Raw genomic sequence first — 143,270 nt, 5'->3', positions numbered from 1 at the left:
GATCATCAGGTCCAACCTCCCTGCCAGGGCAGGATCACCCAGGGCAGTCTGCACAGGAATGCATCCAGGTGGGTTTGGAAAGTCTCCAGAGCAGGAGATTCCACAACCTCTCTGAGCAGTCTGCTCCAGGGCTCTGTCACCCTCACTGCAAAGAAGTTTCTCCTCCTGTTGAGCTGAAACCTTCTCTGGTCAAGCCTGTACCTGTTGTTCCTTGGCTTATTACGGTGCACCATTGAAAAGAGGTTGCCCCCCTCCACTTGACCCCCACCCCTCAGCTATTGATAGAGATTGATCAGATCCCCACTCAGCTTTCCCTTCTCCACACTAAACAGACCCCTCTTAGTCTTCTCAAGACTTTCTGCTGGATGGAGGTGCTTAATACATAGGGAAGATTTGCACTGAGATGTTTGCACTGCTTCCATTCTCCAGATTTAAGCCAAAAGCCATACCAAGAGGAGTGATTGGGACTGGGACTAGTACTGCAGCTGGTGAGTCAGTTGCATAGGCAGAGAGAACCCTGTTTAAGTCCTTGTGCCAGGAGCTGAGTTACTCCCTCAAATCAGCAAATGAGAATCATAGAATTGTTAGGGTTGTGTGACGAAGAGGTTATTAAGTTTATGAATATGAAATATGAATTATGAAAACATTATTATAAAAATTATTAATAACCGATGATTCACTAACTCATATACACGTTCTAGTGCACGTTCGTGAAACACATTCCATAAGTGGCTTAGTGTTATGATTAGAACTTAATTGAACTGTCTACAGACTTTTATCTAGATTTATATAACGAAGGGTGCGGTTCCACCGCTTGGCCACTAGATGGCGACGCGGCGGGACGCGGGCGGCTTCTGGCTCTATGCAGCGCTATTACAATGTTTCTATGCGTCAGAGATTACTCGGCTCGACGCGGATACTTTGAACTGAGCGCTAGTGGATGGAAGGCACGTGGGAGAGACTTTGTAGCTGCTGATTGTGGCAAGGCTGGGTTCCGGCAGACGGCTGTCGCTGGACTGGAGCCCCTATTACAAGAGGGATAGGGGCATGCTGGAAAATGTCCAGAGAAAGGCCACGAGGATGATCAGAGGGCTGGAGCACCTCTCCTATGAGGACAGATTGAAAGAGTTGGGGCTGTTCAGTCTGGAGAAGAGAAGGTTCCAAGGTGACCTAATTGTGACCTTCCAGTATCTGAAGGGGGCCTACAAGAAGGCTGGGGAGGGACTTCTCAGGATCTCAGGTAGTGATAGGACTAGGGGGAATGGAATGAAGCTGCAGGTGGGGAGATTCAGGCTGGATGTGAGGAGGAAGTTCTTCAGCATGGGAGTGGTGAAGGCCTACAATGAGTTGTCCAGGGAGGTGGTTGAGGCCCTGTCGTTGGAGGTGTTTAAGCCCAGGCTGGATGAGGCTGTGGCCAGCCTGATCTAGTGTGGGGTGTCCCTGGCCATGGCAGGGGGGTTGGAACTAGATGATCCTTGTGGTCCCTTCCAACCCTGTATGATACTATGATACTATGACTGGCTCCTAGTCAATCTGGATGGCAGCATTGGGTTACTGTCTCCCCACTCCGCAGCAGTGGAGAGGGAATAATGGAACCTGGGCTTAGCCCGTAAGCGTGGTTCCCTTCAGGACTCAGCTGATTCCCTCCAGACAATAGGGATCGGTCCTGGTCGGGGTCAGCCCATGGGGTTGGCCCTCGGAGTCCGGAGTGGGGGCAACGGTTCCTGGTAGGTGGTATTGGAGGTTTCCGATTGGACACGACAGCAGGTAGGGCTGCGGGGTCAGCCCGGCTACAACGATTCTCGGGGCTGATCTAAACAGCCTCAGGGAAGGAATGCAGCTACATCGAGCGGCGGCTTCTCATCTACTTGGCTTAAAGGAGCAGCAGGACTCTCAGAGTGGTCCCAGGTTTGGAGCAGTATAGGCACGAATGATGCTTTAGTCTTCCCTGAGGTTCACAGGGCTCAGAGTGGCACTCGGCAGCTCCTCTTCCGCTACGGCGGGGCTAGGCACATGTGGACTTGGTATCGATCAAGTCCCTTCTCCCTGGCAACTGGGCAGATCTTACCCACGGGGGCTGGTTCAGTCCTCCGGTGGCACGGTGGGCTCTCCTGGTCGGTACAACTGGCTGTAGTGATGATGGGCTTCTCAGGCTCAGCGAAGGTCGTCCCTCTGGAGATGATCCTCACGATTGCTTCTCACAATGCAGAGGCTTTCAGTATGGTGCATGTATGACAGAAGCTAACAACAATAAGCTCAATGGCAGAGACTATGGCTCGAGAGCTGCTCTCTCGAGCAAGCACAGAGACAAAGTGAATGAGGGGGCAACTTGTTTACCAACTGGGGTGATACTTATAGATTCCTGGAGGCTGGGCTTGACCAATGGGCACTCTCATAAACAACTGGCTTCAGCCTATAGAAAGTGTGAAGCTAGAAGTATGCCCATACTGGGTATTTGTACAAGCACTGCATGCGCTGGCTAATGCCTTGGCTTTTGTCTTCCTCCTGAAGTTCCTCCTGAACTTGTCCACATGCTGGGACAAGATACGACATTTGGGCATAATGTGCCCTCACCACAGGCTGGAAAGGACCTCAAGGATCATCCAGTTCCAACCCCCTGCCACAGGTTGCTCAGAGCCACATCCAGCCTGATCTTAAAAACCTCCAGGGATGAGACTTGTCAGCACTCAGGCCCCAGAGGAAAAGGGCTTCTCTGGGAAGCCATGGAAAGACCTACTCTTATCAGCTTTTGAAAAACAATTGTGGAATCAACAGGTTTGCTCTAGGCATAGAGGAATGAAGTTCTCATAAAGCCCTTGTGTGGGTCCTCTGCCTCTGCCTGATCAGGGGATGCCATGTTCCTTGTGAAATATATGCCAGGACAGAAAGGATTTCTTGTCTCTAAAGGGCCATGATAATGAGACTGTCATGCTGCCTGCAGGTGAATGAATGCTTAGCAACTCACATCCTTAGCAGAAATGATTGGTTAGGAGTTTGCTTCATTGTATTAAGGTTTTCCTTCTCTGTATGTACTGAGGCTAAGGAGCCAAGATGCAATTCTTGAGAATGAAACGCACCATATCAATATTAAACACAGTACTTATCTATTATTTATATTTACCTCTTCTATCTATGTACTTATAAACCTTGTGTTTGGATCTCAATATTAAGACACTGCATCAATGTAAATATCAGGCTATTTCCAAAGGTGCATTTTTGTGCTACAGAGAAGGCTGGAGAGTTATCATTTTTCTTAAAGCTTTCTTTACTTTTTTCCCCTTTTAATTAAGATCTCCGTTAGAAATCTCTGCTTTCGTTTTTATCTTCTGAATCTTGTTAGAAAAGGATGTGGGAAGAATGGTGGTCCATGGGACAGCAATGTGCCCTGGGGGCCAAGAAGGCCAATGGGATCCTGGGATGCATTCAGAGGAGTGTGTCCAGCAGAGACAGGAAGGTTCTCCTCCCCCTCTACTCTGCCCTGCTGAGACCTCACCTGCAATATTGCATCCAGTTCTGGGCTCCCCAGTTCAGGAGGGACAGGGATCTGCTGGAGAGAGTCCAAGGGAGGGCTACAAGGACACTGAAGGGACTGGAGCACTGCCTGGTGAGGAGAGGCTGAGAGCCCTGGGGATGTTTAGTCTGGAGAAGTCTGAGAGGGGATCTAATCAATGTTTATCAATATCTGAGGGTTGAGTATAAAGAGGGAGGGGACTGGCTCTGCTCACTTGCATCCTATGATAGAACAATAGGCATGGATAGAAACCTCAGCATAGGAGGTTCCACCTCAACATGAGGAGGAACTTCTTCACTGGGAGGCTCACAGATCCCTGGAGCAGGCTGCCCAGGGAGGTTGTGGAGTCTCCTTCTCTGGAGACTTTCAAGACCCATCTCGATGTGCTTCTGTGTGACCTGTGCTGGATTCTATGGTCCTGCTCTGCCAGGTAGGTTGGACTCAATGATCTTTGGAGGTCCCTTCCAACACCTAACATCCTGTGAGCCTGTGAGCCTGTGCATCGTCCCTGCATCTGCCTTCCTCAGGAATAGACTTTGCCATTAAACTAAATTACAGCAGCTACCTAGAGCCTCAAAATGCTGCATCAGCAGTTGGAGCACTGCTGAGACAGGTGGTGCAGGATCGAGCCAGCTCCACTCACTGCATCCTTGGGGACTTCTCTGGTTTTGTAGGGACCAGTGGGTGTGGAATGACATTCAAAGTTCCTCACACTAGGACAGTAACATAAAAAGACTACAGTCACCCAGAGGCTTTGAAAAGGTTGGCTCTGACACTCTGTGGTGCTGGCACCCACAAAGCAGCCAGCCACAGCCACGTGGAAACTGTAGAATTATTGCAATTCATCCTTCTGACACCATAAAATTACAGATTCAGAAGTCAGCTGGGAAAATACTGTTGCCCAACCAGGCAAACTGTTTAGAGAGATGAACCAAAAGGTGCACACGCTCACCCCCCACAGATACTCAGATATGCTCTCCAGGGACATGTGAGGAAGTCCTGTTCTAAGGGGAGCAGATCTGCGTGCCAGGCTGCTGCTAAATGGAGAGATCTCAGAATCACAGAATCAGCCAGGCTGGAAGAGACCTCCAAGGTCACCAAGTCCAACCAACCACCCAACCCTAACTAATCAACCAGACCATGGCACTAAGTGCCTCCTCCAGGCTTTGCTTAAACATCTGCAGGGACACTAACCCCACCACCTCCCTGGGCAGCACATTCCAATGTACTCCAATCTCTCTTTCTGGGAAGAATTTCTTCCTAACATCCAGCCTAAACCTCCCCTGGCACAGCTTGAGACTCTGTCCTCTTGTTCTGGTGCTGGTTACCTGGGAGAAGAGACCAACACCCACCTGGCTACAACCTCCCTTCAGGCAGTTGTAGAGAGCAATGAGGTCTCTCCTGAGCCTCCTCCTCTCCAGGCTGCACAACCCCAGCTCTCTCAGCCTAACTCTCTCCAGAGCAGAACTCCATTTACACCATTGCCAAGTCTGGTTGTGGTCAATGTCTTCATTAGTAGGAAGACAGAGTTCTCCACGTAATAAAAGGACTTCTGGTCCTGGAGGTGACAACTAATACCTGGGGGCATCCTGCTGATCTTTCTCAGCTTCTACCAAGTCAAGGGGGAATAGGAGGTAGTCGCACCTACCACAGACTCCAGATGGGGCTGTCCTCAGGGGTTATGGACTCTCCATCCTTGCAGATACTCAGAACTTGATGGGACTTTGAGAAATCTTCCCTAGCCATACCTTCTTTAAACAGGTAACTGGGCTGAGTGAGAGGTCCCTTCTAGCTTGAGTTATTCTTATGTTCTTGGCATGAGTTGTCTTGAACATAGGTAGAAATCTAGATTATTTGTAGATATTCATAGGAGACACTTTTATTTACTTCATTTGTTACAAATTCAGGTGACTTCTTGTAACTGTAAATCTCAATAACAGGTCTATTCTGTCTGGCCCCACTGAGGAGCATATAGTGGTGACTGAGAAACATAGAATCATAGAATGGTTTGGGTTGGAAGGGACCACCAAAGCTTGTCCAGTCGAACTCCCCTGCAGTCAGCAGGGACATCCTCAACTAGATCAGGTGGCTCAGAGACTTGTTGAGCCTGACCTTGAATATCTCCAAGGATGGGGCCTCAACTACCTCCCTGGCAACCTGTTCCAGTGCTCCTCCACCCTCATGGTAAAGAGCTTGCCCCTAACATCCAGCCTAACTCTGCTATTCTCTGATTTCAAACCACTACCCTTTGTCCTCTCACTTCAGGCCTTTGGAAATAGCCCCTCTCCAGGGTGTCAGGGAGTGATAGGACTGGGGGGAATGGAGCAAAACTAGAAATGGGTAGATTCAGATTGGATGTGAGGAAGAAGTTGTTCCCCATGAGGGTGGTGAGAGACTGGCACAGGTTGCCCAGGGAGGTGCTGGAAGCCTCATGCCTGGAGGTTTTTCAGGCCAGGCTGGATGTGGCTGTGAGCAACCTGCTGTAGTGTGAGGCATCCCTGGCCATGGCAGGGGGGTTGGAACTGGCTGATCCTTGAGGTCCCTTCCATCCCTGACAATTCTATGGTTCCCCTTTTTTGCTTTATCCTGCACAGGGCTTGAGAGCGATTCGTGATGTGTTTTCAGAACAGATCAGGAATGACAAGCTAAAATCTTTCATCTCTTGTTTGCACACAGTTACTGCAGCTTGTCACTAAGCAATTTGGCTTTTACCCAGTTCTTGCAATGAAATGCTGAAGCTTCTTGTTTCAGAACCCCCCCCAATAATTTACTCTGTGATTAATGCCATATTAATAACATATGGATCCTGCGCATGCTCATGTCGATTACAGTCACTTTCTTCCACTTTTCCCCCCTGATCTACATATCATACTTCTCTTGTCATTTCTTTTTGATTGAATCACCACTGAACAAAGCTCTCATTTGAGATTGTCGTTACATTAATCCTACAGCATTGTCATTTTGCCTTTGCTTGAACATAGGCAGGGGAAACAAAGTTAATGATCTTTCTTAGCCTTCTTGTCAGATAACTCAGAATGTTCCTCAAGAGGACATGCAAGAGAGGAAGAGTGTTTGCTGCTTTGGGAAAGTCCAAGCAAGCAAAAGGCAAGATTTTAGTTTGGAGAAAGAGATGGCCAGGGTAGAAAGAGAAGTTTGGAAACAATTAGCATGGTGAAAATACTCCAAACAAGTTTTGGTAAATCGTTGCTCAAACTGGATATGCAAATAGGAAGAAGGAGGTAGGAGCCTAGGGGAAACAAGCCCCTGCACAAGGCAATTTAGGTGTTAGGAACAAAGCTGCAGCAGCACTGTGCCACTTGTCTGGGCTCTAATGTCTGGTTTCTCAGCAGAGCTAATTATCTGAGCAAGCCCCATCAGGAAGGGAGCTGAGCTGTGCTCTGCTCAGCTGATTCCATGCCAGCATTGGTGCCTCACGCTCTGTTGTGCTTCGCAGGCATAAGGGAGATGTCTGATCTGAAGGATTCCTTTAGGGAGTCTCTGGCTGAAAGCAAATGATAAAAAAAGATGATGCTCTACCACAGGAGAACATGAAGGAACAATCTGGAAGGAAGGCACAGCACCTACACAGAACAAAACCACAGAATGCCTCCACAGGATGGAAATGAAGTTATGTTTAGTAACTCTGATGGCTGGCACTTGTTAATTAGTGCCAGATACAAATGTCTAACATCTATGTATTCCAGTTCAGTAGAGAACAGGAAAACAAACAGGTTGAGAAGTGTCCATGGTGAGCATGAAGTGTGCAGTTATCTCATTTGTTTAGTAGCTAGGCAGTGCTCAAGAAGCCCTTGACTGACCAAGGTAGACATTCATGGAGAAGCAACAGCCTGTCAGGAAAGGACTTGGCTGGGTGGCCAGGAGGTCAGTGATCGATCGATCGATCGATCTATCTATCTATCTATCTATCTATCTATCTATCTATCTATCTATCTATCTATCTATAGATATTTATCTAAGGGTTGCATTGCCAGTCTCAACTACCTGTACTGGAGGGAACAAGGCAAACAAAAGCCTTCATGTGTGGAAGTCAAACTGGATGGTTCTTCCATTTGATGAGGAAGAAGCCTTTAGACCAAGATACAGCTTTTCCAGTCTGATTGAGAAGCCTTTGACAGGAAAGCTAATGGAACAATGATACACAGGATCACAGAATCACAGGCTCATGGGATGTTAGGGGTTGGAAGGGGACCTCTGAAGGTCATTGAGTCCAACCCCCTTGGCACAGCAGGACCATAGAATCTAGTGCAGGTCACACAGGAATGCATCCAGATGGGGCTTGAAAGTCTCCAGAGAAGGAGACTCCACAACCTCTCTGAGCAGCCTGTTCCAGTGCTGGTTAGGCCACTCTTTGAGGACTATGTCCAGTTCTGGGCTCCTCTGTTGAAGAAGGACATTGAGACACTTGAATGTGTCCAGAGAAGGGCAACGAGGCTGGGGAGGAGCCTGGAGCACAGCCCTGTGAGCAGAGGCTGAGGGAGCTGGGGTTGCTTACCCTGGAGAAAAGGAGGCTCAGGGGAGACCTTCTTGCTGTCTACAACTCCCTGGAAGGAGGTTGTAGCCAGATGGGGGTTGGTCTCTTCTCCCAGGCAAGCAGCACCAGAACAGGAGGACAGAGTCTCAAGCTGTGCCAGGGGAGGTTTAGGCTGGAGGTTAGGAGAAAGTTCTTCCCAGAAAGAGTAATTGACTATTGGGATGTGCTGCCCAGGGAGGTGGTTGAGTCCCCATCCCTGAAGGTGTTCAAGAGGGGATTGGATGTGGCACTTGGAGCTATGGTTTAGTTGTCAGGAGGTGTTGGGTGATAGGTTGGACTTGATGGTCTCTGAGGTCTTTTCCAAACTTATTGATTCTATGATTCTATGGTTCTGTGGTTTCTGTGACTCAGAAGGTAGACTTAGCATTTCTGCCATCAGGTCTTTTTTCTAACCAGGCAAATTGTATGAGCAAATCAGGTAAAAGATAACCACATATAGAAAGCAAAGCAATTGCATGTTAAACAGAGCAGGTATCTGCCTAGGTCAGACTTCCATCTGCCTCGGCAGGATGATGTATTTGGCACGTGTAGAGGAGGAACTTTAACTGAACCATAAAGGTTAGAGAGGTTAAACCTCTGGAACACAGTGGCTTGCATGTTTGGATGCTTCTCTCTGGAGACCCTTTAATAAAAAGCCTTGTATATTGGCCTGCTCATGCAGCAAGAGCCATAAATATGCCAAGTGAAACACCAGCTAATTAGACAGCACTTATTCTAGTCCTCCAGAGTGTATTAAGATGGAAAGTTTCACTTTCAGGCTACAACTTCCTCATTCCACATTCAGCCTCATTCTTCTCCTGTTGTATTGCTATGGTTGTCTTAATTCATGACAGGGCAGTATATCTATCAGGCTTTTCAATGTAGATTTCTTTCTGTGGTCCTTCTGAGTAGGTCATTGTCTGGGGGGGGGGTGGGAGGGTGGGGTGGTCAGTCACAAAAGCCTTTGAGGAAGTGTGGCATCAGCTCTTTTGTTCATCCCATCAATTATCCCTTGCTCCCCTTCCCCTAAGCAAACATACCAGTCTCATAAAAGTCAGAACTGGTGCAACTGGCCCCATACTTCCAACCTGGGCTGTGAGATTTCTTAGATTCACAACTGCTATGAAATATCTGCTGATGCTCTGCACTGCTTCCCAATGGGATAACACAGCACTGAGTCCCCTTTGGCTAGTTGTAGGGTTAGGATCTGCCTCCCCCTGCCCTCAGCCATTGGAGATTCACCCCCAGGATGGAGAGTTACCTCCAGAACAAACAACCAGACTGGCTCAGAAAGATTTGGAAGCAAAATGAAGCTATAGTTACAAAAAAAGAAAAAAAAAAAAAAAAAAGTGAGCTAAATATGAAATGATATAAGGTGATAAGACATATACAAAATATATTGACATATGTTTGCAACTTGTCTACAACACAAGGACCCCCTCGTAGAGATCCACACCTCCCTGGGTAGCCCAGGTTCTTCTCTGTCCAGTTCTGGGCTCCTCAGTTCAAGAAAGATGTTGAGATGCTGAACTATGTCCCGAGAAGGGCAACGAGGCTGGGGAGGGGTCTGGAGCACAGCCCTGTGAGGAGAGGCTGAGGGAGCTGGGGTTGTGCAGCCTGGAGAAGAGGAAGCTCAGGGGAGACCTCATTGCTGTCAACAACTACCTGAAGGGAGGTTGTAGCCAGGTGGGGGTTGGTCTCTTCTCCCAGGCACCCAGCACCAGAACAAGAGGACAGAGTCTCAAGCTGTGCCAGGGGAGGTTTAGGCTGGAGGTGAGGAGAAAGTTCTTCCCACAAAGAGTAATTGGCTACTGGGATGTGCTGCCCAGGGAGGTGGTGGAGTCCTCATCCCTGGAGGTGTTCAAAAAGGGATTGGATGTGGCACTTGAAGCCACGGTTTAGTTGTCAGGAGGTGTTAGGTATTAGGGAATAGGTTGGACTTGATGATCTCTCAGGTCTTTTCCAACGTGGTTGATTCTGTGATTCTGATTCTGTGATACAAAAAAACAAACTTCTCAAGTCCTCATAATAAACACAACCTCTTCTACAGCATTATCCTTGCCTGTGGAAAAAACTAGAAATGGGTAGATTCAGATTGGGTGTTAGGAAGAAGTTGTTCCCCATGAGGGTGGTGAGAGACTGGCACAGGTTGCCCAGGGAGGTGGTGGAAGCCTCATGCCTGGAAGTTTTTCAGGCCAGGCTGGATGTGGCTGTGAGCAACCTGCTGTAGTGTGAGGTGTCCCTGGCCATGGCAGGGGGTTTGGAGCTGTCTGATCCTTGAGGTCCCTTCCAACCCTGACAATTCTTTGATTCTATGATTCTTGATGCTATTTGGCAATTGCACTGCCAGGGATGGGCAGAGAGAGAGCTCTGTGGGCAGCTTTCTCTGAAATCTATTAGACTGGCCACTACTAGAGTTAGGTCAAAACCACAGTCTGACATATTTCTCAGGTTGCTGGCTGCCTTATCTTGCTTACATTTCTAGGTCTAAACCAGTTGCCAGCTTTGATGTTTATCTGAGGATTAAGTTTCCCCTTCGTATGCTGTTGGCAAAGGCTGAGCGGCTTTTACCTTCCTGTGGGGAATGGTGCAGGGCCATCTGCTAGGATTCTCCAGGGATGTTTTAGATAATGGCATCTCTCCTGTTCTCTTTAAAGTGATCCCATAGTGGGATTCTTGAGGCTTTTTTTTTTGCCTTTTGTGCTAATGGTCTTGCAATTGCTACTTGGTACCAGAGACTGCTTTTTTGTATGAGATGTAGGTGGGGAGCAGATACTGTGAGTATCCCTCTCAGCCTGCTGTTGATGCCATCACAGTGTGATTGCAAGGAACGGAATGCAATGACCCAGAGGCTCCTTTCCAGTTCCACCTTTTGCCTCACCTGCTATGAGCTCAGAGAGATCATGTGTCCCCCTTTCTGTCTCCTTTTCCTGTTTATCTGCTGCATTTCAGTTTTCTCTTCTTCAGACACATGCTTCTCTGTCTGCTTATAAGCCTACTTAGCAGTCTAAACAGAACAGTTCTAAAAGAATGGATTATGGTTTACTATATTATCCTTTGAAACAACACCATTCTGATAACTTTCACCCACATCTTTCAATTCCTGCAATAACTTTGGGGCCAGTATTTCCACCAAGTACTGGGGCTTGAGAAGAACACTTCACATAGCTTGGAAGCCATGATTCTGTGCTTTTAGATGAACCATGATACTATGGGCAGAATCCAAGTGCACATTGGCCACAGCAACCCCATGCAGTGCTACAGGCTGGGGTCAGAGTGGCTGGAGAGCAGCCAGGCAGAGAGGGACCTGGGGGTACTGGTTGAGAGTAGGCTGAACATGATCCAGCAGTGTGCCCAGGCGGCCAAGAGGGCCAATGGCATCCTGGCCTGCATCAGGAACAGTGTGGCCAGCAGGAAAAGGGAGGTCATTCTGCCCCTGTACGCTGCACTGGTTAGGCTCCTCCTTGAGTCCTGTGTCCAGTTCTGGGCCCCTCAGTTTAGGAAAGATGTTGACTTGCTGGAAGGTGTCCAGAGAAGGGCAACAAAGTTTGTGAGGGGCTTGGAACACAGCCCTGTGAGAAGAGGCTGAGGGAGCTGGGGTTGCTTAGCCTGGAGAGGAGGAGAATCAGGCGTGACCTTATTGCTCTCTCCAACTACCTGAAGGGAGGTTGTAGACAGGCAGAGGTTGGTCTCTTCTCCCAGGTAACCAGCACCAGAACAAGAGGACACAGTCTCAGGCTGTGCCAGGGGAGGTTTAGGCTGGAGGTTAGGAGGAAGTTCTACACAGAGAGAGTGATTGCCCACTGGAATGGGCTGCCTGGGGAGGTGGTGGAGTCACCATCACTGGAGGTGTTCAGGAGATTTGATAGGGTGTTTGGTTGTGTGGTTTAGTTGATTAGGTGGTGTTGGATGATAGGTTGGACGCAATGATCTTGAAGGTCTCTTCCAACCTGGTCTATCCTATCCTATCCTATCCTATCCTATCCTATCCTACCCTACCCTACCCTATCCTATCCTATCCTATCCTACCCTATCCTATCCTATCCTATCCTATCCTATCATACTCTACTCTACTCTATTCTCTATTCTATTCTACTCTACTCTACTGTATTCTCTATTCTATTCTATTCTATTCTATTCTATTCTATTCTATTCTATTCTATTCTATTCTATTCTATTCTATTCTTTGAAGCATAAATCACTCAAAGGCAGTAGCAACTTAAATTGGGTCAGAACCAGTGAATCAGTGCAAGCAGAGAGGATGTTAGGGTAAGTAATGTGATGTTTATCTTCTAAATCTCATGAACCACCAGGCCTAGGAAACAAACTGCTGTGTATCTTTGCAAGGCTGGACTAGATGAGAAGCCTTCTAGTGGCATGTAGCATTGATTTCTGTTCTTGGTGATTCTGAGTCATCAATAGGCAGTGGTTTCTCAAGCCAGGCAAACACACAGGCCTTTTTTTGCTGGACAGGACAGGATGTTTTCTGCATCTTAAGTGCCTTGAACTGTTTACTGGCTCTCATCCAGCCCTGGTGAAACAGACTAGGCAGCAGGAGTAAACAGGATTTTAAATAAATAGCTTTTCTTCTCCTGGGGTGGGAGAGTAAGAAGTGCAGAATACAGAAGCGTAGGAGAGGAGCTGTCTGCACGAGGACTTCTTTTCAAAGGCCTCACATGGGGAGCTCAAAGCTGCTCTTAACCGTGCACATCTCAGGCGATGGCACTGAAGGCACACTGTGTGCCCAGCCTGCAGGGTTAATAAGAGCAGCTGCTCGGGGGAAAAAAAGGAAGGTTCTGTCGCCTGGTTTTCTAGTTCTGCACACATTGTTTTTGGAAACACCCTCTTCATGCAAAGCCCTGGGGAAGAGAGTAAATTCCATTTTTTTGAGAGCTTGGGATATGTGAATGCTAGGAGCAGGCCAAAGCCTTGATGTTATTCTTGACGTTTCAAAGTCAGCTACGCTACAAGTAAAATACTGCTCAATGACAGAGGAAGAAAAGTTTGTGGCTGGTACTCTACTCCAGAGGCATGAAATTCTGTGGCTTCCTTGTTCCCTGGCCTTAGCCCACAGGCTGTATACATTCAGTGGGAGAAGATTTAGCACAACTCAAAAATTGAAGTGTGGTGCCCTGATGACTAACACTCAATGAAAACAAACACTGGGTTTCAAGAGATGGTAGGAAGTGTCCCTATTCTTTCCCCAGCCTCTTTTTGCTTCTTTTCTAGCCTCCTTTCTCTACCTTTTCCTGCCTGTTTTAATTGTTTCTCTGTCATTTTCTCTCTCTTCTTCCAAAGCTTTGCTGACTTTTGCTTCTTTTGGCTTCCTTTCCCTATCTTTTGCATCTTTTCTAGCCTCCTTTCTCTGTCTATTCCTGCCTGTTTTGATTGTATCTCTGTCATTTTCTCTCTCTTCTTCCAAAGCTTTGCTGGCTTGTATTCTTTCCTTTCTACTCAGGGGACTTTATCTGGTTTCTCACAAGCCCCCACCCCCTGTAGCCCACTGCTTCATTTTGCACATTGGCTTAGTCTGTTCCTCTGTTTATTTCTCAACCTATTTATTGAAACTGCTGCCAACTTAAGACAAGGCTGCTGGCAGAGAACAAGACCTGGATCTGCTCATCTTCAGCTGAGATGAGCTTTTCAAGGAACAAGCAATTTGGGAAGTCATCAGGCTTCAGTAATCTGCACCATGCCCTCGGAGACAGTGTTGAGGTTCATTAGTGTCTAATGCAATAAGCACAAACACAGAGTAATGATCTGTCACTGAAGCAAAAGGGAACAGCAGATTCTGATCTCAGAGTATAACCAACTGGAAGTCTGAAGTAATTCCATTGATATTCATGTACTCAGTGCTTGCTGTGTCAGTGCTTGCAAAGGTACCCACTGCTGCTTTCTCTTAAGAGGTGATGCCTGCAAATACTGGACCTGGTTCAGAGCTATTTTTGCTGAAGTTTTGCATAAGCAGAGCTTGGCTAATCCCAGTGGAGACAGGGCAAATGTGGTGATGTAAATAAGACCAGAAGCAGCAAAAAACCTCACCCATGTACTTTCTGACTGCTTTCCAAAGTCTTCAGTTGTATTTTAGGAGTCTCTGCATTTCCACTCAAATTCAATTATTCATGTTTGACAGAACTGCTCCAGCACTACTGTGCTTTAAAAACTGGAAACTCCTCCAAGGTATAGTGCAAAATAAACACAACCCATCAAAACCCACCACTGTTGTCCTTGAAGGGAACCCTGCAAGGCTGCTGGTTCTGTTCTTTCAAGCAGACTGATAGGGTATTTTTTTTCTCCTATTGTATCAGTTTATGGCTACTGAATGTGTTCTAAAACATCTCAATTACTTTCCATTTCACAGACTTTTTTATTAGATCTGTAATCACATGCTTCCTATCCTCAGAGTGTCCTCAGTGCTCTGCCATGGCTGAACAATTACCAGGAGGATGCATTCTCTCCCTGGTGGATTCTAAGCTTTTCTTCCAGAGGCTAGATTTTATTGCAGGTTTTATGTCAGGACAGCAGAATCCTATTGTTTCTTCTTAATTGTTCCCACTAGAAGTCAAAAACATAAATACAGAAAGCACAGCTGGAGTGATAATCCAGGCAAGAGACCACAGGTTTTGATGTCCAACACTCTCATAAAAATGCACTTCATGTTAGAATTATCGAATCATAGCATCAATAAAGTTGGAAAAGACCTCAAAGATCATCAAGTCCAATCTGTCACCCAAGACAGTCCTGCTGACCTGCTCCTTGTTGATTCATGGTAGATAAACAGAACACCTATCTATTTCCTCCTCTGTTATGATGAAGCAGAGAGGCCAGGCTCATGTCTTAAACATCCTCTTTACTGCAGAACAGCAGGCTACAGGATGGCAGACAGGTGGTCTTAACCCTCCAAAATATCATAAATGCTCCCCAGTTCAAGAGAGACAGAGACCTGCTGGAGAAGGTCCAACAGAGAGCCAGAAGGATGCTTAGGGGACTTGAACATCTCCCCTGTGAAGAGAGACTGAGAGCCCTGGGGCTGTTTAGTGTGGAGAAGAGAAGGCTGGGAGGGATCTGATCAATGTCTATCAATAGCTGAGGGGTGGGGGTCAAGTGGAGGGGGCCAAGCTCTTTTAGGTGGTGCACAGCAATAAGACAAGGTACAATGGAGACAAGCTTTAACAGAGAAGGTTTCAGCTCAACATGAGGAGAAACTTTTTACAGTGAGGGTGACAGCCCTGGAGCAGGCTGCCCAGAGGTTGTGGAGTCTCCTTCTCTGGAGACTTTCCAACCCCACCTGGATGCATTCTTGCGCAGACTGCCCTGGGTGATCCTTCTTTGGCAGGGAGGTTGGACCTGATGATGTCTTGAGGTCCCTTCCAACCTCTAATGTGCTGTGACACTGTGATTCTTTGAAGGAATGTTAATGCTTTTCCACAGATTATGGTGCTTCATAACCATATGTTGTGTTCTGCATTTTCCACAGCAAAATGACATATTCTCAACTTTCAGACAAAGGGGGCATAGAATCATAGAATGGTCTGGGTTGGAAGGGACCTCCAAAGCTCATCCAGTCCAACCACCCTGCAGTCAGCAGGGACATCCCCAACTTGATCAGGCTGCCCAGGGCCTCCTCCAGCCTCACCTTGAAGATCTCCAGGGAAGGAGCCTCAACCACCTCCCTGAGTAACCTGTACCAGTCTTCCACCACCCTTGTAGGAAAGAACTTGTTCCTCATATCCAATCTAAATCTGCTCTTCTCCAGTCTGAAGCCATTTCCCCTGGTCCTGTCTCTGCAAGCCTTTGCAAACAGTCTCTCTCCTTCCTTCCTGTAGCCCGCTTCAGGTACTGGCAGGCTGCTCTTAGGTCTCCCTGGAGCCTCCTCTTCTCCAGGCTGAGCACCCCCAGCTCCCTCAGCCTGTCCTCATAGCAGAGCTGCTCCAACCCCCTGATCATTCTCATGGCCCTCCTCTGGACCCTCTCCATCAGCTCCAGGTCCTTCCTGTATTGAGGGCTCCAGACCTGCACTCAGCACTCCAGGTGAGGTCTCAGCAGAGCAGAGCAAAGTGGCAGAATCACCTCTCTGGCTCTGCTGGCAATGCTGCTTTGGATGCAGCCCAGGCTGTGATTTGCCTTCTGTGCTGCAAGCTCACACTGCCTGCTCCTGGCCAGCTTCTCATCCACCAGCACCCCCAAGTCCTTTTCCTTAGGGCTGCTTTCTTTCACCTCCTCCCTCAGTCTGTATTGACAGTGAGGATTGTTCCAGCTCAGGTGCAGGACCCTGCACTTGCTCTTGTTGAACCTCATGAGGTTCACCTGGGCACCACCTCTCTCTCCAGCCTGTCCAGGTCCCTCTGGATGCCATCCTGTCCCTCTGCTGTATCAACAGCACCAAATGTGTCAAGTGTATCAATTAACTTTCTAATTTACATTAAGACTTCCACTTCAACCCTCACTTTCTATTATTCTTAAGTCTGTAGCTGAAAGTAGGGATCCTGAAAATAGGGCAGGGAGTACTTGTTTTTCCTCCAGCCACTGTAGTGGCAGTGTCATAGCCATGTGAGACTTCTCAGAAGCATTGCACACAATATACCTCATCCATAGAGTGGACATTCCCAAGCAGCTCTATTAAGGCCTAAATTAAATAGACAGCATGTGGAGCAGCCAGAGTAGATTTTCACAGTTTCAGTGTTTGGGAGCTGTCCCACCAGCTGGCTGTCATGAAGTAGCCAACTTGCCAAGACTACAGCACAGACTGCTGGCATACTTTGGGATCAAAGGAGAAGGTTGAGAGCCTGGAAAACAACAACAGATTGAGAAATTAAGTGGCAAAACTGCCAAAACAGAATTTCTTATCATAATTCCAGTGGGCCCTTACTCAAACATGTGAGAGAGTAGCTTTAGGTTTTTCACTTAAAGCCTGATCACTGCAAGGATTTTTCTGATTTTAATGAAAAAAATACTAGGTTTCTGCCTGCAAAAGCCCAACAGCTTGAAGCTATTGCTACCAAGTTTATCCCACTTCTTGTTTATGTCATTCTGAGCACCTACTTCCCCATGCAGCTGACAAGTACTTGACATGCTGCTACAAAACAAATGCACACAAATTCATGCCTGCATCATAGGATCACAGGAGGTTAGGGGTTGGAAGGGACCTCCAAAGATCATTGAGTCCAACCCCCCTGACAGAGCAGGACCATAGAATCCAGCACAGGTCACACAGAAGCACATTGAGATAGGGCTGGAAAGGTTCCAGAGAAGGAGACTCCACAACCTCTCTGGGCAGCCTGTTCCAGGGCTCTGTGAGCCTCCCAGTGAAGAAGTTCCTCCTCATGTTGAGGTGGAACCTCCTGTGCTGGAGTTTCTATCCATTACCCCTTGTTCTATCATAGGGTGCAAGTGAGCAGAGCCTGTGCTCTCCTTCTTTATACTCAGCCTTCAGATATTGATAAACATTGATTAGATTCCCCCTCAGGCTCCTTCAGACTAAACATCTCCAGGGCTCTCAGCCTCTCCTCACCAGGTAGTGCTCCAGTCCATCATCCTCATAGACCCCTGTTGCACTCTCTCCAGCAGATCCTTGTCCCTCCTGAACTGGGGAGCCCAAAACTGGGCACAGTATTGCAGATGAGGTCTCAGCAGGGCAGAGTAGAGGGAGAGGAGAACCTTCCTGGATCTGCTGGACACATTCCTCTCAATGCACCCCAGGATTCCACTGGCCTTCTTGGCCACAAGCATCCTCTTACACAAATGCATTATCTTCAGAAGCAGCTACACTGTTTGGGAGCCAAGGCAATTTTTATAAGATGTCATTCAGAGGAATAAGAGGATGCAGTGAGGAGCACCAGAGGCAGCAGCCTCAGCTGGAGCCACTCACACAGTCTCCCATCCTCCGCAGTGCTCGTTGAGCTGATGCCTCCACTGTGCCATGCCTTTCACAGGCAGGATGTCTATAGAGTCTTTCCCATCAGCTAGAGAAACTGCCTTTTATCACTTAGGGCTCATGGGAGAAGTTTAACCAGCTCCTCCATCAACTACCTATGTCCCCAGTAAAAGACTCAAAGGCTTCATTCTTGCCAGGTGACAAATTTGAGGAGGAGGTGAGCAGGAAAAAAAAGTCATGCTCCCAGTTTACTGTGGGGGATTTTCCACCCAGTGCCTTGCAAGGATTTGCAGCTCTCTGCTTCCCAGTTTTGGCAACTGCCTCTATGTGGGAAAACCCATGTCTTGGTAAAAAAAATCATTCACGGGCACAGGTTTGAGGTGCTCAAGCCCAATGAAAGCTGCCTTCAGCTTTAGATGACTACAAGGCACGTTGGCAGCTTTCCTGTGTTCCTTCTTTTGAAGAATGACACAGCTGCAGCTGCCTGCATTTTGCATTGCTGCTCTGCCTTCTGGTTGTATCTACCCAGAGTCCAGCATAGGAACCCAACATTTGTGAAGGGCAAGGTACAGACACAGAGTGAGGTTTCAACCAAACAGCACAGTGCTTCTACAATGCAGCTTGCTACAAGGTGTGCTTCTGTGTGGCAGCTCCTCATTTCACAGAATTTAGCAGGTTGCAAAAGACCTCAACGATCATCAGCTCCAACCTATCACCCAACACCATCTAACCAATCTCTCTTTCTGGGAAGAATTTTGTCCTAACATCCAGCCTAAACCTCCCCTGGTGCAGCTTGAGACTGTGTCCTCTTGTTCTGTCACTGGTTCCCTGGGAGAAGAGACCACCCCCCACCTGGCTACAGAAAGAGAGATTGGCCATTGGAATGTGCTGCCCAGGGAGGTGGTGGAGTCACCATCACTGGAGGTGTTTAAGAAGAGCCTGGATGAGGCACTTGGTGCCATGGTTTAGTTGATTAGATGGCGCTGGGTGATAAGTTGGACTCGGTGATCTCAAAGGTCTCTTTCAACCTGGATAATTCAGTAACTAATGGGTTAAAAACTGAGACATGGGCTGTCAGGAAAAATGAAGATATTCAAAAGAAACTAAACACATGGCTACTAGGTCTGTACTACATTTCATTTCCCCTTCACAGAATTACCTCCTCTCCTTCTGAGACTGACAGGGATTGGTTTAGCATTGCACAGGGGAGTTCACATCTACACAACAGCCAGGATACTCTCAGCTGCAGTACGCCAACCTGTACCTTTGCAGATGAAACTGATTATTTTTGCTGTCAGCCCCCTCCTGCTCTATTAAAATGGAATTTTATGGTGCAGCAGTCCCTATGGACATGCTTTGTTATTTGTTTCCAAGACATGCTGGAAGCATGTACGTGATTCCAGCAAATGCTGGAACCTAAGAGAAATAGCTCATAAATTAGCAGCAGCAGGCTGCAGCATAATAAACTGCTTGCTTCTCTGATACCGTATGAGACCATTTGTAACAGTTTCAAAACCAAGCCATATACATATCTATTAAATACCATTATGTGAGCCAAACCTTTTAGTTCCACTGCATTAAAGTTTGAGTGAACCATCCTTCTTTTCCTTTTTTCTTTTCTTTTCTTCTTTTCTTTTCTTTTTTTTCTTTTCTTTTCTTTTCTTTTCTTTTCTTTTCTTTTCTTTTCTTTTCTTTTCTTTTCTTTTCTTTTCTTTTCTTTTCTTTTCTTTTCTTTTCTTTTCTTTTCTTTTCTTTTCTTTTCTTTTCTTTTCTTTTCTTTTCTTTTCTTTTCTTTTCTTTTCTTTTCTTTTCTTTTCTTTTCTTTTCTTTTCTTTTTTTCCCTTCCCTTCCCTTCCCTTCCCTTCCCTTCCCTTCCCTTCCCTTCCCTTCCCTTCCCTTCCCTTCCCTTCCCTTCCCTTCCCTTCCCTTCCCTTCCCTTCCCTTCCCTTCCCTTCCCTTCCCTTCCCTTCCCTTCCCTTCCCTTCCCTTCCCTTCCCTTCCCTTCCCTTCCCTTCCCTTCCCTTCCCTTCCCTTCCCTTCCCTTCCCTTCCCTTCCCTTCCCTTCCCTTCCCTTCCCTTCCCTTCCCTTCCCTTCCCTTCCCTTCCCTTCCCTTCCCTTCCCTTCCCTTCCCTTCCCTTCCCTTCCCTTCCCTTCCCTTCCCTTCCCTTCCCTTCCCTTCCCTTCCCTTCCCTTCCCTTCCCTTCCCTTCCCTTCCCTTCCCTTTTTTCCTCGCCTCGCCTCTTCTTTTCCTTTCCTCTTCTTTTCTCTTCTCCTTTTCTTAGGGCCCTTAAAAGCGTCAGCAGTAGATGAAGACCAAGGTGATCAAGGTCCTGATCCTAAAAGCTGCCAAGTGTTGACACTTCCCCTTACCATCGGGATGTGCAGTTAAAGAGCAGTGAAATCTCTCAGGTGGTGGCACTCTCGAGAACAGGGGCTGAAGGAGTTCAAGGGAAGCCTGTCTCATCAAGCTGTAGGAATCATCGATGCTATTTTGGCTGTGTTGCTTCAGCACATGAAGGGAGACAGAGCAGTCATTGCAGTGAAAGTGTCTTAGCATCTAGAGAGTATTTTTTTCAGGAAAGAACTGGGAAAGAAGGTTAAATCATCCTCCTCCTGCTGGAAACATTACCCATGTTTCATGGTGCTCCTCAACAGGCATGGGTTTGGGTTTCCACCTGCAAGCTCAGCAAGGCAGACTTGGAAGAGTGCAGCTGTAGATTTCCATCCTCTCCTAACCCAAATCTTTGCACAGCAGATCAGAGCTGCGTAGCAGGGCTGTCAGCTTTAATGTGACAGCTCAGCTCTCCTGCAGTTATTCTAAAAACAGTGCCACTGGTTCACTTCCTACAGCTCCTGGCCTTGATTATACTGTCTTTAGTGATTACAAAGGACAACATCTAAGCATACACATTTTTGAACACACACACACACACACACACACACACCCTCCCCCCCATTTTTTTTTTTTTAAATTAAAATTGAGTCATGGAGCATGATGTTTAATATCTTGCACTGAATATTAATGATAAATGTTTGCATTCCAGATTGGCCCTTTTCATCCAAGTGAGACTTGGGGCAATTCAGACTGGAGAAGAGGAGAAGGCTCCCAGGAGACCTAATTGTGACCTTCCAGCATCTGGAGGGGGCTCCAAGAAAGCTGGAGAGGAACTTTTGAGGGTGTCAGGGAGTGATAGGACTGGGGGGAATGGAGCAAAACTAGGAATGGGTGGATTGAGATTGGATGTTAGGAAGAAGTTGTTCCCCATGAGGGTGGTGAGAGACTGGCACAGGTTGCCCAGGGAGGTGGTGGAAGCCTCATCCCTGGAGGTTTTTCAGGCCAGGCTGGATGTGGCTGTGAGCAACCTGCTGTAGTGTGAGGTGTCCCTGCCCATGGCAGCGGGGTTGGAACTGTCTGATCCTTGAGGTCCCTTCCAACCCTGATAATTCTCTGAACACTCTGAAGCAGCCACTACCCCACTTTTTAGTTATTATTCTAAAGCCTGTCTGTGAGGATTATTTCTTCATTTAGCAGCTTTAGTATTCTGGCAGTCATTATATGAATTGCATAATGCTCTAAAACCTTGTTCCTTCCCCCCACCCCCCTTAAACGTATTACTGAGTCATTAAGACATGCTGCTGTTTTCTACAGATCCTTGGTTAGTCAAGGGCAAATAATTTGGAGATACCACTCCTTCCCCTGAAACACAACCTGGTTCATATCAGCACCTATGCAAAGAGTACTTTCCTGTGTGTACTGATTAATAATTCCTCATAAAGTCAGGAAAAAAATATCTAAATAAGATGGTAATTCATGCAACATTTTCTGTCATAGTTTTGAAAGCTTATCATGAGTGGTGTTGGCTTAAATTGTCTGCCTCTAATGCCAGTAATGCAACACATCTAAAATACCTGCACAATATGACTTAAATCTTTAAACAGCCAATCAACTATTTTCTACCAAAAACTGTATAGGGAAATAGGAAGGAAGAGAACTCTAAAGCTCATCCAGTCCAACTACCCTGCAGTCAGCAGGGACATCCCCAACTTGATCAGGCTGCCCAGGGCCTCCTCCAGCCTCACCTTGAAGATCTCCAGGGAAGGAGCCTCAACCACCTCCCTGAGTAACCTGTGCCAGTGTTCCACCACCCTCATAGGAAAGAACTTGTTCCTAATCTAAATCTGCTCTGCTCTAGTTTGAAGCCATTGCCCTGGTCCTGTCACTGCAGGCCTTTGCAAACAGTCTATCTCCATCCTTCCTGTAGCCCGCTTCAGGTACTGGCAGGCTGCTGTCAGGTCTCCCTGGAGCCTCTTCTTCACCAAGCTCCAGGCTGAACACCCCCAGCTCCCTCAGCCTGGCCTTGTAGCAGAGCTGCTCCAACGCCCTGATCATTCCCATGGCCCTCCTCTGGACCCTCTCCATCAGCTCCATGTCCTTCCTATACTGAGGGCTCCAGACCTGCACACAGTACTCCAGGTGAGGTCTCAGCAGAGCAGAGCAAAGTGGCAGAATCACCTCTCTGGCTCTGCTGGCAATGCTGCTTTGGATGCAGCCCAGGCTGTGATTTGTCTTCTGTGCTGCAAGCTCACACTGCCTGCTCCTGTCCAGCTTCTCATCCATCAGCACCCCCAAGTCCTTTTCCATAGTAGTGTAATAGCTACTGATATTTTGGCAGTGTTCTCCTACCTCTGCAGCTGCCTGTGTTTCAAAAAATCCATACTTTGGATGTTTCTGCACCTTCTCCAAAGACAGCTGGAAAAATCAGACCAGTGGATACAAAGACAGGTCCAGGGGACATAGGGTCAATGAATAACAAAAGACAGAGAAGAAAAAAAAAAACGTTCATAAAGTGCATTCTAGTCTCCAGTTTCAAGTCTCCCTTACAAATATGGAGCAGTACCAGCTGTTGTACAGAGCTGTATCAGAGCAGTCCCAGGTTTTCATAAAGAATGAGCTCATGCAGACATGTTAGCAGGACAAACTGGTACGAATGGCATGCTCCTGGATATGCTAATCACAGAATCACAGAATGTTAGGGGCTGGAAGGGACCTTGAGAGGTCATCCAGTCCAACCCCCTGCCAGAGCAGGATCACCTAGAGCAGATCACACAGGAACACATCCAGGCAGGGCTTGAATATCTCCAGAGAAGGAGATACCACAACCCCCCTGGACAGCCTTTTCCAGTGTTCTGTCACCCTCACAGCGAAGAAATTTTTCCTCATGTTCATATGGAGCTTTCTCTGCCTCAGCTTCCACCACTGCCCCTTGTGCTGGCATTGGGCATCACCCAGCAGAGCCTGGCTCCAGCCTCTGGGCCCTCACCCTGCACATCTTTATCAACATGAAGGAGGTCACCTCTCAGGCTCCTCCTCTCTCAGCTACAGAGCCCTCAGCTCCCCCAGGCTCTCCTCCTAAGGAAGATCTTCCACTCCCCTCATCATTTTTGTGGCTCTGTGCTGGACTCCTTTAAGCAGTTCCCTGAGGTTCTTCCTGAACTGAGGGGCCCAGAACTGGACACTATATTCCAGATGCAGCCTCAGCAGGGCAGAGTAGAGAGGAAGGAGAACCTCTCTCAACCTTCTGACCACAGTCCTTCTAATCCACCCCAGGATGCCATTGGCCTTCTTGGCCACAAGAGCACATTGCTGGCTCATGGTCAACCTTCCACCCACTAGGACCCCTAGGTCCTTTTCCTCTTCACTGCTCTCCAACTGTTCTAGGGGAGAACTCAAAAGACACTAACAGACTCAGGTAAGTTAAAAATATTTCATTAGACCTACTACATACATTCACTTTGAGTAGCAAGAACACTAAGTAACAGCAATTTTGAGTACAATGAACAAAGAAAGGGGAGCTGATGCTTTGACATTAAAGACAGCAGCAAAGTGATCTGTGAGTATGGTACAATTTCAGCATCAGATATTCAGCACATGATGAGTGGGCAATGGGATTGCATCACCTTAGAGGGAAAGAAAAAGTGGGCACAGCTAGATAAAAAAAGTGATCAAGTGGGATGAACCCACTCATTGTCTGTGCTTTTGACTCTGCCAATCAGTGCAGAATTTGTGAGCTCCTGGGACTGCTTCAGCTAAGGTAATTAATCCCCTAGGGAAATTTTTGCTTTGTGCCATTCAAGGGCTGTATCCATTTGCTTCTAGTAACATTATCCTGGCAGAAAAGAAATATGCAATGAAATGACAGAAATCACCAAAACCCGAAGAGCAGGGGTGCTGTGCTTAGGAGGAGCCTACATTTAGTGCTCACCTCTGTATCTTCAAATAGCTGCTAAGTCATTAATGTTTATAAATATGTGAAGGGAGAGTGCCTGGAGGACAGAGCCAGGCTCTTCTCAGCGGTGTCCAATGATAGGACAGGGAGCAATGGGTGCCAGCTGGAGCAGAGGAGGTTCTATGTGTACATAAGGATATACATTTTTTTTAAGCCCTTGCCCCTTGTTCTGTCACCACAGACCTTTGTAAAAAGTCTCTCTCCATCCTTCCTGTAGGCTCCCTTCAGGCACTTCTTTTTCCCTCTTTCAGGAGGATCACTCCTACTGTATGGTCTTTAAAACAGCTTGGCATGATAGACAGTGCTGTGTCAGAGAGCTGGAGCACCTCTCCTATGAGAACAGGCTGAGAGAATTGGGTCTGTTGAGTCTAGAGAAGAGAATGCTCTGGGACGACCTTTTAACAGCCTTCCAGTACCTGAAAGGAGCCTACAAGAAAGCTGGAAAGGGACTTTTCATAAGGCTATGTGGTGATAGGACAAGGGGCAATGGTTTTAAACCTAGAGCAGGGCAGATTCAAATTGGACATCACAAAGAAGTTCTTTACTGTGAGACTAGTGAGACACTGAAACAGGTTGCCCAAACAAGCTGTGAATGGCTCATTCCTGGAAGTGTTTAAGACCAGGCTGGATGAGGCTATGAGCAACCTGGTCTCTGCCCATGGCAGGAGGGTTGGAACTAGATGATTTTAAGGTCCCTTCCAACTCAAGCCATTCTATGATTTTGTGATTTGAGAAATAGTAAAGGATGGTATAAATAGACACTGACAGACTTTCCCCTCTTCATAACAATGTGAATCAAGATGACCACCACTGAAATTCAGAAACACCTTGCTATAAAACTGGTGTAAGAGCATTGTTGGGCTCTTGGATGTGACCCTCAGAAACTGTGTAACATAGCCATTGTGGCTATTAGTCTGCATCAGCTGTGCAGCAAAGTGCTGCCTGACCTTGCTAGGCTGGATAGATGGGCAGAGTCCAAGGGCATGAGATTGAACACATCTAAGTGCCGGGTTCCACACATTGGCCACAGCAACCCCATGCAGTGCTACAGGCTGGGGTCAGAGTGGCTGGAGAGCAGCCAGGCAGAAAAGGACGTGGGGGTGCTGGGTGATAGTAGGCTGAATATGAGCCAGCAGTGTGCTCAGGTGGCCAAGAAGGCCAATGCTATCCTGGCCTGGATCAGGACTAGTGTGGCCAGCAGGAGCAGGGAAGTCATTGTGCCCTGTGCTCAGCACTGGTTAGGCCACAGCTTGAGTCCTGTGTCCAGTTTTGGGCCCATCAGTTTAGGAAGGATGTTGACTTGCTGGAACATGTCCAGAGAAGGGCAGCAAGGCTGGGGAGGGGACTGGAGCACAGCCCTGTGAGGAGAGGCTGAGGGAGCTGGGGTTGCTTAGCCTGGAGACGAGGCATCAGGGGAGACATTCTTGTTCTCTACAACTCCCTGAAGGGAGATTGTAGCCAGGTGGAGGTTGTAGCCAGTTGGTCTCTTCTCCCAGGCACCCAGCACCAGAACAAGAGGACACGGTCTCAAGCTGTGCCAGGGGAAGTTTAGGCTGGAGGTGAGGAGAAAGTTCTTCCCAGAAAGAATCTGCTGTTCACTTACTCTGAATAGTAGTTAACTTGTCTGTCCTTGCAAGGTGAACCATGTTTCCTTACAGATTAGGAGAGGACAGGGAGTGCTTGATGTGTGGAGACAGAGTGGGGCTTTTTCAACTTCTGAATCACTGTTAGTTTTTAAATGAAGAGGTCTAATGCAGAGACACCTTAGCACATTCACATAGAATCATAGAATCATAGAATCAACCAGGTTGGAAAAGACCTCAGAGATCATCAAGTCCAACCCATCACCCGACACCTCATGACTACCAAACCATGGCTTCAAGTGCCACATCCAATCCCCTCTCGAACACCTCCAGGGACAGTGAATCCACCACCTCCCTGCTGTTCTGCTGTTACTTGGTGGTAAAAGGGATGCTTGGTTCTGAAGGAGGATGTGATAGGCTGCACAGGAGCTAGAGACACAGATGAGCCCCAAAGTTTAATGGCCAAAATTCTCTGTACAGAAGCTTCTGAGAATAGAATTGGTTTCAAAATGCGCAGACCTGTGAAGAACAGGGTATAAATATCTAGACACATGTCAAGATATGCATTTACAATGCACATCAGAGCCCGTGGATCTGAGGTCTGTAGATCTTTAGACTTACACAGAAAAATAATCTGTGTGGTAAAAAAAATACTATAAAGATTGTTGGTTATTTTATCACCCTTACTTTCATTATAAATATGAGTGAGGAACTGTGGTGATTGACACAATTTCTATTTCTGGAGTTTGCAGGGGATTGAAAATGCTCTTCTTCAGATTGCAAATTAAATCCAAGCCTTGGTACATTTAATAATACACACAGCTATAAAAAGATCCTCTCCTGTATATTCCCTGTCTTGTTCTGTTCCTTTAGCACTTCAGTGTGTTGTAGTTTCAAGTCGGTGCTTTTAGACCTGTTTCACACCCCCAGTTTCTAAACCCTATGTCATTCTTCCTCTCTGCAATCTTAAAACTTAAATATATTTATATGCAAAAAAGATATTTATGGTTAAACATTGTAATAAAGCTCTAGTCAGATTTTATTAGTGCTTCTCTTTTGCATTTTGTATGAGACAGGAAGGAGTAGCTAAGAGAGTATCGTCGTGGGGCTTTAGGCTTTTGAGCTTTATGTATTATGATACAACAAAATGTGTTACCTAGAGGTCCTTTCCTCACAAAGGCAAACGAATGCACCGCAGATATGGCAATATAAAGCAGCAGTCAAACCAGTGATAACACTCTGTAGCTGCAAATTTCATTTTAATGCCTTTAATAAAAATGTAATTTATAAAACAAACCAACCAACCAACCAACCGACCCACCCCAGCGAAACAAAGCTTTGGGATTCAAAATCCTGGCTGTACGCTTGTCACACATCTTCTGAGAACAGCGATGCTAAACTCAACAGAACCAAACCTATTTTCCCCGCACGATGTATCGCGACCCCCCGAAAGCGCAGCAGCCAGCCCGGCCATCTGGACAGCGTGCGGCAGGGTGTAAGACGGCACCAGATCGGCTGGGTACAGATGGTCGGAAGGAATCCCTCCCAGACGTCCTCAGAACCATGAGGGGTTACCAACATTCTCGCAGCTGAGAGTGAAAACCCTGAGGAAAAACTTCTTCGACTTCTTCCTGCGCTCTCTTTTCTACCTGGTAGGCGTGAAGACAACTTCCACGGAAAACAGGGTAGGCAAGATTCAGCCTGGTCCTTCTAAGCTACTTAACCTAAATAAATATACTTAAAAAAACCCAACAACCAAACCAAAACCAAAACCCAACCAACCAAAAAAAGATAAATCATTTCAGAGTCAGTGATACTGATATCTTCAGAAAGTAACATGCCCTCCAGACAACAAAGCTGCCAGAAAGAAACAAGTTTTCTCTTCGGCTGGCGGCTGCCTGCAGGTCGCAGCCCGGGGTCAAGCCGGGCCCTCGGCCGGTGCGGGCACTGCCTTGTTTCGGGGAGGCAGACGGGCAGAGAAGCACAGAGCTGCCACAGAGCCGGCAAAAAAGCCCTGAGCCTCCCGGCGAGAGGAGGAGGGAGGGCGGCTGCCCTGCCGTGCCAGCTCTCCGCCCTGAGAACCGCCCGCAGGCTCGTCGCCAGGCCGCTGCTGCAGCTCTCGGCCCCGCCAGCCTGCACCGCTCCCGGCGGAGGCGGCTCCCTGGCACCGCCCTTGCAGAAGCCGCTGGGGAGCGGCCGTGCCCGGGCGGCGCGAGCCGGAGGCGCCGAGGCCGCAGGCGCCGCTCTGCACCCGGGTCCCCGGCTCGGTGCCGGGGGCGCGCGTGCACGCGAGCGCGCAAGGGGCATGGGGAGGAGGGGCGGCGGGCGCGCGCGCACTACCCGGCATGCAGCGGGTGGCGGGCTCGCACCAAGATGGCGGCGCCGCTGGAGGAGTACGAGAAAGAAGCGGGTTGTGTCCCCATCCTGCACCCCGAGGTGAGGCCACCCCGCCCGGCGCCGCCTGCCGCGACGTGCGGGCTCGGGGCGCGGCCGGGACGACGCTCCGCCGCGGGAGGGAGAAGGGGCTATGAGGCCAGCGGGCGCGATGCGCGGGAGGTGCGCCGCCGCCCCCCGCTGCCGGCCTGGGTGTGAGCAGCGGCGATGGGCCGGGGCGGACAGGGCAGGGCCGAACCGATCCGATCTGAGCTGGAGTAAGGGGACGACGAGGACGATGCGGGTGTCGGTGGTGACGAGGGAGGGCAGTCTGCCTCGGGTCCTCCTGCGGCGTCCTTCCCAGAGGCGGTCTCGCCCGGCACTGGGTCGGGGGGTGAGGAAGGCTGTGGGGGCCTGCCTGCCCCCGGCCCGCCGCCACCCAGCCGCTCCTCCGCGGGTAGAGCCTCCCGGGAGTGCTGCCCGCGACACCGGTGTCCCTGAGCAGCGGTGCTCTGTGCCTCGTCGGGCTCGGCGCCCGCCCCCGCCGCCCCAGGGGGCTGCGGCCCGGCAGCCCGGGGAAAGCGGCTCGACGGAGGAGGAGTAAACGTTTCTGCTTTTCATTTTGCTGGTACCGGCCTGCGGTTCCCCTGCAGGTCGGGCCTGGTCCGGTCCAGCTCAGTGCTCCCTGTGTGGCGTGGGGTTTACTTTGAAAGGAAAAGGGTTTGCCTTTTCTGATGTGTTGTTCAGGCGGTGGGAGGAATGTTTACCGGCAACATGTAAATTCCCGTCGTATTTTTGCCCTTGTACCGATCGCTCCTCTTGTCAGCGGCACGCGTGAGCTCCTGCGGACGAGTATGGTTGTTTTGGAAACCTTTTACATGTGGACTTGTCACCTGATACATTAAAGATTTTGAGAATTGATTTTTCAGCCTACGAAAAGGATCGGTGCATATGCCAGACTCCAGTTTTTGCTAAACAGATGGTACTCTTTTTCCTTAAACAACAGCTTTAAGACACTTTTAGTTTTCTTGATGACTGGAGAGACTTTATAGGCCTCTCTATGTGATTGCATCTACTACCCACTCTTTTCTCTTTCCAAACTCTGCTCACTTATGACTTTAAAACAGACCCATCTATTCTGAAGGTTAAGTAGCAAAGTAAGGTGCCCCAAAGAAGTGTCGTGGGGATTTGTGGTGTTTGATTGGGGTGGTTGTTTTTGTTGTTGTGGTTGCTTGCTTGTTTGTTTGTAATTGTTGCTGGGATTTAAAAATTTTCTCCTTTTTAAAATGATCTTTCTTAAATGATTTTCTCTTTTTTTAAATGATGCCACATGTTTCTTGAATCATAGAATCAATAAGGTTGGAAAAGGCCTCAGAGATCATCAAGTCCAACCTATCACCCAACATCCCCTGACTAACTAAACCATGGCTTCAAGTGCCACATCCAAGCCTTTTTTGAACACCTCCAGGGATGGTGACTCCACCACCTCCCTGGGCAGCACATCCCAATGGCCAATCACTCTCTCTGTGTAGAACTTTCTCCTCACCTCCAGCCTAAACCTCCCCTGGCACAGCTTGAGACTGTGTCCTCTTGTTCTGGTGCTGGTTGCCTGGGAGAAGAGACCAATCCCCACCTGGCTACAACCTCCCTTCAGGTAGTTGTAGAGAGCAAGAAGGTCTCCCCTGAGCCTCCTCTTCTCCAGGCTAAAGCTTGAGAATTAAGCTTGATGCTTTTCAGAAGTGACAGAGGTTTTCAGTCATGATCCAGACTGGGATGTTGATGCTCTTTGAAAATGTTCTTAACTGGTGGGAACTTTAGGTGGGCCATCTAAAACTATGAAACAGAATGAAGAACATCTACAGTCTGTTAGAAAAAAACATTGTGTTGTAAAGATTGAGGACTATTATTCATTCAAACTAACTTTGGGTAATTGCTACATAGTGAACAAAAATGTCACCATTTATGTTGGCTTTTCAGGAGTTAAGCTATCTGGTGCAATGTTATGCTGTAACTTTGGTCTATGAAGTTGAGTTTGTGAACAGAAGATGGGGAAGGAAGTTCATATATATTGTCTGCTGTAATATAGTATCACTAAGGTTGGAAGAGACCTCGAGGATCATCAAGTCCAACCTGTCACCACAGACCTCATGACTAAACCATGGCACCAAGTGCCACATCCAATCCCCTCTTGAACACCTCCAGGGATGGTGACTCCACCACCTCCCTGGGCAGCACATTCCAATGGCCAATTACTCTTTCTGGAAAGAACTTTCTCCTCGCCTCCAGCCTAAACTTCCCCTGGCACAGCTTGAGACTGTGTCCTCTTGTTCTGGTGCTGGTTGCCTGGGAGAAGAGACCAACCCCCACCTGGCTACAACCACCTTTGAGGTAGTTGTAGAGAGCAATGAGGTCTCCCCTGAGCCTCCTCTTCTCCAGGCTAAGCAACCCCAGCTCCCTCAGCCTCTCCTCACAGGGCTGTGCTCAAGGCCTCTCCCCAGCCTCATTGCCCTTCTCTGGACACGTTCAAGCGTCTCAATGTCCTTCTTAAACTGAGGGGCCCAGAACTGGACACAGGACTCAAGGTGTGGCCTAACCAATGCAGAGTACAGGGGCACAATGACTTCCCTGCTCCTGCTTGCCACACTATTCATAATGCAGGCCAGGATGCCATTGGCCTTCTTGGCCACCTGGGCACACTGCTGGCTCATGTTTAGGCGGCTGTCAATCAGCACCCCCAGGTCCCTCTCTGTTTGGGAGCTCACAGTATCACTATGGTTGGAAGAGACCTCGAGGATCATCACGTCCAATCTCAATGTTTAATATCTAATAAATATATTTTTTCTAACTATGGTCCTGAGAAGTTTTTTTTGTTTGTTTTCTTGGAAAGGTTGAGCATCTGCCTGTATCCTGTTCATGTGGTAGATACCTGAAGGGAGGTTGTAGACAGTAGGGTCTTGGTCTCTTCTCCCAGGCAACCAGCACCAGAACAAGAAGACACAGTCTCAAGCTGTGCCAGGGGAAGTTTAGACTCAAGGTGAGGAGGAAGTTTTTCCCAGAAAGAGTAATTGGCCATTGGAATGTGCTGCCCAGAGAGGTGGTGGAGTCACCATCCCTGGAGGTGTTCAAGGAAGGCTTGGATGCACTTGGAGCCATTGGTTTAGTTGTTAGGAGATGTTGGGTGATAGGTTGGACTTGATGGTCTCTGAGGTCTTTTCCAACCTTATTGATTCCATGATTCTATGATTTTAGTGGCTGTTCCCTTAGTTTTTAAAATCCCTTTGTGCAGATAAGCTGTAAAGGAGAAGGATGTTTCTAATGTTAGTGGTTAGACAAGCTGTTAAAAGAGTGTTTCTGGAGTGTCTGTTAAAAGCTTGAGGACTCTGCATTGTAGCAGAGCTGTGCTGTCAGAGACCTGCCCACTGAACAATGTCGTGCATCTGTTTGCAGTCACGTTTGAAGGTCAGAGGCATTTAATACTCAGTGATTTCCATTTTTTTAAAGCAAATAGCACCATATCCTTATGTAAGTGGTGACGTTGGAGCATATAATCTGTCCTTCCATTTGTATACATATAAACCTGAGGCTTTTTATAGGACTCTCACAGTCTTTCCTAGTTGCCTGTGTTCCCTGCTACTTTCTAGATTCCCTGCATCTTTCTAGATTTATTTTGGTGCCTTTTTTCTAATGATTGTTGGTCTCTTCTCTCTAGTATCAGGTGATAGGGCAAGAGGAAATGGTCCAAAAGTATGCCAGGAGTGTTTTAGGCTGGGTATTAGAACAATTTCTTTGCTGCAAGAGTCCTGACATCAGGCATCGGAGCAGGCAGGCAAGGAGGTGGTGGAATCACCATCCCTGGAGGTGCACCAGAAATGCACAGATGTGGTTAATGGCTGTGGTGGTATGTCAGTGGTTGGACTCAATTTTAGAGGTCTTTTCCACCCAAAATAATTCTCTGAGTCTATCTGAATTTTTTAATCTATTTTTTTTTTTGGTGGGGTGGGGGGAGATGGGGTTGGGGGTTAAATTTTTCAGCCCCTGTTTTCTGCTTGTCTACAACAGCAAAGTATGGCAGATACATTTGAACTGAATTCATGGAGATCCTTAGTTGCTGGTAGCGCCCCATTCCAGCTCTAGTTCCATACTTATCCCAGGCAACCAGCACCAGCAAGAGCACACAGTCTCAAGCTGTGCCAGGGGAAGTTTAAGCTTGAGGTGAGGAGAAAATAGCTATCTCAGTTGTGGCACTTGGTGCCATGGTTTAGTCATGAGGTCTGGTGGCAGGTTGGACTTCATGATCTTTGAGGTCTCTTCCAACCTTGGTGATACTGTGACATTTACTCTAAATGATACTTTTGCTTCTTAGTGTCTTTTTGAGTAATTTGGATTGCTTTCAACTGTGGTTTTTGTTTTGTTGGTTTGTTTTGGGTTTTTTTTAGGCCCTGTTTTGGAAGGGGGAGTGTTTCTTGCTCTATGTCTTTGCATTGTGCCATGAGATGTGAACACAGTGTCAATGTTTCAGGAAAGATGGTCTTGGTAATAGTGAAAAGTTACTGAAGTACTGGAGTGCTTGAAGACCTATTTATTTGTGAAAGGCCCAGACTGAAGTGATTCAGGTAACTTTGGTAAGAAGAGGCAGAAACTCTGCTGAAAATATGAATGCTTTAGGAAACTGATGTTGGGGAGGCTGCTTAGGGTAGGTTTTGTGTTGTATCTCACAGACTGAGTTTGTGGGCTTCCCTCACTCCCATGTGAAAGCAAGCTGAACTTGCATGATAGACTCTTGTCTCAAAGGGTATTTATTCTGTCTCCTTATCATGAGTTTGGTTTGGTATGACAGTGCAGATCCCACTGTTTTCTACTATTGCTGTCATTCCTTCTATAAATGTAAAGAGGACACAGTCTCAAGCTGCACCAGAAGAGGTTTAGGCTGGATGTTAGGAAGAAGTTCTTCACAGAAAGAGAGATTGGCCATTGGAATGTGCTGCCCAGGGAGGTGGTGGAGTCAACATCACTGGAAGTGTTTAAGAAGAGACTGGATGAGGCACTTGGTGCCATGGTTTAGTTGATTAGATGGTGTTGGGGAATAGGTTGGACATGATGATCTTGAAGGTCTTTTCCAACCTGGTTAATTCCATTTCTTTCTTGCTCTCTCCCATTTCTTTCTTGCTCTCTCCCATTTCTTTCTTGCTCTCTCCCATTTCTTTCTTGCTCTCTCCCATTTCTTTCTTGCTCTCTCCCATTTCTTTCTTGCTCTCTCCCATTTCTTTCTTGCTCTCTCCCATTTCTTTCTTGCTCTCTCCCATTTCTTTCTTGCTCTCTCCCATTTCTTTCTTGCTCTCTCCCATTTCTTTCTTGCTCTCTCCCATTTCTTTCTTGCTCTCTCCCATTTCTTTCTTGCTCTCTCCCATTTCTTTCTTGCTCTCTCCCATTTCTTTCTTGCTCTCTCCCATTTCTTTCTTGCTCTCTCCCATTTCTTTCTTGCTCTCTCATTCTATTCTTATACCAAGATACAGTGCTTTATTCAGTTTATACATGGCAAGATCCAGTGGCTGGGAATTGAAGCTGAATGGGGTCATCTTGAAAGGCACAAGTGGTAAATGGTGAGGGTGAGTAATCATGGTAATGAAAAAAGGAAGGCAATGGTGGATTATCTAGCTGTTGATGTTTTCATCTTGAGTTGAATGTCTTTCCAGTGAACAAATACAAGCTTTTGAATTCCATGTATGGATAACTGCATGGTGTTTCAAATCTGTGAACAGAGAGACGTGTAGACTATGTTGAGATGTCTCCGAGTCCTGAGTGATGTACTACCTCTTCCACATACATGAACTCCTCAGCACATTTGTGAAGCACATAGATAACCAAAGAGAGGAAGTCCTGTGGGTGCAGGTCTTGGTGGACGTGAAAGTGGCTGACTTACAGTGTGCTATGGTAGCTCTGCTGTGAGAGATGCAGAGCACCCTAGGGTGGCACAGGAACACTGGACCTTGCTAGTTTGTTTCCTTCTTCCACTGTTTTGGTTTATGCCAGGGTTACAATGGCAAGCTCTGCTTCCATTTATACAGTGTAGCCCTATCACTTGAGTGCTACTCATACTGTTTGCACTGGTTGCCTTTTGGTTAAATGACTTTAGTGGACCCTCTGGCTTTAAATTCCTTGGATCTTCTAAACAAGAAGGCTTGCAGGCTGTTCTGTGATAGGCTTGGATGTTTTATTTTGCAGTCCAAGTGGGGCATCTTTAGGATATTGATTTTGTTTGTTTGTACCACTCCTTTTTTTTTTTTTTTGAAAATATCCTTGATGTGTGGCCTTGTATGGACTGAACTGCCAAAGGTGTTTCACAGTATCACAATATCACTAAGGTTGGAAGAGACCTCAAGGATCATCGCGTCCAACCTGTCACCACAGACCTCAAACAGATTTAATCTGTTCAGAGCTGCATCTGTTCTTAAATAGTAAGATCTACGACAGGGAAGGAAAAGCTGGTTTATTACTGCTATGTAGTGCATTCACCAGTGCCATTACATTGTCTGGGATATGTTTGAAAGAGCACAGCCCTGTGAGGAGAGGCTGAGGGAGCTGGGGTTGCTTAGCCTGGAGAAGAGGAGGCTCAGGGGAGACTTTCTTGCTTTCTACAACTCCCTGAAGGGAGGTTGTAGACAGGTGGGGGTTGGTCTCTTCTCCCAGGCACCCAGCACCAGAACAAGAGGACACAGTCTCAAGCTGCACCAGGGGAAGTTTAGGCTGGAGGTGAGGAGAAAGTTCTTCCCAGAAAGAGTAATTGGCCATTGGAATGTGCTGCTCAGGGAGGTGGTGGAGTCACCATCCCTGGAGGTGTTTAAAAAGATGGAAGTTACTGGTTATTGCAGAGATCTTTCGTTATTAAGAAAGTCTTGGCTGTGAAAGTTGGGTTGCTCCTTTTTTTTTCTTTGTTTTTCCCCTTTCAAGTCAGAGAGAAGTCTTCCTGCTAAATTGAAAGAGAAATGTTGGGAGTTTTGGGCTCTAGCAGGAATTATTCCAGCTGCAGGCCTTCATTTTATCTTTGTTTCTCTCCCTTCCTGTGCTTCAATTTGTAATTACCTGGGAAGTTTGAAGAAGCATGGTATCTCCTTGTGTTCCTTGGTGCTGGTTAACTGACTGTAGATAGCTTTGGCTCTAATTTCTGCTGTTTATAATGCTGGTGAGAAGTCTTATTTTACCATCTGACTCTATTCCCTGTGGGTTTCTGTTGATACTCTTTGGCTTGGCTTGGGGTACAGATTGTTCTTAATTGTCTGTAAAGGTATGGGACTTAGACTGCAGTTTAGTCAGGATCACTCCAGGGGCTAAGCTCATGTTTCTGAGTTCATTCAAAGATCAGTTATTGTTTATTGTACTACTGGAAAAGGAGGACAGAACTGGGAGGTCTCAGACAAGTTAGCAGGCTTAATGCTGCAAGTTGAATCTTGCTGTGTGGATCGTGGTTAGCTCCAGAGTTTGAGACCAGAGGGGGCTGCAAATCTCATCTAACCTTCTAATGCAGGTATTGAGGGTTTTTTAATGAGGGTTTGTTTTTGGTTTTGTGTTTTTTTTTGTAGCCAGCATACTACTTATAAAGTAAAAAAGAGAGAAAATAATCAAAATCTTACAATAACAGATAATACTGTATAGCTGGGCAAGTTGCCTCCAAATTCTAATTAGTCTGAGTCTTAAACCTATTTGTAGTCTGAATTTAATTTGTTCATTGCATCTTGATAGATGTCTGTCCAAAAGGAGACCTGTCTGTGTCTATGTAGTATGCTGATGATTATTAGATCCCTACACTGTGTCATGGTCTGCAGTCCTACTGACCCTTTTGAGGCTCTCCCTAAGATGTGTTCTTTCATTCTTTATCTGTTTTCATGGCATTGCTCTGAGCACAATAGCTGTCACAGTAGTGAACCTGAGAGCTGGGCAGTTGCAGCAGGGCCAGTTGTGGTAGTAAAGCAACTTCCACTTTCTTACTCATCGTATTCCCCATTTGTAGAGACCATTGTACCAGCCTTGTCGGGAACTGCATCACCCCGGAAGCTTGTGCTCAGTTGAGTATCTACCTCCCAAGCCTCTCCAGAGCTCTCTGGGTAATTTACTGGATGGGTTTTTATCTTTAGTTATGACTTTGCTTTTGTTGGTATTTAAAAAAGCCTTATTCTGGCTTGTCCCAACCTTATTCAAGTAATATAAGCCACATCGTATCAGAAACAGAGTATGATTTATCCTCCTTTCCCCCCACTATGAAACTTGCCTCTGTTACTTATTCCTAGGTTGCAGACAGCCAGGGAATAGGGTTTATTTTCATATTGGCACTCCCCTGAGGTTTTAAAAATGTGAGTTACTATAAAAAGAGCTTTTTTTGACCAGCATCATCTTTAATTAAGACAATATGTATAATAGTCATGAAATGAATCACAAAAATAGAGCTTGCACATCTCTAGTTCTTAAAACATGCAAGATAGCCCACATTAACTTTCTTTATATTCCAGTTTCTTAGTCAAAATATCAGCTAGCACTAAGCCATCACTTTGAACATTAACTGCTTGACCATTACTGTTCCTTTATCAACTGAAAGTGCTGGGTTTATTAGTCTGTGAAGCCATGGCACTTAGCACCACTACTCAGCTTTATTGCTAATTCTGTATCAAAACTAGAAAGCTAGCAATAACTTCAAATGGTAGATGTCTATAACTCATGCTATCAACCCACCACAATCTTCTATCCAGACCACTGAAGTTTCTTCAGCTTAATGAAAAAAAACCCCAGTCTTCCTATGTTTTGGACTGTATGGCTGACCTAAACAACTTGTACTCTGGAGAAGTTTAATCATGCTTATTGTTAATATTAGCAACCATTTCATCATGGCAACAGAATATAACTTAGGTTTCATGCCTTTTTCCTCAACTGGTTTTGTTTTGCATTTATTGAACATTTTCAAGTTCTCTGGTTTTTATTGGCACTTCTGTCACCTTGAGTGCTGTGTCCAGTTCTGGGCCCCTCAGTTTAAGAAGGACATTGAGACGCTTGAACATGTCCAGAGAAGGGCAATGAGGCTGGGGAGAGGCCCTGAGCACAGCCCTGTGAGGAGAGGCTGAGTGAGCTGGGGTTGTTCAGCCTGGAGAAGAGGAGGCTCAGGGGTGACCTCATTGCTCTCTACAACTACCTGAAAGGTGGTTGTAGCCAGGCAGAGGTTGGTCTCTTCTCCCAGGCAAGCAGCACCAGAACAAGGGGACACAGTCTCAAGCTGCGCCAGGGGAAGTTTAGGCTGGAGGTGAGGAGAAAGTTCTTCACTGAGAGAGTCATTCATCATTGGAATGTGCTGCCCAGGGCGGTGGTGGAGTCCCCATCCCTGGAGGTGTTCAAGAGGAGATTGGATGTGGCACTTGGTGCCATGGTTTAGTCATGAGGTCTGTGGTGACAGGTGGGACTTGATGATCTTTGAGGTCTCTTCCAACCTTGGTGATACTGTGATATTGTAATCTTGACAACTTTTATCCATTTCTTTTCCTGTTAGGATGCTGCTACCCCTTCCAGGGACCCAGATCTGTTGTTTACTTGCCTTTCAATTTTCTGTGGTTTTTTTTTTTTTTTTTTTTTCCTAATTTCTTACACTCCTCAGTGCTTTTCTTGCCATTTTTTAAAAACTGTTCTTCTCTCTTTCCTTATGATCTGTGCAGTTTTTCACCTCTCTGGCCTTTTTCTCAGTGTTGACATTGAGGACTTTAAGGCATCTAGCAAACCACTCACAACAGATTTCAACTATTTACAGTGTTTCTTCCACATGCTTCCTTCTGATTTGGGCAGCATTTGATTTTTAAACTTTCTGGAATAACCCTCTTAAAGCATCAGTCATTTCTGCCTGCTTTGACCTAAATTTTGACTCAGTTTGCCTTTAACTTGTTAAGCACAGGGTTGATTTCTCTCAGATCTAACAGAATTCTAGTCCTTAACAACATTTGTTTCACTCTGTGCTTACTCGTTTGCTCCGGAAAGCAAGGAGACATTTTAAAGGTGGAAGAAGGTTACATTTTAACCTTGCAGAATCCAGTTGGTAGAAGTAAAGGGGAAAATGTTTGTTTGCTGTCTGAAAACACAGTTTTGCCATCAACACTGACACCTTTAGATGGGAGCAGGCTCGGTAGTTGACATTTCACCATGCATACTTTCTTCTGCTACTTTGCAAAGACAGTATGAGATAAAGATTTGACTGTCATAGCATCCTTGTAGTGGAGAGAAACACTGGGGTGTGTTACAATAACCTTAAAGCTTTTTCTGAAGTCAGAGAGAGCCTGACTGAATTGAACCCTCAGGCTTGTCATGCCCAGTGCATGGTGTAACATTAGACTACAATTTGTCTTGTGCAATTTTGAAATCTAGTAATTTCTTCCTACACTTTTAGGATGCCCTGAGGTCTTGAAGTGTTTTCTTGATGGTGTCTCTAAGAGGAGAGATACCAAAAATGGGGTCCAGTGGAAATGCTGTGGTCAGAGCTAGTAAGGCTGCTCTAGACCAAGGTAAGATGATGTCTGAAGAAGGAAGCAGCACAGTAGCAAGAGGAGGACATCAGAATGTCCTCTGAAAACACTTGTCTTGCAGGCTTTGCAGGATGTGATTTTGCCAACAGGTCTAAAGCCAAAGTAGAACCCCAGCATAGCTCCTTACTCTTTCTGGGATTAGCTCTTGCAGTTGTGTGGCCAGTAGGTAAATTGGGATGCTTCATGAGTATGTGACCTGGTCTAACTGAAGTCATTACTGTGCTGTTATGAGAACTGCTAAGAGGTAATGGAAAATGTGCAGCCAGGTCTGGGTGAGCCAGTTTTAACTTGACTTAAGCTGATTGCAAAACCTACCTGTAAACAGGTATATGCATTTGCCAGTGATGCTTCTCTGGCCCTGGGCTGAGCTAGTCCTGGAAGTAAAGCAGTAGAAAATTCATCCCATACAAAAAAAACCCCACCCAAACCAAAACCCAACCAAACAATTTTTCAGCAAATCTATGCATTGCAGGATCAAATGTACCACAGTACTGACAGAAGGCAGAGGGTGAGCTGGTGTGACCAGTTTGAAATATTGGGTGTTAGATGGAGTGGGACTATTTTTAACCACAGACTTACTAAGCTGTCTCTCATACTGCAGAAGACTATCAGCATAAGTAGCACCTTTCATGCACTTCCCAGTTGTGGCAGCTGAACCAGCCCACGTTTATCATAAGTGGGATAGAAGTTTGCTTAGTTGACTGGTGAGGCACAGCTCCCTTTTCTGGGCAGAGGTTGTGGTGGGAATGGTGAATTGAAGTGAAGTTTTCCGTGAGGACTAAGTACAATTTGTGTTAACGTATTTTTCTTTATCTTCCAAAGGCAAAAGAGGGTGCAGTAATTAGTCTGAGATGCCCAATTGCCAGAGCTTCAATTCTTTGTTTCATTTTTTCACAAACTCACTAAGTGGCAGAATTTCCATTTGAGGGTGGCATTGGCAAATAGTTGCTGAATAAAGTGGAATAGAATAGAATAGACCAGGTTGGAAGAGACCTTCAAGATCATCATGTCCAACCTATCATCCAACACCACCTAATCAACTAAACCAAGCAACCTATCAAGTCTCCTCCTGAACACCTCCAGTGATGGTGACTCCACCACCTCCCATGGCAGCCCATTCCAATGGCCAATCACTCTGTCTGTGTAGAACTTCTTCCTAACCTCCAGCCTAAACCTCCCGTGGCACAGCCTGAGACTGTGTCCTCTTGTTCTGGTGCTGGTTGCCTGGGAGAAGAGACCAACATCTGCCTGTCTACAGCCTTCCTTAAGGTAGTTGTAGAGAGCAAGGAGGTCTCCCCTGAGCCTCCTTTTCTCCAGGCTAAGCAACCCCAGCTCCCTCAGCCTCTCCTCATAGGGCTTGTGTTCCAAACCCCTCACCAACTTTGTTGCCCTTCTCTGGACACCTTAAGTATGCGTTTTTTTAAAGAGTAGGTGATGTGGCCAGATTTGAAAACTGAATGAAGAACCTTAATCTCAGAAAAAGAATTCCCAAACTATCCTTTTCTGAGAATTTTTATAAATGAAGTACTTGTGGGTTGCTTTTTGTTTGTTGAGGGTCAGGATCGACCCAGGTAGATGCTTAGGTGCATTTTTGAGTTCAGAAGTGTGACATTTGTAATGAGTTTTAAATTACTTTCATGAGGACTGACAGTTAGTGCTAGTTCCCAGGGATTATGCTTTTTTTCTTGTCCTTGTTAAGAGGTGTGCAAGCTCATATTCTGAGAACTAGGCCTCTTAAAATCCCCTGGGGGGGAGGAAAAAAAAGTTTGGTTTTTGTTGAAAACTGAACACTTTGGCTGAGAACACAACGCAACACTCCTTGAAATGAAAGCCAGAAAAAAAAAGTAGTATGTGCATGTAAGTTGCAGAGTAACCCAAAACTTTAAGCTTTGGACCATAGTATATAAAGGTTTTATTGTTGGTTTTTAACCTTCACAAATATAAAGACTCTGAAACACCTATCTCTGAGGATAGTGCATCCTGAAGTTTAGCACTGTTCGATTTAGGAGGATCTGTCAGAAAATTACTAAAGTCAATTTGATTATGGACACTGACTTTGGAGAAACAACTCTTCAATTCTGTATTTAATTTTTTCACTGTTCCTCAGAGATTAGACATCAACTCACTGAGTGGCAGAATCCTGGCCTTCATGGGGAATAGTGTGGCCAGCAGGAACAGGGAAGTCATTCTGCTCCTGGACTCAGCACTAGTTAGGCCACACCTTGAGGACTGTGTCCAGTTCTGGGCTAATCAATTTAAGGAGGACATTGAGACACTTGAATGTGTCCAGAGAAGGGCAACAAAGCTGGGGAGGGGTCTGGAGCACAGCCATGTGAGGAGAGGCTGAGGGATCTGGGGTTGCTTAGCCTGGAGAAGAGGAGGCTCAGGGGAGACCTTCTTGCTCTCTACAACTCCCCAAAGGGAGGCTGTAGCCAGGTGGGGGTTGGTCTTGTCTTCCAGGAAAGCAGCACCAGAAAAAGAGGACACAGTCTCAAGCTGTGCCAAGGGGAGGTTTAGGATGGAGGTGAGGAGAAAGTTCTTCCCAGAAAGAGTAATTGGTCATTGGGATGTGCTGCCCAGGGAGGTGGTGGAGTCCCCATCCCTGGAGGTATTCAAAAAAGGCTTGGATGTGGCACTTGGTGCCATGGTTTAGTTGTCAGGAGGTGTTGGGTGACAGGTTGGACTTGATGATCTCTGAGGTCTTTTCCAACCTGATTGATTCTCTGGTTCTCCAGGAGTTTTAATAAATGCATGTTTTCTATTGTGTGTCAAGAAACCGCACAAGTCATCCAAAAGTTTGAGGGAAAACCAAACAAGTTTTACAGAACACTGTCCAATGTGAGATGTAATGGAAAGGAGTGACAAGATTGGCATTGAATGGAAGGGATTTTTTCTCATACCATACTCATTTTGTATAATTTAAGGCTATAATAGGTGGCAGGGAGAATCCCAGCATAAATTGTAAGGATCAGAGTAAGGTGAGTCCAGTGGCATGTATTTAGAAGCCAAAAACTGAGCTCTTTTTTTGTGTTTTGGAATGCATATGACAGGTGAAGATGAAAAGAAAAATGGCACTGCACATATGTTTATGGGGAATGTAATCTGCTTTAGATGGAAGTTTTCTAGCCCATACCAGCATAAACTGAAGGTGTATATGCATCATCCCAGTTGAGGCAATCTTAGCAGCTCATGCCTGCTGGAGGGAGGTTCTGGCTTCTCAAACTGATGAACCTATGAAACCCTGCTGAATTAATTTTTTTTGTCTGGCTAGGATCAGACTTCCCCCACTTGATAGCAGCCAACAGTTAGTCACATTAGCTGTTAACTGGTTTCATCCTAACTTTTACTGCTGTTTCTAGAGAAGCAGCAGCTACTCATTTTATGTCTGTGAAGAACTGAGTGTGATTATCTCTTAAGAGTAAGGCATGATCACTTCAGTCTGTGTTGCAGAATTTGGTGAGGGAGTAAGGACAGGAAAGTTACCATAGACTCCAGGAGAGGAACTTCCATTAAAATAAATACCAAGAGCATCTTTATTTTTAGGAATGCAGTGAATTGATTTGTTGGTAATTGCTTTGTGAGCTTTTCTCTATTAATGCCAGTGCATGAGTGGCTTGCATTTTTGTGTGTATCAACTGAGTACTTCTAATCTGCAGGTTGCCATAAGTATATTTGTATAGATTGTTGCACTTTTTTACAAGTAGAAGGACAACTGGGAAAGCTTACTAAAAATCACTGTGCTCTTGACAAACAAGGAAGGGAGAATTTGAACAAATTCCAGGGAAGGAGTCCTTTAGGTACTGGCTTCCAGTACTGTAGCCACATACAGAAACAGTATTTCCTTGATTACTGTACTATCATAATTCCTTCTGTTTTCATTAAGAAACAAAGCCAATACTATGCAGTATTTTCTATAAGGTAATGCTTTTATTTGTACATTTTTATTTTAATTAATTTTAGAACTTGCTAGTGTTTTAAGTGTCAAACACCTTGGTCACCATTCAGAGCTGGAGTGTCTGATGGTACTGCTTCCTTGCAGTGATATTGCATAACGTTCAAAGAGAAGCAGTCCTAGCCATCTGTTAGTGCCTGCTAGAGCCATGTGTAGCAGCTGTAAGCAGCAGTATTTTCCTCCCATCCTTATGTCCAAGCAGGCCTATTGACCTATTCATATCCTCCTGCTAGAAATAATTGTGAATTACTAAATGTCTGCCTTGGAATAATTCAGTCTTAGTTGCCTCATTCTTTCATGGGTAATTTCTTAAGTGTGTCCCCCCCCCGCTTTATTTTTTGTTTGGGTCTTGTTTTTTTTTTAGTTTTTAATAATACTGTTCTTGAAATTCTCCTAAAGCTTATTTTATTTTGGCTTTTCTTTTTTTTTAGTGGATAAGATTAAAAGATTTGAGTGCTGCTTGGAAATGAGCATGACTTGAGCTGTGCATTTGGTGATGAGGAGAACTAATGGGGAATGCAAGTAGTGCTCTTTCTTGGCAGCTCTGCTTACTCCCTACCCCCCTATCCCCCCCCACCCCGTATTTCCTTATTTTTCATGTTACACTTTATCTTCTCTTTCCCTATCTTACTGGTCCTTTTTTTTCCCAGAAGAGAGAGATTCCCTTTTCTCCTTTTCCAAGTCATTTCTCTTTGCCAAAACACCTTTTTTTTTTTACAGTCTTATTCTCACACTCTTGAGTTTTTCCTAACTACATTACTTGCTCAGCTGTGGAAGCAATCTGCACATTTTATGACTCATGAGTAATGATGAACTAGTCACAGATGCATTTGAGTGATTAGGGCACTGTCAGGGGATAGTCACCGAGGGGGGGATGCTTGTCTACAAAGAGTGACCCTTGGTAGTACTTCGGGAACTGAATTAGATTTTTATGCATAAGTAAAATCTGGTTGTCCTGCAGTTTATAAAGGGAACCAGCTCTACCACTTTCTGGAAGCAGCATCATTTTCTTCATCCTGTCAGCTGACTTCCTTGAATGTTCAAAAGCTGGAGTATGTTGTTCTGTGGTTACTTAGTCAAATGGACAATTGAGTGCTGCCAAAATGTGCCTGCTATGTGTTGTGTTTTTGGTTTTGAGTTGCTTTCCCTCTGTCGGTGGCTCTGGATCCTGTCTTTTCACAGGAGGAAGATTCAAATTGTTGTACTAGGAAAAGATTTATTTTCTGTTTGTTATTTAACCTTTTTGTTGTTGTTTTGGGGTTTTTTGTTTTACTCCCCTAATGAATTGAGCGGGCTCACTGCAGCCACAGCTCTGAGTACCAAAGATAGCTTGAGTTAGGTAGCAAGAGCGTGGAGCCTAGAGCAATGGGGGAGACTGGGCAGAGAAGTGGCCTTCTCTTTTAACGATAGTAAACTGCTAATTTGGATCAAGTCATGCTTGGAAATGACTTCTTGAAACAAGATGAAGTAAGCCGAGATTTAGTGCTTGCCACACGTGAAACAAAGCCTTTGCTTTGCTACCTTGTATTTAGTGTTCCTGACTTTCAGCTGGGGAGGAGCCATTGTCAGTAGAGATCGATATCAAAGAATAAATGTTTGGATTCCAGTTTGTCATCTCCAAATTAGCTGTTAGTGTTTTTAAACAAGAGATCATAATTGTAAAATGTTTTTTTCCTGGAATAAATATTGTCATCATAAAAGGAAAAATATTTTAACACTCAGGAATATTGCTGAAGCCATTTATGAGTGTGATACAGGCTCTAGGCTCAAAATGTTATGTTACTTCATTATCAGTCTGCCATATGTTTAAAATACCATAGCAGTTTCAAGAATGTTAACGATTTCCCTAACATTTATGTATGGGCATATGAATGTAGGGGAGATTCTTTACTGTTTTAGGTGGAAGATTCAATGTCTCCATATGCCTTTTAAGTTGACAAACACACAAAGTTCTGTGAAAGGCACGATGTCAACATGATGTGATTTGTTGTGGCTGTTCACTTTTTGTATGTTTATTCCTGTTCCCTTGTTAATGCTGGGCAGATAATCTAGAGCAGTACAGGATTTTGAAGCAGATCTTTCTCTTCTCTCCAACAGGTTGGAGGAAGTAATCTTGAGTTTTTTTAATCTCCAAAGGCAGGTGCTGTCTGAATGTCATGCTTGTGATTCCTGCTGGGTTCTGCACATTGGCCACAGCAACCCCATGCAATGCTACAGGCTGGGGTCAGAGTGGCTGGAGAGCTCCCAAACAGAGAGGGACCTGGGGGTACTGGTTGATGGTAGGCTGAACATGAGCCTGCAGTGTGCCCAGGCAGCCAAGAGGGCCAGTGGCATCCTGGCCTGCATCAGGAACAGTGTGGCCAGCAGGAGCAGGGAGGTCATTCTGCCCCTGTACTCTGCACTGGTTAGGCCACACCTCGAGTCCTGTGTCCAGTTCTGGGCCCCTCAGTTTAGGAAGGATGTTGACTTGCTGGAACGAGTCCAGAGAAGAGCAACAAAGTTGGTGAGGGGTTTGGAACACAAGCCCTATGAGGAGAGACTGAGGGAGCTGGGGTTGCTTAGCTTGGAGAAGAGGAGGCTCAGGGGAGACCTCCTTGCTCTCTACAACTACCTTAAGGGAGGTTGTAGACAGGCAGAGGTTGGTCTCTTCTCCCAGGCAACCAGCACCAGAACAAGAGGACACAGTCTCAGGCTGTGCCAGGGGAAGTTTAGGCTGGAGGTTAGGAAGAAGTTCCACACAGAGAGAGTGATTGCCCATTGGAATGGGCTGCCATGGGAGGTGGTGGAGTTACCATCACTGGAGGTGTTTAAGAGGAGACTTGATAGGGTGCTTGGTTGTATGGGTTAGTTGATTAGGTGGTGTTGGATAATAGTTTGGATGCGATGATCTTTCAGGTCTCTTCCAACCTGGTCTATTCTATTCTATTCTATTCCTTTCTAGCTTAGTTGCTGATGCAAAACGACTACCTTTGGGCAAACTCAACCCTGAGGTAACGCCACTGTAGTCAGTCACGCTGGAGCGGAACAGGATCTATGATGCCTGGGCACAGGTGGCTTTGTTCAGGTAGCCTCCTGCTGTCTTGGAGCTGTGCCTGCACATCTTATGGCAGCATTTGATGGTTGTGGCTACTCCAAAGCCATCATATGTGGTAACAATGCATGCAGAGAGAGATTGTTTTTTGATATCCACAGCTTTTTAAATAGAGGTCTTTTAAACTGCTATGCTAAATGTTCATCAATATAAAACTTGCCAAAGAAGGTAGTGGAAAATTTCAGTATTTGCTAGTTCTTAAGCTTTGGCATGGATTTGTTCTGAACTTCTGTCTTTTACATAGCTTGTAATGGGTGAATATATGCAAGCATAGACTTGTGAGCATTTTTGGTCTTCATAAGTTTTATTAAGCAACTGGGTTGAAATTCTTGCACATTTAGGCTTAGCTTCTTCACTTTCATACGTTGGGTTGTCTTACTGCTGTGTCCTTGCTGCCAGCTGAAGAGTTTAAATACAGTTTTGCAGCCTTTTAGACAAGGAATTCCTTACCATAATGGCACTTGAAGATCTTGTTTGCTTTCAGGTTGTGTTTGCAACAAGGTAGTGTATACAAATGAAACACTTGCCATACTTGCTTTGTCTTGCTTTCCAAACAGAGCCTGACCGCTGGCTGGATTTGTTTACTCTTTTCTCAGCTGAGCAACAGATGCCTTAGAAAATATTTGTTTGTCTGTATTTTGGTATTAGAAATGATAGTTTTCAGTTACAGATTTTGGGTGGGGTGGTTGTGTTGGGTGGTTTGTTGGTTTGTTTTTTTCCCCCCCTTGAAAAGCACGTTACCTGAACTTTCTTGTGAATTTTAAGAATGTGCCTTTTGGGTTTCAGCACTGTACATTGAATAAGGGTAGCTTTACACATCAATACACTGACTGTATTGATGGGACCAAAGACATGTCAGATGTAGGGTTGTACCAGTTTGACTAAAATGTGATCATCTTTATAGTTTCCCTGAGTGTATGTAAAAGCAGGAGTAGCTCGTGGTTGAATTCTTTTGACTCCAATATCGGTTTATCACAAGCTGTGGCATCTGGGAAGGTTAATTGTATTGAACACAGCACTTTTAACTTCTTGCAAAGTTGAAGTTTAATCAAACTAGTAGGCTTGGTAAGGAGAAACATACGTGACCAAACTGTTCTCTGAGTTGCCTAAGGCTGATGGGGCCTGCTTTACTTTTATTCAAGTAGACTCTGAGGGACACTTTGAACAGAGAGTCGTTTTGGATTTATTTCTTGTAGGTTTTATAGTGGTCTCCTGTTTGAGTATATCAGGTGATTTTTCTGTTTACTGGTAGCTTATCTGGTTAAAATAAGGTAGGCCCATCTTAGATTATCTTCATGTTAGTCTGTCATTGTTCCTTTCTAAATCATCCCATCTAGAATAACTAGGAGAAATTACTTTTCTACCTTTATAGTACTATGGCCTAGCCCTGCACAGGATTTTCAGGACAGTACAAAAAAATTCTTGAGGAATGAAGGTGCTAGCTGCTGCCTTACCTCCTTTAGATTTTACTTTGTCAGCAGAGCATAGGCCTTGTTTGCAGTGACTTGGTCCAAATCACCTCTCACTAGCTGAATTAACTGTATTAACTGTGATTTGCAAAATCAAGGTTCTCTTGATTCCTGGCAGCTTGTTCACTTAGGAGACCAAAGGTTGCTCTGCAGATCACAGTCATAAACTAGGCACTTAAAACGGCAGGTCCAAGTTACGCCTTGTAGAATGGCACGGATAGGATAGGATAGAATAGAATAGAATAGAATAAACCAGGTTGGAAGAGACCTCAGAGATCATCGTGTCCAACCTATCAACCAATCCAACCCACCTAAACAACTAAACCATGCAACCAAGCACTCTATCAAGTCTCCTCCTAAACACCTCCAATGATGGTGACTCCACCACCTCCCCAGGCAGCCCATTCCAAAGGGCAATCACTCTCTCTGTGTAGAACTTCCTCCTAACCTCCAGCCTAAACTTCCCCTGGTGCAGCCTGAGACTGTGCACTCTTGTTCTGGTGCTGGTTGCCTGGGAGAAGAGACCAACCTCTGCCTGTCTACATCCTCCCTTAAGGTAGTTGTATACAGCAATAAGGTCACCCCTGAGCCTCCTCTTCTCCAGGCTGCACAACCCCAGCTCCCTCAGCCTCTCCTCATAGGGCTTGTGTTCCAAGTCCCTCACCAACCTCATCGCCCTTCTCTGGACACACTCCAGCATCTCAACATCTTTCCTAAACTGAGGGGCCCAGAACTGGACACAGGACTCAAGGTGTGGCCTAACCAGTGCAGCGTACAGGGGCAGAATGACCTCCCTGTTCCTGCTGGCCATACCGTTCCTGATGCAGGCCAGGATGCCATTGGCCCTCTACTACTACAGCCATTGGCTTTGCTCCTGTGAGTCAACATGCAACTGTCAAGTCCCATAGGTAATACTAAGTGATAAATCTCGACTCTTAAGCTTGGGAATCTGTGTCTAGGCTGCAGAGAACTGATGGTATTGGGCAAGGATTCATCTTGGTATGTTTTCCTAGAATTTGTCTTAAATAATTTGCTTCCAGAATGAGCAGTGTTTGCATCTTCTTTTTAGGCCAACCTAAAACTGTCCTTTTTTCACAGTTCACACTGTGGTTAGAAAACTGTTGGAGGACTAGGGGGAATGGAATGAAGCTAGAGGTGGGGAGATTCAGGCTGGATGTGAGGAGGAGGTTCTTCACCATGAGAGTGGTGAGACCCTGGAATGGGTTGTCCAGGGAGGTGGTCGAGGCCCCGTCCCTGGGGGTGTTTAAGAGCAGGCTGGATGAGGCTCTGTCCAGCCTGATCTAGTGTGGGGTGTCCCTGCCCATGGCAGGGGGGTTGGAACTAGATGATCCTTGTGGTCCCTTCCAACCCTGAATGAAACTATGAAACTATGTTGGAGGCACCTTTCCGGGTTTTAGGGATTGTTTCAACTGCTCTGAAATGTAAAACACAAACTCAGCTCTCTTAGTGAATTGGGAAGCATGGGATTCACTTAAAGTGTATATTTGCAGGAAGTCTTTATATTGAACAAATGCTGATACTTGGACCAGAGGAAAAGGAGGAGATAATTGTTTCTCCCTTTACTCATTTAGTGTCAGCTGTCACTTCAAGTGCAACTTTATAATCACTTTGGCTATTTTGCATTGACAGAACAAAATTTGAAAGTTTCAGCATAAAATGAGTAGTTCAGAGGTGCTCTTCTTAGAAAAGGAGATTAAAAGCTGTATTTTCTTTAAAGTTAAGAGTATTGTTATGTTCAGGCCCTTAGTAGAAGTAGTAGACAAGCTGTAGCAGAGGCTAGTAAGTGCAATCTCTTGCTTGTTTCAGTTTACATGATTAATAACTTAGGATTTTGCTGTATTCCTGTAAACCTTTCTGTAAAAGCGTTAGTATCACAAGGCTGTGGTTTCATGGCCACTTTAGGCTGACGCGAGTTTACACTGCTTGTAAATGGGCAGCTCCCTTGAGTGGCTCATGTGGTGGGCTGAAGGCACTGGAAGCCTAGTTTGCATGCTTGAAGTGGTTAAGAAAATGCATCCAAGGAGAAAATGTGTTTCCTGGTAAATGAACACCTACCTGAAAAATAACCCAAGTTTCTCAGTTTGCTTTCAATAGTTGTTAGATAAGTCTTGTTCCTGTTCGAGCAGCTGAGGAAGGCTAAGAATGACATTGAACTACTATTTTCTTATAAAGGTGCTTCCAGACAGTGATTTCTTTTTTCTTCTGGCCTCTACTTGACTTAGCTTTTAGCTTTTCAGGGGCTGACCACTACAATTTGACATGTAGAATCCTGTTGCAATGGGGTAGGGCAACAATACATGAAGGACATCAAAACACTTGAATGTGTCCAGAGAAGGGCAACAAGGCTGGTGAGAGGCCTTGAACACAAGCCCTATGAGGAGAGGCTGAGGGAGCTGGGATTGTTTAGCCTGGAGAAGAGGAGGCTCAGGGGTGACCTCATTGCCCTCTACAACTACCTGAGGGGTGGTTGTGGCCGGGAAGGGGTTGGTCTCTTCTCCCAGGTATCCAGCACCAGAACAAGAGGACACAGTCTCAAGTTGTGCCAGGGGAGGTTTAGACTCGAGGTGAGGAGGAAGTTCTTCACCGAGAGAGTAATTCGTCATTGGAACGGGCTGCCCAGGGAGGTGATTGAGTTGCCACCCCTGGAGGCGTTCAAGAGGAGATTGGATGTGGCACTTGGTACCATGGTTTAGTCATGGGGTCTGTGTTGATGGGTTGGACTCGATGATCCTCGAGGTCCTTTCCAACCTAAGTTATACTGTGATACTGTGATGAATAGAGATGGTATGAATCACCAAATTAGTGGGTTTAGCCTTCTCGTATATTTTCCTTTATTACTATTATTGTAAAAGCCTCTGGTATTTTTTTCAGCATCTTAGCTCCAGGTACCACTCTGGGTTGTCTAACATCTGTGGGGAAAAAAAAAACCAAAAGGTTTGGTTAAGATGTTGCATTCTTCAAATAAAAAGTGAAGCCACGTTTCTGGGTAATAAAAGAAATGGTTGTACTATGAGATTTGGGTGACAGCAGATGCCCTTTTAGGTCATGGCAGTACAGCAGCCTTCCTACTGGGCTGGCAATACTTGATTGGTTAATCTAGTTAGCTTTTCAGACATGGAAAGATTGCATGCCAGAAAATAGCATCGTGGTTGAGAAAAAGATGTGCCCAGCTGATCTTTCAGATACTCTCTGTGCATAAGCCTAAATTTCTTTTGGAAATAAAATCTTATGCTTATGCTTATCTTATGCTTATTCTCAGTGCTGCTATCTTCAGCTTTTCAAGCTCTAAACACTTTCTTGAAAGAGATTTTTTTTTTCCCCTAATATGAAATGTTGTGAATATTCTTAACTACACAATTGACTCTTTAGTACAGTTTAGTACTACAAAATATACTTCATGCATTAGAATTTCTTTATATTTGACTTTTCCCCCCCTGCTGTCTGAAATGTATACACAATATATAACAAATACAGACATGCTTGGCTGAAGTTACTTGGTTTTGTAATCAACAATTAGAGTTTTGGAATTTGCAGCTAGACCACCTTATCAATAGTTTACCCAGAGGTTATAACTGATACAAGTTTTTAAACCTCTAATTAGATGGCACTTCAGTATGTTGAAATCTGGAAATAAGGACTTAAATTGTCTGAGAACTACTTTTTTTATTCACTTATTTTTAAAACCTCTCTAAAAGAGATGATGCATGTAATAATTTCTAGGATAGAAATACCTTTAAAGTAACTTGAATGAGAAGTTTATGATGACTGCTTTCACAGTGTCACCAAGATTGGAAGAGACCTCAAGGATCATCGAGTCCTTTGATTACCAGCATCCAGGTACTGGAAGGCATTGTGTTTATACAGCTGAGTAAATGCCAGATTGAGTCAGAAGGCAGCCTGCTTCTCTACATGCAAGTTCAGTATTTAAATTCCTGTTGCAGTCAATAGAGGGCTGATTAATGTCATTTCTTCAAGCTAGAAGACCCTTTGGCTGACTAGCCATAGCTGAACGCTGTAAGAAGTTACTTCTCATTGTGACAAACAGCTGAGAGATCATGAGAAATGGGGAGATGGCTGCGTTTTGGCAATTGGAAGTCTCCTTAGCCCTAATATATCTCTTAGTCACTTAAGCTAGCAGGGCAACATATGTCTCTTAGGAGAGAAGTTGGTGGGGAACTGTGATTGTGCATCCCTGTTGACGTTAAGTGTGTTGTGGTGGGTTAATGCGCATTCTGAAAAGAAACAAAACAGGGTGGAGGGCTTGCGGGTGCTTTGCCCTCCCTGCAGGGCGTTTTCCCCCTGGGAAACTGAGAGTATTCCACTCTCCCCTCCTTGCCCAGCTAGGCTATAAAAAGAAGGGCATTGCAGTCATTAGGCTCCGTTTGGCTCCTGCCTCTCCTGCATGAGAGCTACTGTGGCTGCATCCCTGCTCCTCCATCATCAGTCCATCATCATCAGTAAATTTGCAAATGAACCAAGCTGGGGGCAGGAGTTGATCTGCTGGAGGGTAGAGAGGCTTTGCAGAGGGACCTCAACAGGCTGGACAGATGGGCAGAGTCCAAGGGCATGAGATTGAACACATCCAAGTGCCGGGTTCTGCACATTGGCCACAGCAACCCCATGCAGTGCTACAGGCTAGGGTCAGAGTGGCTGGAGAGCGGCCAGGCAGAGAGGGACCTGGGGATACTGGTCGATGGTAGGCTGAACATGAGCCTGCAGTGTGCCCAGGCAGCCAAGAGGGCCAATGGCATCCTGGTCTGCATCAGGAACAGTGTGGCCAGCAGGAGCAGGGAAGTCATTCTGCCCCTGTACACTGCACTGGTAAGGCCACACCTTGAGGCCTGGGGAGGTAGTGGAGTCACCATCACTGGAGGTGTTCAGGAGGAGACTTGATAGGGTGCTAGGTTGCATGGTTTAGTTGATTAGGTGGTGTTGGATGGTACATTGGACACGATGATCTTGAAGGTCTCTTCCAACCTGTTCTGTTGTATTCTATTCTTTCTAGTCTAGTCTGTTCTATTCTATTCTCTGCCACGTGGTCGGGCCTGATCCTTCTCCCTGCTGCCTCCGTGCCTCCTCAGTGAGAGAGACTGGTTTTGTATTATTCTTCTTTGTCTGCCTCCCATCCATCCTTATTCCTTGCCCTTGTGAACCTTACCTGTTATTGATATATATGTATATGTATTTTGTTTAAAGAAAACTCTATCTCTCTGCTTCCAAGCCGACTCCAAATTATTGTTTGGTGGATTTGCTCCTTCCTTTTTTTTTTCTCCCCCCTCTCTGTTGGGAGGGAGGAGGGGGGAATGGGGGAGAGATTCTCAGCCTTGCCCTCATCTGAGCTCTTAACTCCCAGTTAAGGCTTAAACCACTACATGTGTTATATATACCAAGGTTGCCTGGACTCAGGCTATATTTCTGTTTTTAAAAGCAAAAATAGCTCTAGCGTAATCATGAAGTTGAGCACTCATTTTAATAACTAAGTGGAAGTTGAAATCTTGATAAGCACTTCTTTTGTGAGGTGTTTAAAAGTGTTTCCAGGTATAGAAAGAAAGAAACAAAATTTCTCCTTGTGGAGAATGTTAGAGAAAATGGTAAAAGTAAATGGCACATTTTAATGACCATCAATTGAAATACATTTTTAGACCTTTGAGAGCTTGGGGTTTTTTTTTTTGTTCTTTTTTTGCTTCACTGTTGCCGTTCTCACATTTTTTTTTATGTAGCTGCTGAATTGCAAGGTTGATACATCCAGGCAATGAGAGAGTAGTATTTGTAACAAACGGGAAGTTGTCTAGAAACTGTATAAAATCCATCCTTCACTTTCTGCTTGCTGAGCTGACTTCAGAGGCATGCATTTTGTAAAGAAAAATGGGATCTCTGTCAGAAAATTACTAAAGTCAGTTTGAGTATGGACACTGACTTTGGAAAAACAACTCTTCAATTCTGTATTTAATTTTTTCACTGTTCCTCAGAGATTAGACATCAACTCACTGAGTGGCAGAATCCTGGCCTGCATGGGGAATAGTGTGGCCAGCAGGAACAGGGAGGTCATTGTGCCCCTGTGCACTGCACTGGTTAGGCCACACCTTGAGTCCAGTGTCCAGTTCTGGGCCCCTCCATTTAAGAAGGACATTGAGACACTTGAACATGTCCAGAGAAGGGCAACAAGGCTGGGAAGGGGTCTGGAGCACAGCCCTGTGAGGAGAGGCTGAGGGAGCTGGGGTTGCTTACCCTGGAGAAGAGGAAACTCAGGGGAGACCTTCTTGCTCTCTACAACTCCCTGAAGGGAGGTTGTAGCCAGGTGGGGGTTGGTCTCATCTTCCAGTCAAGCAGCACGAGAACAAGAGGACACAGTCTCAAGCTGTGCCAAGGGGAGGTTTAGACTGGAGGGGAGGAAGAAGTTCATCCCAGAAAGAGTAATTGACTATTGGGATGTGCTGCCCAGGGAGGTGGTGGAGTCACTGTCCCTAGAGGTGTTCAAAAAAGGCTTGGATGTGGCACTTGGAGCCATGGTTTAGTTGTCAGGAGGTATTAGGTATTAGGTAATAGGTTGGACTTGATGATCTCTGAGGCCTTTTCCAACCTGATTGATTCTATGATCTCAATACAGTCTTTCAATATAAATTTCACCAAGGGGCTCATTAAGGGTTGCTCCTCATCAGAAGAATTATGTTTGCAGGGAACTGTATCATTCCAGTTAAGTCAGAGACCCAGGGATTAAACATATATAAATCACCTCTGAAGATGGGACTGGAGTTGAAGAAGCAATAAAGTATCAGTAGGTTCTAGTCAGTGCTGTTAATAATTCCCAATTATTGATTTTCTGAAAGGTATTTTTGCTGTTTGAAGTATAACATTTATTTGCAGTACCAGAGGGAGACATTGTGGCCAGCAGGAGCAGGGAGGTCATTCTCCCCCTGTACACTGCACTGGTTAGGCCGCACCTTGAGTCCTGTGTCCAGTTCTGGGCCCCTCAGTTTAGGAAAGATGTTGAGATGCTGGAGTGTGTCCAGAGAAGGGCGATGAGGTTGGTGAGGGGCTTGGAACACAAGCCCTATGAGGAGAGGCTGAGGGAGCTGGGGTTGCTTAGCCTGGAGAAGAGGAGACTCAGGGGTGACCTTATTGCTGTATACAACTACCTTAAGGGAGGTTGTAGACAGGCAGAGGTTGGTCTCTTCTCCCAGGCAACCAGCACCAGAACAAGAGGACACAGTCTCAGGCTGCACCAGGGGAGGTTTAGGCTGGATGTTAGGAAGCAGTTCTACACAGAGTGAGTGATTGCCCATTGGAATGGGCTGCCCAAGGAGGTGGTGGAGTCACCATCATTGGAGGTATTCAGGAGGAGACTTGATGGGGTGCTTGGTTGCATGGTTTAGTTGATTAGGTGGTGTTGAATGATAGGTTGGACATGATGATCTTGAGGGTCTCTTCCAACCTGGTCTGGTCTGTTCTGTTCTATTCTGTTCTGTTCTATTTGCACCTTATGTCCAACAGCTTCTTTTTAGATATGCGGTGTTGCATTGCTGAAAATAAAGAAAAAAAACTAGCAAAATTGAAATGGATGCTACTTTTTATTGACCTTATATAAAAATAGCCTGGTGTGGGATTTGGCTGAATTCCGCCTTCACAAGTGGTATTTCGTGGAGTATGTTTGAAGTCTGTTCTGGCTTGCTTTGCAAAACGAAGAAACATGGCCAGTTTACCATGCGTAAGTAGTTTTGCAGTATATTGAATTGGATACTAGTGTTGGATTTGCTTGTATATCATAGAGTCAACAACAAGGTTGGAAAAGACCTTCAAGATCATCAAGACCAACCTATCACCCAACACTTCCTGACTAACTAAACCATGGCTCCAAGTGCCACATCCAATCCCCTCTTGAACAGCTCCAGGGACGGTGACTCCACCACCTCCCTGGGCAGCATATCCCAATGGCTACTTACTCTTTCTGGGAAGAACTTTCTCACCTCCAGCCTAGACTTCACCCTGGCACAGCTTGAGATTGTGTCCTCTTGTTCTGGTGCTGGTTGCCTGGGAGAAGAGACGAAGCCCACCTGGCTACAACCTCCCTTCAGGGAGTTGTAGAAAGCAATAAGGTCTCCCCTGAGCCTCCTCTTCTCCAGGCTAAGCAACCCCAGATCCCTCAGCCTCTCCTCACAGGGCTGTGCTCCAGACCTCTCCCCAGCCTTGTTGCCATATTTTTCTTTCTTGTTTTCTTAGAAACTTTAGAAATGCTGATTTTGGTGTTCTAATAGCAAGTTTGTCTGTTTTAGGAAATAAAGCCTCAGAGCCATTACAACCATGGCTACAGTGAATCTCTTGGACGGAAAAGCCACATTGACGATTACAGCACTTGGGACATCGTCAAAGCCACACAGTAAGTTTATCTTTGAGGATGAGATTTCTTTGTGTCTGTTTTAGGTCAGCAGTAAACCGGATGGATTTGCATAAAGTGGGAGGCTCACGGTATTCCTAGATAGAATAGTGAACACTACAAAAATTACTCTTGAGAGAACTTAAGAGCATTGTATGAAAACATGCAGGAGGTATGATGGTAAGCTGTAAATATAGGTGGTTGGTGGACAGATTGAAGTAGTATGGTTTTTTCCCTGTTGTTACTGGTGTTTAGTTTCTGTAGGCAATGATAAAGAAGTGGGCAACATTGATACACAATTGTGAGTGTTTCCTTGAATTGTTGGCAGCATTTATAATTTAGAGGGAAATTCTCAGTGTGACTTTGTCCATTGTTTCTGATTCTGCAGTTTCAGGGCTCCTATAAAACAGAGTTTTATTGCTGAGAAAGTTAATTCATCTGCATTAATAATGGAATTATTACACAAATTTGTCTTCTACACAGTCCTGTAGTACATACTAACTGACAGGACTTCTAGAACAGTTGTCATCATGTTATTTATCTTGCTCTTTTCACTATTCAGAAACCTAAACCACTGTCACTTTTCATTGCAGTGAGCTGCAATGATATTTTTAAAGATTTTTTTCTTTCTCCAAGTGTTAATTTGAATGTTTAAACTGTTATGTGTCTAGCTGAGCTATTTGCCTTTTTTCTTCTGAAAAGAAACATTTTCTTTCCTCTTTTTAATTAAAAGGCACCTCCTGCATGTGGCACAGGCCCCATTTAGGTTTAGGAAGTATGTATTTTCTTCCACTTTCTGAGTTGTGAAGAGTTTAAGCTCCTGAAATTGATGCTGCCTGACTCTGCAATTGTTGCTTTAAATACTAGTACTAGTCCAGCCTAGAATCCTTCTGTTAGGGTATTTTTAGAAATTGAAATATTGGCATAGCATCAGTCTAGCTGCTGCTGAAAAGCATGGAAGTAGACAGCACAAGTTGTTTTGTAAGCTAGTTACTTCGTTCTTGTATGCTCATTGCATGTTTGAAACCCTAAAACATGTTTGTTACTGCTAGCCTTTAAATTTAGGCTTATTTGTGCTTTCCACTGAATTATAATATCTTTCTGGTCTCCTCAAACAAAAATTGCACAGGGCAGTGAGTTACCTGTTATGCTCTTGCCCAGTCATGGTGAACTGTGATTTAGAGGGGATGACATCTCACTGAAGAGGACTATAATTTCATATCACAGCCCTGCTGGGTAATATCACAGGAAAGAGGGACTGTCAGCATGATGAGAGTTGTAGTATGCAGAGAGCATTTCCATGACTTGGGGGAGAACTCACCTTTGTCTTAATAATTTACTAGGGTTCAGAGGTGATGCAATACAAAACACCTGCCTTAAAAGGGTTTTATTTACAGCAGAAGGTAAACCCACCAAATATCCTAAGACTTGCAACAGAATAGGTAATGCTGTTAACATTAATTCAACATTATGAAAAGAATGTAAAGTTCTTATGTAGTTAATCACATTTGTAGAGAGATAACCTCAATGGTGTATATATTTATGTCTAAAGTAGGTGACCTGATCCTCTACCACTTTTCCTCAAAATTCAGTACTCACTGAGATTAAAATACCTGCTGACTTGGTTTACTTTTTAGCTAAGTGCTAGGGTAAGATGCCTCAGGAAGTTCTGGAAGAAAAAAGAGCTGCTCATCTTCTCTTAGAGGTCCCCTCCCTGAGCATTTCAGTAAATTCAAGCAAAGTGTAGCAAAATAGAATAAGAATTCTTTTCTATGTCTTTGTTTGGGTGGGATTTTTTTTTTCTAACTCCAGATATGTCACACCCAGCATGAGACTGGTAGCACACTTACTTTTTTTTCCCAGAACACCTCAAAACTTCCATGAGAGAATATGATCATGTTTTCTTTCAGTGTGATGCAGTCAGAATGATTACCATTAGTTAAAGGAAATTCTGGTGGTCTTGAGAATGATCTGATGGGTAATTATAATACTGAAGCTGTGCATCCTTGTCTGCTACAAAAAAAAAAAGTCAAGCTGACCTGTTATCCAGAATTATTTAGCATTTCATGTAAGGCCAGTTAAAATTGCTGGCTTCTTACTGGCATTTCTCTGTAGAACAGAATTGTTTGCTGTTAAATTTGTGATAATCAAAGCAGGAAGCAGTCACTTCATATAAGTAACTAGTCAGTCTTTTAGTATTTTTTTTTTTCACAATTACTGTTGTTCTTACAGTATTTGAAGTGCTGCATCATTAAAAGTTTCTCCTGTGAAAGTGACAGGTTCTTCCTGTTGCAGCCTGTGAAAATGGGGAACAGGCTTCCTTAAGCTTTAAAGATGATGAAGAAGAATGGAATGAAAAAAGTTGTATAGCTTATCAGTACTTAGAATCATAGAATCAATAAGGTTGGAAGAGACCTCAAAGGTCATCAAGTCCAACCTGTCACCCAAGACCTCATGACTACTAAACCATGGCTCCAAGTATCACAGTATCACCAAGGTTGGAAGTGACCTCAAGGATCATCGAGTCCAACCTGTCACCACAGACCTCATGACTAAACCGTGGCACCAAGTGCCATGTCCAATCTCCTCTTGAACCCCTCCAGGGATGGTGACTCCACCACCTCCCTGGGCAGCACATTCCAATGACTAATGACTCTCTCGGTGAAGAACTTTCTCCTCACCTCCAGCCTAAACTTCCCCTGGCACAGCTTGAGACTGTGTCCCCTTGTTCTGGTGCTGGTTGCTAGAGAGAAGAGACCAAGCCCTTCCTGGCTACATGTCGAGGGTTGAGGGGAAAGGCGGGTCATAAGCTCGCGTTGATTAAGTCCCTTTTCTACTGTGACCGTTTGAGGTGGTGCCTTTAACAAAGGGACACCATGGCCGAATGTTTTATAAATAAGACAGGTCTAAACTAATTTCATTGGTGGAGGAGCAGAAGCACTGCCTTAGGTTTTGATTCCCAGTGAGACTGGTCTCACTCAGTCTTGCACTCTTCCCCCCTCCTTCCCGCAGCTCACAGCTTCTGGGCTTTCAGCCAGACTGACCTTGAGCAGATAAGGCCTCTCCTAACACATAACTGCTTTTAATTAACATTTGCTCTTTTTTCTCTCTTTCTAACCCTCTTTGGGGAAAAAGGGGGAGAGAAGGGGGTACAGGGGGAAACCCTTCCTCCTGACGGGGGAAGGGAATCTCATTCTGTGTTACTTTGTTGTATATTTCTGTATATATATTGTAAATACTGTAAATTGTGTATATATTCCCTTGCATTCCCTAAACTGCTTTGTAAATACAGCACACAATCCTTTGCTAATCTGGCTGTGGGTTTTTTTTCCTTTCAATTTTCTTCCCTTCACTTTACGGGGCGGGGAGAAGGCCTGGCCTTTCCCCTCAACCCTCGACACTACAACCACCTTTCAGGTAGTTGTAGAGGGCAATGAGGTCACCCCTGAGCCTCCTCTTCTCCAGGCTACACAATCCCAGCTCCCTCAGCCTCTCCTCATAGAGCTTGTGCTCAAGGCCTCTCTCCAGCAGCCCAGCAACTATATTTTTATGCTACGAGTTTTCAACAAGAATATGGTTGGTATCCCTTTTTGCCTGGTACTGTCATAAGAAGTGTTAATTGAAGCTAAAATCCATCTAATATTCAGCTAGCACAGATTGTTACAGTGATAACTTGAGCTACTGCTGATTTCCACCAGCCTCCCCTGTTGAGTCTATCATTTTAAAGAAATATAAATTGACTCGAAGATTGCTGTGTTGGAATAATTAAACTCAAACAACATAGCATTGAAAAATGCTGTATAGCTGGGGGTTTTCACTTGTTTCACATAGATTTAAAAAACCAAAAAACTCAAAGTAATTTTAACAAAGGAATACAATTAAGATCCATTAAAATATGTTGGGAGATGTGGCAGGAGGAATAATTCTAATCTTTAAAGCCAGAGAAAGAGGACTCAGGTTAGAAAACAAAAATGTGTTAATAGAATAGAATAGAATAGAATAGGCCAGGTTGGAAGAGACCTGAAAGATCATCGTGTCCAACTTACCAACCAACATCACCTTATCAATTAAACCATGCAACCAAGCACCCTATCAAGTCTCCTCCTGAACACCTCCAATGATGGTGATTCCACCACCTCCCCAGGCAGCCCATTCCAATGGGCAATCACTCTCTCTGTGTAGAACTTCCTCCTGACCTCCAGCCTGAACCTCCCCATGCGCAGCCTGAGACTGTGTCCTCTTGTTCTGGTACTGGTCACCTGGGAGAAGAGACCAACCTCTGCCTGTCTACAACCTCCCTTCAGGTAGTTGTAGAGAGCACTAAGGTCACCACTGAGTCTTCTCTTCTCCAGGCTAAGCAAGCCCAGCTCCCGCAGTCTCTCCTCATAGGGCTTGTGTTCCAAACCCCTCCCCAACTTTGTTGCCCTTCTCTGGACATGCTCCAGCAAGTCAACATCCTTCCTAAACTGAGGGGCCCAGAACTGGACACAGGACTTTTCTGTGGCACTAGGTAGTTATAGAATCATAGAATCAGCCAGGTTGGAAAAGACCTCAAAGATCATCAAGTCCACATACTTCATATGTGCTGTTTGACTGTAGGATTTCATTTGGAGATGCTGAGTGTACTGACACTTGATTACAGAGCAGTAGGACAGTGCTAATAAAATAATGCCTTTCATGTTTTTCAGCAAGGGAAAATAAGAGCTTGCAAGCTCCACAAGTTTTTCCACAAGTATTTGTTTGTTGTTTCCTATCTTGTTGAGTGCTTGTGTGCTTTTTCTTCTTAATTTGTAGATTGGACACTTATTAAATTAACATGCTCATACAGTATGAGCTCCAGTCTAATACCCTCTCACAATCAGATTAAGACATGGTGTAGAGAAAAGCAGCTGATGTTCTCTTTGCCAAGTGTTTTTCCTGTGATGCTCCTGATAAATTCTCCCATAGACATTTGGGCTTGGTCGTGCTTGATACTCCCAGCAGTCTTTTTTATTTTGCAGAAACTTGTGCTGGAATAAAACTCATAATGTTTGGGATTAGTATCTATTGATATAAAGCCACTATTCATGGACACAAAGTTCTTATAGCTGTAAACTTAATATTTCTAATGGATGTTGGTGGAGTCCCTGTCCCTGGAGGTGTTCAAAAAGGGAATGGACCTGGCAATTGAAGCCATGGTTTAGTTAGCCATGAGGTGTTGGGTGATAGGTTGGACTTGATGATCTCTGAGGTCTTTTCCAACCTTATTGATTCTATGATTCTATTCACTGGCTTTGTTATAGACAAGTCTGAGGGTATCTAGGCAGCATTAAAAACAGTAGTTTCTTAACCCTTCATCTTGCAGTGGTTACAATATATGTGTAATCTCTTGGCATCTTGGAATCAAGCAAAACAGTTTGATTCATATAAAGGTTCCACTGGTTCTGAAAGCAGAAATAGGCCACTCAGGTATTTGAGAACCAATTTTCAAGGAAGGAGTAAAAAGTTAATCCATTCTTACCTTTGCTATTGCAATGGAGGAACATTGCATGCTACTGCATAATAGGTACTTGACTTCTAACTCTGTAGAAAGTATTTTAATTTCTTCTGCCTCTACAAAATTAAAGAGTGGGTTGTGTCCTTTTTATTTTTTCTTCCTCTGTGATAGCATCTCCTCACTAGAGCTGCAAGAGAATGGTGTCTTGTGGGGAAAAAAAAAAGGTCATAAGTGATTTAAAAGTGAAATTGAATAGAGACATGTTGGATGTTTCTGCCTGTTCTGGCTCTAGTAGTTCTGTGTCATCCAAGGCTGGAGTCAGCTTTGAGTACAATGCCTTGAGAAGAGAACTATGTACACATAATAACCTAAAGTTGCTGCCTTTGTCTTGGTTTATATATTTTAGAATCATAGAACTGTCAGGGTTGGAAGGGACCTCAATGATCATCCAACTCCAACCCCGCTGCCATGGGCAGGGAGACCTCACACTACAGCACGTTGCTCACAGCCACATCCAGCCTGGCCTTCAAAACCTCCAGGCATGAGGCTTCCACCACCTCCCTGGGCAACCTGTGCCAGTCTCTCACCACCCTCATGGGGAACAACTTCTTCCTAACATCCAGTGTCAATCTACCCACTTCTAGTTTTTTTTTTTTTCCATTCCCCCCAGTCCTATCACTCCCTGACACCCTAAAAAGTCCATCCCCTGCTTTCTTGGAGCCCCCTTCAGATAGTGGAAGGCCACAAGAAGGTCTCCTGGGAGTCTTCTCTTCTCCAGACTGAACAGCCTCAACTCCCTCAGTCTGTCCTCATAGCAGAGCAGCTCTAGCCCTCTGCTCATCCTCGTGGCCCTCCTGTGGACACCTTCCAACACCTCCTGATCCTTCCTGGAACAGAGGCTCCAGATCTGGACACAGTGCTCCAGATGGAGTCTTAGCAGAGTGGAGCAGAGGGGGAGAATCCCCTCCCTCAACCTGCTGGCCACACTTCTCTTGATGCATCAAACTAAGAAAATAGCAAATATTCAAGGACAGAGGAGTGTGTGGTGGGTTATCATGAAGAGAATAATCTGAGGCACAAGTGCATGCAGCATTTTCAGTTCAGCTGGGCATCAATAGACACCTTCTGCTTGTAGAGAGATAGAGCATATTCCACCTATGCTGGCAGTACATTAAATAACCATTATGAACGTGGGTATTAAACATTAATGATATTAGCAAGTGCTTTTGTGACTCCTGGAAGACTGATTCCTTGTACTCAAGTGTTATGATTTCATTATTGAAAGATTAATTTTTCTGTTAGTTTTAATCACTGAGATCTTTCAAAACGAAGCCATGTGCTTGTGAAACAGTGCAGCATGAAATATGAAACATGCTAGATCTTGCTTGGGAAAAATACTGTTGAAGACATTTGTGAACATGCTTCTTTTTTTCCTCACTGTTTCTCATCGTTAATAGGGTAACTGCTAATAAAAAAAACAAACCCTGGAACAATTCAAATTGGTGAGGACTGGCTTAAATGGTACTTCTGGCTGTTTTTTCAGCTATTACAAGGACAGGGTGTACAGACTGCCGCAGGCACACTTTCTGTATGCCTGGTGATTGGTGCCCATGGAGTTTGATTGTATTGGTGAAAATGAATACAGACTGCCAGGTTGGAAGAGACTCCAGGGAAAGGTTGGACCAGATGATCTCGAATAGAATAGAATAGACCAGGTTGGAAAAGACCTTCAAGATTATCATGTCCAACCTATCATCCAACACCACCTAATCAACTAAACCATGCAACCAAGCACCCCATCAAGTCTCCTCCTGAATACCTCCAGTGATGGTGACTTCTTCCTAACATCCAGCCTAAACCTCCCCTGGTGCAGCCTGAGACTGTGTCCTCTTGTTCTGGTGCTGGTTGCCTGGGAGAAGAGACCAACCTCTGCCTGTCCACAACCTCCCTTCAGGTAGTTGTAGAGAGCACTAAGGTCACCCCTGAGTCTCCTCTTTTCCAGGCTAAGCAACCCCAGCTCCCTCAGCCTCTCCTCATAGGGCTTGTGTTCCAAGCCCCTCACCAATTTTGTTGCCCTTCTCTGGACATGTTCCAGCAAGTCAACATCCTTCCTAAACTGAGGGGTCCAGAACTGGACACAGGACTTGAGGTGTGGCCTAACCAGTGCAGTGTACAGGGGCAGAATGACCTCCCTTTTCCTGCTGGCCACACTGTTCCTGATGCAGGCCAGGATGCCACTGGCCCTCTTGGCTGCCTGGGCACACTGCAGGCTCATGTTCAGCCTACCATCAACCAGCACCCCTAGGTCCCTCTCTGCCTGGCTGCTCTCCAGCCACTCTGACCCCACTGTGGATAATGTAGCAGTATACTTGAATGTATGTATGTAATAGTATGAATGAATGTATGTAATAGTATAGTTGAAATGCGATGGCCCAGCACCCTATTAAGCTAAGTCTTAAAACTGACCTGTGTAGGTCAATTCACTCCTTCTCTTGGGAGGCTATTCCAGTCTCTAACTGTTGAAAATTTTTTTTCTGGAGTCCAGTTGGAATCTCCCCAGGAGTAACTTACACCCATTACCCCTTGTCTATTCCATGTGATGCCTTGTAAAAAGGGAGTCTCCATTCTTTTGCTAGCCACCCTTTATATACTGGTATGTGGTTATAAGGTCTTCTGTAAGCCTTCTCTTCTCAAGGCTGAAGAAACCCAGTTCTCTCACCCTTTCCTCATATGGCAGGTCTTCCAGTGTTCTCATCATTCTCATGTCTCTTCTCTGGACACTTCTCAGCCTGTCCCTGGTCAGCAGGGACCAAAACTTCATGGCAATATTCTTGCTGTGGTCTGACAAGTGCCAAGTGGGATAATGACTCCTTTATCTCTGATGGTAATCCCTTTGTTGATGCAGCCCAGCATCCTCTTGTCTGCCTTTGCCACTGCAGCACTCTGTTCACGCATGTTGAGCTTGTTTGCCAAGATCCCCTAGGGCCCTTTCCACAGGGCTGCTCTTCAGCCAGATAGATCCCAGGCTGAACTGTGCTCCTGGGTTATGTATTACCAGGTGCAAGACACTATACTTGTTCCTGTTGAACTTCATGAGGTTCTTGCTAGCTCATTCAGCCTGAACAGGTCTTCCAAGAGAGTGGCTCTCCCTTCTGGAGTGTCAATCTCCCCACTCATTTTGGTGTTGTCTGCAAACTTCAACAGGGTGCTCTTGATCTCAACATCCAGATCATGGCACTTAGTGTCATGGGCTAGTTGATTAATTAGGGTTAGGTGATCGGTTGGACTTGATGATCTTGGAGGTCTCTTCCAACATGGTTGATTCTGTGATCACTTACAAAGATATTAAACAGCATTGGGCCCAGCACTGAAAAGTCTCTGAAGCTCACATGGAAGAGTGGGATTTTTGTAGCCACACTAGCAATATAGCCATAACTGTCCAGGCAATTTGAGGCTTTGCAACAATGCAAGAGCTGGATTTCTCTTGTTTCTCAGCATCACTGTTAAAGGTTCATTAAACAGCTCTTGAGTTGTCCCTTTGCTGTTGAAAACTAAACTGTCATACTGTTTAAGACAAAAAACTGTGAGAATGTATGAAAGGTTTTGTTAGTATTTAACCACCATCATTCAGGGGAATGAGACTTCAAAAGATAAAAAAACCCCAGTAATTTTCCTGCCAATTGCAGTTGTATCTGAACCAGCTTTGATTTAAGATACAATGAGAGCAAGGTGAGGAAGTGAGCTCCTGGCTTGTCTACTATTTGTTAGCATGTGATGTGTGTTCAGTGAAGATTCCTTCCTAGTAACATGGCCAAATTTTATCTTGCAAGGAAAGCTCAACAGTATGCTTTAATTATACTTGATGTTCACAGCATCACCCTCTAGAATTCACCCAGATACTAAAAATTGGTTAGATTACTACATCAGTCTCTTGTGAGAACTTGAATGTTTTCCTCCATTTCTCTTTTTTGAAGGGCACAGAGCCCTGTGTAGCAGCATCCTGAACACAGTTGTGCTGAGTGTCTGCAATGTATCACTTGCTCATTTTGTAGTCTGACTGCGTCATGAGCCTTTGGAGAAGACAAGGTGAAGTCAGCTGCAGCAGAGTGATGGAAGAAGGCTGTAGCTAGGATGTGAGAGAAAAATTGCTGCATTTCTAGGACAAAGCTCAAGAAAGAATAACTGTGTCAGTGCTTTATTTAATTGTAGGGAACCTGCTGTTTCCAGGAAGAGAAGCAAATTGTCATAAATTCTTAACATGTTTTTCAGGCAGGGTCTGTCAGGATTCTTAAGTCCTCTTGTAAGTATTTAATACATACAAGGTATCATTTCATAAATCTTCTGTGTTACATCTTTTGTACTAAGTTATGACTGAGTTCAGGATACCAAAATAAATGGCTAGGAACAAAGTGATGGTGACTTAAAATTGCTGTATAGCCCATTCTCTGTTTAGCTTCTGCAAAGTGTTTTGTTCTCCTAGGAAAGCTCTTCTGATGTATTGCAGAACTTCATGATTTGTTTTGTGGCCAAGTAGTAGGATGTGCATGTGAGTTGCAGTTTGCTTTGCAGTGAGGAGGAGGGGAAATCTACAATGCCAAGCCTGGTGAAGGAGTCCATTTTTACTGTTTCTGGTTGTATCTGAACCTGTGCAGTAGTCTTTGCCCAGGCAACTTCATCTACCAGTTCCCTCAGGACCTTCAGGTGGTCTCGAACCTGACTTACACTTCCAGTGGGCAGATCTTTCTTTTCCCGTTCCCTGCCTTTGCCTTCTGGAGCCTGGGTGGTGCAGCTAGAGCCCTTGCTGGTGAAGACTGAAGCAAAGTAGTCATTCTCTGTATCCCACATGACAAGGTCTCTGTTTTCCTTCCATGGAGCCCCACATCTTCCCTAGGCTTTTTGTTGCTGTTGTACCTGAAGAAATTCTTGTTCCTTATGCCCCTTGCCAAACTTAATTGTATCTGTACTTTTGATTTCCTAACCTGAATCCCTGGCTGCTTGGACAGCTTCTGTGTAGTCCTCCCATGTAGACTGCTCTTGCTTCCATTCCTTATCGACTCTTCTTTTTTGCCCAAGTAAGTCCAGGAGCATCTTGTTCATCCATGCAGACTGCAGTAGACTGCTGAGCCCCACACAGCTGCTCACTCAGTTCCCTCCAGTAGGATGGGGAAATGAACTGGAAGGGTGAAAATGAAACATCATGGTTTAACAGGGAAAACAACTGCTGTGTTTGCAAGCAAGCAAGCAAAATAAGGACTTAACTTACTCCTTCCTATTGGCAGTCAGGTGTTCAACTATCTTGAGGATAGTAATGCTCCATCGCATCCAACAATTGCTTGATATGGTTTAATCTCTGATGATAATTGAGCAGCACACAGCTGCTTGCTCACTCCTCCATAGAGGGATGGTGGAGGGAATTCGGGGTAGGGGGAAAGCCCAACAACACAGAACTCTTGGGCTGAGGTAAAGATAGTTTAATAGGACAGGAAAGGAAGGGGAAAGGATAATAGTGATTTACAGAACGAGTGATGCCCAGGCAGTCCCTGAGCCATGGTGCCTCCAGGCCCACTGCCTCCTGATTATACACTGGGCATGAGGTTATGAGAAACTGAAAAGTTCTGGATTTGATATAAACACAGCTGAGCAACAATTAAAATATCAGTGTGTTATCAACATTGTTCTCATCATAAATCCAAAACACAGCACTGTACCAGCTACTAGAAAGAAAATTTACTTCAATCCATCTGAAACCAGTACGTTTGGGGAGACAAACACCGTAACTCCAAATGTTGTCCTTTTCCCTCCTTCTTCCAGCATTTATACTGAGCAGTGTCACATGAAATGGGCTGTCTATTTGGTCATCTGGAATCAGCTGTCCCAGTAGTGTCCACTCCTAGCTTCCTGTGCACCTTCAGCCTTCTAACTGGCAGGACAGTCTGAGAAAGAGAAAAGGCCTTGATGCTGTGCAAGTCACACTAAACAGCCCCAGGGCTCTCAGCCAGTCCTCACAGGGCACATGCTCCAGTCCCTTCATCATCCTGGCAGCTCTCCGTTGGACTCTCTCTAGCAGATCCATGCCCCTCTTGAACTGGAGAGCCCAACACTGGGCACGATATTCCAGGTGAGGTCTCGCCAGGGCAGAGTAGAAGGGGAGGAGAACCACCCTGGATCTGATGGCCACACTCCTCTTCATGCACCCCAGGAACCTTCTGGCCTTCTTGGCCACAAGGGAACATTGCTGTCCCATGCAGAACCATCTATATTTTTAAGTCTTTGTTAACCAAACCTCTTCTCTTCACAGTTGCCACCAACCGACTGACTTGTTGCCAGTTGCATGTTCTTCTCCAGTTGTCTTTGTTTGGAGATTTTCGGGGTGTTTGGAAAGGTGGTAGCTATGACTGCAATATCTGCCATTTTCCATAGTTCCTAGTGCAGATTTCCTAAGAAATTGGGAACCACACGCTCTGGGTAGGGTGTTATGCCCAGTACTTATTTTTCAGCAGTGCCAAATTGATTTACGTGCTTCAAACCTGTGGAGGGCTTGGAAAACCTCCCCGAGGCTTTTTGATTTGAGTCATTTGAGGCTTCACTGTGGGAGCCTTGGCCAGACTCAGGTTCCATTGAAATACATGAAAGAAGAAGTAGGAATGGTAATATCGTGGGTTAACGCCCATTCTGAAAACAATGGAGGGAGGGCTTGCGGGTGCATTGCCCTCCCTGCAGGGCATTTTCCCCCCCCCCCCGGGAAGCTGAGTCTATTGCACTCCCCCGCTCCCTGCCCAGCTAGGGTATAAAAAGCAGGGCATTGCAGCTATTAGCTTCCTTTTGGCTCCTGCCTCTCCTGGATGAGAGCTACTGCGGCTGCCCTCCTGCTCCTCTGCCATGGGTTGGGCCTGATCCTTCTCCCTGCTGCCTCTGTGCCTCTTCAGAGAGAGATTGGTTTTGTATTATTCTTCTTTGTCCCCCTCCCATCCATCCTTGTTGCTTGCCCCTGTGAACCTTACCTGTTATTGTTATATATATATTGTTTAAAGAAAAACTCTTTACCTCTCTACTTCCAAGCCAACTCCAAATTACTGTTTGGTGGATTTGCTCCTTCCCTTTTTTTTCCCCCTCTCTGTTGGGAGGGAGGAGCGGGGAGTGGGGGAGAGATTCTCAGCCTTGCCCCCATCTGAGATCTTAACTCCCAGTTAAGCCTTAAACCACCACAAGTAACTACCCACACATCTGTCTTGTCCTTGAGGCTTGAGAAATCCCTATGGATTGTACAGAATTTGAAAGGTAATATTTATCTGACATTCTGCATTGCTTTTATTGCAGCTTAAAATAGGAGGTAAAGCAATGCAAGCATCAAGACAAGCATTATTTAATACTAGAGTCACTCTTACATTAGATGTGGAAGTGATGTTTATACTTCCCAGAATTTTTTTGTTGTTTTTTCTTTTTTTCCCCCCAAGGCAGGCAGATCCCATTGAATAGTAAATCTTTTATAAGGATGATAGAGAGTCCTATAAAAGCGTAGAATTCTCAAGTGGTGTAAAAAAGAAAATGCTACTAACTTATGTGTGGGAAATTGCTGTTTGTTATCTGAGAAGGAGAATGGTAAGTAGTTAAGTTTTTAGTGTTTGTAATTGACCTAATGGTCTTGTCCTCTGCTGGGTTCTGGGAAGGTACTGTCAGATCAGTTGGCTAAGCTCTTTTGGTTTTCAAAAGATGGAAAGGTAGGAGAAGAGAGGTAGGAGAAAATGGAGTGGAGTCACAGTATCACAGTATCACCAAGGTTGGAAGAGACCTCAAAGATCATCAAGTCCAACCTGTCACCACAGACCTCATGACTAGACCATGGCACCAAGTGCCACGTCCAGTCCCCTCCTGAACACCTCCAGGGACGGTGACTCCACCACCTCCCTGGGCAGCACATTCCAATGGTGAACAACTCTCTCAGTGAAGAACTTTCTCCTCACTTCCAGCCTAAAGTTCCCCTGGTGCAGCTTGAGACTGTGTCCTCTTGTTCTGGTGCTGGTTGCTAGACAGAAGAGACCAAGCCCTTCCTGGCTACAACCCCCTTTCAGGTAGTTGTAGAGAGCAATGAGGTCTCCCCTGAGCCTCCTCTTCTCCAGGCTAAACAATCCCAGCTCCCTCAGCTTCTCCTTGTAGGGCTGTGCTCAAGGCCTCTCACCAGCCTTGTTGCCCTTCTCTGGACATGTTCAAGTGTCTCAATGTCCTTCTTAAACTGAGGGGCCCCGAACTGGACACAGGACTCAAGGTGTGGCCTAACCAGTGCAGAGTCCAGGGGCACAATGACTTCCCTGCTCCTGTTGGCCACACTATTCTTAATGCAGGCCAGGATGCCATTGGCCTTCTTGGCCACCTGGGCACACTGCTGGCTCATGTTTAGACAGCTGTCAATCAGCACCCCCAGGTCCCTCTCTGTTTGGCAGCTCTCCAGCCACTCCGACCCCAGCCTATAGCCCTGCACGGGTTTGTTGTGGAGTTTTATTTAAACTTGGTATGCTAATGATACTTCACCATGCACTGCTGTATGGTTTGCTGTGGAGACATGTTTCCTGTAAAGTCCCGTTATGACTAACGTAACATCTGCCAGTGGAAGCTTCTTGCTTCAAGAGATCTGCAGTCAGATAGAACCAGAAAGTAAAGTTTCTTCTTCATTTCTCTTCCATTTAAGCCTTTGTATTGCAATTGTGACCATTAAGTGTGATGTTTGCATTTTTACCTGAGGTGCTAGGTTTGTAAAATCTTGTGTTCTTCTCGCAGGTATGGAATCTACGAACGGTGTAGAGAGCTGGTGGAAGCAGGTTATGATGTGCGACAACCGGACAAAGAAAACGTGACCCTCCTCCACTGGGCTGCAATCAACAACAGAATAGATCTGGTGAAGTATGTATTGCACAAACTCCTCATGTCCCTAAAAACGTTGATTTCTTTACATTGTTGCATAATCTGAAGTCTTTCTAAAAGTCTCAGGTTTTGGTCTTGAAATCTGGGGAGAGAAAGGAGAAGCTAAAGACCTAATTTGCATTTTGGCATCAATGGTTTGATGACCATTGACAGAAATCAAATTTGATGTGTGTCCAGAAGACAAACTTGGGTTCATCTCTGATGAGATACACCTGTAGAAGAGCTATTCAGTTTACTTGTAGTGTGGTAATACTTGTTGAAATATCAGATTTCCGTTTTGATGAGGAAGTTTGATGCTAGATGACTGTAAATATTTTTGAGTAAGCAAGATTAGTAGGCTGCAAGAGGGCAATTCACAGAATCACCAAGGTTGGAAGAGACCTCAAAGATCATCAAGTCCAACCTGTCACCATAGACCCCATGACTAAACCGTGGCACCAAGTGCTACGTCCAATCCCCTCTTGAACACTCCAGGGATGGTGACTCCACCACCTCCCTGGGCAGCACATTCCAATGGCAAACAACACTCTCAGTGAAGAACTTTCTCTTCACCTCAAGCCTAAACTTCCCCTGGCACAGCTTGAGACTCTGTCCTCTTGTTCTGGTGCTGGTTGCCTGGGAGAAGAGACCAACCCCCACCTGGCTACAACCACCCTTCAGGTAGTTGTAGAGAGCGATAAGGTCTCCCCTGAGCCTCCTCTTCTCCAGGCTAAACTACCTCAGCTCCCTCAGCCTCTCCTCATAGGGCTTGTACTCAAGGCCTCTCACCAGCCTCTCACCTACTTCATTCAATAATTCAAGAAGTTATAACTTATGTAACTTACCTTTTAAAATATGGCTGCTGCAAAACACAGCACTGCAGAACCTTTCCTTGCAGGTGACAAAATACTTTCTAGGGGGATGGGTGAGATTTGGGCTATATTTTGTGCTTTTCAGTTTATAAAATCTGTATCTTTGAAAGTCTGTTGTTGTCTTCCGGAGCATGGAGGTCTTAAATCATTTTAGACTCTGCTTTCTTCCATTTCATTCCATTTTTCCTTTTGGATTATCCTGGGTCTTTATGGCGAGCACCTTACAGCTTGCTGTGAAATAAGTGAAATGCATAAAATTTTTCAGATAGCTCTTTTTCTTTAAGAGAAGAACAGCTTCTAAAAGCCAGTTGTTATATTTAGAGCTCACTTTTTTGTTTTATCCATCTTGAATGCATAAGGAATTGTGTGCAATGAATTGTTCATCTTACTTGAGCTGTTACAGACATGTCATCTTGTTTGAGATGTCTGTGTATGGTCAAAAAGTGAATGGCATTGAGACAGCTGTCATCATTTAACAACCGAGCCCAGAGAGTGGTGGTGAATGGTGCCACATCCAGCTGGCAGCCAGGCACTAGTGGTGTGCCCCAGGGATCAGTGCTGGGCCCCGTCCTGTTCAATATCTTTACTGATGATCTGGATGAGGGGATTGAGTCCATCATCAGTAAATTTGCAGATGACACCAAGTTGGAAACAGGAGTTGATCTGTTAGAGTGTAGGAGGGCTCTGCAGAGGGACCTTGCCAGGCTGGACAGATGGGCAGAGTCCAAGGGCATGAGACTGAACACATCCAAGTGCCAGATTCTATACATTGGCCACAACAACCCCATGCAGTAGTGCAGGCTGGGGACAGAGTGGCGGAAAGGGACCTGGGGGTACTGGTTGATAGTAGGCTGAACATTAGGCAGCAGTGTGCCCAGGTGGCCAAGAAGGCCAACGGCATCCTGGCCTGCATCAGGAATAGTGTGGGCAGCAGGAGCAGGGAAGTCATTCTGCCCTGTGCTTAGCACTGGTTAGGCCACACCTTGAGTCCTGTGTCCAGTTCTGGGCACTTCAGTTTAGGAAAGATGTTGAGATGCTGGAGTGTGTCCAGAGAGGCGCAACAAAGCTGGGGAGGGGTCTGGAGCACAGCCCTGTGAGGAGAGGCTGAGGGAGCTGGGGTTGCTTAGCCTGGAGAAGAGGAGACTCAGGGGAGACCTCATTACTGTCTACAACTACCTGAAGGGTGGTTGTAGCCAGGTGGGGGTTGGTCTCTTCTGCCAGGCAACGAATGTTACGAAGAATGGACTCCCTGGGCAGCCCATTCCAATGGGCAATCACTCTTTCTGTGTAGAACTTCTTCCTAACCTCCAGCCTAAACCTCCCCTGGCACAGCTTGAGACTGTATCCTCTTGCTCTGTTGCTGGTTGCCTGGGAGAAGAGACCAACCCCCACCTGGCTACAGCCTTCCTTCAGGTAGTTGTAGAGAGCAATGAGGTCTCCTCTGAGCCTCCTCTTCTCCAGGCTAAGCAACCCCAGCTCCCTCAGCCTCTCCTCATAGGGCTTGTGTTCCAAGCCCCTCACCAACTTTGTTGCCCTTCTCTGGACACCTTCCAGCAAGTCAACATCCTTCCTAAACTGAGGGGCCCAGAACTGGACACAGGACTCAAGGTGTGGCCTAACCAGTGCAGTGTACAGGGGCAGAATGACTTCCCTGCTCCTGCTGGCCACACTGTTCCTGATGCAGGCCAGGATGCCATTACAATTAGACTTCTCCTGTTTTCAGTAGTTCCTCGTGCTGTCTATTGTGAGACTTGACGTTCAGTGTAGATAATGCTGAAGAGAACCTATTCTTATTTGTGTAGGGTTAGGGATACATCCACAATGTAATGATTTTTTGTCATTATGGCACTGATCTGTTGGTCTCTTTTCATTTCAGTTCTGTAAAAATGCAAACATTGTGCTTGTATCTCCACATCTCTTCCTCCTGCCTGCATTTCTCCATTCTCTTTTGCTGAATGTTCCAGAACCAGGATACCTGTTGTACTTTTCCTCTTTCAGGAAAGAGTGACTGTGTGCACTGAAGGCAAGCTGGAGCAGTTTTCAAATGGCTGGCAAAGACTAGGGATCTTGATGTAGAGATCACTGGCACTATTTTCTCATACCAGATTTTCTTGCTTTGAATCTAAGTAGATTGCCCAAATAGGACTTGCACACCTAGCATCTTCTAGATCATTAGGAGAGTTGCCCTGTTCCTCCTTTCTCCAGGGACATTCTCACCAAGCACAAAATTCCTTCTGCAAGGTCAACCTATATGAGGTTCTCAGTCTGGTTTTGAAGAAAAATCTCACTGTTTGTGTACTGAAACTGAAATGCAGTGATAAATCTCAACTTAGTCTAAGAACAACACCCTTAAGGAAACATAAAATGTGATTTCAGTGTGCCACCTGGCAGGAGATCATCACCTTGTTTATTCCCAGTTGTCAAACTAAGTTCTTCCTACTAAATACAATGCACTGAGCAGTAGGCAGTGCTGCTCCTCACTAGAATCTGAACATATTCTGTGTTTCTGTGGGGACCGGTGTTTGAACAAAGACAATCTGTTTAATGTTCATCTCCCCATGAGTGGTTGTCACATCAGTGAGATGGATCCAAGCTCTAACTGTGAATTTCTTTGTACTGTGTTTCTTCTAGACAATATTTCCTTTGGAACTCCTTCCCAAGGGGGATTAAATAGCTTCTCAGTATCTTTTTCAAATTTGTTCTTTAGTGGCTGCTACTTCACTTCACAGTTACAAAACTGTGTGGTCCCTTTAGCTTATAGACACCTTGTCTTTTCACCTACATGGAACCAGGACTTCCACAAAATGTTTGGTTATCCTCACTGAGAAATCCAAAAGCTTCACTTTAAGCAGAGATGTTGCAGTTTTGTTCCTTCAGTGTTGGAAAGCACCAGAGTGAACTGTCCTCTATCAGAGCAGATCTTGTTTGTTATACGAACCAGAGATTGTATGACTTTGGCAAGTCTGCGGGAGTCGTTCATGTGTCTGATGGCTCTAAAGCAGCTCTGTAAAAGGGCTTTTCCTTTAGGTATTTTTAGCATGGACACATAATGCATTTTTCTGTTCCTGAAAGTAACTGCTGGGCTGGTTTTGAAGTTTCTCTCACTGATTCAATAATCACTGAAGAAAGGGGAGGTCATTAGTGTAATGTTCTTCAGAGTCTTCTGTTTGTTGCTTTTCTTCTTGCCAAGCCTTGAAACAGGGTAAATTGAGCGGCCAGAAACTTAGTGCTGCAGATCTGAAGGACAGCTTGTGTGGGTGGGAAAGCACTGCTCATATACACCTGACAGACAGTTGCAAAGCTATTGTCCGTAGTTCACTCAAGTTCCAAAGGCATTTACATATCTGAAAATCACGTTAATGGGTGCTAGAAAACTAAGTTTGAACAGAAGTCATTAATAATAGAATAAACCAGGTTGGAAGAGACCTTTGAGATAATTGAGTCCAACCTATCACCCAACACCATCTAAGCAACTAAACCATGGCACCAAGCACCCCGTCAAGTCTCTTCCTAAACTTCTACTCTACTCTACTCTACTCTACTCTACTCTACTCTACTCTACTCTACTCTACTCTACTCTACTCTACTCTACTCTACTCTACTCTATTCTATCTCCAGTGATGGTGACTCCACCACCCATTCCAATGGCAAATCACTCTTTCTATGAAGAACTTCTTCCTAACCTCCAGCCTAAACTTCCCCTGGCACAGCTTGAGACCATGTCCTCTTGTTCTGGTGCTGGTTGCCTGGGAGAACAGACCAAAACCAACCTAGCCAGAAATAAAATTAATCTCTAATCTGATGTCTAAAAAGACATAAAAAATTGAATTACTCCATTTAACAGAACATAACCACAGAATGACATAGCAGCACCATCCAGGCAATTCTCTTAGATATATCTTAGAGGATCTAATACCAACAGCATTTTTTCCTGTTCTACACTCCTCCCTCATTAACATGGAATTTGGTAATTCCTAACGACATTGAGACAGATCAGACACTCCAGCTTACTTGTACAAGTTCCACAGATCACCACTAACAAAATTAAACTAACAAGCAAAAGCTCTGCAGGTACAGGCACTTAGGAATCTGTGGCCACATAGTATTTTTCAAAGGTCCATTGACTTCCACAGTAGTGATGCCTTTTCAGAAAGCCTCTTTTTTAAACCATTTATTTCTTTATAGGATGTGCATTTTCTTTCAGACGGGAATAGTCATATAGCTGGTTTAGTGTCCCACTTAAAACAGCAGAAGAAACAGTACTATGAAGAAAGGAATAGAAACTGTGTATATGAGTTGCCACAGTTAAATGTGGATAACTTGTTTTGTTCCCACACAGAGCTCATCTCTTCATAGATCTTCTTGAGGGAAAAGTAATTTATAGCCCATCATTTAAAAGTATTTTTAAATACTCAATTGTATTTGCACTTGGACTAATATCAATTGAGAAGTATGTAAAAATCTTAGGACTTGGCTAAATGCATAACTGAAGTGTGAGGTCTTGGGACAATGACAATTCAGCAGGGCCGTTGCTGTTTGTTGAAATGGATCTTCTCTTTTTTTTCCTATGCAGCCAAAAGTCTTGAAATGTGGTAGCTTTCTGGTGTCATGTTCTATTACCAGATACTTAGAATTCTTTCTAAGGCAGCAACCCCTAAATATAGTAGAAGAATTAATTTTATCAGACATTTCGTGGTAGCACAGCTTGTGCTAGTATCTGTAGCCATTAATTCTGTTTTACCTTAGAACCCAACTAGGAAATAGCAGCATGTTTAAAACAGTAGGAAGCAGCTGTGCTCTCCCAACTCACCTGTAAGAGGTGAAAAATGTAATGTACGTGTGTGACCTCTGAACGGGAAAGTTAGATGAAAGCAAGGAAGAGTTCTGGTCTGTGAGTATCTGTTTTGCATAGCGTCAAAACTGCTTACTGTGTGTCCGTTATACTCAACCAAGACAAGCAATAATGTTTGCTATTTCTTTTGTTCCAGATACTATATATCAAAAGGTGCTATTGTTGATCAGCTTGGAGGAGATCTAAATTCTACCCCGCTTCACTGGGCAACAAGGTGGGGAAAAGTCTTGTGACGTGGTCCTGTGGTTTGTTGTGGGGCTTTTTTGTTGTTTTGTTTTGGGGTTTTTTTGTGTGTGTTTGGTTTTGGGGTTTGTGGGTTTGTTTCTTAAATTGGATTCTGCTACTGAGTGATTTAAGAAATTGCTGTATTTTATGGGAATGCTTTGTAAAAGAATTAATTCAGTCACTCATAAGCGGGCACACTGTGCATGTGGCGTGTCTGAGCCTGGAGTGGCTTTCAGCATATAGTTCAGGTTTTTTTGTCTTGCCTCTTCCTGATGTAGAGGAAGATGGTTGCCATGGTGGCAGAAGGAGCAAAGTAAAGTTAGACTCTATAGTCACCTTGGTTTCCTCTTACTTTTGAGATCTTGTGTATGTCTGTCTGCTGAAGTTCAGCAACACTTGGGCTTGGGGTGATTTTGTGTGTCATTATCTTTGCAGGGTTCTATTATATTTGCGGAGGGTTTTTTTTTGAGATGAACTTAGAATCACATTTATGGTGTAGCAGAGAACAGTGCATGGCTGGGGAAACTGAGGACAGCCTATGCATAGAAGCTGCTCCTTCAGACACCCACCTGGAGATATGCAGGAAAGGAACACTGTCCATATAAATATTTTTGACTACAGACAGCAAAAGGAGATGTAGAAAATCAGCTTTTAGACCATTTAGTGTATCAACATATTTTTTTTTACTGAAGATGAGGACTTAGTTGTTATCCCTTGTCAAAGATTTTAGCTGGCATATTTCTTCTTATTACAGACCACATGTTTAACAGCACAAAAGTGTTAACAGCACAAAAGCTTGATTAAATATCCTAGTGTTCACAGATGTAATCTATTGTTCTGCAGAGCATTGTCCAAAGCTGCTTCTGCCTTGATGGAAAAAGTCTTATTTCTCATGACAGAAACTCTGTACTAAACAGACACTCTGTCTGCAGCAGGAATATGTTTGTGCTCATTTTGCCAAAAGGGTGCTTAGGCTTTTAATATAGTGTGGAGGAAGTGTAGGCCTTAAGTTTTCCTCTTTTGTCCCTATTTTTATTTCACTGCTGTTTTTAATAGTGGAAAGGCAAACCATATGCCCCACAAAAAAGTGTGAGGAGATAGCCAGTTTGTTATCTCTTAAAATAGCAGATTTCATACTTGGATTCAAAGCAGTCCCAGTAGGCTTGATTTCTAAACTAATAGCTCAGTTATTTTTGTTAACTGACTTCTTGTTATACCCCTTGCTGAAGTGAATAGCATGTGATGAATGTATTGGCTGCAGAGAATTTGCTCCTATGAATGAATTTGCTTATTCAAGTTGCAAAACTCAGGTCATGACAATTGTTGCTGTCGAAGTACGACTCAGGGTGGCAACTCCACTGCTGCAGCTAACTGCTAAACGTATTTGTTAATAGTCATATGTGAATGGCTTTTATGGATCTAGTTATTCAGTTGTTTGGTTTTTTTGTGTGTTTCGTTACATTTAGGCAGGGTCACTTATCCATGGTCGTACAGCTGATGAAATATGGGGCAGATCCGTCGCTAATCGATGGAGAAGGATGCAGCTGTATTCATTTGGCTGCCCAGTTTGGGCATACTTCGATTGTTGCTTACCTGATAGCAAAGGGACAGGTAAATGTTCAGCAATATTTTTAAATGGCTTCTACTCAGAGTAGAAAACCAGTTGACATCTATCCCTGTCATTCAGGAAATGCAAATTGCTTGTCTAAACATGAAAGTAATTCAATGTCTTTTATTGTGGACTACAGTATTAATGTGGCATCTGCTGACTTAACTGCCTCTAAGAGTGCTCTGTGTACTTTGGCTTCAATTCATACCTGTTGAGGGTAGCATTTGGAGAGTCTACCAGTTACTCTTTCAGCATTCTGTATTTCTAACTAATTTAACCTTGAAATGTGAACAATGACAGCAAATATTTTAGGCTTCTTCACAGAATCATCAAGTTATTCAGGGATAAAGAATCTAGCGACAAAGAGTTGTTAGTCCACAGCTTTTATTTATTGCTGTTATTAATTACTTGCATGTGTAAATAAATATGAACAAACAATCCCAAACCTCCTTGTTAGCTTCTTACATTCCTGCTGGGTCTGTAAAGTGTGTATATGTAGCCTGTGTATTAATTACTGTTTTCATTGTCTCCCATCCTTCATTCTGTATGATGAAAAGCGTGTTCACCTTTTTGCTTCTTGCCCCGCATTGTAATTGTAGGTTTCATCACCTACAGATATGTGCCTGAAGCACAAATTTGATTTACTGTGTAAGCCATATAGAAAAGTCAAGGCTATCCTCTCACTTTACGGTCTTGCTAACACAGTTCACACCTGTGTATGCTGTTTATTCTGTCAAACAGCAAGTAAGATTTGATTCAATGGGTCAGGTAGAAGGTGACTTATGTTGTCAGTGGGTTTGATCTGTGTGAAACAAATGCTGTGTTTGCTGCAGACAATGATTTGTGCCTATGCATGTGAAAAATACACTATTGCTCCATGCAGTATTGAGTTTGTATCTGAGAACTTTGGTAAAACAATATTTAGTGTATGACAGAGAGTAAGCTATTTGATCAATCAAGAGATTGATTGATCTCTTACAAAACAGTGATGATGTTTGATCAGTCCCTTGATCAATCAAACATCATCACTGTTTTGTAAGAGCTTGTGGCTGGAGAGAAATGCTTTGTCATCAGGAATGAGTTTTGTATTCTGCTCACAACTTATGGGTAATTAGATGTGGGGTTTGTGATAACAGAAAAGTCTTGCAGAGGTTACAAATGCTAACTTGTTTAAATCATAGCATTAATGATGTATAAATGGCCTTTGAAATGTTCTACTGTGATTATGGAATCTGCCTGTAAATGTTTGTTTGTCCTCATGTTTGTACCTGCACTTGTCCTATTTATCTGAACATGTAGTGCTCCAGCCCAAAAGAAGCTGTGTGTCTTTGCATGTGTACATACACCACCCCACCCCCCACCCCCCATTTGCTTTACATTTTAAAACCTACTCTCTTGGAAATTGCACTCCTTCTCAGTAGATGTTAAATGGATGATTCTTATTAAATCCTTCAAATGCTATCAAGTATGATTTTGTTACCTGCCCCAGGCCATAAGTTTGAATGGATTTTAACACCTTTTTGAAACACTTCAGGAAGTTCAGCTTTAGCATTGTGTGTTGGTTTGTATGTTTAAAATGTAACAGTATCAATTGCGCTGTAATAGAATCATGCAATCATGCAGGTGGGAAAAGACCATTAAGATCATTGAGTCACACCATTGTCTAACTGCCAAGTGTAGTGCTAAACCATGTCCCTTAGCATAACATCTGTGCACCTTTTCAACACCTCCAGGGATGATGATTCAACCACTTCTCTGGGGAGCCTGTTCCTTTTTCAGGTAGTTGTAGGGAGTGATAAGGTTTCTCCTCAGCCTCCTTTCCTCCAGACTAAACAACCCCAGTTTTCTCAGCTACTCCTCAGAAGATCTGTTCTCCAAACCCTTCACCAACTTCGTTGCCTTTTTCTGCACCTGGTTCAAGACTTCAATGTCTTTCTTGTGGTGAGGGCTACAAGAACGAACCTCCCCCATGATAAGGAGAACAATCCCTAAACTCCTAGTTCTCTAGCTATACTACATGTTACATGCTTTCTGGAGTAGTCATGAAAACCTCATGCTTCTGCTTCTTATTCTCCTTCAATAAGTACATATGAGGTCATTAATCCCGTTGGGCTGTTTGGTTTTGGTTTGGTTTTTTCCCCCCACCTCTGTGATGCCATGGTTTGGGTTTGGAAACTTGAACTGCTTTTGGTTAGGTGGCCCTTTAGATACTATGTGGAATTTTTTTCTTTCTTTTTTTTTCCTTTTTTTTCTTTTCAGAGGCCAGGCCTTAGATCCCAAGAGTACTCTTCCCCTTGTACTGAACCTAGTTGTAGTACCTGTGATGACAGTGTAAATGACAACTAAATAAATGTCAAAATAAAGGTCAATGTAGGCTGTTTTGCTTGGTTAGTTCTGATCCTGATGCCTTTGTAGACCTGCATGATCAGAGGAGGATCAGCTTTTATAACTGCTTAATCCATAGGTGGATTAAGAAGTTGCTCCTAATTGTTTTGTGCTCCTTTTTGAGACAGAGCTGGAACCCAGCTTCAGTCTTACTGCTCCACTCTTTTCCTGCTCTGAAGCAGCCAATGTTAACATCCAGTCCTTCAGCTTCTGGAGTGTAGCTTAAGGCATCTGGGCCTTGGTGGGAAGTGAATCTATTTCCATGCCAGCAAGTACTACTCAGCCAAGGGGCAGCAGTGGCAAATAACCGTTGCTTTTTATTTAGTTGTGTCTCTCACTGAATTTTGAGGGACTACTACCTGTATCATACTTTGCTTATGTTGTTTATGTCAGTAGGTTGCTTAGGTCAGAGTCAAGCCTGGGGCAGGTACACGATGTAAAAGTAGTCACGTAGGAAGTAACAGAAAAGAGCTTGAAGATGCTTTAAAATGTTAGAAAACATGTTCAGTTGATGCTTGTACTATTTGATTGCTTCACACTCTGCTTTCTCTACTTAAAATGCCAAAGGCATATCAGGGTCTAGCATACACAAACGTGTCACCCCAGGATAAGACACAGTATGTTGGATGGTTGAATGATGTGTGCTCATCCTGTGACCTCAGTCACAGATCAGGAGTGACTGTAAAGCTCCTGGTAGGGTAAAGTCATGTTGTGAAAAGTAATTTGGAGCTAAAATGATAGCTAAACTATTGCATACTTACTGTTTTAACTGTCATGCTCATAGTTTGGCTATCATGTAGTCTTCAAATTTGTATTTCTTTTTATTCTCAGAGTTATCATTTTATGTCTTAGATACTGTCCCTGAGCTACATATTGCCACCTTCTCAGCTATGGCCTAAAAGTAGCTGGCATCTGGGTTAGGAGATGCCAATAATGGTACCAGCAGCCTTGGTTGCTTTGGTGCTGCAGTCTGTGATGAGTGCTGCTAATGGCTGTTAGCTCTGTGAGTACTGAGGATCATTCTCACCACTGAGCTTAGGCCAGGGTAAGACACTGAACCAAGTGTTTATCTTCCTAGACCAAATCTGCAGCACAATACTTGCAGAATTGTAACTCCTCACAATTGTCCAAACCAACTCTTATGTTGGTTTGGTGAGAGTATTCAGAACAGAGCTTTTGTTATTTGAAAGAGCAAGGTAGGTTCAGTTCTGTGTGGTACCCTGCTTGATGCCTTGTCTGTCAGTCTGCACTTGGTTAATTCCAGAAGAGTCCTGTAAAATCTCTGCTTCTAGTGAATAATCAGCACATCTTTCCTTTATTAGGAGGTGTTTCTAGGGTTTCATCTCCCTTCCTGATAAATCTTTGTATGCTTTTAAATACATCATCTCTTCAGAAGCCTGTTTCCTATTCCCTGGGCAGCAGCCCATGTGAAAGAGATCTTTTGCTTATGAAGAGCAGGATTCTGAAGAAGGGTGAGGCAGGCCTCTCTGTGAAGGTCTGTGTTTTGTGAAATGACCAGTGACAGTTTTAAAGAACATCAAATTTCTGATGCCTTTCTGTGCAGTTTAATGCACTTCTGAGTGGAATCTCTTGATTCTTCTTTAGGTTTTGAAAGGTCATATTGTATCACAGGACCAGTTTGACCCTTGCAAGTTAAGTGTCCTTGTGGTGGGTTGAAGTTTCCCCCAGTATTAACTTTGCCAGACCAACTCAGTTAGTAGCAAAGGAAGCTGTATTTACAAACACAATCTACACTCTGCAGTGGAATGCAATGGATGTGTACAAAATATCCAGGAGTTACAATATTATGCTGATACTTACAATTAATAAACAGTACAAGGACCCCCCTGGCCAAGGACCAGGGGAAGCTACCAGCTTCTCCCTCCCTGCCTTACCCCTTACCCCCTATGCAAAAGGAACAAGAGAAAGGAGCAGAGAAGTTAGACTTAGCCAAGGCCAGCCCATAAGCAGGGTGTCTCTCCCGGGTGAAGCAAAGCAGCCAGAAATCAGAAGAGAAGAGAAAAGGGAAAGAATTGTCATGGTACAGTTCCTCTTATTCCAGATATTTACCCAATGAATTTGTTTAGAACAATCTTTTGTTTTCCTTTTTACACCCAAGAGTGATTGATTTATATTTTTCTACTTTTCTGCTTGAAATCTGTAACTAAACTTTGAAGGCACAGCCTAAAACCACCACAGTCCTGGCAATCCTAAATTCTGCTCTGATCTCTCCCTGCTATTCAGAACACTACCCCATCAACTGTGCTGCTTTTGGAAAGTAGTGCTAAGCAGCAAAAGAGTTGCTGCAGCTCCTTTCCATGCAGAAAGCATTTTCTCCCCACCCCCCTTTTGTTTTTTTGCCTCTCCAAAAGCATGTTTTGGAATCTTGTGTTTGTGTCCTAGGATTAAGTCTGGTTATCTTTACATATGCAAAGTTATCCTCTTTCAGAACCAAGAGACAAACTTCCCAGTTGTGGTCTGCAGAGTCCATGCTATAAATACAAACAGAGTGCAAAAACTATGCTGGTTTTGATAATTGCATCAGTTCATGTTAAAATTTTTGCTTCTTGCAGTGCTTGTACTGTGTCCTAACAGCTTAGGTTTGCTCCCAAAAGAGAATGCTAAGTTGCCCATTGGTATGCACCAGGACAGGTGGAATCACTGAAGGAGTTGTTTTGCTTAAGCCCAGGCACTCAGGTCCCTGTTGTCACAAAGAGACACTTTCCTATTGGAATCTCAAGATGAGTGGTTATTCATGTTGGAGCAACTGGTGCAAGTAGTGTGTGTCTTTAAAAGATGTTGGTCATGCAGTGTGACCTGTGAATCATAGAATCAGTATGGTTGGAAAAGATCTCAGAGATCATCAAGTCCAACCTATCGCCCGACACCTCCTGACAACTAAACCATGGCTCCAAGTGCCACATCCAAGCCTTTTTTGAACACCTCCAGGGACAGGGACTCCATCACCTTGGTTAGGCCACACCTTGAGTCCTGTGTCCAGTTCTGGACTCCTCAGTTTAAGAATGACATTGAGACTCTTGAACGTGTCCAGAGAAGGGCAACAAGGCTGGGGAGAGGCCTTGAGCACAGCCCTGTGAGGAGAGGCTGAGGGAGCTGGGGTTGTTCAGCCTGGAGAGGAGGAGGCTCAGGGGAGACCTCATTGCTCTCTACAACTACCTGAAAGGTGATTGTAGCCAGGAAGGGGTTGGTCTCTTCTCTCATGCAACCAGCACCAGAACAAGAGGACACAGTCTCAGGCTGCACCAGGGGAAGTTTAGGCTAGAGGTGAGGAGAAAGTTCTTCACTGAGAGAGTGATTGCCCATTGGAATGTGCTGCCCAGGGAGGTGGTGGAGTCACCATCCCTGGAGGTGTTCAAGAGGAGATTGGACGTGGCACTTGGTGCCACGGTCTAGTCATGAAGTCTGTGGTGACATGTTGGACTTGATGATCTTTGAGGTCTTTTCCAACCTTGATGATTCTGTGATATTAGACTCTCTCAGATACATCTAAGGGAGTTGCCTGGATGGTGCTGCTATGTCATTCTGTGGTTATGCTCTGTTAAATGTAATAACTCAATTGTTTATTTCTTTTTAGACATCAGATTAGAGATCAATTTTATTGCTGGCTAGGTTATTTTCATTAATGACTTCTGTTTGAACTTAGCGTTCTAGCATCCATTAATGTGATTTTCAGATATGCAAATACCTTTGGAACTTGAGTGAACTAAGGAAAAGAGCTTTGCAAATGGAAAAATTGATACAGCTAGCATTCAGTAGGGTGTAGGGTTCAGGCTATGGTATTGATGTTAAATGATCAAGTATTTTATCCAGTAGTGGTGCATCATTTTAGTTTTATCCTGGTTTTAAGTACAATAGTACACTGTCTGTGTGTGTCTTTTATGTTGATGATTAATAGTATGATGGAAATCAGTGGTCTTATACAGTCTGACTGTTCCTTAGTTTCCAAAGTAGATTGGAATAGTTCTGGTTTTGCAGTGGTGGTGGTGTCACCAAACTTGGGGATAAAACTCCTTAACACTTGATTTTTAGTGTTAATGAGCAGGCATTGCTTTGTTTGGGCAGGGGCATGAGGGCATCCTTCCACCTAACGTGTCCATCATGTGTTGCATCATATCTGCATCGTATCCTTCTGTTCCATACATATGGAATGATTGAAGATGTTCATTCTGTTTCCTGCAACTAATTACCATATATACATAGCCATTATGCATGCAGCCTGGGTATGTGAGGGGCTTCCACATGGGTCTTTGACAGTCTTTAGTGGTCTCTGGTGGTTTTCAAGAAAAAAACATTTCTTGAGCTTTTTTGGTTTTGTTTGAACCTTTGACTTCTTCCTTAGGTGGTCATAAGTTAGCTCCTCACTGTTTCTCAGGTCCTTGACCACATCATCTGGTTCCCAAAGGACTCTGTTAGTTGCAGGAAGTTGTATGTTCTGGGCCCCTCCATTCCAGGGAGACAGGGAGCTACTAGAGAGAGTCCACCACAGAGCCACAAAGATGGTTAAAGGAGTGGAAAATATTCCTTATGAGGAAAGACTGGGGAAGCTGAGGCTCTTTAGCTTTGAGAAGAGGAGCCTGAGGGGTAACCTCATTCATGTTTATAAATATCTAAATGGTGAGTGCCCAGAGGCTGGAGCCAGGCTCTGCTGGGTGATGCCCAATGCCAGCACAAGGGGCAGTGGTGGAAGCTGAGGCAGAGAAAGCTCCATATGAACATGAGGGAAAATTCTTCGCTGTGAGGGTGACAGAACCCTGGAAGAGGCTGCCCAAGGGGCTTGTGGAGTCTCCGTCTCTGGAGATACTCAAGACCTGCCTGGATGTGTTCCTGTGTGATCTGCTCTAGGTGATCCTGCTCTGGCAGGGGGGTTGGACTGGATGAGCTATTGAGGTCCCTTTCATCCCCTAACATTCTATGATTCTGTGTGACCTTCAGCACCAAGGATGTGGTTAAATTGCTGAGATGGCACCAGCTGTCCAAGCAGTTTAAATTTAAAACTGTCTCTCTTGTAACTGTCTTTCATGAACATGAGCCAGCAGTGTGCCCAGCTGGCCAAGAAGGCCAATGGCATCCTGGCCTGCATCAGGAATAGTGTGGCCAGCATAAGCAGGGAAGTCATTCTGCCCTGTGCTCAGCACTGGTTAGCCCACACCCTGAGTCCTGTGTCCAGTTCTGGGCCCCTCAGGTTAAGAAAGATGTTGAGTTCCTGGAATGTGTTCAGAGAAGGGCAAGGAGGCTGGGGAGGGGTCTGGAGCACAGCCCTGTGAGGAGAGGCTGAGGGAGCTGGGGTTGTTTAGCCTGGAGAAGAGGAGGCTCAGGGGAGACCTTCTTGCTCTCTACAACTCCCTGAAAGAAGGTTGTAGCCAGGTGGGGGTTGGTCTCTTCTCCCAGGCAAGCAGCACCAGAACAAGAGGACACAGTCTGAAGCTGCACCAGGGGAAGTTTAGGCTGGAGGTGAGGAGAAAGGTCTTCCCAGAAAGAGTGATTTGCCACTGGTATGTGCTGCCCAGGGAGGTGGTGGAGTCACCATCCCTGGAGGTGTTCAAGAGGGGATTGGATGTGGCACTTGAGCCATGGTTTAGTTGTCAGGAAGTGTTGGGTATTAGGTAATAGTTTGGACTTGATGATCTCTGAGGTCTTTTCCAAACTGGTTGATTCTGTGACTCTGTAAATCTGGTTTCACTTGTCACATACTGTCTTATTATCTGCTGCAAGCTTGACAGTTTTTTTCTAAATCAATTGACTAGTCCTAAAACTCTGTTTCTGATTGCACCCTTGCCTCTCCTGCATCTTGAGCATGCTTACTTAACTCACCAGCTTATTTTTGTCCTTTTTTCCTTTTGTAGGATGTAGATATGATGGATCAAAATGGAATGACACCTTTAATGTGGGCAGCATACAGAACACATAGGTAACCTCACTGCAGCTTTTACCTTTCTCATGATGTTAACACAGCAGCATGTGGTTGTCACAGAGACACCCACAAAACAGCTTCAGCCACGTCCCAAAAAAGTGGATGTATTACTTATTTCTGACACAATTCAATTCCAGTTTTGGATATCAGTGGGGAATATACAACTGCACAATCAATTCAGCTTTCTAGAGAGATGATCTAAAATGTACATTCACTCATAAGGATGCACTGTGGTGAGTTTCTACTCAGGAAGTACCACAAAAATAGAGTGAGAGATTCTGGGAGCCAGTTAATGCCTTCCAAGCCTCTAGCTGGTCTTTATCAGCTTCTAGCAAGCCTTGGCTGTTTTCACTAGATGTCTGTCAGGCTTTTGTGTTTTTCAGGGCCGCTGTACCTGCCACAGTAGCAGTGTCTGGGTTGGGGGTTTAGATAGTTGTTTGTTTGTTTTTTTTAACCACTCAATGTTTTGTACACAACTGGCACTTCATCTTTTTTCATTCATGGTAGTGGTGAGTTAACCCTGGCAGACAGCTCAGCCCCACACAGCCATTTGCTGAGTCCCCCACAGTGTGATGGAGATGAGAATTGGAGGGGTGAAAGAGAAAAATTGTGGGTTGAGATAAGGACAGCTTCGCAGATAAAGTGCCTCCAAGCAAACCAAACCAAGGAATTAATTCACTACTTCCCACTGGCAGGCAGATGTTTAGCCATTTCCAGGTCAGCAAGACTTCATCATGCATAATGGTTACTTGGGAAGACAAAACACTGTAACTTTGAATGTCCTTCCTTTCCTCCTCCTTTTCCTCAGCATTTGTTGCTGAGCATCACATTATATTGTCTGCAATATGCCTTTGGGTTGAGGTCAGCTGTCCTAATGGTATCCCTTCTCAGCTTCCTGTGCATCCCCAGCCTATCTCCAGGGGGACAGCATGAGAAACAGCAAAGGCCTTGATGTTGTGTAAGCCCTGTTTAGTAATAGCCAGAACGTGGGTGTTTTATCCACACTGCTTTGGTCACAAATCCAAAACACAGCACCATGAGAGCTATTACGAAGAAGGTGAACTTGATATCATCCAAAGCCAGTACAACAACCTATTCAAGGGAGAGGCTATTACACAGAAGTACTCATTAATATGGAATTTGAGTAAATCTTCCTGTGGAGGTGATGGGGGGGGGGGGGCAGGAAGAAAAGATGTGAAATAACATTTCTCCCAAGAGCAAGTCAGTCTGAATTTGATGCCTACTCAGAAGGGGTCATTCTCCATGGATGTTTGAGAGGAGCATAGACTGGCTTTCACAAATATCTGTCACTACCAACACTGTCATCCTATTTTGTTCGGATCTTTTGGAGCTTGAGGTGGCAATACAATATGTTTCAAAGTTGGATTGTTATCTGCCAAGTATATCATCCTCATCATCTGCATGTTTTTACAAGTTTAATACCATTATGCTTGGGTAAATGTGGAACCAGGCTCATTTAACAGATGTGTTTCTTGACATCCCCGAACAAGCTGTCTTACTGAGCTCCTTTAAAAGTCAACAGAACTGTGGCAGCTTTTTTGGGTGGGAAGGGAACTTAAGCCATTCAGAATCATTAGCAAAAAATGTCACTCTTCTATGGCAATGTTCTTTGTAGAAATTGATCTCATTGACAGTGAGTTGGTACATGCTTGAGTTCATCTTTTGTAGATCTAACCAGAATTTTCTTTTCTAGTGTGGATCCAACTCGATTGCTACTCACATTTAATGTTTCTGTTAACCTGGGAGACAAATACCACAAAAACACAGCACTGCACTGGGCTGTGCTAGCAGGAAATACTACAGTTATTAGTCTTCTGTTAGAAGCTGGAGCTAATGTTGATGCTCAAAACATAAAGGTAAACGCTCGGTCTGTTTCTGTTGTGAGTGGTTTGAGGCAGAAGTAACAGAGTCTGTGATAAATCTTCAGGAGAGATGATTCTTGTGTGTGTGATGGGATCATGAAGATGGAGCAAAAGCCATGCCACTCATGTGGACCTCCAAGGCCCCATCCCTGTAGGTGTTTAAGCCCAGGCTGGATGAGGCTCTGGCCAGCCTGATCTAGTATGGGGTGTCCCTGCCCATGGCAGTGGGGTTGGAACTAGATGATCCTTGTGGTCCCTTCCAACCCTGACTGATACTATGATACTATGTTTAATTTGGGGATTGGTTTCTCCTAACAGTGATGCATAGCTACTAAATCTGCACCTTCAAAAGGACTCATGCAAACCCTTTACCAGTGGTTGTGTGCAAGCATGTGGAAGTGGCCTGTGCAATTAAACTGGCTGAGTGAAGTCCCATGCATTTGGATGCAAAATTGCAAATCTGACTGAGTGCCTTCTAGTGAAGGTCTGACATGACTGTCTGTTTGTTGGAGTGAGATGTGAGACATCTTTGCTCTCTTCCAGAGAGATGACATGTTCTAGTATGTTGCCCAGTGGCAGAAAGGAAGTTGTAGGCCTAAAAATACCAGTAGCTACTAGCCTGAAGGAGTTCATGGTCTCTCCTTATTTATTGACAGACAGCAGCAGTCAGTAGAAAAATAGGTTTTTAAACCTGCTGGATCACGGTATCTTTCAGTCATACCAGAAGACATGTGCCTGGTTTCATTAGCCACTGCCTGTCATTTGCAGTGGAGCTGAGGCTTCTTGCCTGGCTTCACAAGTTTCTAGGATCTTCAGAGGATGAAGATCATTCTAGCAATGGCAGTTTTGCCATCCTGCCAGTAGCTTTGTAGCAGATGCTGATTTGAGTGATACTAAACCTATAGAAAGCATAAGAATCTGGTTGGGTTTCCCATAAAACCTCTATACATACAAACTCAGTTTTGTGTTTGTTCAGCAAAAAAAGTTTTTCCTTTGAGCCAAAACTAAGTGGTCGGGCTCAGCTTTCCCCAGAAAGAAAAAGGATAGTGAGACTCCTTTCTGATGCAGTTGCTCTCAGACTTCTGTAGCACTGTCTAGTGAAGTTCTTTTCTCAGGTAGCCTGTGGAATTGAAGAAGACCAGTAGTAAAGCAGCTAAGGTTAAAGCAATGTATTGTCTGAAAGCTGCTCATCTTTGTTGAATTATGAAGTGTGAGCTTTGACCTTGTTACAAGCTCTAGGGATTCTAACCAGTCAGAATTGCCTGGTTGGAAAGCACCTCAAGACTGTTGAATCAACCACCATCTAACATCTCCCTGCACACAGCTCTTAGGTGTGTGCTGCTGGCTGCTCAGATTTGGAACAAATTGAAGCCAGCCATCTCAGTAAGGTGTTCTCTTTGTGTGACACTTTCAGTATCTGAACAAAAGCTCTCTTACTGTAGAACAAAGCTTGATACAAGCAGAGAGTTTGTCCTGTCTGCATTATTTATCCTCTTTATGTTGTGTTGTATGGGAAAATAATGCTTTTGCCTTGGTAGTAAGGTACTTTCTTTTACCCTTTTGAGAAGTGGATTGCAGTTGAGTTGGAAGCTGCTTTTTCATAGCGTGGATTTTTGCTTGGTTCATCTTTTAAGGACATTGCCTTACCACACCATCAGACAGAACAGGCAGATGAGGACAGGGTTTCACAGGGAGCCAACTTAAAACTGGGAGCTGAGGGGAAACGTGAATTTTATTGAAATGTAAACAGAAGTTCCTTTTTTACTAGACAGTGGTAGAGACCTCAAAGAGCTTTTATGGTTTAAGGACAAGTTTTAAATTAACAAGACAAAATCTGTTAATAAATCACTGGATGGACTTCAGACATAGTTTCTGCATTAGGCAGTATATCTAGAGGCTTGTCTATGGAATTCTGCATAGAAATTTCTCTATGGTAATGACTCTTCAGATTATTCTTTCTGTCTAAAGGCTTTTAATGTGTACTAGTGAAGCCTTACTGCAGGCTGAGTGTGATACTAGATTAAGTCCCTGGATTATTTGGGATTTTTTTTTTCTTTCTGAGGAAATCAGTGATTCACCACTCCTGTGGCCCCCAGAAAATTATTAAAATGGCCAGATGATGAGAAGCATAGTCAAAGACTTCTTTAAAGCTCCCTCAATCTTTTCATCTAGGCAGTTCCTAGGTGTCTCATGGCCCTCTAGTGGAAGGGATGCTCAGCTGGATCCCAAGACAACGTCAGGATTTACTTGGGAGATCCCCCAGAGGGGTTTGCTTGTCCACAGGTAACCTTTACAGTCTGGATATATAAGGTGATGGTAAAGCAGCAGCATCTCTGGAGTTTTCCAGATATTATCAGTTCAGGGCTCCATTAAAGTTGTGATGAAGCAGGCACAGGAGTTTGATTTCAGGCATTTCTATTGAGGCTGAAATGAACCTAATGTGTTTCTTAAACATCTGGCTAAACAACTCTGAAGCCAAGTCCAAAAGTTACTTTTTTAAATTATTTTGCTAATCTGGCTTCTTGCACAAAAGGAGCTGCAAGATCTTGTTAAGTAGCAAAAAGCTTCACCTCAAAATCTGTAGTCTGTGCTATTTACTCTTCTTAGAGATTTGGAGCAAGATTTGAAAGGCAAAAAAATGGCAGTTCAGTACTCCATTCCCATCATCTTTCTGTGGGACATAGGTAGCTAACTGTGCTTTTTGGACTTTGAACTCTCATCTGTCTGTAGTTATTATTGCCCTTCCTGGGTAATTGCAGTTTCTGGTACCTGTCTCACTTTTTTTTTAGGAGGGGGCCGAGCGATGGAGGATACAGCCATTTTTCAAGCCTCCATGAATGGTTTGTTTAGGAGGGGAGTTAACTCCAGTAGAAGAGAGGAGGAGTCAAATGCAAAACTGAAGCTGGAGGTACCTGCAATTGGTTGTCTCTTGCCTCCTCTATAATTTTAGACCCAGTCAGTCACTTTCATTTAGCTCTCTTCCTAAATGTTTAAAAAGCCATAAAATCAAATCAGTTTGGTAGGCACCTTTGGACGCTGAATCTCTCTCTCTGTCTCTCTTTTGCTTTGTGTCAGACCTCTGAAGAGTAGGAAAGGTGAAAGCATGAACCACTGCTGGCTTAGCACAAGCTAAGCATAAAAGAGTTCTTGAATAAGTTGGACAGGAGCAATCAGTTTCCTCTTTCCTCTTTTCTTCCTAGGATTTCAATAACTGAGATGAATATAAGAACAAGAGTGTTGTGGAAAAGGATTCTTATAGAAACATTCCATGATATAGTAACTTCACCCTGCCCAAATGGCACAGAACTAATTGAGAAGTCAGACTTTAGACTGGGAGAGTTTCCATGATCCAGTGGGTCACGAGTTCTTATTCTTTGCTTGATTTCTGCTGCCTGTCAATAGCTGGAGGAGAAGCACAGTCTTTTCATTTACAGACTAGCAGGCTGTGTGTAGAAGAGTGAAGCACAGATGTGTTATGCCAAAGGCAACAATTATTGCTATGTTAGGATGTTCTGTCAGGATCACACATTTAATGTTCTATTTGTCTGTGCATGTATTGTTACAAGAGAGTTAAAGACCAAAAGAATGAATGATGTTTGGTGTCAAGTAAGCTGCAGAGCAAAATGTATGCCAAACTGTAGCTTAAACTGACTATAACTGTATTATTTTTACCTGCCAATTTTGAATTGGGGGTTTCCCACTTTTATGCTCCTGGCAGGGAGAATCACCACTTGATCTAGCAAAACAGAGGAAAAATGTTTGGATGATCAATCATCTACAAGAAGCAAGACAGGCAAAGGGGTATGACAGTCCATCTTTTCTGAGAAAACTGAAAGCTGATAAGGTAAGAAGTAGTGTAGCACTTCTGTGTGTTAATATTCCTGTTGCTGTTGGCTTGGGCTTGTGTGTTTCTATAAAGCAAGCAGTTCAGTACTGTGGTTTCTCCATGTTTCAGTGTTAGGAAACATCTTTTGGTTATGACAAAAATTACTGCAAAATTAAAACCCAAAACAAAACAACCAAACTTTCTTCAAGGCAGCTGAAGAGAAAACACAAAGCCTCCACACATCTAGTTTTAGTTCTTGTACTAAATGCTAGGGAAGTATCAAGTGGTCTGATGTTGTTGGGGACAGCCAAGTATTTCACAGAGCTGATTCTCTGGTATCTAAGGAAAGAATAATTTTAGATACCCTGAACTCTGATCTCCTCTCTGATTATGTAGTATCATGTGTTTAATGAAAGAAGCTGTCAGTCTTGGCAGGATAATGTCCTACACTAATCTCCAATATGGAGGCCTTTTTCTTCTCAGGCTATTTAATGCTCAGAGAGTAGGAGGCAAGTGATGAAGGCATAAAGGGTAGCATATTCCTCTAGCATATGGAAGTGTCTACCTGCCTACAGTTTGATAACTCATATTTTCTTACCAGGCAGAGTATTGTGATGGATATTAAGTATTGCTGTCACTGATATGTTACAGCTTCTTGATTGTATTTTGATGAGTCAAGCCCTGGTTACAGCCCTTTAAGTGATTTGTGCAGTGCACTGCGACTGTGCTTTTAGTATCTGTAGAGTTCAGTGCCTTCATCAGGAGCTGTACCCACGCAATGTAAGACAAAACAGGTCCGTTCTTTGTTAGTGCTTCAGTGTGACTCTGTTACATCTGTAACTTCAGTTTTTGAAGTGCAGTGTGCTGTGCAGCACTTGATACACTTGGGCAGATTGGGCTGTTGCCTTCACGCTGCTAATGTCTCTGAAAGTCCATTATGCTAAATAAAATGAATTAATAACATTAGCTATGAAACTGTAGGAAGCTTGGGTTGTTTTTTCACCTGTATAGTAGGGATATATAAATACAGAAGATGACAAAATTGTCTAAAGAGTCCTTCCCCTACATCAAGCTTCCTGAAAGTCTAGTTTAAGTTTTGTGACTCCCATAGCTGCTGTAGAATATTATTGCACAACCAGTGCCTAAAAGTGGAATTACTTACTGCTGTTTGTTTTTCCATAGGAGTTCCGTCAGAAGGTGATGCTGGGTACTCCTTTCCTAGTAATTTGGCTGGTTGGGTTTATAGCAGACCTAGACATTGATTCTTGGCTCATTAAGGGGCTGATGTACGGTGGCGTTTGGGCTATGGTGCAGTTTCTTTCCAAGTAAGTGTTTTATCAGGACACTGTCTGTTTAGTGTGTACATAGAGTGTTTTACTGGCATATGCCTCGGGCGGGCAGTCCCGGCTTGCTTTCTGCCTCGGGCAGGCAGTCCTGACCTGCCTTCTGCCTCGGACGGGCAGTCCTGGCTTGCCTTCTGCCTCGGACGGGCAGTCCTGGCTTGCCTTCTGCCTCGGACGGGCAGTCCTGGCCTGCCTTCTGCCTCGGACGGGCAGTCCTGGCCTGCCTTCCGCCTCGGATGGGCAGTCCTGGCTTGCCTTCCACCTCGGACAGGCAGTCCTGACCTGCTTTCTGCCTCGGGCGGGCAGTCCCAGCTTGCCTTCCGCCTTGGACGGGCAGTCCCGGCCTGCTTTCCGCCTTGGGCGGGCAGTCCTGGCCTGCTTTCCACCTCAGACGGTCCTTCCGCCTCAGGCAGTCCTGATTAACTTTGTATTTTGGGGCAGGGTTTGACATGAAACTTTCATTTTTTTGTTTGGAATTTTTTTCCTGGCTGTTTCTGTGTATGATCCTGTGCAGCTTTAGCTCCTGTAAGGCTCTGTTTTCTCGAAACAGAATTACCTGGGATGAATACCACTGAGCTAATAGAAGCTACCAGCAGGACAGAAATTCAGTTCTTCTCCAGAGGAGGGTGCTGAATGTCTGTCTACAAGGAGTTACCATCCTGAGCTTTGAAGAAAACAGTCAAGGGAAAAGTTACTAGAAAGGAACAGAAGAAAAAAAATTGTATGTGTAGGTTTGCTTTAAACCCCAGTATTCCAGAATTAGGGATGCAAAGGCGTATGGAGAGACTTGCAGAAAGCAATGAAGTCCAGGTTGGGTTTTGTGTTGGGGCAAGGGGTGACTTATTAGAAAGGAGCCTTTTTTCCAAATGCTTTTCATGTGTTACCTGCTCATAAAGAACTTTAGATGCCTTTGTGATGAGGTATCTGTAATTATACACAGAGGCAGGTGTGCTTTGAGAGATTGTCAAGATCTATAGGCTATTTCATCTGTGCTTTGCTTTTCATTGTCATGTGTGGCATACATAGGAGAACTGAACATATCTCCATACTCAGGAGCTTTCTGCTTTTTTTCCCCTGTTAGAACCACTCTTCTATTTAAAGAGCAAAAGAAAATACTTCTGTTCCTTAATTAAACCCATTTCTTGAAGTCTAATGAATGTAGTAGACTGGGAGGATGGTGAAGTGATAGCAGGCTGTTGTCTTTCCAGGATCTTGGAGATACTCTATTTCAGTCTTTTTGTCATCTGTGAGGCTATGAAATCTGCTGACCTCCTCTCACAGGCAGTTTATTCAGCAGTGTGAATCCTTAACCATGCCTCCTACTAGCTAGGACAACATTTGTTCAAGATTTTCTCAGAGGATTTGAGAAAGCTCCATTGGAGAAGCAGCCAGTACTGTAAGGAGTAGAGTGAAAACTACTTGGTTCAGGCATTTGCCCATAGAAGGCCTGGAGGGGCACCACCAGGATAAAAAGTCAAATGCAGCAATGTGAGGATGTTTAGGCAGATGACATAAGAAGCTTTATTTCAAGGAGCTTAGCAGTTTGAAGTGTGACTTTTGGTGTGTTTAGCAGGTTTTTCTTGAATATGGAGTTACTTAGTCACTGACCCAGTTTGTGTCAACTAATTCAACTGTACTCAGATTATGCTTTAATGTGCAAGAGTATAAGAAGGTGAAAATAATTCCAATGTGTTAGTTGGCTTTTTCCTTCCAAATTTGTAGTAGCAGCATTCCATGCTGGATCCTTGCAAATCTAGTTCTATGGGAAACTAATTAACCTGGGCTTTTCTCCTGGCTTTCCATTGGCAACCATAACAGAAGAGAGTCTGAAATATTTCAGTTATGTAGGCTGATAACACCAAGATCACTTTAACTTTTTTCCTTACTAAAGTAATTTTAACATGGAATTCTCGTTGTATGGTTTTCCAAAGTATGTTTAGCCCTGAAATTTCATAAGTAAATGTAGTTTGCAACAGGTATCCATGCTGCAGGCTAGTAGTCTCACAGATTTCAAACTACTTTCACAGTGTAGAATCACAGAATCGTAAGTGTTGAATCATTGAAGGGTTTGGGTTGGAAGGGACCTCCAAAGGTCATTGAGTCAAACCCCCCCTGCAGTGAGCAGGGACATCCTCCACTAGATCAGGTTGCATATCAAGGACAAAAGAGTTATTAGGAGCAGTCAGCATAGTTTTACCACGGGTTAGTCATGTTTGACTAACCAGATGGCCTTTTATGAGTACATAACCTGGTGGATAGATGATGGTAGAGCAGTGGATGTGGTTTAGCTTGATTTCAGTAAAGTATTTGACACTGTCTGCCACAGCATCCTTGCAGCTAAACTGAGGGAGTGTGGTCTGGATGGTCAGGGAGTGAGGTGGCTGTGAAGTGGTTGAAGGAACGAAGTCAGGGAGCTGTGGTCAATGGGGCAGAGTCTAGTTGGAAGCCTGTGTTTAGTGGAGTCCCTCAGGGGTCAGTACTGGGAGCAGTGCTGTTCAGTATATTCATCAACAACCTGGATGAGGGCACAGAGAGTTGTGCCAGCAAGTTTGCTGAGGACATCAAACTGGGTGGAGTGACTGAGACATCCCTCAGGCTGTGCTGCCTTCAGCCAGACTTAGCCAGGCTGGAGAGTTGGGCAGGGAGATATTTAATGAAGTTCAAAAAGGACAAGGATAGAATCATGCACCTGGGAAAGAACAACCTTATGGAGCAGTATAGGTTGGGGACTAACCTCCTGGAGAGCAGTGAAGGGGAAAAGGATCTGGGGATCCCAGTGGATGGGAGGTTGACCATGAGCCAGAAGTGTACCCTTGTGGCCCAGAAGGCAAATGCCGTTTTGGGGTGGATTAGAAGGGCTGTGGTTAGTAGGTCAAAATTGGTTCTCCTCCCCCTCTCCTCTGCCCTGCTGAGTCCACATCTGGAGTGTTGTGTCCAGTTCTGGGCCCCTCAGTTCAGGAAGGACCTCAGGGAACTGCTTGAAAGAGTCCAGCACAGAGATCCAAAGATGCTGCAGGCAGAGGAACATCTTCCTTATGAGTAGAGCCTGAGGGAGCTGAGGGCTCGGTAGCTTGCAGAGAAGGAGCCTGAGAGGTGACCTCATTCCTGTTGATAAAGATGTGCAGGGTGAGTGCCCAGAGGCTGGAACCAGGCTCTTCTGGGTGATGCCCAATGCCAGCACAAGGGGCAGTGGTGGAGGCTGAGACAGAGGAAGTTCCATGGAAACAGGAGGAGGAATTTTGTCACTGTGAGGGTGATGGAAAACTGGATCAGGCTGCCCAGGGGGTTGTGGAGTCTCCCTCTCTGGAGATAATTCAAGACCTGCCTGGATGTGTTCCTGTGTGACCTGGTATAGGTGGATCCTGCTCTGGCAGGGTGGTTGGACTGGATGAGCTTTGTAGGTCCCTTCTACCCCCTAACATTCTGTGATTCTGCACAGCTACTCTTCTCATGATGTTATTTTAACCCAAGCTTGTTTAAGCTACATCAAAATTTGTCTGGTTTGGAAAGTTTATAAGAAAGAGATGATAGGATAGAATAGAATATATTCATCTTCTCACACTAAACCTCTAGTGTGTGCATCTCTGCAGCTGAGCAAGATACTTGCTCACTCTACCTTTCTTGTCCAATTCTTGACATTTGTTTCAAGAGTTGGTGTATGCATTTAACTTTCAGTCACGACCTCCTCATTTGGACCATTGAAAATGGGATTCCTTGTGAACCTTGATGACAGAAGTGAGGAACATGTTCTTATGCTATGATTTGCAATATCCCCATCTAGTATCTATTTCCACTGAAGTGGTAGCTTGGGATTGTCATTTTGAGTTGAACCTTAACCATGTAACCTTTCTCCTTCTTTACAGGTCATTCTTTGATCACTCCATGCACAGCGCACTGCCTCTCGGAATCTACTTGGCGACGAAATTCTGGATGTATGTGACATGGTTCTTCTGGTTTTGGAATGATATCCTTTTTCTTGTGCAGTATTAAACAATACTTTATTTGTGGTAGTAATATGAGATAATACCCAGATATGTGCTACAGATAAGACTAATTAAACTTAGTGACAGTTTTTAAGTGGCTATCTCCATTAGACTTTACCAATGGAAATGATTTTATCACTTCGAAAACTCTACTTGCTATTTGTTTGCTTCAGTGTCTGAAAGATTTGCCTTGAAACTGGCTTTCAGTAGTCTGTAAATTGTCCTCTGCTTTTCCAGCTTCCTAAGTGGTGGAAAGGTAAGCCAGAGTGTAAAATGCACGCTGGTTGTGATGCCCCATGTGTAACTGCCAGCATTTTTATAGACAGTGCTTTTATGAAAAGCAGTAGATCATTTCATGGCATAGTTCTGTTCCAGAGGAATTAGCTTTGCAGGTACTTCTCTCCAAAGGTTTTGCAAATTCCATTTCAAACAAACTTTAGATAATGTTTTGCAATGCATTTTCAGTTTTCAAAGGTGTGTGCATGTGGTGGGTTGAAATTGCCATCCCGTCCCCCAGCTAACTGGAATTTACCCTCAGAGTAAATTACCCCCCAGAAAAACAACAAGTCCAAGTGCCAGGTGCTGCACTTTGGCCACAACAACCCCATGTAGAGCTACAGGCTGGGGTCAGAGTGGCTGGAGAGCTGCCAATAGAGAGGGACCTGGGGGTACTGATTGACAGCCGCCTAAACATGAGCCAGCAGTGTGCCCAGGTGGCCAAGAAGGCCAATGGCATCCTGGCCTGCATTAAGAATAGTGTGGCCAGCAGGAGCAGGGAAGTCATTGTGCCCCTGGACTCTGCATTGGTTAGGCCACACCTTGAGTCCTGTGTCCAGTTCTGGGCCCCTCAGTTTAAGAAGGACATTGAGACACTTGAACATGTCCAGAGAAGGGCAACAAGGCTGGGGAGAGGCCTTGAGCACAGCCCTGTGAGGAGAGGCTGAGGGAGCTGGGGTTGTTTAGCCTGGAGAAGAGGAGGCTCAGGGGAGACCTCATTGCTCTCTACAACTCCCTGAAGGGAGGTTGTAGCCAGGAGGGAGTTGTTCTCTTCTGCCAGGCAACCAGCACCAGAACAAGAGGACACAGTCTCAAGCTGTGCCAGGGGAAGTTTAGGCTGGAGGTGAGGAGAAAGTTCTTTACTGAGAGTCGTTTGTCTTGGAATGTGCTGCCCAGGGAGGTGGTGGAATCACCATCCTTGGAGGTGTTCAGGAGGAGATTGGATGTGCACTCAGTGCCATGGTCTAGTGATGAGGTGTCGGGTGATAGGTTAGACTTGATAATCTTTGAGGTCTCTCCCAACCTTGGTGATACTGTGATACTGTGATGGTTTAGTTGATTAGATGGTGTTGTATGATAGGTTGGACATGATGATCTCAAAGGTCTCTTCCAACCTGGTCTGGTCTATTCTATTCTGTTCTATTCTATCAAACTCAGAAGTCGGAAAGCAAAAGGAAAGCTATCTTGATTAAAAGATAAACTACAGTCTAGCAGTATAAAATGCAATGAAGGTGTGCAAAATGTATCTAACTATATTTACAACACAAATGCAAACAGAAGTAGCCTCATGGGCAGTCCAAGGGAACTGTTAACAATCTCCTCCCTTCTCTCTCTTGCCCCCCTGGTACCTCACACACAGTAGTCAAAATGAAGTTTATAATCCCAGCAAGGTGACAGAGAGAGAAAAGTTGCAAGCAGAAGCAACAGAAGAAAGCAGCAAGAGCTAGCTGTGCAGCCAAGTATAAGCTATTCAGGGAGCAAATGGAATGACCTGTACCTATCAGTAGTTGTTATTCCACGTCCAGTGGTAATTGGTTTACCTTTTTTTACTCTAAGCCTATGGAAAAGTCTTAATTTTATTTTGCAATTAGGAACTAGGCTGAAGTTCCACCTTTAAACTATAACAATGTGTTAACACCACTAGATTCTGGAGATTCAGCAAATGCCCATCTCTTTATGTTTTTGACTTTCTGTCTAGATAGGAAGCTTTCTTTATTCACATGGGTAGAAACTCCTTCAGAGTTCCCTGAACACTGCAGGTCGTTTACCTTAGAGAAGTGCATTCATGTTTGTAAACAACTGTCTTAGGTATTGTAGTTGCAATAAACAAGGAAACTAAAATAGAGATTTAGCCTTCATCTACTTCAGCACGGACACAAAGTTCTTACAGCTGTAAACTTAATATTTCTAATGGATGTTGGTGGAGTCCCTGTCCCTGGAGGTGTTCAAAAAGGGATTGGACGTGGTAATTGAAGCCATGGTTTAGTTAGTCATGAGGTGTTGGGTGATAGGTTAGACTTGATGATCTCTGAGGTCTTTTCCAACCTTACTGATTCTGTGATTTTATGACTTTTCCTGGAAGCTGGTTTTCTTTCCATCCTCAAAGGAATTGCCACAAAACAAGAGAGCAGCAGTGCAGCCCTTTTATCATCTTGTCAGTCTGTTCTCCAGCCTTTAGCTAAACAAGCCTCACACTTTTGGATTGAGAACAGAGGGAAGACCTTGCTTCCATGCTGCCTTTGGCTTGCATGCTGACATTGTTTGCAAAGGTTCTGCTGTTAATAACAGCAGTTCTCTGTGACTGGAGGTGACTGTTATTTCATGTTTAAAACCCATGAAATCTAGGATCTTTATGTAAACATGAAAATAGGCATTGGAGGTGTTCAGGAGGAGGCTTGATGGGGTGCTTGGTGCCATGGTTTAATTGATTAGGTGGGTTGGATTGGTTAATAGGTTGGACGCGATGATCTTGAAGGTCTCTTCCAACCTGGTCTGGTCCATTCCATTCCATTCCATTCCATTCCATTCCATTCCATTCCATTCCATTCCATTCCATTCCATTCCATTCCATTCCATTCCATTCCATTCCATTCCATTCCATTCCATTCCATTCCATTCCATTCCATTCCATTCCATTCCATTCCATTCCATTCCATTCCATTCCATTCCATTCCATTCCATTCCATTCCATTCCATTCCATTCCATTCCATTCCATTCCATTCCATTCCATTCCATTCCATTCCATTCCATTCCATTCCATTCCATTCCATTCCATTCCATTCCATTCCATTCCATTCCATTCCATTCCATTCCATTCCATTCCATTCCATTCCATTCCATTCCATTCCATTCCATTCCATCTTGCTGCTCTCACTACCAGTCTCTCTGCCTAGCCTGATTTTCTGTGGTTTTTACTCAATTGAATTTATTAGTAAGTGGCTAAGGAGAAGAGAGAGTACCGAATGCATATGGAACATGCTTCACAAAGCAGGTCTTAAAAACTGAGGTAGACTTTGCCAGTTTTTATGGAATGGAGAACTATCTAAATATGTCATGCCTTTGAGATTGGAGAGACTTTTGTGTTCTTTTTGTTTAGAAACCCTGACTTTTGGCAAATAGTAAAATACAAGTTTCAGAAGGAGGTATAACAACTAGACAATCTCAGCCCCTCATACCTTGTAGGTTTTCTTTAGAAACATCAGCTTGAATCAGCTAAAACTATGTGCAGCTTAAATCTTAGACCATACTAAAATAAATGACTGCACAGCCAACACACCTTGATGACAGCCTCTCTCTTGGATGTAGAGCACTGTCCCTTAAGGCTGCCAAGTGGTGAGATTTTTATCCCAAAGCTCATGTTTTCTTCCTGTTTGTACTAACTTGCTCAGGTTTTTTTAAGCCATTTTGATTAACATGAAGTTTGAGGGGTTTTGAGGTCACAGAATGACATTCATTGTCCACTAGAAATAGTAACTATAGACAATTAGTTATCCTGATGAGAAGTCTGAATTGGGAATGTCAATAAAAATACTGTACTGCTTCTGTACTTTGTGGTAGGTGCCTCAAAACCTTTGCTACAATCCTTTTGTATGCAGAAGTATTAGTCTAAAACTTCAGTTACTAATTGCTGTCATTAGAGCTGACACAATTCTCTGACAAGCAGTTTTAGATACTTAGTGCTTGAGGCCATCTTCCTTTAATTGGTGATTTTTAATTGGAAGGCTTTGTAATAAGATTCCAAATTAATTCATCTTCTGGAAAATTGCCCTGTAGCATTATTGGGGAAAAAAAAAGAAGAAATTGTATGCCTGCTCTATTTTTATAGCATGAAGCACAGCATTGTGGTTGGAGAATGGGATGGCATTCAACAAATCCAAGTGCCGAGTGCTGCACTTTGGCTACGGTAATCCCATTCAGAGCTACAGGCTGGGGTTGGAGTGGCTGGAGAGCTCCCAAACAGAGAGGGACCTGGGGGTGCTGATTGACAGCCACCTGAATATGAGCCAGCAGTGTGCCCAGGTGGCCAAGAGGGCCAATGGCATCCTGGCCTGCATTAGGAATAGTGTGGCCAGCAGGAGCAGGGAAGTTATTGTGCCCCTGTACTCTGCTTTGGTTAGGCTGCACCTTGAGTCCTGTGTCCAGTTCTGGTCCCCTCAGTTTAAGAAGGACATTGAGACACTTGAACATGTCCAGAGAAGGGCAACAAGGCTGGGGAGAGGCCTTGAGCACAGCCCTGTGAGGAGAGGCTGAGGGAGCTGGGATTGTTTAGCCTGGAGAAGAGGAGGCTCAGGGGTGACCTCATTGCCCTCTACAATTACCTGAAAGGCGATTGTAGCCGGGAAGGGGTTGGTCTCTTCTCTCAGGCAACCAGCACCAGAACAAGGGGACAGAGTCTCAAGCTGTGCCAGGGGAGGTTTAGACTCGAGGTGAGGAGGAAGTTCTTCACCGAGCGAGTCGTTCATCATTGGAATGGGCTGCCCAGGGAGGTGGTTGAGTCGCCGTCCCTGGAGGCGTTCAAGAGGAGATTGGACGTGGCACTTGGTGCCATGGTCTAGTCATGGGGTCCGTGTTGATAGGTTGGACTTGATGATCCTCGAGGTCCTTTCCAACCTAAGTTATACTGTGATACTGTGAGAAAGGATTCTTGTATTTTTACAGCTTTATGTGATTCCTTAGAGCAGGCCAGAGTGTACCCTGTAATGTGCGAGTGATGAAACCCATCCTAGTCATTTTCACAAATCCTGACCATCTTTTGCTCAGGGAAAAGTTTCTAATCCTAAAAAAACACTGCCATGAATTGCCCCACTGGAACTCTATCACAGAAATAATATAAAGGTCTTAACTGCTGCAAGTGTTACTTTAATATTCAGGTGTTGGGTAAGAATTTCCTTTTCTTGTAGGTATGTTGAAGGTGTCTGGAAGACCATCTGGTCTTCTAGACTTAATCCATATGAGACAGAAAAGGGCAGCCAAGAACAAACAAAATTGAAGGGTAGCAGTGGGCTTTGTTTGTTTGTTTGCTTTTGATTTCAGGATGTTCATGTGAAAAATAAGTCTTAAGGCTTCATGGTGTGTCTTCTAAAAGACCATTCCTGAAAGTAGATTCCAGCAGTTTAGATGGATCTGGTTTACTGAGTTTTTTTGGTGTGTGAATGTTTCCATTGTATTTTTTTCTCAGCAGCTTCTGAGTCTGGTGTATGTGTTAAAAAGGAATCCTGTTTTTTGCTGGGAATGAGGAAGTTACGATCTCTGTATTTATGGATATGAGTCGATGCTCCTGTGCTTCCCAACCACTGTTCTGCTGCTCCCCTTTTAGCTGTGTTTCACCCATAGCAAAGGATCTATCTTTCTCTGTTAATTTTTAACTTCTGCTGTTTGCAGAGTAGGAGGAAAATACCCTCAAAACCCCTACACACTAAATCACCATGTTTTAATCGAAAGTTTAAAGGGGGGAGGAAATTGCTATTTAAAAGTACACTAATAATGTGAAACAAGAACTTCACATTTCCTTCTTGTTCATTTGCATTTATAGGTAGAGCATTCTCCTGTGTCCTGTAAAGTTTCAGGATACATGTACTGAGTTCACATCTCAGTGGTTCACACAGTATGTTCAGTTCCAGCTGAACAAATACTGCCTCTTATGTCAGAAAGTTCTTACACAGCTCTGTTTTTCCAACAATGTCAGAGTTTGCTGTAACTCAAAATACTCAGTGGATTATCATTTTGGTTTCTAATCAATAAGGTTAGAAAATACCTCAGAGACCATCAAGTCCAACCTGTCGCCCAACACCTCGTGACTACTAAACCATGGCTCCAAGTGCCACGTCCAGTCCCGCTTTGAACACCTTCAACTCCACCACCTCCCTGGGCAGCACATTCCAATAGCAAATTACTCTTTCTGGGAAGAACTTTCTCCTCACCTCCAGCCTAAAGCTCCCCTAGCACAGTTTGAGACTATGTCCTCTTGTTCTGGTGCTGGTTGCCTGAGAGAAGAGACCAACCCCCACCTGGCTACAACCTCCCTTCAGGTAGTTGTAGAGAGCAATAAGGTCTCCCCTGTGCTTCCTCTTCTCCAGGCTAAGTAACCCCAGCTCCCTTAGCCTTTCCTCATAGGGTTTGTGCTCAAGGCCTCTCCCCAGCCTCATTGCCCTTCTCTGGACATGTTCAAGTGTCTCAATGTCCTTCTTAAACTGAGGGGCCCAGAACTGGACACAGGACTCAAGGTGTGGCCTCACCAGTGCTGAGTACAGGACAGAATGACTTCCCTGCTCCTGCTGGCCACACTATTCCTGATGCAGGCCAGGATGCCATTGGCCTTCTTGGCCAGCTGGGCACACCGCTGGCTCACATTCAGGTGCTGTCAACCAGTACCCCCAGGTCCCTTTCTGCCTGGCTGCTCTCTAGCCACTCCGACCGCAGCCTGTAGCACTGCATTTTGTTCTACCACTTCCATTTGCTGCAAATTGGGAGTATGCAGTTTTCATTAATTAAACTTTTTTTTTTGGCACTCCTTGCAGTGCTGAGATTATGAGGTGTTATGAGCCCATTTAGCCAAGGATAAATTGTTTCTCAAATTATAATGCTGTATTGATTGTTTTATTTCAGATATCCTTCCTGTAATGGTGGGGTTTAGGTGAAAGAAAACAAGCACTGCACACTTTTCCAATTAAAGATCATGTAAAAAAACTGTGTGTAAGAGAATTCATGGTGGTTTTTCAGGCTTTCCCAAAGCCATTACTATAGCAGTTTTCAAAACTGAAACAAGCCCATTAGTGCAGTTAAGCAGTTAAAAAATTGGGGTTTTTTTAATGCCCACACACTCCAAAATTAGCTTCAGGAAAACAGCAAAAAAAAGCTGTGCCTGCAGAAAGAATGAAGCTGGCAGACAGATTTCTAGAAGAGCCAAAGACCCAAAGAATTGAAACTCCAGGCCTGGCTACCCAGACCTTCTGTTCCATGTCCAAGTAATTTTTCTGAATTCAATAAAAACCCCCAAACAAAAACCTGTGGGGTAGGGAATGTGGCATTGAAAGAATATTTTTGCAAGCTAAGGGATTTTTTTAATATTCTTTTTTTTATGTTGGGCAGAAATGGAGGGAGAGCTTTTGCAAAGCTTCCACTGAGTGAAAATGGAGATTGGCTTGCGAATGTTGAGTCACATGAGGCTTCTTGTGTATTTCGTGGAGTAAAATGGGAGAAGAGTTAAGTTCAGAAAAACTCTGCCTGCAGAATTTTTCTCAGGTGGCTTGGATCTGTGAACAGCTTCCCTGGCACGCAGGTTGGACTGTCAAGGGACCACAAGGATCATCTAGTTCCAACCCCTCTGCCATGAGCAGGGACACCCCACACTACATCAGGCTGGCCAGAGCCTCAGCCAGCCTGGGCTTAAATGCCTCTAGGGATGAGGCCTCAACCACCTCCCTGGACAACCCATTCCAGGGCTTCACCACTCTCATGCTGAAGAACTTCCTCCTCACATCCAGCCTGAATCTCCCCACCTCCAGCTTCATTCCATTCCCCCTAGTCCTATCACTCCCTGATATCCTGAGGAGTCCCTCCCCAGCCTTCTTGTAGCCCCCTTCAGATCCTGGAAGGCCACAATTAGGTCACCTGGGAGCCTTCTCTTCTCCAGACTGAACAGCCCCAACTCCTTCAGTCTGTCCTCATAGGAGAGGTGCTCCAGCCCTCTGATCATCCTTGTGGCCCTTCTCTGGACACCTTCCAGCACCTCCACATCCCCCTTGTAATAGGGGCTCCAGAACTGGAGGCAGTACTCCAGGTGTGGTCTCACCAGAGCTGAGTAGAGGGGGAGAATCACCTCCCTTGCCCTGCTGGCCACATTTCTCTTGATGTAGCCCAGGATCTGATTGGCTTTGCGGGCTGCAAGTGCACACTGAGAGCTCCTGTTGAGCTTCTTGTCACCCAGCACCCCTAAGTCTCTCTCCTCAGGGCTGCTTTCCAGCCAGTCACTGCCCAGCCTGGATTTGTGCCTGGGATTGCCTTGACCCAGATGCAGGACGCTGCCCTTGGTCTTGTTGAACCTCATGAGGTTGGCTTGTGCCCACCTCTGCAGCCTGTCCAGGTCCCTCTGGATGGCCTCCCTTCCCTCCAGCGTGTCTGCTGCACCACACAGCTTGGTGTCATCAGCAAACTTGCTGAGGGTGCACTCAATGCACCCACAAAGATGTTGAACAAGCCTGGTCCCAGGACTGATGCCTGTACCTTTAGTTGTACCTTTAGTGTTTGTAACAGATGTCTGATTGAGGTATTTTTAGTGGGGAGAAAAAAGAAAAAATGACAAACAAAAAACCAGTTTTCAGTCTTGTGGCTAAAAAGCCATGATGATACTTCCAGTATCCAGAAAAAGAAGTAATCTCCCTAGCTATACAAATAACTTGAACCAGCTTATTCTTGGCATCAGGTAATTTTAGGAGAAAAATAAGAAGAAATTAGATTGTATAAATATTGAAGTCAAAACTTTTCCTCTGTATTGTATCAAGAGAGTATTTATGTTCTAGCATAGCTGGTGGGTTTTTCCTTGCTATTATAAACTTGCTGGAAGAAGCTGGTTAGAGGAAAGATTAGTTGCTATATAAGATGCATGATTAAAGCTTTCACTTAACTTGCCTATACATTTTTATTAAAAATTCACAGCCAATTCCTTCCCCTAGAAGGAAAACAAAAGTTATTTGCGATTCGCTTCAATGAACAATGGACTGTGTCACTGCTGCAGAAGCCAAAAAGAGCCCTTCATACTTCAGGGTTCTTTCTCATCAGAAGAGCAGTGTAGGATGGAATAGAATTAACCAGGTTGGAAAAGACCTTTGAGATCATTGAGCCCAACCAATCACCCAGCATCATCTGATCAAATAAACCATGGCACTATGTGCCTCATCCAGTCTCTCTTTAAACACCTCCAGTGATGGTGACTCCACCACCTACCTGGGCAGCACATTCCAATGACCAATCTCTCTTGCTGGGAAGAATTTCTTCCTAACATCCAGCCTAAACTTCCTCTGGTGCAGCTTGAGACTCTGTCCTCTTGTTCTGGTGCTGGTTGCCAGTGTAGAAGGATTTGAGATTCTTATTCTATAGAACTAGTGTTTGGGAATTTTTTCTTTTTTTGGGGGGTGGGGGGTGTTCATTTAATACGTTCTTGAATATGTTTTGCTTATTAATGGTTTTATGTATTATTTTTCTTCATACTGTCCAATGCTTTCAATCAACATTTTCTCCAAGAACAGTTGAACAGAACAGAATAATATTTGTAGATATATAGTAGAATATATTTGCATATCTAGTCTAATTTTAAAGTAAAAAGCATGCCAAAAAAGTGGGTTGTGGGGGGTGGTTCTGTGGGTTTTTTTTGGGGGGGGTGTTGGTGGTTTGTTTTGCTTTGGAGTGGTTTTATTGTTGTCTTTCAAGTGCTCTGTACCAGTTCAATACAGATTGCCATGAATTACTTGGGTTTAGGTCTTACATGCATGGCTTTGTAGTGCAATATATTAAACTTTAATTACATTAGAGGTTCTAATGACTACCAAAGTAGAGAGAAATATTTATTGAAGTGACTCAAGCTGTGGTGTAATTTGGGTGTGCAGTGATTTGTGCCTGAGTAATAAGCATCCTTTTAGCCAGGATAGAAGCTCCTGCCACCACAGCTTCATGAAATATGGCTTCTACCTCCATGCAGTTATGACTAACAGCTGACAGTTATTTTTAGTCAGGTTGATTAAGTCTTTTGTAGGTTTATCAGGGCAAGTCATTTTCCACATGTTGTGGCAGAGCCATGTCTGAAGTACTTGTGAGCAGGAATTAATCAGGCAATGCCCCACGTTGAATTGGCGCCGATTAATTCTGTAATGTGGTGGGTTGAAATTTCCCCCCCAACATTCAGTTTGCTAGACCAGCTTAGTTGGAGGCAAATGAAAGCTGTGTTTACAAGCAAAACTACAATCTACAATGCAATGCAAGGAATATGTACAAATATGCAGTATTTACAGATATTTACAGATATTTACCATTAATAAACAGGCCAAGGCCCAGGGGAAGCTACTGGCTTCTTCCTCCCTGCCTCTCCCTTACTCCTCTGTACAAAAAGGACAAGAGACAGAAGCAGAGAAGTTAATACCAGTCACAAAAGCAGTGCAGCCAAGGTCAAGCAGAAGCAAGTTGGTATCTCCCAGCCTGAGGAAGTGAGAAGAGACAAAAAGTGTTTGGGGAACTAAATAGGATTAGTTAGAATTGTCTTTATTTTCCTTTCTACACCCAGTGGTGATTTACTTACATTTTCTGTTCCAGATCTGTGAAAAAAATTTTAAAGGCATAGCCTAAAACTACCACAGCGTGTTTTTTTCAGCACCACTGCTAAGAAATGTTTTTTCTTCTGTGAAGAAATGTCAAGTGTTGTAAGCCTAGGCATGCCTTATGGCAAGTACTTCAACACAGGAAACATGTTTTAAAACTAAGGGCTGCTTTCTGTCTTGATATGGTAACTGCTTTTACAAACACTTCCGCAGAAGCTGTGAGTCTGTAAGTATTGGATGTATTAGTATGTTAAAAATAACTTTCATTGAGCTAAAATGTGGGTGTCGACTTCCAATAGGAGCAGGTCTCAGACAGTGCCCTTCTTGGAGATAAGTGGTGTTGAGATGTGATTGCCATGCACCAGTGCTCATTGCAGCACGCCTCCTTCTATGGCTAGAAAGAGTTCTTTCTGTAATCTAGCAGGAATTTCAGGCCACTGAAGACCTAGGCAATCAAATGACTGCCTTATAAATAGAGCTCTGAAATGTTTACTGTGAAAACAGGAAATACCTTTCAGAAGATAAATTTCATGGAATTCATTTAAAGAGAAAATAATTGCAAAACCTGGACTATCATTATTCATTCTTCAGAAGGGTAAGAACTGCCTCATTGAGAAGTTAAAAAGTTTTCAGTCTCCACCAACAGCCAATCCTGACTGCCTAGCTAGTTCTTACAGCGGCGCTGAATTGTGTAAAAATCAGGAGAGAGTGACTCAAAGACATGGATAAAAATGAAATTTGCTTAGATTTTCTGTCAGAATCATCAATGAGTGTTTTCAAGAGCAAATTTGGGTTCAAATGTTAGATTCCTTGACTTCAAACACATCTCAATTTTTTCTTTATACATCTTCCATTCCTTGCTAATAGCATTGCACTTTTCTACAATTTTGGAAAATCCTGGAAGTCTGATCCGGGGATCATCAAAGCCACAGAAGAACAAAAGAAAAAGGTAAAGCCGTGGGATAATGTGAAGCTTGATCTTCAGCAGCCTGCCACCAGTTTTGGTCAGAGTGATTTGCTGTTCGCTGCATGAGGTTTTTAACAAACCATTGTATAGCAAAAGGCCCTACAATGTTGAACAGTTTTCCATCCAGGGTATTGGGTTTGTTTCTTTTATTCTTTGGAATATATGTTCAAATCACTGGTCCAAAGTTAGGGCATTCTGAGGAACAAAATCACAACTCACATTGTGTGAAAATGGAAATGAGAAGTTTCATAGCTTTGACTGACTGAAACAAATGGTCCATTGTGGGGTCATAGTATCATAGTATCAGTATCATAGCATCAGTCAGGGTTGGAAGGGACCACAAGGATCATCTAGTTCCAACCCCCCTCCATGGGCAGGGACACCCCACACTAGATCAGGCTGGCCACAGCCTCATCCAGCCTGGTCTTAAACACCATAGTTTAAGGGTCCGTGGTTTGTAATGCTCAGACTTTAGAGCACCACTAGTTTTCTGTAACTTTGTGTCTAAAAATATGAAAATAGACACTCTGGGTTGGAATGTTGGTTTGTTTTGGGGTTTTTTTAAATTTTATTTAAATATTAGTGGAAATATGGAAGAGTTAACAATCTGTTTCTAAGCCCAGCACTGCTCTTAGCATTCTAATGTTGTTTCTTTTTTTAAGCACATTATCCTCAGCAGCCAAACTCAGTATTGCATATTTGAATGTCATACAAGCAACAGAAACATTTTGGTTGGTTTTTGGGCAAGTTTCCTAGAGGCTTCCATCCTGCCAAAACCCAGTTTTGTGCTCCTATTTCATGCTCATTTGTGAATACACCTGTTTGGATTGACATAGCACACTTGGAATTACAGCCTTATGTAGGGATAAACATATAAAAGCCTTTAAAAGGCGATTGTGAGGAAATGATAGAATGGTCTGGGTCAGAAGGGACCTCCGAAGGTCACCTAGTCCAACCCCCTCTGCTATAAGCAGGAGCATCTTCAACTAGATCAGCTTAAGTGATTTTTGCTTTCTGTGATAGATGATTACTGAGTTTGTAGGTAGTCAATGTGCAGGCTTACTATTGCAAATTCCCTTTCTGTTACTGCAAATTTGTCACTGTAAGGCCCAGAGTAAATTCTTTTCAGCTGGACTGAATTACTTAAGTAGGAGATTCAACAACTGCACTTTGGTGTGGATTCAGCTAATTGCAGAAATTTGGAGTTCATTGGATCTTCTTGCTTAGGCACTTAAGTGTGGTTACCAAAGCCTTGCTGATCTGGATGGGAGTTGTAAAATGCAGCTTCTTCAGTCAGATGTGCATGGCTAAGAATGTTTTGGTTGGTTTCCATTGCAGCTAATCAGATTGTGAAGTGATCTATTATCAGGGGCAGAAACCATTGTAGGCTGCATGTCTTCCCTTTGTGCAGTGTACTCCTTCCTTATGCTTTATTGCTTTGTCTCCAAATGCTTCCTGTTGAATTAGGCTTTGGAATAAGCAACCCAAAAAGTTCTTTTCATTCCAGATGACCAAGCTAAGTATGTTTGGAAATGTGTAGCAAGCAACCATTTCAGATGTTTATTCTGCTTATGTGCCATTTCCTTTCTCCTGTGTTACAAAATAACCCAAGTGACTCTTAAAATAAGTAAATTAATGATAATTAAACAATTCCAAGTTTTCAGACTAAAATGTTTATAGTTCAGAAGCACAGAAAATAGAGTCAGTGTTTACAAACCATAAAAATATGGCTTCAATGTGAGTCTCAAATCTATCATCTCTAAGAAGAGTTATGTTAGAGGTGCTTATCTGTTCTTGTTTGGTTCTGTTCTGTTGAGCTTTGGGATCTTGCTTGTGGACAATACTGAACTGAGTTTCCATGGTGCTGAGCATCCTTTGTGCATCCTTTCATTAGTCTGTAGCATAGTTCCTCTGAAGACAGGGGGCCTATTTATGACATTGTCCAAAATTAAATGAATTAAATTGTTCAAGTGTCAAAAGCCACAGTGTTGAAATCATGGTGGTTGTTGGTAGTTGTTGGGTTCATCTGGTTTATTTACAAAAGTGAGGGAATTTATTTACCAATCTGTGAGGCAGGCCCTTGAGTCTCGAGTCCTGTGTTGGGCAGTGTTGCAGTGCAGAGGGGCTGTTCGATACTGAGGTTAACAAGCTGCAAGAGGGCTGTGGAAAGCCTTATGTGTGGCAGTGGTTGGTTAGGGGATCTGAAGGATTCCAGTGGTGCAGACAAAGGTCGATATCAAATAGAATTACAACAAGCAAGGAGGGAAAACAACAAAACTCAGAGTTGAGAAGTGCTAGAAACCTGAAGATTGCTCCTCACTTACCTGAGATCAGCAGGGAAATCCTCAAGGCTGATTGACCCCCAAACTGTTGACTGTAGCTTTTAGTGATTTCTTTGAAGAAAAGTTTCCATCATTTTTTTCCTAGGCAGTTATGAGTGCAGTATTTTGGAGGAAAAGTTCAGTGGCTTCAGTCAAGATATCCACTTTAGTGGTCATCATGTCATTAAGGAAATTAGGTTCATGCTTCTATGATGAGAAAATAGTTCTGAAGACTATTTTTTAGTTTTTGCTTCTGCAGTTAGAAGCTACTCTGGTGCATATGCTATATGTGGTTTGAAAGGGAGCAATAGATTCCTCTATTTGCCATTAGGCTGTTTTTGCTAAAGTGAATTCCTTCTGGTCCAGGGAAGGCTCTTCTGGCAAAAAAAAGGTTTTCAGGATATTTTCCATATGTTGCAAATGTCATTGAAGTTTCACCTGGCATGATGGCAGCTGCTGAATTTTAAACTATTTAAGTTATGGGAACTATTTGATGGCATAATAGGTTCCTTCTATTCCAACAATGCAGTACTGAAGGAGTGAAGTTATCATTTAGTGTGAGGATATAGGCGTGCTTTAAGTGGCAGCTGCTTCTGTGTATCACTTCACACTGAAGTGGAGCATTATCTGTAAGAGGAGGTTTGGTTTGCATTATTTCTGTTCTTTCTTGAAGTTTTAGCATGTGAGGAAAGAGGTGAATATAGATGTGAAGGTTGTGATGGTATACCTATGGGAAAAAAAAGGCTGCGTTTTAGACTGGCAGATCCTGCTAGCTATTTGTGTTCCTGCTTAGAAATTTGGCTGCAGTAACTTTAACAGATTTAACAACAGGTTAATCAAACTGATGCTAATCACTGTGTGGGTGTATCAAAATTAATGTGAGCTTGATTTTTCCTATACTTCTGTTCTCCACTAGGAGTAAATAGAAACTAGAATTAATTTAGGCTCAAATGTGCATATTGGATTAATGAAGTAGATGTTAAATCCATTTCAGATGAATTTAAGTAGTTCCTGTGTGTAGAAAGTACCTGAAATGACTAGAGTCCACAGCCATTTACTGAAAAGCAGCAATTACACTGGTTGTCATCATTTGTTTATATATTGGATTCTAATTTGGCTTTCTTTTGTCTTTTTCTGCAGACAATAGTAGAACTTGCAGAGACAGGAAGTCTGGACCTCAGTATATTCTGCAGTACCTGCTTGGTAGGGTATTTTTTTGTCCATCAATTGCATCACTCTTTGTTTTTGTTTAGTTGGTGTTTTGTGGATTTGTTGTTGTTGTTTGTTTGTTTTTTTCTCTTTTTCCCCTCCTTAATGTTAGGCCAAAATTAGATGTTCCTAGACTGAGCACATGTTTATACCTTAATAATGCAACTTCAAGGGCAGGATTTACTTACACTCTTTAATGTGAGTGGTGTTCAATAAATACTATTGAACAAGAACTAAATCATAAATAAGGTAGTTATGTGAAAAAAAACCCCACCACATCCATGCATATAAATGGGTAACATAAGAATTTAATATAATAATATATCTGTATGCAAAAACTCTGCAACAATAAAAAGAAAAGAAAAAAAATACTTCTTGTGGAAATAAGTGGCCAGGATTGAAATCCAGCTGTCCGGTGTGCCTACCAAGGTGGCTGAGTAGTCATACACCTAACATGCTGTGGAAATAGAATAGAATAGAATAGAATAGAATAGAATAGAATAGAATAGAATAGACCAGACCAGACCAGGTTGGAAGAGACCTTCGAGATCATCACGTCCAACCTATCGACTAATCCAACCCACCTAATCAACTAAACCATGGCGCCAAGCACCCTATCAAGTCTCCTCCTGAACACCTCCAGTGATGGTGACTCCACCACCTCCCCAGGCAGCCCATTCCAGTGGACAATCACTCTCTCTGTGTAGAATGTCTTCTTAATCTCCAGCCTAAACCTCCCCTGGCACAGCCTGAGACTGTGTCCTCTTGTTCTAGTGCTGGTTGCGTGGGAGAAGAGATCAACCTCTGCCTGTCTACAACCTCCCTTCAGGGAGTTATAGAGAGCACTAAGGTCACCCCTGAGCCTTCTCGTCTCCAGGCTAAGCAACCCCAGCTCCCTCAGCCACTCCTTATAGGGCTTGTGCTCCAAACCCCTCACCAACTTTGTTGCCCTTCTCTGGACACCTTCCAGCAAGTCAACATCCTTCCTAAACTGAGGGGCCCAGAACTGGACACAGGACTCAAGGTGCGGCCTAACCAGTGCAATGTACAGGGGGAGAATGACCTCCCTGCTCCTGCTGGCCACACTGTTTTAACAAGTGTCTGTTATAACTCTTTGACCTCCACTGTTACAACAAGTGTCATTCCACACCCCTGTAGCTTAAAATATTATGTGGTGCTTCTAGAAAGATTTTATTTCCTTCCTCACCCCCTCAAAAAGAGTAAATTTGTTTTTTAATTTGGCAGCAACTGGGAGGAAAACAGGCAACTGTTGAGTTGCTGGAATGTGTCCAGAGAAGGGCAACGAAGCTGGGGAGGGGTCTGGAGCACAGCCCTGTGAGGAGAGACTGAGGGAGAAGAGGAGGCTCAGGGGAGACCACCTTGCTCTCTACAACTACCTGAAGGGAGGTTGTAGCCAGGAAGAGGTTGGTCTCTTTTTGCAGGCAAGCAGCACCAGAACAAGAGGACACAGTCTCAAGCTGTGCCAGGGGAGGTTTGGGCTGGAGGTGAGGAAGAAATTCTTCCCAGCAAGAGAGATTGGCCATTGGAATGTGCTGCCCAGGGAGATGGTAGAGTCACCATCACTGGAGATCTTCAAGAAAAGCCTGGAAGAAGCATTTGGAGCCATGGTTTAATTGATTAGATGGTGTTGGGTGATAGGTTCGACTTGATGGTCTCAAAGTTCTTTTCCAACCTGGTTAATCCTATATTCTGTATTCTGAAAAAAAACCAAAGAATCTTAATTTCTGTAAAGCTTGCCAAACTGCCAGCAAATACTTTTCTTGGACTAGTTAATAATTGGTTTCACCACAGAAAATTTAAAAGCAAATCACTGCTTAAGGAAAAAGAGCAAGCACAGTAAATGGAATGTGCTTCTGGTTTAGCCAATGAGCTGGCAAATATAAAATGATCAGGGTTACCAGTGGTACACACTGACCTGCACAGAACATGAATAATGCTCCTCTGGAAAGTCACATGGAAATGTGACACCTTTAAGAATTATATCTGAGTATCCATGTAGGTCTCTGTACACTTTAATACCAACTCTTCTTTTATTGCTGTTTTATATTTCTTTTAAAAAAAACTTCTAAAAATAAATCAGGAGTAATTTAGCATTTTAAGTCCCACTCAGTCTCTCTCCCTGAGTCATATTCCTGTTTTTAGAAAACAAGCTGGAAGAGTTGTGTTAGAGCTCAGTTATGAATGATAGTGACAGAATCATGGAAGTCAAACTAATTCTGTTGCTTTCATTGTTAAAAAGCTTAAATGAAACTGGTTGCTATGCAAAGCTCAGGAGCTGGAGATCCCAGGATGTTAGGGGTTGGAAGGGGAGCTCCAGGGATCATTGAATCCAACCCCCTGCCAGAGCAGGACCATAGAATCTAGTGCTGGTCACACAGGAATGCATCCAGATGGGGCTTGAAATTCTCCAGATAAGGAGACTCCACAACCTCTCTGGGCAGCCTGTTCCAGGGCTCTGTGACCCTCACAGTAAAGAAGTTCCTCCTTATGTTGAGGTGCTGTAGTTTGTCTCCATTGCCCCTTGTCCTATCACAGGGTGCAAGTGAGCAGAGCCTGTCCCCTCCCTCAGGTACTTATAGACGTTTATTAAATCCTTCTCAATCTTCTCCTCTCCAGACTAAATAGTCTCAGGGCTCTCAGCCTCTCCTCACCAGGCAGTGCTGCAGTCCCTTCAGCATCCTCATAGCCCTCTCTTGGACACTTTCCAGCAGATCCCTGTCCCTCCTGAACTGGGGAGCTCAGAACTGGATGCAGTATTCCAGATGAGGTCTCACTAGGGCAAAGTAGAGGGGGAGGAGAACCTTTCTGGATCTGCTGGACACACTCCTCTGAATGCACCGCAGGTCCCCATTGGCCACCAGGGCACATTGCTGTCCCATGCAGAATTGTTATCCCCAGCACTCCCAGGTGCTTCTCCAGAGGGCTGCTCTCTAGCAGATCCCCTCCCAGCCTGTCCTGCTGCAGTTTATTCTTCCTTCCCAGGTGCAGGACTCTGCACATGTCCATGTTGAACCTCATTAGGTTCCTCTCTGCCCAGTCTGTCCATTGGATAGGAGAACTGTGCATGGAAAAAAAGACCCTTTCGATATCCAGACTAGCGTCAGTGTAGATGCTTGTGTTAAACAGTGCAGAGGTTAAGCTTCACAGCTAGAATTGCTTTAAAAATTAGCAAAGTTTTCATTCATATTTAGGGTGGTTTTTTTTGTATTTGGGGTATGCCTGGATGTTTCTCTTCTCTGAACAAGTGTTTATCCCCATTGCAGATACGAAAGCCAGTGAGGTCCAAGCACTGTGGTGTGTGCAATCGATGTATAGCGAAGTTTGATCACCACTGTCCGTGGGTGGGTAACTGTGTAGGTGAGTAGTTTGCTAAAATACAATGTTGCCTTGACAGATAAAGGAGGGGAAAGCCACTCTGGATGTTGTGCAGGGTTTTGTCTGATCTCTGTTCACTGTGAAAGGGACTTGGCTTCTGCCAACGTCTGAGAAAAAGCCTTGAGGACTTTTGCTAGAAGGAAAAGCATTTTCAGTGTGGAGCTTACATTTTTTTGTCTACACACAGTTCTCTGCATAATTCACTTCTGTATTTTCAATTTTGTGCCCATCCTCAAAATCATCCTGTGTCTAATTTGGTTTCCCATGGATATATTTTTTATTACTGTAAATGCTAGTAATTAGAGGAGGCAAACTTAGCTGCTTTTTAGTGTCTGCACTAAAGGCATGTGCAGATTCAACAACTGACTAATACCCATTACCTAAGATAAATTAGTGTTTGCTAATAATTTTCAGTAATTGAATGTGAAAGTATATGTATTAAAAATGTTATGATTATAGCAGTTAGACACAGAATGACTTCTTACTGAGTTATTCTCCTCTTAAGGATGCCCTAGGTAGTCATTTATTCTCCCCAGTGATGATGAAAGGAACAGATACAGAGCAGGAATAAAGTCTCTAAATGCTGTTATTCCCTGTCATACTTTCTGTGAAACTTACTTGAAAGCCTTTACTATGCAGGGAGCACTGAAGACTTCACAGCTAGGAAATCAGTACAGCTTGCTTCACTTGTTTATTTTTTTAGGACACAAGCAGAGGGAACTTTAATCCTGGGGAATAATTAGGACCTGGAATCGTTGACAGCTGGCAGCCAATGAATGTTTCATTGTAGTCCTTCCAAGTATATATATAAAGGGATAGCCCACAGTAGTTCGGTCTTCAGAATAAAATAGTCAATGCAATGGAGCATTAGTGAAGTCTCAGTAAGATGGACTTACTTCATAACCTTCTGTTCTGTATTTCCTGCTGTTATTACTACCTGGGCTACTTTTGGTGTATGTATGAGATGCTTTACAACTAAGAGCTAAGACATTTTTAATGAAAACAGGCAGGAGGGCATGGACCTAGGCCTTGGAGGCTGTTTAGTGACTGTTTTGCAAGAGTGCTGAGGGAGTGCTTGCCATTGGGAGAGCAAGATTCCATATTTTAATCAGTAACTGGAAAAGCATAAAAAACAGATGAGGAAGTCCAGTTCTGGAGCCCCTATTACAGGAGGGATCTGGAGGTGCTGGAAGGTGTCCAGAGAAGGGCCATGAGGAAAATCAGAGGGCTGGAGCACGTCTCCTATGAGGACAGACTGAAGGAGTTGGGGCTGTTCAGTCTGGAGAAGAGAAGGCTCCCAGGTGACCTAATTGTGGCCTTGCAGTATCTGAAGGGGGCCTACAAGAAGGCTGGGGAGGGATTTCTCAAGATCTCAGGTAGTGATAGGACTAGGGGGAATGGAATGAAGCTGGCGGTGGGGAGATTCAGGCTGGAGGTGAGGAGGAAGTTCTTCAGCATGAGAGTGGTGAAGCCCTGGAATGGGTTGTCCAGGGAGGTGGTTGAGGCCCTGTCCCTGGAGGTGTTTAAGCCCAGGCTGCATGAGGCTGTGGCCAGCCTACTGTAGTGTGGGGTGTCCCTGGCCATGGCAGAGGGGTTGGAACTAGATGATCCTTGTGGTCCCTTCCAACCCTGACTGATACTATGATACTATGAAGGATGTTAGTCTGTGTGTAGTGAGATTATCTGAGCAGTGACATTGGGTGAGGTGAAGAAAATGGTTTCTCAAAAGCAGTGGTGATGAAAAAGCAGAATCTGCCAGTTAGTGCTCTTGTAGAGACTGGGATAACTGGAGGTAAAAGGAAATAAACGTTAGGAGCCTGAAAGTTTGCTGAAGAAAAATATATTAGAAGTCACACTGGAAGTCACAGCCCCGAAATGGAGGAACTGATGGTCTGAATGACCTTATATGGCTTCTCTGGCTCTTGGCTGGCTGCTGGGAGCAGAGGGCTTCCGAGCAGAATCCCTTCTTCAAGCAGCATTTTTGGCAAACCACGTGTTTCCCTTTTCTTGCTAAAAAGGGAAACATGAGTCATGCCTCTCTGGAAAGGTGGAATTTGGATGTGTTAGAAGGATAAGAATTTTGCTAAAGATAGGGCTGGGAAATATTTTAAGAGTGTGTACAGACACTCTAAAATCAGTCCTTTGGGGATCAAACCTGGCATGTCGAGATTGAGAGAGAGTATTTTAACCAATCTGAAGAGGTTGACAGAAAGTATAGACTGTTTGAAAAAAACAAAGAAATTGGCCATGGGGACAAATATTTTCATCATACCTGCAAGATTTTATTTAATGTTACTATGTCTAAAAGTGATTCTCTGGTTTTTAGCAGAGGGTCCAAGTGGCCTTAAGGTTTTTTACAACTGGTTGTTTGAAAATGAACACTTCACAGATTTTCTTAAACTTGTAGTTACTTTTCAAACACAGACTTCAGACTTGCAGCAGAAATTCAGTTTCCAAGTAATAGCCTGAAAGGAGTTAGAGGCAAATTTTGAACCATTATGTGGCAAGGATTACACTGAGAACATACTGAATTGTTCTTACAGCAGTGACTCAGAAGGCAGGTCTGGTGTATCTGAGAAGTTATTTTATGATTTAAAGCAGTGATCACTGTTTCCCCTCAATAAAAAATCTTCTCCATCACGTGATAGGGCTCCATTAATAGAAAAATCAGTTCTCTTATGTATGCTTATGTACAATACAAGCACAACTATATAAAAGAAATTAGGATAGCTGACTCTTCCTGCCAGTCCAGGGTGAAACTGTACAGAGTAGTGCTGTGGTTTGCCCAGACTTTGTTAAGACACAGAAAACAAGCTCTGCCTCCACTTTGTTTTTCCAAAATCTGTGATTTTAACTGTGACCTGAGCCTGGGCCTGTCTCATTCAGAGTTGTAAAGGCCACATTCACGTTTGCACCACGTGCAGACAGGTTTCCCCTTAAGCAGAATTTGGTTTAGCATCTCTGAAGATGCTGAAAGAAGCATCCTACCAGATGCCTCTCAGATGGACCTCTAGGTCACAGTTGAACTTCTCTTGGTTTGTTTGTTTTTTAATGTCTTTTATGCAACTTAACAGTTCAGACATTTAGAATGTAAATGAAAGTGATACCTTGGGGACTTTCCCAGTGTTTCTCACATGTGCTTAGATGATTGAAGGCAGTGTCACCACATATTTTATGTCTGAAGGAGTTTGTTTGATTTTCAAGGAAATGCCTTGTGTTTAGTCTAGCTTGCCTTGTGTGTGTATTTTTCCTTATCTCTTATTTATGTGGTCTTTCAGCTCGCTTGCTGAAAGCACTTGATTATTTTCTGCCTCCAGAGGATGCTCTTGTTTTAGCACACCAAACATATGACATAATGAAGAAGTAAATGCTGTGCTGGTAGATAATGACAGCCAAGTCTTTTGTAGCCCATTATCATCTCTGCGGGTTTAATTTGCAGCCTCGAGCTGTTGGAAGGTTGCAACATGGGACATGTTTTACAAACAAAAGGAAGGCTGAGCACTTCAGAATTATGATGTGCTCACATCACAGACATTTTTAGCTCTATTAGTGTTAAAAATAGATCAGTCCTTCAGTAACTGGCTTAAGCAGAATGAGTTTTATCCCATTCATAACTGTGGGTAGGTTGTTAGACCTCCTCTGCTCAGGCACTTGTATTTGTTTTACAGGTTCATAGTATCATTAATTAGGTTTAAACCTGCTTAATGAAGTAGTGAGTTAGCTTATTACCAGGGAAGGTTGTATATTCATATGCTGCTTCTTTTAAGAAATAAAACTCTGCAGTCTGGCAATTGTTTTAATGGCATTTTTAAAACCCAATGATTTATTGATGTGCAATTCCTGGCTGTTCAACACCTGCCACCAACACTGTTCTAAACGTTGTTTATCAGTACTCTTACTAGCTCATCAAAAAGATCACAGATGGAATGCATTTGTGTGAATTGCAGCTGTAATGGGACAGAAATTGACCCAAGTAAAACATTGCTTTGTTGTCTGAGAAGCAAAAATAGACAAACCAGCTAATTGCCCTGTCCTGCAGTTGTGGTGGCCGAATATTGGAGGGTAATGTTTCTGTGTACAAGAAGAAGCAGAACTTCCAAGCAAGTAATTAACTTTCTGAAAGTGTAGTAATTTGGTGTCTGTTGTTGTGCAACTTTAGGAGCAGGGAACCACCGCTATTTCATGGGATACCTGTTCTTCCTGCTCTTTATGATCTGCTGGATGATTTATGGATGTATCTCTTGTGAGTAAATAAGTGGGTTTGGCTGCTTCTGGTTGTTTTTAATTGCTTGTGACTACTTTGTTTATCTCCTTGCTATGGATTTTTGCAGATTTCTGCCCCTTTTTTGTTGTTTTTTTTTTCTCCTGGAACTGAACTGCATACTAATTATTAGCTATATTGGGTATTTTAAGTTAGAAGGTGATGTTGTTCTTGTCCTAGATTCTTTCTGCATCACAGCCGAATATGTGCGTGTGTCATGCGTTTCTGGAGTTGGGAGAAGAGAGAGCAAGTAAAACTTGTCATTTCCCCATTTAATTTACTAAAGGCATTAGGGCATTAATGGGCATTAGGTTGCAAACATCCCTTAAATCTTCTGTATGATTTCTGACACTTGTTTCCTTTCTCTAGACTGGGGGTTCCACTGTGAGACGAGTTACGCAAAGGATGGCTTTTGGACCTATATTACACAGATTGCTACCTGTTCTCCCTGGATGTTTTGGATGTTTCTAAACAGCGTTTTTCACTTCATGTGGGTGGCTGTATTACTCATGTGTCAGATGTATCAGGTATGGAAGAGCACTTCATTTGTAATACTGGGAGTGACATAAGAACAGCAAATGGTTCTGCCATTTAGGCTTTGATGTTCATCATACAAGAGTAAGAGTTCGGTCTTGCAGCCACGTTGGAGGAGACAGGCAGCTGTGGTCTCTGGATATTAAGCATCATTCACTTCTCTCTCACTTCTGCCCTTTTTTTTTCTGCAAGAGATTAGAATGCCTGACTCCTGTTCTCCATCTTCTGAATGAGAAAATGGCAAAACAGATGAGAGAATGGCAGTCAGGACTAATGGGGGATAAGATCTGTGGGTCTAGCATGGGATTATCATGTAGCATGCCATTAGCAGAAAGAGGGTGATAACTTAAAAGGAGATGCAATCATCTGTTGCACTACTTCAGTGTGACATTACTGTACCTACTGTTCCTGTATTCTTTTGAAGGTAAGACAAGTCATACTGAGAGCCTCTAAATAGGACTTGAAAGTCTTTCGGTATTACTTGTCGTTAATGAGCTGTGAGACTTCCTGATTTCATCTTGAAGGCATCCTGGAAATAAAAATAATGCCCTAAGGCTTAGGTAAAACTTTTTGCAGTAAAATTGAAGTTTCATCCTCCTTTCTCTATAATATTCCTCAGTTACAACATATACCAATTTAAAAATCTTGTGTGTCAGTCCTTGAAAGGTCTTTCCTGCCCAAGACAGACTCCAAGCAGAGGTAACTGGGTGTGTTTCAGGTGGCTTTCAAAGCAGTCCAACCCCCCAGGCTTCCAGCAGAACAAGCATGTAACTTTCCAGAGAGCCTTCCATCATATTTATATCATAATCCACTGCATTCCTCATTGAGGATTCCTGTTAATACAACTACCATACAGGTGAATCTTTGAACTCTGACTAATGATACAAAATACTATGGGATGTAGTCAAGCAAAATGTTTTTAGCATTTGACTTCTGTAATAATTCTGGGAAAATGGAAAGCACATGGTCCTGTTACTAGACCTCCTCTAAGGGGTTTATGCATAGAAAACTTAGGTTTGTTCCTGAAAAACCTCTGTGGAGTTTGCCATAATTATGAAATGAACAAAAACATTCTCTTAAGAGTCAACTTTTGATTAGCAGCTGCACAGCTCCTGCTCTTCCTGGGCTTTGGTTTTTTTTGGAGGTTGGGGTGGGTTTTCTTTTTTCCCCCCTCTCTGTTTTTAAGTTTGGATTTGTCCTTATTGAACTATTTGTCCTCATTGAGACCCCACCTGGACTACTGCGTCCAGTTCTGGAGCCCCTATTACAAGCGGGATCTGGAGGTGCTGGAAGGTGTCCAGAGAAGGGCCACGAGGATGAGCAGAGGTCTGGAGCACCTCTCTTATAAGGACAGGCTGAAGGAGTTGGGGCTGTTCAGTCTGGAGAAGAGAAGGCTCCCAGGTGACCTAATTGTGGCCTTGCAGTATCTGAAGGGGGCCTACAAGAAGGCTGGGGAGAAACTTCTCAAGATATGAGGTAGTGATAGGACTAGGGGGAATGGAATGAAGCTGGAGGTGGGGAGGAAGTTCTTCAGCATGAGAGTGGTGAAGCCCTGGAATGGGTTGTCCAGGGAGGTGGTTGAGGCTCTGTCCCTGGAGGTGTTTAAGCCCAGGCTGGATGAGCCTCTGGCCAGCCTGATCTAGTGTGGCGTGTTCCTGCCCATGGCAGGGGGGTTGGAAATAGATCATCTTGTGGTCCCTTCCATCCCTGACTGATACTATGATACTGTACTATGATACTAACTAGCCAGGGTTGTTGTCAACACACTACCTACTATCTTAGAAAAACTATTTTACAGCTTTACTTGCTACTTGGCTCTTGCAAGCCCATTTATTTACACAGCCCTGAAACTTCACTGGGGTTCATGAGGCTCTTGCAAGCCCATTTATTTACACAGCCCTGAAACTTCACTGGGGTTCATGAAGGCGAAGAAAAGGCTCCAGATGTTGCATCCAATTGAGGCAAGACAGTCCAAATTTAACTCTCTGAATGTTCTTGCTTGTGTAACATGCAGCAGAGCTGACTTCTTGTATTTCACTAGGAATTAAAATATTTTATCTTCCTGTAGTATAAGGCTGCTAAGGGAGCTCTTAACGTTTGTGTTTCCAATTACATCAGCTTGCAGTACGCTCCAGTTCTACGTAAGGGACTCTTTTAGGCTAATGTAGTTAGAAAGGTGTTACAGGAAACCATAGCCTTTGAGCCAAATGATTCTGTAAAAAGGGAAAAAAATAAGCAGCAGCAGCCAACCACCTTCATTTTTGGACATCTTTTTGTCTTGTGGACAGGAGAGTTAGAATACTGCCACAGATTTATAATGGGGAAGCATATTACTGGAGCTATAACCAGAATCTCAGGAGGAGAACAAAGCCATTCAAATGCTGTGTGAAGTAACTCCTGATCCTATTGTTTGCAGTACACTTCAACTGACAATACAGGAAAGGCATCTCTTTGTTAGGAACCAAGGAGTCACAGTTTATTCAGTGATTGTTATTTACTTATGAAGGCTTTCAAAGGTAAACCTTTTGCACGGTCTGGCACGGCTGTTGTATGGTGCTTTATGCTGGGACCTAATAATTTCCCCAAACAAAGATTCACTTTTCCAAAGGAGGACTATAAACCCAGTAAATTTCTTCCTGCTTTTTCAGTCTGGCACATGGTGGTGAGTTGAAATTCCCCTCCAGCTAAATGGAATCTACTCCCAGAGTAAATTCCCCCGAAAAAAAACCAACCCGAACAAAAACCAACTCAGAACTTGGAAGCAAAATGAAAGCTATATTTACAGAAGGTAAACTCAGATCTAGCAGTGCAAAATGCAATGGTTATGTACAAAATGCATTTGCATATCTTTACCACTCAGAAAAACACAAATGCAAGGATTCCCTCATACAGAATCGTGACCCTGGAGGGTCCAGGGGAACCGTTGGCAGCCTCCTCCCCTTTACCTCACTGACACAATATTGTGCCAGCAGAAGGTCAGGGAAGAGATAAGAGAGCAATGCAGAGCAGAAGTGAAAAATGAGCACAGGATAGTTTGTGCAGCAAACTGTATCCCAGTCAGCGAGCCAGTGGAATGGTGTAGATAAAGCAGTTGTTATTCTTCTGTATCCAGTGGTAATTTATTTACCCATTACTCAAAGATGTCCAGAAAGTCTCTGCTCTTGTTTATAACTAAGACACTAGGCTAAAGCATCAGCCTCAAACCATCACACTCATGCAGGGCTCGTTGCCATGTTTTCACATGAATGAAGTTGCTCGCTCTTCTTCCTGCCCTCAGATATCTTGCTTGGGGATCACGACGAATGAAAGGATGAATGCAAGAAGATACAAGCACTTTAAAGTTACAACCACATCTATTGAAAGCCCATTCAAGTAAGTTTTAAAGTGTAAACATGTTGCTGGTTTGTGCAGCTTGTTGGAACAGAGCATAGCTAAATACTTCTACCGTGTTTCCACTACTTGGAATGCTGAATCTGTCAGCTATTTTTACACTAACACATTCTATCTAGTTTAAGGAAGTAGTAAATGTTTTGCAGTGACTCTAGACATGGATACATAATCAAGAGAAAAGACTACTGTCCAGTAATGGTCATATGGTCAAACTTATGGGGAAATAAATATCCTCTTTATAAATCAGGTGTGCTCGGTGTGGACCTGAGTCTTCACTTCTGCACCAGACACATATTTAATGTGCTATTGAATTTGCTCTGTGCAGTAGCTCACATGCTCTCTTTACTGTGAGAAAAGACTCAGCACTTCTTTCCTCCTCAGGAGAAAGAGCATGGGCAAAGCTGTTTGTGGGGAAGGGAGCAGAATGCCTCAGGAACTGAAGTGTTATGTGGGTGAGACATTGGTATCAGGATGTAAAGGGATTCTGGTTCCTGTAGTGATGAGGATGCAAACTGGAGAAGAGAGACCCAGGGATGAAATAGCATTGGGGTGCTCACATGGGGGCAAGGAGCAATTTGTGGAGCCCAAGCAGGAAATAAATGAAGCAGCATGAGGCTGGTGAGTTGGGGGCACATTGCAGAAGCAGCAGCAAAAGGACAGAAGCATGTCTTGTTCTGCCTTGTATGCTGTGTCTCCTGTGGGAGCTGCTGCTTTTTCAGGTGGTACCCAGGGGAGCAGGAGATAGGAGTTATTGCTGCAATTTGATTTTTGTGCTAGAAGAGGGAGATGTGATCCTTTTTAATTATCTCACCGTACAAAATTTGTAGTGAGGAGCACGTGAGCAGCTCTGTATGGCTGCAGGCTTCCTACAGATGTAGAATTGTAACAAAACCATATCATTAGTTTGCCTGAAGGGCACAAGGTACTGCACAGGGGAGCAAAAAAAACTACTGTGTTTATCCCCAGATTAATCTCACATTCAGAAAACAATTTAAACTGAAACAGCTGGCTGTTATTGAAAATGACTCCTGAAAACAACCTCAGATGTCTGAAATAACTGACTTGGCATCACCTGTCAGATGAATCATTGATACCAAGTAGCTGTCATCTCCTTGTTGTGTCGACCTGCCCTTGCACATGACACAAACTTCTGTTCCAAAATGCTGTGATCTGTTCAGCACATGTGTAGTTAAGTTCCAAAAAAACCCCACCCACTGTGCTGAAAGGTTGATGTAGAGGTGTTAAATATTTGACAGCTAATTGATTCAGCAGCAGAAAGCACTGGGAGAGTTCATTTAATTCTGATAATGCTTTCTTAGTTTTGTGTTGTCTAAGGACTGAATCAGACCTGCCACTGGTGAGACAGGAGGCATGACAAAGGAGAGACTTACCCAGATGGAAGCTTTTCTAGGACAGCATTCACTTTGTGCTGATTTCCCTTGTCTCCATCCATATAAAGCAGCTTTCCTCTTGAAAGGGATGTGAATTACTGTGCTTTGCTACATGGTGGTACACTGCCAACACTTTGGTACATCTGTCTGTACAGTTCTGGTAGGCAGTAGAAGAAAGGCAGTGTCTTGTGTTGACTGGTCAAACATTCACCAGTCTGGTGACTGCTGCTTGTATCAGGACATGCTCATCAGCAGGCACTGAGAGAATTCTTCTGACCTGAATTGGTTTAACAGAATTGCAGAATGGTAGGGGTTGGAAGGGACCTCTGAAGATCATCTAGTCCAGCTCCCCTGCTAGAGCAGGATCACCTAGAGTAAATCACACAGCCAGGCAGATGGGAAATGCTTCCAGCGATGGAGATTCCTCTGGGCATCCTGTTGCAGTGCTCTTCCAGCCTCCAAGTGAAGAATGTTTTCCTTCTCTTTATGTGGAACCTCCTGAAAAGAGTCTGGCTCCACCTCCTGACACTTGCCCCTTAGATGTTGCTAAGCATTAATGAGTGCAGCCTACAGTGCACTGATCACATCATAGACAGCAACTATGAAAACCTCTACTTGCCTCCCTTGACCATTTTCTGCACTGTGTACTCACACAGATGAGCCGTGCCTTTCTCACTCTTTCCTGCACCAATGTTAGAGAAAGAGTTTTCTGTAGTTAAGAACTCAAAGAGTGAAGACTCTGTGTCCAGTTCTGGGCCCCTCAATTTCAATTCAAGAAAGGTGTTGAGTTGTTCAAAGGTCTCCAGAGAAGGGCAACAAAGCTAGTGAAGGGTTTTGAGCACAAGCCCTGTGAGGAGAGGCTGAGGGAGCTGGGGTTGCTTAGCCTGGAGAAGAGGAGGCTCAGGGGAGACCTTCTTGCTGTCTACAACTACCTGAAGGATGGTTGTAGCCAGGAGGGAGTTGGTCTCTTCTCTTAAGCAGCCAGCACCAGAACAAGAGGACACAGTCTCAAGCTGCACCAGGGGAAGATTAGGCTCAAGGTGAGGAGAAAGTTCTTGGTCTCTTCTCCTAGGAAACCAGCAAGAAGACACAGTCTCAAGCTGTGCAGGGCAAAGTTTAGGCTTGATCTTAGAAAGAAGTTCTTCCCAGACAGAGAGATTGCCCTTTGGAATGTGCTGCTCAGGGAGGTGGTGGGGTCAGTGTCCCTGGAGGTGTTTAGGAAGAGACTGGATGAGGCATTTGGTGCCATAGTCTGGTTGATTAGGCAGGGTTGGGTGATCGGTTGGACTTGATGATCTCGGAGGTCTCTTCCAACTTGGTTAATCCTGTGAGTCAAATCTGTAGGTAGCCCCAGAAGGCTGCAGGTTGCCAGGTGAGTGTGGTGCTGCTCCTGACGTGTGTTTATTCTGTTTGCAGCCACGGGTGCATACGGAACGTTATAGACTTCTTTGAATTCAGATGCTGTGGTCTGTTCCGGCCTGTTATCGTGGACTGGACGAGGCAGTACACAATAGAATACGACCAGACTTCAGGATCAGGCTACCAGCTGGTGTAGCACCACCTTCATCCTCTGAGCATATCCCATGTGAGTGGTGCCTGGAAAATGTGCTCTCTCCTCCGCATCCCTTGAAGAGTAGCATGCTGTGTGTAGGGCCGGTGATGAATCAGAAGGCACCTTCTCTTCGTCAGAATTTTATTAACAGAAGTAAAAATGGGACAGAATAAACTGCCACACCTGATAAGGAAGAGGAGGAAGATCAACACAAAAAGGGATTTTAACAGTTCTTAACATGAGAATTATTCGTGACAGCATATTCACAGTATTTGTTGTTGGTTTTGTTTGGTTTTTTTTTCGGTTGGTTGGTTTGGTTTGGTTTTTCCTTTAAGGTCTTTCACAGTGGAGCATGAGATTGCTGAAGCATTGACCTAAAGTAGCCACGTTGTGCTGGACAGGGAAACCGATTTCTCGGTATGAATAATTCCACTGAAACAGGCGTCTAGACTATAAAAACTAAACTTCATGATGCAGAGCTCACCAATTGCTGTGTTAAGAGTTCCTGGAATGTGATATTGGGGTTTTTTGTCAGTACAGGTTTTCTGTAGCATTATATCCATTGAAACATGTCCTTTCAGCGCCGTTAGAAGCGTCATGTGGCGGGAATCCCCTGTCAGGCGGGAAGTGAGAGCAGGAGGGCACGCCAGATGACAAGAAAGAAGAAACAACACACAACAAAGCATGGCCCACATGTATTTTCTTTTCTTTTTGGTGATTGTTTTTGCCACCAGCACGACCACATCCTTGTGAGAACCTCGTCCCAGGGCTTGCACAGCCTGAATAAAAACCAGCTGTGCAGATAAGGAAAGCTCTTCTGCCAGCGTTAAAGCCCTGCTTTAAATGCATGAAACACCTGTACAAGTAGATCACAGTATATAATGTTCAGGGGGGAGGGGGAGGAAGAAAAACAAATGGAGACAAATTGCTTATCTTTGAAGTAATTGCATAAGCAACTTGGAATTGTCAATGTTTCAACATTAGTTTTGGTCCTTCTCAGTGCAGTGTAATTGGGGACCTCTTGGAAGACAAATTGCACGGGGAGGGGGGGAAACCACCAATGTGACAGCAAAAACAGCTCAGTTATGGTAAGGCAATATACTTTGAAGTTGAATGCAACTTCAGAAGAACCTAAATCAGTCTGAAGTGCTTGTTTTGTTTGGAAGCCAAAGGTAAACAGGAATAAAAATGCACATGACAGTGCACCCCCCCAACAGAGAAGGTACCGCAGCCTTCTGAAGCGGATGGGGCATTGGCACGTGGAAATCACCCTTCATTTCTTGGTTTAAGTTCTCATGCTGCAGATCTGTTTGGAAGGTAAGGAAGGACCTGAAATTGCATTCCAAAGGGGCTTTTCTTGAATGTGATGCACTGATTTCTTTTGTTTGTTTGCTTTGGGTTTGGGTTTTATTTTCGTTACGGTGTTCGCCTAAACTCCTAGCGAGTTGTTCACTGCTTCCTTAACTATTGTTTACAGAGAGATTCAGGTTAGTTCTCTTCTAAGTGCTGTAGCAACCCCAGTGGTTCGAGAAATCTGTGAGGAGGGGGAGTTTGGGGAGGGACCTGAAAGCAGATGTCCGAGACCAGTGTAAAAAGAATGTGTATCTGTATATAAATAATTTATCAACTAGATTTTTCTCTCTGTGAGTGTGTGTTTAGTGTACTGAAAGCTGCTCATTTTCATTTTATTCAACCAAAAAAAACCCCAACACCCCCCCCCCCCAAAAAAAAAAAACCAACCCCAAGCCCACAAACCCCAGTGTAGGAAGATACCTAATGAGCTTTTAGTGATGTTCAGTATTGCTGTTAATAGGCATTACGCCCTGCAAAGTCACTGCATGTTTGATGCTTGGCAAAATTAGAGTTCTCTGTAATATGCAGATTACAGGTCATGAAGCAATCTAGTGGTATTCCCAGCCCTTGCCTTAGTAAGAGGAGCAGTGAAACTGTAAATAGTTGATGTTCAGTATTTGCAAGTAAACCTTTTTTTTCTGTAGCTGTTCATTGATCTCAAGACACACACTTGAGTTTTACAAGTACCAGAGATCAGGATTTACAGGGGTGCAGCGTTAGAGTACTTGAATGTTCTACTACTGGAAAGAAAATCCAACATCACCTTGGACACAGTTGTGAGGGGAGAGGTTGGAGTGGAGGGGTGGCAAGAAGCTTCTGCTATTTTTGTCAGACAAAACTTGTGATCCTAACACAGAAGTGTTCTGTTTCAGTGAAAACAGCTGATGTTGGTCATTCACCTTTTCTTTGTTGTTCTTTTTTTACTCAAATAAGGGGGAAGCATGAAGGCTTCACAGTGGTGTTGATTTTAATCACCAGTCCCTGGTCTGTGGAATTCCCAACCCCCCCCTTTTTGTTTTAGTGTTTCTTTTTTTCCCACATCTCTGCTGGGAGCCGGTTGACTTGAAGAGTCTTCAGTCCACTTTATGAACTAGCCACCTAGCACCAGGAGAGCAGTTCAGTGTGTGATACAAGTTTGGGGTTTAGTTGCCCACTAGGCATTAGCTGCCATGAACCAATTGTGTCCTGCAGCCCAGATCAGAGGTGTGTGCAAAGAGAGGAGGTGGCCTTTGCTGGCATGTCAGCAGTTCTGCACTATTTGCTGGTTCATTGCTCTCTGGGGACAGCTTTATTGACACCTGCAGAGCCTGAGCAGCGGCAGGCAGTTGTGAATATTGAGTCACGTACGCAGATGTGGGATGTACGAAGTTTCCAGTGCAAAACGTGACTTGGCTGGAGTGACACTGAATTGTTGGATGTGAAACCATCAGCTCAAGCAGGGGGGGGAGCCAACTATGCAGCATTCTTCTGTCAAGTTATCAGACTTAGAATTCACTTGTGGAACCAAACCTGCATTGCTTCTGAAACTTATCCAAGATGAGCCAGACCTACAGCAGGTACAGACCAACTTCATCTGCAATAGGTAGAGTACATGGGAATTTTGTCTTGGCCCTAAACATGTGCTGGTTTTTTGCAGGTTTCTGTATTCTTTGATGTCCACCAAATTATGATGTTTGGGTTGTTCTTGGTTTTTTTTCACCAATTAATGTGTAAAATAGCATCACTACATTTTAAGCTATGGAATTAATATTTCTTTTTAGTTTGTTTTTTGTTTTTGGGGGTATATTCTTTATTTATAACTGTGCCAAGTATTATTTTAATACTGTCAAGATCTTGATGTGTTACATGGTGAACAAAACCAGATATGTACAATGTTTAATAAATTAGCTCTCCTGACATAAATTAAATCTGTTAAATTTTGTAAGTTATTAATCAAATAAATATTGACTCTTAGATGCAGTGTTTGTCTTGACTCGGGGTGTGATTTCACACAGTGGTGTTTCTGTCCAGTTTCAGAAGCCATGCCACGAGAGGATAGCTGCTGTCAGAATCACAGAAGCGTTCAGGTTGGAAAAGACCCTCAGGGTCAACAAACCCAACCCAGAACCCTACTCTACAAGGGTCATGCCTAAACCACAGCCCCAAGCACCACATCCAAACCACCTTTAAGCACATCCAGGCTTGGGGACTCCACCACCTCCCTGGGCAGCACATTCTGGTCCCAGACCATTCTTGCTGGGAATAATTTTTTCCTAATGTCCAGTCTGAACCTGCCCTGCTGCAGCTTGGGCTGTTCCCTCTTGGTCTGTCTCTAATGACCTGTGAGAGGAGACCAGCAGCAGCCTCTCCACAATCTCCTTTCAGGTAACTGTAGACAGCCATGAGGTCTCCCCTCAGCCTCCTGTTTCACACTAACCATCCCCAGCTCCTTCAGTCTCTCTCCATCAGATTTATTCCCAGGCCCTTCACAGCTTCCTTGCCCTCCTCTGCCCTGGCTCCAGCACCTCCACATCTCTCTTGGACTGAGGTGCCCAAAACTGGACACAATACTCCAGGTGTGGCCTCACCAGACCTGAGTCCCAGGGCACAATCCCCTCCCTGCTCCTGCTGGACACAGCATTGCTGATCCCAGCCAGGATGCCTTTGGCTTTCTTGGCCACCTGGGCACACTGCTGGCTCCTCTTCAGCTGCTTGTCCATTAGCACCCCCAGGTCCCTTTCTGCCAGCAGCTTTCCAGCCACACTGCCCCAAGCTATCTTGCCTTTTGTTTTAGTAAAATCCCTCTGAGTGTCTTGTGAATCACTGCACCAGCTTTTGGAGAAGCATACCTCTGTACTACCAGTTGGAGTTACCATTCACTGATGAGGCACTCCTGTCTTCTGAGCAAAGTATGCTAGCAAGGTCATGTTCCTTAAGGGAGAATTCACAGAACCATAGAATTGTCAGGGTTGGAAGGGACCTCAAGGATCAGCCAGTTCCAACCCCCCTGCCATGGGCAGGGACACCTCACACTACAGCAGGTTGCTCACAGCCACATCCAGCTTGGCCTTCAAAACCTCCAGGCATGAGGCTTCCACCACCTCCCTCGGTAACCTGTGCCAGTCTCTCACCACCCTCATGGGGAACAACTTCATCCTAACATCCAATCTCAATCTACCCACTCCAACTTTTTTTTTTCCCCATCCCCCCAGTCCTATCACTCCCTGACACCCTAAAAAGTCCCTCCCCAGCTTTCTTGGAGCCTCCTGCAGATCCTGGAAAGCCACAATAAGATCTCCTGGGAGCCTTCTCTTCTCCAGACTGAACAACCCCAACTCTCTCAGTCTGTCTCCATAGCAGAGCAGCTCCAGCCCTCTGCTCATCCTCATGGCCCTTCTCTGGACACCTTCCAGCACATGTTCCTTCTAGGGGATACTTCAAGTGGCCACATGTACATCTTTAATAATTCTTGACTTGTTCTAAGAGCAAGCACAAGGCTAGGAGTTGTGACCAAGATGAATGCTTCCCTGGGTGGCAGTTGCAAGTGACAGAATAACTCAGCTCTCCTGGTGTGTGCTACAGGTTAGGTTTTGCATAGAAACAAGTGAACCATATAAACTGGAATTCAATCAGGATACCTGTAGCCAGCAATATGCTTTAAAATACAGGTCTAGGACTTAAGAGCACACCAAATGGAATGAAAAAAGGCTCTGTGTTTTCTTTTGGGTATGAGTGCAAAATAAACCTTGAGAATGATTGATGTGCTCTCCCCTTCCCCAGGCGACAACTCTGGCAAGGCTAGGCCCAAGCTTACCTCTGCTTGAGCGCCTTTGGACTTGTCTGGTGTAAGGTCAGGGCAGGTGCTTGCTTTTTAAAGAAGACATTCTGTTCTGATGAGGTCTGTCAGAGATTTGTAGTGCTCCAGCAGAGCAGTTACTGCTCTTGGGAGGTATGGGTGGGCTCTTGATGACTTGAAAGCTGGTTGCTGGGTTTGTTTTACTTGGGATGAAGGCTGCCCTCCCCACCCTCTTTATGGCTTGATTTGAGTTCACTCCCTTGCACCTCCCCTGAGCTGCCTCTATGTAAAATTTGATACTTCTTTGTTCCTGTGAAAAAAATAGGTACTTGTGAATGCTTGCATTTGGCTTTTATCCACTCCAGACTACCAGCTGGAGATGGGTTACAACTGCATTTACTAACTGCAGGTTGAATTGATTTGCAGTATTTAGTGCCTCCAATGCTGCATACTGCTTGAGATCTACCAAGTTATGAAATGTTAGGGTTGGAAGGGACCTCAAGGATCATCTAGTCCCAACCCCCCCTGCCATGGCCAGGGACACCTCACACTACAGCAGGTTGCTCACAGCCACATCCAGCCTGGCCTCAAAAACCTCCAGGGATGAGCCTTCCACCACCTCCCTGGGCAACCTGTGCCAGTCTCTCACCACCCTCGTGGGGAACAACTTCTTCCTAACACCCAATCTCAATCTACCCATTTCTAGTTTTGCTCCATTCCCCCCAGCCCTATCACTCCCTGACACCCCCAAAAGTCCCTCCCCAGCTTTCTTGGAGCCCCCTTCAGATTTTGGCAGGCCACAATTAGGTCTCCTTGGAGCCTTCTCCAGACTGAACAGCCCCAACTCCCTCATTCTGTCTCCATAGTAGAGCAGCTCCTCATGGCCCTTCTCTGGACACCTTCAAGCACCTCCAGATCCTTCCTGTACTAGGGGCTCCAGAACTGGACACAGAGTTCCAGATGGGGTCTCAGCTAGAGCACTGAAGAACTAAACTCTCCTGGAATCAGGACTCCAAACTGAGACAAACTCAAAGCATTACCCCGGCCTGGGCTGAGCTTTTATTCCTCAGCTCTTTGCTGCAGCTGAAAAGTTGACAGTAACCAATGAATGCAGTTCAGTGTAGGGGACTTGACAGGTATATTGTCTTTGAGGGACTGGGTTGTTAGGGGTTTTTACATAATTGCTTTCATTTTCTGTCATTAAGTAAGTTGTTGGCGTGTAGAGCAGCATGGAGCTGTGAGTTACTGCTGTGACTCCCTCCAGGAGAAGAAAGGAAAGCCTTTGATTTTTAGGGATTTAAATCACTTCCAATCACTTCTGCAGTTCATTTTTCTAAGAACAGAGAGCTCCTTTTTTTCTAATGGGTGTGAGATGCATGTTTCTGTCAGCATGAATCTCACCTGCCAGCTCTGCTGATGGGGTAGGTTTGGATCCCCTGCAGTAGCTACATCAGCTAATGGGAAGCGGATTCATCTGCTCAGTAGTGTGCCTAGAGCATTGTTTGGGTTTCTGTTTCTCAGCATCTCAGAATGAGCAGAGGAAGCACTTCCATCAAGTCACGAGGCTATGGAAAGGGCATATTGCCATTGTCTTCGTGCCCTTGGCTGCTGGGGCCTGGATACCACTTCTCAGTTAGAGCTCTGTTTGGAAGAGTCAGAGGGGATCAGTGCTTCCTGCACAACTGTCGGGTTTGCAAAGGACAAAGGTACTTTGAGGGGATTTTATGGAGAAAGTATTGGGATTGTCAGTAGGAGTGGCAGGACCAAAGGTTTCTGCCCAGGTTGCCTGGGCTGTGCTGTTGCTTGCTGCTTCACTCCCACCTGACGTGTACTGCTTCTGCCTCACTGTTGTCTTTGTCGCTTGCGACCTTTCCCTCTCTAAGAGCGGCAGTAGCCCTTGGCTCACATTTTGAGCCGCCTGTCTGTTCCTCCTCGCACCCACATTGTTCCTTTGTGCCCCACACAAAATGCCCTTTGTGCATTGTTCTGCCTCGTACATATTTGTCTAATTAGGCTTTTGGCTTGCCGTGTTTCACTGCCTCAGACCACAGTCATAGATGTGGCTTGAAACTCCACATTAGACTCTGTTGACACGTTTGCTTACTACTTGATTGCAACATTCCCATTCTTGTATGTGTCTTCAGGCAGATATTCCCCCTCCCTCTCCCCCCCCACCCCCAGAATGCACGAGCTTGCATCCTAAACCAGAGAGAGTTTCAAGTCCCATCTTTAACTAACTTCTGCTGGGCACAATGAGAGTTGAAACAGAACCTCTGTCTGCACCCTAGAACACTGTGTGAGTTAGAATCAGAGAACTGTCAGGGTTGGAAGGGACCTCAAGCATCATCCAGTTCCAACCCCCCTCCCATGGGCAGGGACATCTCACACTACATCAGGTTGTTCATATTCCTATGTTCATTTAAACTAGGTTCCTCACTTCTCTGGGTGGAGAAATTAATATTCAGCACCCTCTGAAGCCTGCACTCAAACCTGTTCAGTTCAAGGCTGTGTTCAGTGTCTGCTATCCTTGGGGTGCACCCTGCTGATTTACAGCCAGGCCCCTGGAGAGGCACTAGCAGAGACTCTTTGTGATTGTGATGGGTTGAAAATTCCTCCCCCCGCCCCCATTAACTTTGCCAGCCCAGCCCAGTTGTAAGCAAATGGAAGCTGTATTTACAAGCAAAACTACACTCTACAATGGAATGCAATGAATGTGTACAAAATATCCAGGAGGTACAATACTTACAGGGATTTACACTTAATGAACAGCATAAGGACCCCTCTGGTCAAAGACCAGGGGAGCTGCTAATAGCTTCCCAATCCCTGCCCCCCCTTCCTCCCTTGTACACAGAAGGGACAGGGGAAAAGAGCAGAGAGATATTTTGTTAGACTTAGCCAAAACAATGCAGCCAAGGTCAAGTAGAATAGAATAGAGTAGAGTAGAGTAGAGTAGAGTAGAGTAGAGTAGAATAGAATAGAATAGAATAGAATAGAATAGAATAGAATAGAATAGAATAGAATAGAATAGAATAGAATAGAATAGAATAGAATAGAATAGAATAGAATAGAATAGAATAGAAGTAGAATAGAACAGACCAGGTTGGAAGAGACCTTCAAGATCATCATGTCCAACCTATCTTCCAACACCACCTAATCAACTAAACCATGGCAACAAGCACCCTATCAAGTCTCCTCCTGAACACCTCCAATGATGGTGACTCCACCACCTCCCCAGACAGCCCATTCCAATGGGCAATCACTCTCTCTGTGTAGAACTTCCTCCTCACCTCCAGCCTAAACTTCCCCTGGCACAGCTTGAGACTGTGTTGTCTTGTTCTGGTGCTGGTTGTCTGGGAGAAGAGACCAACTTCTGCCTGTCTACAACCTCCCTTCAGGTAGTTGTAGAGAGCAAGAAGGTCTCCCCTGAGTGTCCTCCTCTCCAAGCTAAGCAACCCCAGCTCCCACAGCCTCTCCTCATAGCAAACCCCTCACCAACTTTGTTGCACTTCTCTGGACACCTTCCAGCAAGTCAACCTCCTTCCTAAACTGAGGGGCCCAGAACTGGACACAGGACTTGAGGTGTGGCCTAACCAGTGCAGTGTACAGGGGCGGAATGACCTCCCTGCTCCTGCTGGCCACACTGTTCCTGATGCAGGCCAGGATGCCATTGGCCCTCTTGGCCTCCTGGGCACACTGCAGGCTCATGTTCAGCCTACCATCGACCAGTATCCCCAGGTCCCTCTCTGCCTGGCCGCTCTCCAGCCACTCAGTCCCCAGCCTGTAGCACTGCATGGGGTTGCTGTGACCAATGTGCAGAACCTGGCACTTGGATGTGTTAAATCTCATGCCCTTGGACTCTGCCCATCTGTCCATCCTGTCGAGGTCCCTCTGCAAAGCCTCTCTACCATCCAGGAGCAAGTTAATCTCTCCCAGAGTGAAGCAGCAGTGAAAAGAGAGAGAACGATTATTCACATTACCAGCTCAAGTCCATTATTTTTCCAATGGGATTGTTTAGAACTAGGATTATTTTCCTTTTTACACCCAACAGTGATTTATTTCCATTTCACCACTTTCTGTTCAAGATATGTAGAAAATTTGTAAAGGTTTAGCCTAAAATTACCACAGTGATATATATATATATATATAGACCAGAGATAAAGGTCTGCTCCTTTGTTATCTCATCTTCCTCTAGCCCACTCTTGCTTTGTAAAGACACTGACCTCCTTAGTTCTATCACACTTAAGGCAAAAGTAATTGCCCCCAAGTCATAGACCTTTATGAGCAGCAGTTCCTAAAGCCTTATGTTAACAGGAGTCAAGGCCCCTGGCTGTTACAGCTTTCCCCCAGCTGGGATGTTCACAAGGAGCAGATCAACACTGCATTGGATGTGTTTAATTGCCATTACTCTTCATCAATTTGAGTTCAAGTCACGTTTGCTACCAGAGTGCTTTGTTCCACTCTGTTGCTGCTGCACCCTGTCAGATGCCCTCCTCACAAGGCTGAAACCTTCCACCATCTTCAGTGGGAGACCTAAGGGTCCTAGCACTACCAAGAAAAGGTCAAAAGCTGCTCTTAAACCCGAGTTTGATGTGCCAGCCCAGAGCTTGGTCAGCTGCTGAGCAAGACTGTGATCATCTGCAGCTGTGGGTAATGCCCAGTGGCAGCACCAGGGACACTGGGTGGAAGGTGAGACATAGGAAGTTCCAGGGAAACAGGAGGAAAAGTGATTTCCCTGTGAGGGTGACAGAACACTGGCCGAGGCTGCCCAGGGGGGGTTGTGGAGTCTCCCTCTCTGGAGATGTTCAGGACTCTCCTGGATGAGTTCCTGTGTGACCTGGTACAGGTGATGCTGCTCTGGCAGGAGGGTTGGACTGGATGATCTCTCAGGGTCCCATCCAGCCCCTAACATTCTGTGATTCTGTCTTGGTGCTGAACTGCAAGGCCTGTGTGTAAGAACACCTCAGTCCCAGAGCAGGTGGAGCTCCACAAAACACCGTGGTGAAGGTTTGTTCTCCATTCACTAGCTCTGGCAGCGGCAGGCAGCCATTAAGGACACAGCTTCTTACCAATCACTTTCAGAGCTGTGTTGCTGCACAGAGCAGTAGATTAAGATTTGCTGTTTCTGCAGGGTGAGCAGCTAGCTGCCTTGCATGGGCACAGTGGTGTGGTATTGAAGGACAGACATCCCCCTCTAAAGGCTATAACCTGTGCTCTGTCATGTTGGGCTCTCAGTGAGTGTGACCCAGCAGTGTGCCCAGGTGGCCAAGAAAGCCAAAGGCATCCTGGCTGGGATCAGCAATGCTGTGTCCAGCAGGAGCAGGGAGGGGATTGTGCCCTGAGACTCACCTCTGGGGAGGCCACACCTGGAGTATTGTGTCCAGTTTTGGGTACCTCAGTACAAGAGACATGTGGAGATGCTGGAGCCAGGGCAGAGGAGGGCAAGGAAGCTGGGAAGGGCCTGGAGAATAAATCTGGTGGAAAGTGACTGAAGGAGCTGGGGATGGTTAGTGTGAAACAGAGGAGGCTGAGGGGAGACCTCATGGCTGTCTACAACTACCTGAAAGGACCTTGTGGAGAGGCTGCTTCTAGTCTGACAGTAATTAGTGACAGAACAAGAGAGAATGGCCTCAAGCTGTGACTGGGTAGGTTTAGACTGGACAGTAGGAAAAAAAAATTCCCAGCAAGAGTGGTCAGGGACTGGAATGTGCTGCCCAGGGACGTGGTAGAGTCCCCAACCCTGGATGTATTTAAAGGTGGTTTGGATGTGATGCTTGGGGATATGGTTTAGGGGTGAGCCTTGTAGAGCAGGGTTCTGGGTTGGACTTGGTGATCCTGAGGGTCTTTTCCAACCTGAATGCTTCTGTGATTGTGTGCAAGGCAGGCTGCTGCAAGCTCTGTGCTGCCTTGCACAAGCTCACAACAGTGTGGGATTACAGGACAGTCATTCACCTCTGAAGGCTGTAACCTTTCCCTCTCGGTGAAAGGCTGCACCAGCATCTCTCTTCCCTTTCTTTTTATTGCTGTCAAAAGCATGTGACACTTAGGGTTTAAGATATATCCACAAGCAAAGCTTTATTGAATCAAAACTCGGTGTTAGAGGTGGTACAGTGTGATACACAAAGCAAGGGGGAAAAAAGCAGTGCTCTTTAACAAAAAATAATGGTCTGCTGGAGGGATGCCTAAGCACTACAGCAACTACTCTGTTTCACAGTAGGTAGTGACAAATAGGAAGCTCTCCTCTTTCTTGTAGCAGGATCTCAGCAGAGCTGTGACAGGTTTTCAGCCATGACCCCTCACTGGGCATGGACGAGGGCACCTGCTCCCTGGCCGTACCCAAACCCCTTGGGGCCGAAGTTCTTCGCATAACAACCTGAAAGAGAGCACAGAGTCACAGAAGGGTAGGAGCAGGATCACCTAGACCAGGTCACACAGGAAGGCTTCCAGGTGAGATGAACATGCAGCAGCTGAAGCTGGGCCCTTCAGTGCTTCCCCTGAGTCACCCCAACATCCCCTCAGTCATTCAGAAGCAATGCTTCTGAATTCTTCCTTAAAAGCTCTCATCCTTCTTAAAAGCTCTCATTCTTCCTTAAAAGCTCTCATCACCTTGCATTTCAAGTGCTTTTTGCTCCATTGAGTTGATTGAGTTGACTATTTCTGAACTTCTTCCTAACATCCAATCTCAATCTACCCATTTCTAGTTTTGCTTCATTGCCCCCAGTCCTATTACTCCCTGACACCCTCAAAATTTCCTCCCCAGCTTTCTTGGAGCCCTCTTCAGATACTGGAAGGCCACAAGAAGGTCTCCTGGGAGCCTTCTCTTCTCCAGACTGAACAGCCCCAAATCTCTCAGTCTGTCTCCATAGCAGAGCAGCTCCAGCCCTCTGCTCATCCTCATGGCCCTTCTCTGGACACCTTCCAGCACCTCCAGATCCTTTCTGGAACAGAGGCTCCAGAACTGGACACAGTGCTCCAGGTGGGGTCTCAGCAGAGTGGATCAGAGGGGGAGCATTACCTCCCTGGCCCTGCTGGCCACACTTCTCTTGCTGCAGCCCAGGCTCTGCTTGGCTCTCTGGGCTGCAAGTCCTCACTCCTGTTGAGCTTCTCATCCCCCAGCACCCCCAAGGTCTTTTCTTCATGGCTGCTCTCAAGCCAGTCCCTGCCCAGCCTATATTAAAGTTTAGGATTGCCCTGACCCATCTGCAGGAAGCTGTGGCAGAATGCTTGCTAGCCTGGGTCCTTACTCTGATCTGCTCTGAGGCAGACAGCAAGGGCTGCTGCTGCATTTCCCTGCATTACTGCTGCAGTATGCAATGTTTTGCTTAACACAGATGTAAGCTGCAGCAGCCTCAGTAATGTTTATTACATTTCTCAGCTCTCTTCCCATGACTTACAGAGCACTTCCATCATGACAGGAGCTTGGAAGTTTCTTATATACAGCCATAAACTCAGCATCTGTCCTTGTAACACATCACACCCTGAACAACAAACATGACCTTTGCTTTTTTCCTCACCTTTACAATAGATTTCTCCCTCTTTTTCAGTTAGGGTTGTGGATTCTAGGCTTTTTCCACACTTGGCACACCGGAAGCAATTCTTGTGCCATGGCTGGGGGTGGGAAAGGAGGGATATAAAACAAAACACAACACAACGAGATAGTTTAAATACACAGCATGAGAGAATGCCCAAGTTGGTAAAAAGACATGCATTAACTGTACCAGGGTCAGCATTGTTTATAGATGACTGGTGCAAGAAAGAGCAGTTCAAGTGCTCTGTATTCCTGTGAGTGGCCTACACAGTGTCCACACCTCCAGATCCTTCCTGCAACAGGGGCTCCAGAACTGGACACAGTGCTCCAGGTGGGCTCTCGCCAGAGTGGAGTAGAGGGGCAGAATCATGTAAATCTATCTTGGACTAATTCCATTGCTTCTGAAATCAAAAGCTGCTCCATAGAGCTTCATTATCCCCTTGCTCCTGTGGGTGGGCAGCTATCTCTAAGCAATTCAGAGCAGACCTTGGCTCTGTAGCGAGTCAGACAGCTGGCAGACTGGCACACACAGGCTATTTCCAGAGAGTATTCCCCTTCTGCCCAAACATTCATCCTCCACCATAAGCTGCACACCACAAAGACTCTTCACTCTTCTGAGAGGAGTACTCCTCTAGTCTGTGCTTCAGTCTCTGGCATGGGATGATATTGAAGCTTCACCCCTGGAATCCAAGGTGATCTCTCACCACCTTTCATTTCAAGTGCTTTTTGCTCCATTGAGTTGACTATTTCCAATGCTGAGAAATGCAATTTTAAGGCAGCTCTCCCCATGGCTGCATGCCCTGCTCATTTTGAAGTCCACATAGCAGGTACAAAATGGCACTCAAGGGTTCCTTACCTTTCCAGCTCCTATTACTTTCTCTGCTGCATAGACAGAATCTCCACACCTTGAGCACTTCTCTGCCCCTCCGAACTTCTGAGCGAACTTTGAAGTGTTTGGACTTGTTGTAGGTCGATGGGGAGAGGGAGTGCTGAAAGGAAGGGCACAGTTACTGTCTTTACTCTCTTCCTAAGTGACCTTTTGCTCTTCTTAACACCACTGCCAGGGCAGCACCCAAAACACAGCACAGAAAACACTACCTTTGCAAAACTTGAGGAGCAAATTGCCAGCAAAGCTGTCCCCTTGCACTTGGTACAACAAACAAACCAACCTTCCCCAAAAAAGCAACAAAAGAAAAACCAAACCCAAACTCACACAACCTAGAGAGAGGCCATGCTCCAGAGGGCAGAAGGAAGCTACTTCAAAAGCCACTTTTCTGAGGAGCCTTCACCTTTTAACTTCTTGAGAAGCGAGTTTTGTATCAGGGCATGCATGGATTTAGCACACAGCAAGCTACCAAAAATGCTGTTAAATTCCTGTGTGCTGATCATGGTCTGGGCACCTGAACTGATCACTGAACCTAGCTGGAGAGCACACATCATCTAAATGTCAAGCAGTAATTTGGGAACCTGGACGAAGCAAGTATGAGGCATAGCTCAGCTCCTCTCCACATGCTCTGCTTTGCAGCTGCAGCTAGGAACATTCACTGTTTAAGAGGCCTTTTGCCTCGGGCTAGGATGAAGCACAAATGGTTCTTCATTTGCCAGTTAAAACAAAACAATAAATCATTCTTCTTGTAGCCCCAGATTCTCAGCTCTCCAAACCCATCCCTGTAGAGCATCTGTGTTTGCAGCTTATCTAGGAAAGCAACCTGAGACTCAGAGTCACCTCTGCAGGCTCATGCACTGCCACCTGTGCCACCCAGTGCCCTATGGCCAATGCACAGTCAGGACCTTTTCACCTGCACGAATTCCTGCTCACAGTCACCAGTGGGAGGTTTGTGCCCTGTAGGTTACATGCTCTGTATTCAGTTGTTCTGGGGTATTTTGCAGCATTTCTATTTCAGACAATATGAACTGAACAAAACCCAGCCTGAAAGATTTCTCTGAGAACAGTACTGAAGGCTACTCCCCACCCAACCCCATTTTGCTCACCTTTCAGGCTTGATGCCCAGTCTCTCTCCCCTGTCCATGTTCAGTGTGCCTGCCCCTTGGCCATATCCATAACCTTTGGGGCCATACTTTTTCCCATAGCAAGACTTGCAGTACACTTCAGCATCATGAATGGCTACAGTTGTGCTGTCCAAGTTTTTCCGGCAGACCACTGGAGGGGAAGACACACAAAAAACAATGCAGCAAAACTGCTTTAAGAGACCATGTCCATCAACATCCAGTGAGAAGTGATGCTCTGGGTTCCCTCATCACAGGATCACTGAATGTTAGGGGCTGGAAAGGACCTTGAGAGATCACCCAGTCCAACCCCCCTGCCAGAGCAGGAGCACCTAGAGCAGATCACACAGGAACACATCCAGACAGGTCTTGAATATCTTCACAGAGGAAGACTCCACAACCCCCCTGGGCAGCCTCTTCCAGGGCTCTATCACCCTCACAGGGAAAAACTTCTTCCTCCTATTTCCATGGAACTTCCTCTGCCTCAGCTTCCACCACTGCCCCTTGCGCTGTTTTGGTTGGAAAAGCCCTTAAAGATCATCCAGCCCAACCAAAGCTGATGCTAAACCTTGTCCCTCAGCACCACATCTCTGCCTCTTTGAAACACCTCCAGGGACGGGGATTCAGCCACCTCCCTGGGCAGCCTGGGCCTGTCTTTGAGAATCCTTTCAGGGATATCCAACCTAAACCTCCCCTGGTGCAACTTCAATTCTGCCCATGACAGGACTTGCAGACCTTTGTCCCATTCACAGAATCATCGAATCCATAACTCTTCCTTTCAGGCTGTGGGACCACCAGAGATGAGAGGAAGCAGGCTGTCATTTGAATTGGTGAATTATGCTTAGCCCTGTATGCTTAGCTCCATTCCCTCCTATCTCTTCATGACTGTGACACTTAAAGCCTGGAAACTTGCTGTTTGATGAATGAAGCTGCTCAGAAGCCCAGATAGTGAAGTCAGCAGTTTCCCTTGACAGATGCTATACAGCATGAAGCAAAAGTCCCTCAGTGCAGAAGATTCCCTCTCCTGCCCTTTTGGCCAGGGGGAGGCTGGGAAAGAAAACAACCTTCAAGGTTTTGCCCTGGCCTTGGCAGCGGTTTGGGGCAGAGCTGGGACTGTTTCACAGCTGTCACTGGAAGGACTGTGGTTTTCTGGCATCCCTACATTGTCCTTCAGCACAATGCAAGTGCACTGCTCAAGGTTACAGTGGAAGGCAGAACTATATCCTTCTTAAACCTTCCTTTGTGTCCTGATTGGCATGCTCCTTCTGTCTGCAGCAGCATTATGCCTGTGATAAAGAACTTGGGAAGGGGGTTAAAAAAAACACAACCAAAAAGCAGCCTTAGGAATGTTTTGTTTAGAAAGAATGTTAAGGTCTTGAAAACACAGGGAGAGCTTTGCTTATGGCATCCATTTGCTCCAAAGCTCTTTTTCTAAGACATAAATATGAAGTAAGCAACTCAACTCATGCAGGTTTGTTAAGTCTACAGAGTGCATCGTTCTCTTTGGGTTGCAGTAAGGAACAGCAAATGCTCAGAGACACTAGAGCCACTGCTTGACTCCAACTTCCAGGTTTCCTTTAATAGGAACTCCCACAAAAGGCTGAAAATGGGGCAGCTGAGACATCCAACCCTCTCTGTGAATGCTGTAGAGCTAAGAGATGGGAGCATAGGTGCTCCCAGGCCCACACACCAGCACAGCACACTGATATTCTGCAGACAGCACACCAGTGCGAGAGGGCCACTTGTAACTGGTCTGGAGACCTGAAGCTCAGCTCTGCCTGCAGGTATCGAACACCAGCAAGTGGGACCAAACAGGACCTCATGTTTGTAATGAGGTAAAGTTCTGGCTCAGCCAGCCAGGCTGTCTGCAAAGCAGGAGCCTCCGATTCACAGAGACCCTTTGTTCCCTTCATCTAAGCAGAGTTCTTTTCAACAGAGAAAGAGATTTTCAGTGCCTCACTGGGCTTGTTGGTTGGACTGGAAAATAATGCTTTGGACTCCTTTCATCTGAAATAAACCACAGCACCCTGTGCCAAGAAAGTCTGGGCTTTTGGCTGGGCTAAAGCATCAGCAGTTTGGCTGTGCTCAGGCATTCTGGTGTCCTGGTCTGCAT

General features: G+C 44.7%; 2 protein-coding genes across 2 annotated transcripts in view; one reads left to right on the top strand and one right to left on the bottom strand.

Annotated features, from left to right (window-relative positions):
* Positions 1-28,062: 28,062 nt before the first annotated feature.
* Positions 28,063-129,803, top strand: ZDHHC17 (zinc finger DHHC-type palmitoyltransferase 17). Its single transcript, XM_068162423.1, has 17 exons — positions 28,063-28,223; positions 55,511-55,614; positions 69,860-69,982; positions 75,843-75,920; positions 77,398-77,542; positions 85,790-85,854; positions 87,572-87,734; positions 91,459-91,584; positions 92,749-92,891; positions 96,773-96,875; positions 108,303-108,425; positions 111,905-111,967; positions 115,258-115,351; positions 119,529-119,612; positions 120,000-120,157; positions 123,442-123,536; positions 126,362-129,803. The coding sequence occupies exons 1-17, from the start codon at positions 28,161-28,163 to the stop codon at positions 126,498-126,500; spliced, it is 1,869 nt and encodes a 622-aa protein (XP_068018524.1). The 5' UTR covers positions 28,063-28,160; the 3' UTR covers positions 126,501-129,803.
* Positions 129,804-137,671: 7,868 nt separating this feature from the next.
* The window catches only part of CSRP2 (cysteine and glycine rich protein 2), a 10,463-nt gene continuing 4,864 nt past the window's right edge, over positions 137,672-143,270 (bottom strand). Inside the window, exons 3-6 of the mRNA XM_068162422.1 lie at positions 141,143-141,311; positions 140,007-140,139; positions 139,137-139,230; positions 137,672-137,995 (exon numbers count right to left, since the gene is read on the bottom strand). Of these exons, the coding sequence (XP_068018523.1) occupies positions 137,919-137,995; positions 139,137-139,230; positions 140,007-140,139; positions 141,143-141,311 (473 nt within the window). The 3' untranslated portion in view covers positions 137,672-137,918. The remainder of the gene's footprint in view (positions 137,996-139,136; positions 139,231-140,006; positions 140,140-141,142; positions 141,312-143,270) is intronic.

This window comes from Melanerpes formicivorus, unplaced genomic scaffold (assembly GCF_026170545.1).
Source record: "Melanerpes formicivorus ecotype bairdi unplaced genomic scaffold, bMelFor1.0.p_v2 SCAF_64, whole genome shotgun sequence".
Classification (NCBI taxonomy): domain Eukaryota; kingdom Metazoa; phylum Chordata; class Aves; order Piciformes; family Picidae; genus Melanerpes; species Melanerpes formicivorus.
Note: the sequence above shows the minus strand (reverse complement) of the source record. Positions and strands in the feature narration are given on the sequence as shown.

Excerpts from the sequence above, each read along its gene's own strand:
- ZDHHC17 (XM_068162423.1), top strand. The coding sequence starts at position 28,161 with ATGGCGGCGCCGCTGGAGGAGTACGAGAAAGAAGCGGGTTGTGTCCCC. Across the intron at positions 96,876-108,302 it reads TCTTCTGGTTTTGGAATGAT|CTCAATTTTTTCTTTATACA; the intron begins ATCCTTTTTCTT and ends CTTCAAACACAT. Across the intron at positions 119,613-119,999 it reads GATTTATGGATGTATCTCTT|ACTGGGGGTTCCACTGTGAG; the intron begins GTGAGTAAATAA and ends TCCTTTCTCTAG.